We start from the raw sequence: 144179 nt of genomic DNA, 5'->3' as shown, positions 1-144179 counted from the left end.
ACTCAACAGCCCCAGCTTTGTAAAACAGTTTTTTATGACATTTACATTAAGCGGTATGGGCCGCCTTCAATTTCAATGGTGCACCCCTGGCATAAGAGACACCAGTTTCCACAGCTGGATATACTGTTTATTATAGCTATGGAAACTGGTGTCTTCTGAGGCTCTTAGAAACGTACAATCCACATTGTCCACTCCTCACGTACATTATAAACACTGCATAACCTAGAATGTGACTCTTCTTAATAAAGCAAGGTGAAAGCCTCCATAAGATGTATAGTATTTTTAAAATATATCTATAGTGATGTGACATGCTTGGTGTGATAAGACCTTAAGGTAGAAAAGCGGTACAGACATACAAATGGGAAATACGAAGAGTATTATGTACTGTATAAAGTGTACTGTATTAGCTGACAAGGACAGAGAGTAATGACAAGATCATGAAATCTAGCCCATGAAGGCAACTATCTTTGTAGTCGGTGGAAGTCTTGTACAATAGCAAGTGGGGAAGTTACTTTTGTGGGATTAGATAGAAATAGACATAGTTCAGATAAAAGGCAATGAAGACCACTGCGACATGTAGTGAATGTTTGAAAACAATAATGGTGTCTTAGTTGCTTCAAATTAAATATGAAGAATTTTACTGCCCTCTTATTGTACTAATCCGATGAACAGGAGCGGCAAGCACTTTTTTTTGGCCTTCTGACATTTGGGTTGTGAAAAACTAGTAATTTACTTACTCACTGATGTTGTGTCCTAAAATACATAGCTACAGAACATTTTTGTCACTCAGATCTTGGAACAGGAAAACTTTTTTTTTTTTTAATTGTACAAGTTCCATTTCATTTTTTGTTTTGTTTTTCATACAGCTCATCATTTGCAAACTGTATAATTATTGTATGTTAGACAAAAAGGTGCCCGACACAAAATAACCTCTGATGGTAGTAATAGACACACATACATCTCCAGAAAAAGATACAGCAACTTAAATTTCCAAATCAGAAATAAAATATAAAATAAAAATTCTGCCGCTAGTTCATTAAATATACTACAGTGTCTTTTAATACAGCACCAAAATCAGGTAAATCATTTTCAACAGTTTGTATGTCAGAGTTATGAATAACCCTAGGTTGTGAATTCTGAGTTGCATTCCTACATAGAATTAAATGTAGTAATCCACATCCGAGGAAGTTGTTGTCATGGTGATTGGTAAAAAAAAGATCAAATAAATCAAATGTATTTTTTCTGTGAATACCATTGTAGAACTTCAATTTATGTGTATAGTGATCATTGTACTGCAATTCTTCAATTGATAAATAAGAGTGATTTTCAGTTGAGCCCACAATGGAGTTTCATTTTTTCTTATAATCAACAAATACATTACTATAATGAGTCACACACTGTTCTGTGATAGTGCAATGCTTAAAGTGTAAATCAAACCACCAAACAAGAACAGCATAATATTTTATTTGTATCAAATTATTATTCTTTAGCTGAATGCTTTAAAAACAAATCACTCTTTACTTGAATGTATGTTATCTAACACTATGTGAACAAATTGTGTGCAGCTTTTGTGAACTCATCACCATAAATTAAAAGCTAGATGTTAAGTACTATTAAAAATAAACAGAATTGCCTTGAAAGCTGTGGTTGTACTTTGCACAGTCACAATTTCAATCACCCGAGCTACTAATTTGAACACTATACCTATTTCAAAAAATACTTTCTATCCCTCCTTATCTACTTCCAACATGTATATATGCTTGTTAGATTCTGATCTTGATCATCATACATAAACAATTATATTAATTTTATAGACAAATCATGCCAAGCCAAAAAGTCACAGGCACATAGATGTTAACATATGTGTTCTGATTCAGCCTAATGGGTTTAAACCTGAATTTACTTGCTTATTTATATTGCATGACCATCAAGAAAAAAAACACTTCAGTTGTGACAGATAATTAAATCGGCTTATGCATAAAAAAAGACAGCAATGGTTATTCGCTATGGCAGCTTTTATTTTGTCTAATTCAAAAACACCCTTAAGATATGGTGACTGTACCATATGACTGTGTAACTTGTGGAGTCGTTTACTGGCATGTTTTATATGTCCAATTAATTTGTGTATTTAAATGTGACCCTTATTATAACATGAGCAGTGCTGAAAGTAGAGACAGTCTAATACTGGTATGGGCTACCAAACAATTCACTGAAAAATGCAAAGAAAGACTAAACACTTGACTTAACAATTTAATATTATTACAGCCGAGGTTGTGGCTAATGCAAAAATAATATCCTATTTGAAGAAATACTAGCCTACAATATATTTTCGGAAAAATCTTGTAACCCTTAATCAATATGTATAAACATTTAATCAAAATTATTATACACTGGGGATTACATTTGTTATACCATTTGGAAAAAAATTGTATTTATATAAGAAATTAAATAAAATAGAACAAATGCCATGAATATATTGACATATGAACTTTGACAAAATAAGCCACCCATCTTCTGAGAGCACAGTATCAAGGATTATACATACAGTTTTTGTTTTACAAATTATAAAAAAAAAAAAAATATATATATATGAACACTAAAACAAAACACAAATGGAGCCTGTTGGTATTACTGAACATCGACAGCTACTGTAAGCAGTAGACTTCTTTTTTGAGGAGAATTTAAGCTTTACAGTAGCCATGTTTCATATAGAACATTCCATTTTATTAACATGTACCCTGTTTCTGAAGCACCTGTATCAGTGTTATACTGCAAAACAAGTTTGTTGTCCCTTCTTTTTCTAGCCGTGATGTTAAATGTAAATAAAAAATGGGTGTAAATGGGTTTAAAGCATAAGTTGTTGTTAAAACTATGCAAAGGTATGTACCACATGATGACTCTTACAATTACCATAAGAGTTTCAGTGAATTTTGTATTGTGCATTGCTTGTTGAGGGACTATCCTAAATTACAGTTACTAACATGTCATTTTGTTTGCCAGAAATGCTTGTAAACTGTCTTCTGTAAACTGTTGCACTGATCTGCAAGTATACCACAAAAATCTATTGGTACGTGTTGCTCATCTTGTTTGACCATTTCATATTTTGATAGTGTAGATAATACCTATGACCATTGTTATCATTCACAATAAGTATTGGGTTGATTGGTGAATTCTTCATTTTCAAGTTCTAAACCTACAATATCAGATACTGGGGAAAGTCTCTGATCAGATTCAAGAACAAGACCCTACTGTGGTTGGGTACTACAGTGAAATGTATTTTTCAATTTACATAAAATGTATTTTTGTCTCAAAATTGGGAACAGTGAAGCTGTGTGGAAAAATTTTCCCTTCAGAGGGAGAGCTAAAGATCAGTGCTGAATGCGCTACTCATCCGCAAAATGTGGAAGATTTGGTAAATCAGTGTAGTTACGGTACTACAGGATACTTTAGGTTAAAAAGTAATTAGGTTTACTGGAACAGACTGTAGTAGCTTGTTTTATTTTAATTAGGGGAAATAAAGATTATTAATTTGTGTGCCTCCAACTTAGGAAGTCTAAGCAGCTGAATCGCTCCCTACATGGTAAAGGGCATGACTGCAAGCTGAGAATGTAAATTTTTTGTAATTTGAGTTAGGTAAATTAGATTAAGGCCTGTAAGTTGTGAAAATGTATTTACTGACATTATAAAGAACGGTAGCTAGGAATCCAACAAAACAAAGCTAGGCCCTTAAGAAAAATTATTTACATATAATTGTTAAAAGTGCAGGAGGTATTTAGATCGTCCACAGGTAGATCAATTGTTTTTAAAACCATACTGCCACCTAATTAAAAAAAAAAAAAAATCAAGTATATAAACACCTCTTTGGTATAATTTACTGAACTAAAGGAATAGATTACAGCCAACATCTGTTCTGCATTTTATTAGGACTTGACCCTTTAATGATACTTGAAAACAGAAAGTGATTTTATAAAAATAATTTTTCTTTTGTAAGTGGAAAATCTTTAAATATCATCGTTTTTGTTCATCTGCCTTTCACATTTGTGACATGATAATTTAGCACTCTGCATCCCAATGTCATTTGTGTGCTAATTTAAACATTAGTAACACATTAATACCATGGTGTAATTATTAAGGAATGCTTTGATCCCTTTTCCCGAGTGGGTCGCGTCTTTATCCATAGTGCTTTGATGAATACATTAGAAAAATAGAAACCTTTTCCAGAGGATGGAAATAGAGTATGCCAATAGCGTACACACTGATGTGCCTTTTCTCAAAAAAAGTACATGTTGTCCTTGTTGACTTCTATTTTATTTTTAATGCTTTCTGCCGTCCAGGTGACAGCACAACTTAGTACAAACTTAATCCAATACATAAGTGGTTCCCAACCTGTTTTGAATATGGGAATCACCTTGGTGTTTTAGGATTTACTTTTCAATCACTACCAGCACTGCAATAAAACCTACACAGATGTAATAACAAAAAATAAATGACTACCTACAGTTTTAATCAGTATAGTATAATTAGCTGTTCTTTGTGCATCTCGTATCCACAGCAACCACTTCTACCAATAAATCTGCTATGGTGCATTGAATGAGTTAAATAAAAACATTCAGTTTTATTGAGTTAGATGTCAGTTACACTCAGTTGAAGCAGGCGTAAATTTCAACATCTAAACTACTGTTTTGACGTCTACATACTCTGAAAATCGCAAGTAAGTTAATGAGGTCAAAAAAGAATAGACGCCACTCGACGACAATAGACACCGAAGCGCATCATGAGAACATTTTAGAAGCATTCGAAAACCACTCTTACACTAGACCCCCGTCCAAACGTCTAAAAAGCTGAGTTACACCTGTCTAAAGTCCTTAGTCGTCTTTGAAAATCTATCCCAATTGGCCACAGACTCTTTTGAAATTAATTGGTCATCCATGGGTCTTAGACAGTGCAGTTTACTGTTGGATAAGGCATAGGGAAATGGAGTAAGGACAGGCATAAAGTACATAAATAAATAAATAATAATATAAACGTTATTTTATATCAGTAGGGTCAGGTTTGTCAAAGACATCTTTGTTATGGCTATTACAAAAGCTTATAATGTACAGTATGTAAAAAAAATGAGAGAAAACTAATTAAAATAATACAAAAGGAGAGACATTCTTTTGTAATTTAAGAGAATATTCAAGATGAGAATGCAGATAATTAGTGAAGATGGTTTGACAGTATGGAGGATGGTTTGGTAGCACTGGAAATAAAATAAGCTAACACTAGTTATTATCAAACAATAATAATAAAAAAGACAAAACATTGCAATATTATCATTTATGACTTAAAGACCAAATGATATTAGAGCAACTAATAAACTGCCACATTTATAGTAACTATTTTATTATAAATACAGAAACGATGAAACCACAGAAGTTATATAACATCTTTAATTCCAATAAGAGTGTTGAGAAGATGTTATTGGAAGTGAATTGGGGGAAAGCAGGTCTCAGGACTGGAGCAGCATTAAACATTGCCATTGGTTTCTTTCTTTCTTTCTTTCAAAACCAAAAGTGTCTGTCTCATTTGCTCTCTCAATGGGATTTATTCCATTGCTATAAACAGCGATGGATCTAAATACTTAAAAGAAGGGGATTTATTTTCTCATAATCTGTAACAGTGTGTGTATTATCTGCATTATTGTTTTTCAATTGTTTTTTCCAAAGTAAGTAAACAAAACATTTGGTACTATATTAATAATTAAACAGTGACAGCATTTATGATTAATTGTTAGAGATACCCTTGCTGGTTTACGGTGCTTGAGGTAGAGGCATGTTATGCCTGTTTTATGTTATCACACATTTATTAACAATGTAACTAATTTGGCACATGCTTTTTGGGTGCCATTAACTAATTATGCATTGTCCTTTTAAATCACTTTGTCAACATTGATATACTTTCCAATTATATTCTTTCAGAGCATATTTTTTCTGAATCGATGGGAATTTGTTGCCACTTCTTTTAGACATTTTTGGTTTCTACAGTGAACATATCTTGAACGCCAAGCCAAGAAAAAACAGATTGATGAGTGGTGAAGAAGTTTTTTTTTTTTCTTTCTTTCTCCAAAACACTCTTTATTCACAACAAAGATTTGTTTTATCATAATACATTTAATTTAAATCTTTGGAAATTATGCAGATTTTTTTTTTTAACAGGGATAAAGAGTTATGTATTTAGTATTTTTAATTGAAAAGAAGTCATTTATGTGGGAGGTCATACTGTAAGTATTCCACAAATAGAGAGCTGAATAAAACACAAGCCCCTCAAGATTGCTTTGTTTAGGCTGTTCCCATGAGTGAAATAACCACAGCACTCTATGGAAGTCCATGGTATTTCTGTTTATGTAACACGTATAATTTATGGAAAATATTGTATGTTAAAACTTCTATTAAACAGCTGACATAAAAAAAAAAATTACTTCCTTTAGAGCTAGCCTTGCATTTGCTTAACAGTGTACTTCAGAACAGTTAGATTTGCCCCAGTCATTCTGTCCCTGGATTTGAATACATGCAAGAAGCATTAAAGCACACACACCTATAAGTAGTAATTATATATACACCAGAGATTAGGTAGATTACGTTTATAATTAGCCATGCTTAAAATTCAAAGTTATTCACCTTTATTACGTGTTACACTTTATAATAACCACAAATAGAAAAATACTAGTACCACCCATTACTATGAAACGCCTACACAGCACCCTAGTCTAAGTGCTAAACAACAGCTATGCCCAAAAGTTCTGCATCACTTAGAATTTTAGGATTAAGGCATAATAAAATGTTTAAAAAACTACATAAACATAATGAAATTACACAATGATATTGCAAGTGTCTACCGGAAGCAATACTAGCAGTACAGTATTTCATGTTATATTTCAAAATGTCACATTTTTCAATTGTTGTCAATTATTCTCAAAGTATATGGAAAGATTCAAAGCATAATGTAATTCAATATGTTAATGTGACATTATTCTGCAGGTTGCTTTCAACTTGATGAAGCAATAGGGTGATGCAACATTTTTGGCCATAATGGTATACTGAAGGCTACATTTGTTTCTGGAATCGTTTTTCTTATTAACATATTAGCAGCCCTTACTTCTGAGCTACAACTTCAAATGAATACAGTGCGCAAGCCCTAAGAAAGTGCAATAAACTAATAAACACACACCAAACTGATGTAAAGTAACGCATGTACACATAATGCTTACTTTCAACCTACTGGACAATCTTGCACATATAAATGTGTAAGCTCTCGTAAATAAGTCTGATTACCTTAGACACAATGTTTTTTTTTTTATTTGTTTCTATTAGTTACCAAATCAGCTGCAAATTACCAGTTGCATTTACTTGCATAAATAAACAAACAAACGACCTGTAGGGGAAATGACACCAAACAATTTACACTGCAATATGACTCCGCCCTCGAAATGCGAGATTAGAAATTGTGACATACTCGGAGAAAAGGGGAACCTACCTACCCCCCTTGGTGCCGGCCCTGTATATATTTACTTTTGACTAGGAGCGTGTGCTTAAAGAATAAAAGAAAACACATTAAATATATGTTATACATTAAATGTTTCTTACGCACAAATATTACAATATATTATACATATATTACATTCTGTGAAATTGTCTGTTTTTAGCTGTGACTCTGCTATGATTTTTACATATTTTTAGTGTATAAATATATTTGTCAGTGTGTAACTTCCTTCCAAAAAAAGACACCTATTGCTGGTCATGTGGTGCCATGTTTATCTCATTGGGAAAGTTTTAATCTTGTCAGATGTGGCAGAAAATCATTAAAATGGACAATGGACACAGTAAAAAAACCTCTTATCACAGCACTAAAATATACAAAATAGAGTATTTTCTCTTGATTTGTATCAGTAACTTATTGTTTGGCACTGTGGTTGTAAAATGCTTAAACAAGAACTTTGTAAAATTCCTATTTTTACTATGACACGTAACATCCATGAACATATGCCCAGCTAAATAGAACACAAGCTTCTTCCTATGTGCTATTTTATTTATTTATTTATTTCGCTTTGTCATGTTGCTAGGAGACTACTCCTAGTGTACCTGTTAAGCCTGGAATACACTGCCTTATGCGACCGTTGCATCTCAATGGAAGAGGTTGTGTCGCAAAAAAATCTTTGCGAGCGGGCATCACACACTGCCCAATGAAATCGCAAGCAGGTATGTGCAGTGTGTGAGTTTTTTTTATGATGTTTGAGATGCCCTGGATGCATAAAATGAATACATAGACGAAAACATAAGCCTGTCAGTCTAATAAACCTAGAATTTTGACTAGAAGGCGACAAGATCATAAGTATTGTACCTATATTAGAGAGAATACACACGAGGGAATCAAATCGCAAAATATTAAACATGTTTAAAGTTTGCAAGGTGACTAAAAATCGATCGCCTGATCCTGTAAAATCGTATCGAAAAGCATAACAAACTGCCGATGCAACTGAAATAGCATTGCTATTGATCACATTGGGCAGTGTGTCCAGGGCTTCAGTGCTTTAAGGGATCAGGTTGAACGATTATATATATATATATTGTGAGTGCACATTTGGGTGTTATGGGGTTTAATTGTAATTGTTTTAATGATTTAGTTAATCCCCTGCACCTGATGGTAATTATAAATTAGAGACAGGGGCAGGGTATTTAAAAGAGGCAGCCAGACTGATCGGGGCTGCTGAGTGAAGAGCCCGACTGCGTGTGTGTCCAGTCGTATTGAAGAGAGTGCTGAGAGAAGCCCGTTTTGGTGTTTGTCAGGTAAACGGCTTAGCCGTCCTGTGGTTTAGTGAGGAACCAGTCTATGTTTAGTCAGAGCTCCAAGAGGGAGCTAGGCATTTGTTTTGTTTTCATTTCTGTGTTTATTAAAAAGTGCGCGTCAGGCACTTGCTAAGTGGATTTATTTTGATAGATAATTACACATAAGGGCATTAGACTTTCCGTTAATATCTGAGGCAATATATAGCAATATAATATATATATTATATAATATATAAATTTATTAATACATTGTTGTAACATTCACCAAATTTAATGACTGTTTGTACTGTACAGTATGTTGGTGTTAGTCACATTTACAGGTTTGCATACTGTATCTAGTTATTCATATCTATTGTATACTTGCTTATATCTGTATCCTATAAAAATGCATTGCTATTCTCAAATGCTATTAAGATGAGCATTTGCAAATAACTACATTTCTATAAGTCGAAGATTGGATTGTTGGAGAAAAGAAAAAAAAAAAATCCTTGCATTGAGTTGCACATTCGACTTGACGTCCGTGTGATTGTGATCTGAATCCCCAATTAAACTCACCTTGTCTGAAGCAGCTGCAGTAATAACCCATACACAATGTGCATTGTTCTCATACTGAACTGGGTAATTTGGAGATGTGATGATACCCCTTGGCCCTCTTAAATTGGACCCACATGTTCTTGCTGTAAGAAAAAAATAAAAATAAATAAAATAAAATAAAAAAATTGATTTAATGTGTTTAGGGGGTATCAAGGTTTCAACATTTCTCGTGAACAATGTGCATGCAGTGTTATAGCTAATAGGATGTTACCATAATCTTCGGATACAGCCGCATTCCAATGAATTACATACACTTCGTCATTCCTGTAATTATTTTGCTGTATTACACAACGTGCACTGTTTTAGTGACCCCAGGCATCGGCTGTTAACACTACATTCCTCTGCATACTTCACATAAATACAAGCAGTAGACAGTACAGTCAGCCGCTAACTGCCTCAGTGCAAAAAAATAAGAATGTTGCTCTGTGAAATATTAGAAAAAATATTTTGCTTAAAAATCATATTTGAAATGAATAGTAAGGCTACATTTAAATGTAATGCAATGCCACATTGTCCTCTCTTTAATTGCATGGCTTCATGTACGATAATATTAAATGCAACTTCTGGTTGAACCTTTATTATTATTTTGTATTTAGTATTTCATGAAAAATACAAATCTGGTTAAATGGAGCTTTACTGTCCATTTTGTTATCGTATTTGAAACTGAGTAACGTATCATCAATATACAGTATATGGAAAGGGCTGATAAATGTATACGGTACTTTGTTGCTGTGTTGTAGAATTAAATACAAGCTCGTTGAATTTGAAATTGGATGTGTGTTATACTACAGAAACGACGGTACGTCTACATGGTTGTTATTATTACCTTCATGTCACCAATGTGAATTAAAGCTGAAATCTGTTTACTGTTATACAGGGCAATTAATAAACAACAAACCATATTCTGATTTAAAAAAATAATAAAACACTCGATCTACACTATGAAGCAATAAAGAACAATGCTGTTTAACTGCAAGACCTAATTAGTTAATGTACATCTAGACTGCTGCAAATGTTAAAGCATTCACATGTACACACGATATGAAGGATGAGTTCTATCTCCCTGCAAATTATTGAATGCTTTAAATCAAGAAACCATAGAGGTCTAAAAGCATGTTAATTATTTAAGAGTTAGAGACTTCTAAAGGAACGTCAGAAATGTGAAAGAGAACACACACTTCATTTACAGGTCTAAAACACTTTCTGTAATTAATGCTAAATAACCAGCAATTATCACCCATTTTAGTTCAAACTGGTTTTACAGACTGCCAAATATATTGGCTCCTTTTTGTATGCTTTGTCACTTATCAGGAAAAAAAAAAAAATCTTTAATAAGCAGTTTGATTTTAAAAAGAGGTTATACTGTGATGCAGACAAATATGTCAAGGTCAATTATGAAACAGCAGAAATGCTGCCAAGAAATTGTCAAACATATTTATTTTATATCTGTTGAAGGTGTGATGTGTTACCCAGTTTAATTTAAATAACTGTCATTTGAACAAACCCTTGTGTACTGAAAAGTTTGAAAGATTTATTGACTAGCTTGGAAACCTTCAATACATACTGGTTTAAAAAAAAAAAAAAAGCTACAGTAGACCATCTATCTTTGATCTACCAAACTAAATACCTTTGTATACTATTCAAATTTAAAAAATAATGGCAGTGTTATTTGTTTTTTTAAATAACAGTTGCACTTTTATTGTATGCAGTGGCAGCATCAAATAAGTGCACGCAAGTGACTAGAAGGGTAGAGGTACCATAATTAAAAGTTAACTCTGGTTCGGTGGTTTATTTTAAGCCATTTCATTCTACAACACAAGTCAATTCCCATCTCCATTAAAAGGTATGGGTATAAGAATATCACATTTAATGTACTCTTGTTGTTTAGATTCAATTTGTATAATTGTCTGATTCAGTCATTACATCTTGGTGACTTTTTAAAACGTAGTTGAAGCACTCAAAGGCTACATTTAGAATGGCTTTTTGGCACCCACAATGGAACATTCTAAATGCATCAGATTCAAGGGACAAACTGCAAAAACATCATCTTACTGAGGCAGAAATAAGCGCTCATCTCCTATAATCTTGTGTTAAGAAATGCATATCGCACTACATCAAAACATAACTCATGGGCCAGTTAAACTTGGTATCAAAAATAAATACATTCTAGCCAGGGGCATGGCACAGACCTACATCAGTGCTTCCTCACAATTGTCAAATATACATTCTCAGGAATTTTGAAATATACATCTCTAAATAATGTCAAAACAGGTTCATCTGTTTATTCTTTAATTTTAATTATTGATATGTTCTTATGATGCATGTTGAAATAATACCATAGACCCTCCTTTATTAACACAAAATGACACCTACTGGCGCAGTTTGTTGTAAACCCTTGTCAAAATAAAAAAAAATGACAAGGTCAAGGGATTTTATTTCAGGAATAATAGCATGACCATCATAGCATGCTACCTCTTTTCATTGTAAATGTAGCCAATTTAACATTCAGGTATTTTAACATTTGGTAACCTGTCTCTCTGCAACAATCTGTAGATGCCATATTTATTGTGTGTGGGATTTCTTACTGATTGTTCTAACATCCACTCAAGGCAGAGTGTTGCAGGAGGACAGGTTAATCGCTACAGTACCAAATTAACTTGGAGGATAAAGATTTTTCTGGGAGCTCTAATGAGGCCACAATGAAGCATTAAACTTCTGAGAGGATGTGCTGGCTGAAAATAATACAAAGTTAACGTGCACAAAAATATATTCCACGAACATAGTTAGTTGCTCTTTAATCCATCTCTAACGCTATCTGACATTGTCCTTACATTGTACTGTCAAGATTTGGAATGCGTCCTCACTCACTTACCACGGCAGATTGGCCTGTGGTCACTCCATGCAGCCAAAGTGTCTGTCACTTTCTGGCAAGTGATGCTCTTTGAACCCTGGAGTACATAGCTGTCATCACATGTGAACTGGACACTGGCACTAACCCTGTGGGGAATACAAACAAGTGTCCAGCAGCTTCAGTCCTAGTGTCTGATGCATCAAAAATACTTTCTGACATTGTCTATTAATATTAATATTAACATAAACATTCAGCACACATTAAATCCAAATAAAGTGCTACTGAATGCTCACATTATACACAACTCTGAAACAGTTGTGGTGAATTCAAGATTCAGGTTTTCAGCATTACATGTTCATATTCCATGTGCATAACAAAATAAATATGGTACTATACCTGGAAGGGTTATCTTAGAAATTAAGTGAAATGCATTTCGAACAAACACCATCTTTTCACCTTATTTAGTAAATGTGTGTATTGCGAAAATGTAATAAACAGTAATTAAGATTCACTACAGGATTCCCTCGTATATTTGAAGCTACGGACATTTATCGTTGACATCTGATTCAGGTTTAAACCATGGGAGCCATGGTCCACCCAACCATCACGATAATAGCCGAATCCGCAGTATAGAGAAAGTCGATATAACGAGGAGTGGGTGTATTTTACACTTGCCTGTTGCCACTCCATAGCAACATATCAGAGATATATTATTGAGAGTGTAACATATATATATATATATATAAGATATAATAATCTATTCTATATATATAAAATATATATATATATAATATATATACTTACATATATAATTTGTACTTGGTTTGCATTCCAGAACCAAAAAGTCCAAGAGGAAATATTAAAGGCAAGTTTCACTGACCCAATTTAGCACTAATCTGTCATAAAGCAACGTTAGGTAGTCCAGAATTGATACAATGCAGGAGGAAAATGAGAGAAAGAAAATCAGTATTATTCTTACCGGAAATCAGAACCTATCCTCTTCCCATTCTCTGGGATCCCCGGGTCAAGACAAATATCAGCAGCCACTGCTATTCCACCTTGGCTCACTGCAGGAAAGAAAGAACAAAATTTCCTGTATGTCAATGTCTACCTCAAGGTCTGTTCAGGTAAACCACAAATTTATATAGTTTATAGTGTCAAATATTTCAACAAGTAATATTAAAAAAAAAATTTAAAATCAATTATCAGCAAGATATGTTACTGTGACAGGCTGACGAGTGGATAGAGGCCCAGAGACAGACTGCAGTTCAAAAAAATAATACTTTTATTACAAATAAACACAAAATCAAAGGGCACAAGGGCCAAAACAAAAGGATTTAAACACAAATAGAAAGACACAAAACAAGACTTACAAAAATAAAGGTTTCCAGGCTAGGCGATGCCTTCACTGGATGAGAAAATTAAAAAAAAAAAAACACAAAACCAAAAACAGCAAGCACAAACACCAGCTTGCTTCCTCAGCTCCCTCCTCTCCCTAATGGGAAGCTGAGGCCTCCTTTTATGTCAGGTGGCTGGGTGCTGATTGATCGTTAATTACTCTAATCAACCCCAGCCACCTGAACACAATAAACCCAGGCAGGTGGGGGAATTTAACCCCATCCCTGCCAATTTATAAAGGGCAGAGCTCTGCTCTGCCACACACCTCCCCCCCATGTACAAAGTACACAGGCTGCAATCGGCCCTTTAGTGGTGATGGACCCTCCAGGGATGGCGGCCCGGCTCCCTCTTTGCTTAAGTGCAATGCACACAGGACGGCAAAGGAATATAAAAGGGCTATCTACAGAAGGAAGATACGTAGTTTGCCTCGCTTACGTTGTGCAGTAGTTTAAACACAGTAGCATTTAAACAAGTTTTTTTTTTTTTCCTTTCCATAATGAGGTGAATTTCACAGTGACCCCTCAATTTCATGATTTCCGCGAAATCGTAATTTAGGTAGATCCTATAGCTATGGGAAGTGAGAGATGAGATGCCATTGTTTTTCTTGTGCCCTAGGAACTGTGTTTCAGAGGAGATTTCGACATCCTGCTAGGTTCTCTGGAGGGGAGAAAATATCTGTTATCTATAGTTAGACCACTGTAGGCGACAGATCAGGGTCTAGCCACTGTAGCACAGTGAAGTTACCAATGTGTAATTATATCCGTTATGGACAAGAAAAAAATGGAATTTAGCACCCTCAAACAAGGACAAATATTTAATGGAAAAAAATGGTTAAAAAAGACTGTAAATGAAATATTCAGTTGTACAACTGAACTAAAATGGATGGCACAGAACATGCCATTTAGAGCCCACAGGTTGACAAAGGCCATTGTGTCACCAGTAGCAATGGTTTAACTAAGTTAAAACATCTGTCTGCATGGATTGCAAAATTTTCCTTAAATGATTATCAGTCAAAATTCAGGTTATGCAGTCATCTTGGTAAGGCCAACTACACAGGTGCTCCTGGTTCACCTCCATCAATACCAGGTTTAAGCAATAGACCAATCTGCTAGAAATTGACGCTGGATTGACGGGGCAGAGCCTGGAGCATATAGGAAACTGTGTTTGTTGAGGTTAGTTCCCTGTAGGCAGGAGAGAGAAGAGAGAGGAGCGAGGCAGAGACCAGGGCTGAAGAAGGACCATTGTACCATATTGCCAACGAAGCCAGCTGATGACCTGATTGACTCCTGGACTGAAAAACTCTAATTGGCCAGGCTGTCTCTCTGCCAAGATCAAAGCCTCTTTACCCCTGTGAATACTTCAAATATATAAACATTGTGTGAACTTTCGACAGTCTGTTTTGTTTCTCCCATTCTCAACACTTACCAGTATACTATCTACCCTTACTGCCCTCAGATTTAAATAATATAAAATACATTAGTACATTACAAATACTCCAACATATTGTATTAGGCATGCTGCATTGTGTTGCAAGCATTTACACACATACAAATGTGTTTACATTACATTGCTATTTTCTTTTTGTTTACAAAAAGTATCAAGGTTAGAAGTTCACCTGTCAGAAAAATATACTTCTCCTGTAATAGGAGTATGCATTTGCTTCAATATTAAATATATGTTCACAACAGACCCTACAGCTACAGTATATTTCTACAATGTGTCTTGACAGTAGTGTATTTCCTCCTTTGATAGAAGCCTTTGAATTTTATCAAAATCATAGAGAAATTAAATTCTTAGAAAAGTTCTTGTCAAATTTAACCTGGAGGTCAGGGAAAAGGAAAGGCCCAGAAGTTTATTCCATGGGAGCAGCCCATTAAATTGGCAGTTCTTAACATTAAGATTGACAAGTTTGTAAACTAGCAAAGACTTGACAGTGAATGAGCACTATGGCTTGCAGACAGGATGTAAATACAATCTGACAATATTAGTCTTTTTCCAACTCCGGAATCATAGTCAATACCGATGAGTGTGAAATACAACACCATATTTAAATGGTAATGTATACAGATGTTGACACTTTTGAATTAAATTTATCTGGTCATTTTTGTGCTTAGAATATAATTTCTCTGGTCACTTTAAGCAATCAAAAGTTCAGCAAATTCACAATTTGATTTTGCATATGCAGTTGATAAAAAAAGGTGATGTGGCAGTGAATAGACATTTAAATTGCAAAATTAAAAACCCTGACTATTGTTGCTGCCACACGAAGCACATAAAACCTGTACATTGCATTTATCCCATAGTATGCTCAGCTGCAAAACTATATAATATTATGTATTGTACAAATTATGCTATAAGATGTTATATACAAAAGTTAAAAAAGACATACATGTCTGACCAGGAATAATGTAGGGGAGCACCCATCAGCATGGAAAAGCATCACTCACTCTTAAAAGTACAATTTTAATAATTCCAATATCAGTCTTTCTTGTAAGAAATGTATAAGTCTCAATGGTTCAATAAATGTTTTTAAAAAATCCATGAATAAAGAATAATAGAATAAAATCTAAGTTCTAAGAAGTTCTGAAAAACTCAGATAAGCTCTAAAAGTGTATAGATGATCAAATTTAACATAATTATATGCTTCTATTCTGACAACATTACAAACTATTTGTATTAAATTACAAAATGAAAAGTAAAAGATAACTGTCAGACATCCCAAAATCTAACCACTGCACACAATGATCACTAAATGTGCAGAGAAAATAGAAGTACTGTCTGCCCTGTGGCATTTGGTACTGCATTGTTTCATGTATCAGTTTCTTGGGAGATCCCTTACATCCAAGGAGAATGTTTTTGTACCAGCTACTATTCATCATTTAGATGTACTTTACATTAAATACTTTTTGGAGGATATCTACAGCATTGAATAATAATAATAACAATAATAATAATAATAATAATAATAATAATAATAATAATAATAATAATAATAATAAAACACTTATCACAGAAGTGTTTCAGACCCACACTAGCTGGAATGCTATGATGTCTGATTAGGCAATTTTTGAAACAGTACAGAAGGCAGTCCTCTATCCCTGATATATTGTCCATTTAAAGGTGGGCCAATTAGACATTGTCAAGAATATTGCTCTCTCTCTCTCTCTCTCTCTCTCTCTCTCTCTCTCTCTCTCTCTATTTTACAGTGATCAACTAGTGAGTGCTATGCAGTAGATATTTTATTCTTTTATATCACACTTCCAGTGTTCTACATTTCCATTTGGCTGCTGCAAACATCCTAGCATTTTTTGTGGGAATACCAAGATAATGTAGGCTTGGTTCTAAAATATATGTTTCCTAAAGCATCTGAGAAAGGTTCGAGGGAGACTAATTTTCCCTGTATACTGATATGAATCCATACTGAAGATGTCACAAAATCTAAAGATAAACTAAAGATTGTTAATATGATCACTTTTGTGAAGGCCAATAAAGCATATTGTGTTTTCCATTTAAGGAACACACATTTTTGTACTCCCATATTAAACAGGATTACACATAAAATTAGCATACAGATAGAAGAAAGCCAAGAAGCTTAAATCCAGAAGAAACACAACCCCTCCAGAAACAATGGTTATGATCACCACTGCCAGCTGTAGTGAAGATATTAGTTGTCTATGAGGATGTGCAAATTAAAATGGAAATAATTGTAGAGGCCTTTCTATTATGACAGAGCTGTGCGAATTTCAAGGAAATATATTTCTATTACATTGACTGTTTCTTAAAAAAAAAAAAAAAAAAAAATATGTCCAGCATTGTAGACAAAATATGAACCACCTATTAATTTCAGTCCAGCAAATATACATACAAAACCCTACCTGGTGCTTTAATCAGGTATTTTATGAGAACCTGTTTGATCAACAAATTAACAAATGAAGAATGTCTTAACTGGTGGTTACTATACTTTCCATATGGTAACTGGCAGATAAAAAGACAAATGAACTACCACTTTACAGCAAAGGCCAATGCAGAAAATTAAAATCAATTAAAAACAATATCCACTTAGACCTCATGTAAAATGTATTATATTATGACATGGTTGAAAGAAACAATGGTAATTAAAAGTCTGCCCAGGTGGTGGACAAAGTAAAAATGTTAAATTAAATTTATAGATCAAAAAGAGTGCTACAATGCCAAGAACAAACCATTTGTCCTTCACACATGAAAATATCCCATAGAGGTACCGTAGAAGTACTTTCATTAAATGAGGCTGGAGGATGTTTTAAAGAACAAGTAACATTCCAAGCATGTGGTCCACAGTAGGTAAACCCAGATTTATAAGATTCTACTTTTGTTCCAAAGGTAAAGTGACAGACAGTTCAAGTGAAATTCTAAATAATACAATTTTGAAATTCTAGCTTTTAACACCACAGACCACCTATAACATTGTGAAAGCCTATATTTTTTAATACTGTAATCAATTGTACCTAATTGTTGCACAGTCAACGTCCAGGTGTAGCATTTTCTGTAAGCTGACATAACATATACAGTCGACAGAATACATAATAATATCTGTTTCAGCCTGTAGTCATAATACAGAACCTTTATATCACAGAAAAAGAAAGATGCCATGAAAGATGCACTGTTTCTGCAAATGTTAACCAGAGATCAGTTTTCCTAATATAAGTCTTACGTATTGCATCAGAAACTAAAAATGTAAAACTTATACCCTACCTGTTTTCATGTAGAAAAATGTGGCCACTAATAACACACTGTATGTGAACGAAAGTCAGAATTATAGCAGAAAGTCTATTATCCAAACTAATTGGGACCGATACTAGTTTTCATAATCGATCTGTATGGATAATCGAACAGGTATTAACAACAATTACTGTAGCTTTAACAATGTATAGAATAAAGTTAACATACACAAGTACTTAGTACACAAGTACAGTGGCTCTCAAAAGTATTCACCCCCCTTGAACTTTTCCACATTTTATTGTGTTACAACATGGAATCAAAATGGATTTAATTAGCAGTTTTTGCCACTGATCAACACAAAAAAGTCCATAATGTCGACGTGAAAAATAAAATCTACAAATTGTTCTAAATTAATTACAAATTCAAATCTGAAAATAATTGATTGCATAAGTATTCACCCCCTTGAGTCAATATTTGGTAGAGGCACCTTAGGCAGCAATTACAGCCATGAGTCTACTTGAATAAGTCTCTATCAGCTTTGCACATCTGGACACTGCAATTTTTGTCCATTCTTCTTTGAAAAATTTGCTCAAGCTCCGTCAAGTTGGATGGGGACCTTTGATGAACAGCAATTTTCAACTCTTTCCACATATTCTTAATTGGGCTTTGACTGGGCCACTCCAGGACATTGACCTTTTTGTTTTTAAGCCACTCCTGTGTGGATTTGGCTGTATGTTGGGGTCATTGTCCTCTTTGAAGATGAATTTTCTCCCAAGTCCCAGGTCTTTTGCAGACTTCAGCAGGTTTTCCTCCAGGATTTCTCTGTACTTTGCTGCATCCACTTTGCCCTTTATCTTCACGAGCTTTCCAGGCCGTGACGCAGAGAAGCATCCCCATAGCATGATGCTGCCACCGCCATGTTTCACGGTAGGGATGGTGTGAGGATGATGTGCCGTGTTAGGCTTGCGCCAAACATAGCTCTTAGCGTTGAGGCCAAAAAGCTCTATTTTGGTCTCATCAGACCATAGAATCTTCTTCCACTTGGTCTCAGCGTCTCCCACATGCCTTCTGGCAAACTCTAGCCGAAATTTGATGTGATTTATTTTCAACAATGGCTTTCCTTTTGCCACTCTCCCATAACGGACAGTTTTATGAAGCACCTGGGCTATTGTTGCTGTATGCACAGTGTCTCCCAGCTCAGCCGTGGAAGACTGTAACTCCTTTAGAGTTGCCATAGGCCTCTTGGTGGCCTTCCTGACTAGTACCCTTCTCACCAGGATACTCAGTTTTTGAGGACAACCTGTTCTAGACAGATTCACAGTTGTGCCATATTCTCTCCATTTCTTAATAATGGACTTTACTCTGCTCTGGGGGATATTCAATGCCTTGGAAATGTTCTTATATCCTACCCCTGATTAGTGCTTTTGAAGAACCTTATTCCAGATTTGCTTTGAATGTTCCTTCGTCTTCATAATGTAGTTTTTGTTAATACTAACCAACTGTGGGACCTCCCAGAGACAGGAGTATTTAACCTGAAATAATGTGAAACACCTTATGCACACAGGTAGACTCCATTCAACTAATTATGTGACTTCTCAAGACAATTGGTTGCACCATAGCTTATTTAGGTGTGTCATAGCAAAGGGGGTGAATACTTATGCAATCAATTATTTTCTGTTTTATATTTGTAGTTAATTTAGAAGAATTTGTAGATTTTATTCTTCACTTTGACATTATGGACTTTTTTGTGTTGATCAGTGGCAAAAACCCTTAATTAAATCCATTCTGATTCCCTGTTGTAACGCAATAAAATGTGGAAAAGTCCAAGGGTGGTGAATACTTTTGAGAGCCACTGTACCTACTAATGATACATAGCTAGTAACCTATCACGTTAAGCATACAAAATCACAAAGCTTTACAAATCATTACATTAATGTAACTTGGTACAACTTTAACACCCAGAGTTAAGGTACTGAAATACTGTAATTAAACATACCATACACCAAACTTTGAAAATCATCAAAGAATACAATTCAGTACAACTTTGACACCTTACAGAACTTTAGGAATCATTATACTTTGATACTTACTGTTAAGGCATTGTAATAGCGTGCAAATGAAATGAATAAAATACAAGTTCTTTGTTGCTCAATAACATAGACAGGATCTCCAGCTTTTACCAACAAAATAGAAGAAAAATCAAGAATGAGATGCACTGACAAATTTAAACGAATTGACTTTGGAAACCTATTTTCATACGATTCACATTAATAATAATAATAATAATAATAATAATAATAATAATAATAATAATAATAATAGACCATATGGTTGATCGAAGATCGAGTAATTGACTCTACTGTATAACAAATCAACTAAATGAATATGTGTGTTTTTTTGTTTTGTTTTTTATCTCCACCAGAAGTGGTGGCATGGAGCAGAATTGGTCTGTATAAAATAATCGCTTCTACTGGACTGTGGTAATAAGTACTTTCCAAAAAAAAAAAAAATGGTACACAATTTGTACAAGAACTTGTTTTAATAAAAGCTATTTTTAATTTCCATACCTACAGTAGGCTTGGCCTGCAGTACTGTGAACTAAAGGCTGCTGTTTGTTGTTAGTGTGTTTAAGTTAAGGAAACCTGTATTATTGAAGAAAGGCCTTTTTCTTTGAATTATATTGGTTTTGGGGCAAGAAGGCTAACTTTACCCAGTAAGTTAGGGTTGTGAGGATTGTTAGAACCTTCAAAGTCAAGGGTTTTGTTTTGTTATGTATGTTTGTACCAGTAACTAAGTTGTCCTTTGTACTGTGTTTTAACAATGATGCTTACATAAGCTGGATTTCTAACAAGGTATGAAAGGAGGGGGGAGAACTTACAGACAGTATTTTTGTGGTTGGTGTCTTTACTTGGAAGCATCTTGACTCCTCTGGACTTCAGTTCAATTGCTTTTTTCACTGTTAAAAAATATTCAAAGTGTGTTAAGAGACATGTAAAATAAATACAATATAACAAGCGAGTAATTGTGTTGTTACAGTTCCACAAAGTACTAATTTACTAGCAGGGTCAATACAAACAGTGTATTATAAAGAACATTTAACTGAAGATCTTTTTCAGGATAATGTTATTAAAATTCATGATATGCTTTACGTTCATGGAAAGAAAGTCTTTTTCTCCATTAACTGCAAGCACCTGCTTTATAAACATATCATTCCGTGACTGCATTCCACACATTGCCCAATATTAATTTTTCATACAGTTTAAGTGACTAAGATGCATCAGCTTTTTGCCTATAAATGCCAGACCTGCCCATTTTCATTGATTTTCCTGCACAAAATGGTGACATTTCTTTTAATCGCTCTCTTAGAAAGGCCATATGCACAAGGCAATTAAACAAAAACAAAAGGTTCATTGAAACCAAACAGGATGGTCAGCTTCCTTGATTTGACATATTTTCCATCCTGCAGCCAATGGTGCACAAAAGGCATCTTCTACATCAAGATTCAAATGGATGAGTCTGCAAGACGTATTTCACCTAAGATGAGCTTGGACAGTTTCTAGTGTGTCAATAGAGTACAGGGTCAATGATTTAGGTCTGGGAGTTTTTGTAGTTTTTTTTTTGTTTTTTTTTTATTGTCTGAGGTGTCACAGCATCATGAAAAAGGGCTATTGAATATAACATTAACTTTTGCTATAGGGATTACTGAAGTGGTCTTTTTATTTTCCAGTATGGATTCTGCAGTGGTTTCCAATTACCCTCGAATGACCTGGTAGATATGTAATAGTCGTTTACACATAGTGCTTTTTCTATGGACTTCAGAGGCCTTAAATTTACCTTATTTTTGAAAGATGGCCAGTTACATTTTTTCTTCAATAATAGTGAAATTAATACAAAAAGTAGCAACACTGATTCAAAAGCTATGGTTTGCACTCTTTAAGCTGTACATTACTAAAATGTGCAGTCCAGGACATGGTTTTATGAAAGAAATGTCTAAAACATTTCAGTTGTGAATTTCTGTACAATTTTCAGTGATTGTACTGTAAGAGTGATATTTTTCTTATTGTTGTATCTTGTAGAACTATGTGCCTCTTTGTCATTCCCTTCTGGTATTAAGAGTCATTGCAATGACTCTGGGAAGTTATGGAAATAAGAACTGACAGCTAGACTGAATGACTTTCAGCCACTGATTCAGGTCACTACCTGACTATATACAGGATGTAGACTGCAGTTTTAAGGGTATTGAGCATGAATCTTGAATTTCCAAGTGTGACTTCTCTGTAAAGTTTTGAAGTATACTTGTAATAATGTCACCAACAGACTGCAATTTCCTACAATGAGCAATTAAATAACTCCTTGTTTTTCTTTATTTAGTTTTTTTTTTTTTTTTTTTGCAATGAGTTGTGCTTTGTCAGTCTACATTTTATAATTATTTTCTAGGTGCACAGCTTGTACCTGTGATGAGTCATTGATACACACTGAAACATAAGGATTCCTTGTGTTTCAGTGCTAACATTCAGCTTTTCAAAATTATTCAGAGAAGATACCAGTAATAGTTTTAAGTGAAAACAGACTATTAAAAGTAAGTGTGGCAGGATGGCTTTGTGGTGACGTCCCCAGACCAGGAAGTTGACGCAGAGGCACACAGGCAGATACTTGTGGTTCATGCGCTGGTGTACGTTTTTTACTAAACAAAAATAAATCAAAAGGTGGTACAAGAAACACCACAGCTCACATAGCAAAATAAATGGTCAAACAAAAATAAATCTTGAACACAAAACTGACACCAATAGGGTGCCAATACTGGTGCTTCCAGTACGCGCAGCAATTGCATTAGTTTGTCCCATCTCTCTCATTCCTCCTTCCAAACACCCACCCTGCTCAGCCAAAGCTGCTGGTTTTTATGCATGTGACCATCTCTGGATTAATAACAAATTCATCAGTCTGGAGATGGTCATATTCTACACATGTTTAGAGGGATGGGGTTTTAACTCCATCCACACTGCCAAACAATAACAACGAAACCATTGTGTTTTAAACAAAGACAAAATACATTTAAACACAACACCAATGACACCACCCATTTAAATAAATACCAAACAATACACTTATTTTAAATAATAATACAATACACCACAATACATGTATTTACAAGCAGGGATTTTCCCTGCCCCACTAATTACACATAGGGTTCCCTTCTGCCCTGCCAAACCACATATTAAACTAATCCTTAAGCTTGTAGCGTGTTCAAAATCAATAAAGCATTCCTGTTGATTTTGTAGCTGACTGTTCTATGTGATGTATAATTAATTTGTTTCCCATAATGATGCCATTCTTTTCAATGTGTCTTAACAAGGCAGTCACATAGCGGGACACAACTGTAAAATACATTTTGTTTTTAAAGTATGATGTTACATAAGAGATGTGTTTAGATTACATTAAATATTGCCAATGGCTGTGGAATAGATGAAAGGAATAGCTGGATAGCTCTGGGAAAAAATAAAAAAATACAACTATAGTGTTCATATATCATGAAAGTCATGGAAAAAACAACAAGCTAACAAACAATAACTCCATGGGCTCTAGTGTGACATTTGCACCATTTTTTTTTTTTTTTTTTCTTAATGGTAAAACTACTTGGTAATGTTATAAATCTAGCAAAGCTAACAAAGGCCCTTGAATATTTAAAGAAATCCATAGTTTAATTTCCTTTTATTTGGTGATGTGACTTCGTGTACAAATCATTTACACAGAGTAACTAGACACATACACAGATATGATATGTGTCTATATATATATATATATATATATATATATATATATATATATATATATATATATATTTTTTATAGGCTTTATAGGCTGTCATCCCATTTTATTGTTACATATAGTAACACAACCACTTATTATAAAACTTACATTTCATCCAGATATAAATCTAAATCCTAAATGTATATACTAACAGTATGTACTATGCAATTTAGTTTGAAATGATGTTGTTTTCATAATATGTTGCTATTTTATATCTGCTCAGAAAAACATCAATGTAGGAATGAGGCAAATTTCCTGCTTTTAAATTGCATAATTTTCCATGCTTATTCAAATTCAGACCACATACCACGGGTTCACACAGCATTCACCACACTGTTTATAGCTTAGCTGATACAGAAAAAGACCCCATCAACTTGGATTCATTTTTCCCAGTACTGCAAATCTGTTTTCTTGGTTTGGGTAAAAATTTACCCAATAACATATATTTCAAAACTCACACAAAATTAGATTTAACAGCAACCTTAGAAATTGCTTCTTATAAATCTTCTAATCATTTAAGTATTCATGAATTATATGGTCTGCTTTTGTGGTGGGGAAAACTAAATCCACTGCACACCAAGAACAGATTTTTTTCAGTGTGCTGAAGCAATGGCAAGATGTCATGCATTAGCTGTATCACAACACAACATGCATCACTGCCAATTTCTTGACACCAGTTATAGAATTAAGAGTTTTGCCTTCCACTTCCAGACATTGACCCTCTTACCTTGATATTGGGCATTAAATCCTTTCCGTCGGTGGTTGCTGTCAGATGTAAAATGCAGCCGAAGCCAATTCTTGCTGCTGATGACAGGGGAGGGCTGATTCATGCCAGTCAACCTGAAAGAAAATAAGATTCACATTTTAGTGGCGTAATCTTGTGTTGCAACAAGAACTATGTTTTTGAAGAACCAATGTTCAGCGACAAGCTGAAGTGCAGTCAATTCGGTTCTGTTAATACTTACTGATATGTATCTTAAGAAAACAACAAACAATTAGATGTAAAATAATCGGATGAACAGTTTTTTTTGTTTGTTTGTTTTTAGAATTGTTTCGAAGCTCATAGTACTGCTACAAAAGCATTGCACAGTGTAGGGGTTGGTTATATTTGCTTCTCATTTAAACATGAGTCACAAAGATTAAACTGTTCTTGGAAGTAATCTCTCAACTTCTAATATGTTGTCTCTTGAGCTTCTGAAACTGTTTGATTCTTACATGTGTTAAAATGGCAGTCCACGTAGTCCCATTGTTTACATTTTTATTCACCTTGAATTAATGAGAGCACCATATCATAAAAGTCAGACATTCAGAGCTGTGAGCAGATCCTTTTCGGATGTTGTGAATTGATTGTATACTGTATGTGTCAGAATTGGGTCATTCCACACCAGCTCAACCAGAAAAGGGGACCGTCTCAGATTTTGCTAAATTTCCCCTTTGAGCTGTTGACTGGCAAAGGTCAACCTAAAGTGAAAAAGTGACTGTAACAGGGCGAGCAGCCCTGTTCAGTATTTATTTTAGAACAGGGTTTCCCCCTCCGCCCCTGTACTGTACTTTGTGTTTATTATGATTTGTTATTTATTTATGACGGTGAAAGCCGTGGTTATTGTTGTAGTATTTATTTATTGTATTTATATATGACGGCGAAGCACCGCGTTTTGTTTTGTTTTGTTTAAATGGGTTCTGGCAGAGGTGAGGTGGCAGCCCGTCCTCTGCCAGTTACGAATTAATAAACATGTGCAGATTATGGCCGAGGGGTAATAGAATAATTACTAGCTAGTTAAACCCCTCGGCCACGATATGTAAACCGGCAGCTCTCCCTGCTCTGGGTGGGTGTACGGAGGAGAGTATGAGAGCGAACGAGGAGCGAAAAGATATAAAGGAGCGAAAGATATAAAGGAACCGTGAAACCTTTTTAATTATTTTTGTATTTAATAAACGGCGCGTGCTGCACCTTTGAACTGCAATACCTGCCTGTCTGTGTTTGTTCCACCATCTGGCCTGACATCACTGCAACACCATTTCCTGCCACAGTGACCCTGACCAGAAAAATCACCCTGGGCTCAACTTACACGCTACCATCATGTGTAGCAACTCGTTCGACTCGTAATGAATAGGGCTTTCGAGAAAAAAAATACCAGGAGCATCTAACTACTTTTGGCAAGTAGCCAGATGAGGGGTAAGTGACAAGATTAATTCTAACTTCAGCCCAACCCTTTGCCCTGTAGGGTATGTGGGTTCTACAATGTTAGTATTGCTGTAAGAACCTTAGGGACCACTCTTCCAAATTTTGTGAAACACTTTTGGTTTCAAGTCCCCCCTACTGGCCATTAACCCCCTCTGAAATTTGAATATTTGGCATTTCTACCAAGTTTAGGCCAAAACAACTCATGTGGAGGGGCTCCAAAAAAACATCCAAAGATATTTTTGGATAGATGTTGATGGGATTTACAAGAATCAAGCAACACATTTTGGTATCTGCATCCGCAGATTTTGAAGCTGCATTTGTCATGCATTCAAGCATTGCTTATGGCCACTTTGGTGAGACTAAACTACCACATAATCCTAACCGAACTGGTGTTATTACTACTAAAACCTCAATTAGTTGCATTTTAAAAACTACAAACAGATAGATAAATCAGCCATCTATCTGCTCGATTTTGCAGAAATTATACTTTTGTGATCCAGGACACAGCCCAAGGATTTCATTGGGGCAATTCTCAGACAACACTCCAACCTGTGTGGTTGTCCTGAAAACGTAAAGGGTACTGTGTTGAATTGTATTCTGTGTGTTACAATGGTTTTTGTTGAACTGGTAAACGGCTTAGCCATCATCCGGCTTATAGTTTAGGGATTTGGAAAGTTTAATCAGTACTCCAATGGGAGTTAGGTTTTGTTGCAGTGTTTTGTTTAAACCTTTTGTTTGTAAACAATAAAAGTGCACAGAAGTGCTGAACGCAGTACTGTCTCTGGATGAGTGCTATTCCTGCCATTGACTAGCCTTGACCGCCAGTCACGTTACCACAGTCTAGCTACGTATATATCTATCAGTCTTATTTTTTTAATCATTTAAAACTTTTGTGTATATCCAAAAAAGATATTTCAGATATCTTCATGCACTTACCACTTTATTAGAGAATATATTGAATTTTAGGGAGTCACTTGCAAGGTCACTGGTTGAACCAGTGGTTTTGCTAGCTTAAGATACAAATTTGAAGAAAACTGAATTTTGAAGATAAGCAGATGTTAAAATTAAGATTTAACACTGGGCAGACCCTAAAAGGTAAATGTTCATCAAGGCCTTACCAAATGTAGACGTAAATAAGACTGCTGACAATTTCATCCACAGTAAGACATAATCTCTTTAAATTGGGGAATTAGAGGAGACATTGTGTGTCCTTAAGTATGTTCATTTTTTCTAGCGATTCATAGTTATTTAATCAGAGGCTGTAACTCCTTTCTCCACAAACCAGCCATGTACTGTTATTGCATTGCATTATAGATCCTATTTGAACAGAACCAATGCACTGTATGTTGCATGAGGGGAGTGTGAGATATGGTTCAAATGTGTCTGTCTCACACACATTCTTATATGCTCACAACATGTAAAAAGCTATAACAATCTTGTCCTTTGTGATTGAAAGTAAAAGGTCATCAGAATTCATAAATAACAACAACAACAAACACAATGGAAATTTAAGATCTCCTTTTTTATTATTAGAGAGCCTTAACTTCAAAAGGCTCAATCAGAATTCTAAGGTAAAACGGTAAGAAGTTAACATTTCGTCTAGTGCCTTTTTCAGTTCATCATTGTTAATAGAAAACAAATACACTGCTGCAGTTTTTCTTTCTAGTATTTCTATATAGCCTATGACTAAGTTTCGTAACAACATATACATGTTTTACACTCTTTTGTATAACGTTCAAAAAAATAGGAAGACAGAATTTAGAAATTAAAACAAAATAGTTAGAATCATTTTGTTGTCCTGCATCTTAAAAAAAAAAAAAAAACCTGCTCCAGTAATGTGCCACAATAAACAACTCAGACTCCACACTTGCTTTTTTTTTACTGAGTGTGCATAAAACATTTATAGTCTCATAAACTCAGCTCCCTTAAGAACTACAGCTTAAATATGTAGGTCTATCAATGATAACTTCATTATATAAAAGCTTCTGACAACTTCTCAAGTGTTCATTTACTATTTGCTGTAGGTTAGCATTTAGTTAGTTCATAAACAGAGACTGATGTGTGCTTTAGTGTCACTGTATATTAGTCCCACTCAGCTTTAAAGTGATGGGATGTAGTTTAAATTCTACCTTAATAATGGAACTTATGCCTTGTTTCCACTAGCCACTAAAAAAAAATGACTAAATCTTTGTACACAGTTGCAATCAGCTGCCTAATTAACTGAAATGTAATCCCATTCTCCCACTACAGACACCTGTTAATATCACTGGATTTAAAGCTTGAGCTATGTGCGTTTCACCAATGCTGCAACGCTGCAATGGCTTCATATCATTAAATCAGCAGACCTTGTTACCCTACCACAATATACACTGTAGAAGGGAATGTTAAAGGTGATATGCTATCCTTAAGTCCTTGTTAAAATAAATATGTTCTCTATATTTGTAGAGCTTATCTAAAGGAATGAAAAGCTGTCACATTTCAACATTTTTGGGAAAAAGAGGAAATCAATTTTAATGTTTACTGCCAGTGGGGGTTATTACCAGTACCAATTATGACTTTCCATGCTGTGCTGTTTCAAAATTTTCTGACAATGTCAGATTTTTATTGACAAGTTTTGGAATGTATCTATGAAACCAGGATTAACACAGCTGGAATCAAGAATGTCCTACACAACGTTAGCACCCACAGCACAGGGTTGCCATATTGGCATGCAGGAGTATTGTTTAAGCTCTGTTTCTGACTGACCTGAAATTGTGGGTCAGTGTTCCTGTACTGGGCACACCCTACATGGGACTCCAAAATGTTCCAGTTTCCTTAAGTTACATGTACTGCAGAAAATATCAACATTACACTCTAGAGGGTTATCAACTTCAGTCGCTCCCGTTATCCAGACTGGTTTTCTGTCCTCTCTCTCTCACTTCCCTCAGCTGAGGCTCCACGGAGGATCACAACAGCGGATAAAACGCTTGGGTACCGGTTATAATGGTGGTTATCTCCTTCTCCCCCTGGTAGCAAGCTTGTAGCCCTTATATACTACCCCGCCCCCTCTCGCTTCTGACAGTCCGGTAGGCGGAGACCTCTTGGTAGCTTTCGCCGCTCGCCTGATCAGCGCGCCCACCACCTGTCCATCACAGAGGTCCTCCGAGGATGTTAAAGGGGCCTCCAGCCCTCCCGAGGTCATTACAATATAAACACACATTTTCTATTGAAATGTACTGTGATGTGTACACTTCAAATGTATTTAGGGTTTTATGGGCCCCTTCTGAGTGTGGATTGTAAACCCAGCTCTGTTGACCAATTATTGTAGTTTTACTCTGTTAATGCATTAGGTCTTTCTGTCAAAATGTCTTCTGAATTCACACCTGCTGCTGGAATCGAGCCTGTTCAATCAGAAACATTTCATTGGCTCCTGACTCCTCTGTAGTGTGCAAGGTATATATGTATTTGGACTAGTTTAAGTTGTAATCATATAATACCTTATTTTAATTCAAAATCATGTAGGACCCACCTCTACTGAAATAATCAGACTGGACACCACCACAAATTAAAGGTGCAACTAAACTAAAGTAATACAGAAAGAAACAATTAACTAAACTAAACAGTACAGAAAAGAAAGTTTAAACAATGACACCCCACTCCTGATAGCTGATTCTATGGCAGATTAATTTAAAGGCTACAACCACATTCCTGACAGTTACTTAAGATGAAGGTTAGTCTTAACAGGGGTATCGTTAGTAACACCAATATTTACTTTCGCTAATATTTGACAATCAAAGCATTGTTAAATCAGTCTCACATAGATGTTTTTGTTCAGAAGGCAAGTCTCACTCTTGCAAGATAAAGATGCTCTTTGCGTCCAGACAACCTTACGAGAATGATCTAATATCAAGACAGCTAATTTATTCTAGCTTTAAACACAGAATGATAATTGCCTTGTAAAAACAGTCTGTATGAACCACCAAGAACAAAACAATTACTATAGTGTTCATTAACTCAAAGAATGAATTTAAGGCAATAATACTTTTCTTACATTCTACCACAAACAAAACGTTAATTTTACTTTAAGGCTGGCTTATTCTCAAGTTCATAAGAGGATAGAACACTACAGGTTGAATACTTAATGTACTTCCCCTTATTTTCAGCTGGTCAGTATGTAATCCAAAACAGGCGCTCAAAGGCTCTCCTGCAGGCAAAGAAAGGCCCATGTTCTGGGGTCTGCCTTCCTCGTGTTGTGTCTCCACACCAGGGGACGAAATAAATGTCAAAAAACAAGAGTCATTAACTATTTAGGTTTTCCACTGAAACGGCAGGTTTTCCACCAATATGAGCACACTTCTTCTGGTTATGCCTGGGATATTCCACCGCAAACTCTGGCACTGCTAGATTATTAAAAGAATGAATATACTTCAATCTCTGTCTACTTCAAATGATATGTCCAACTATTCCTCCGGTGATCAGTCGGGGCTAAGTTAGAGATTTAATTCCAGGTACTTTTAGGACTCCCACACCAGGCAAACACTACGGTTGTTATCCCGTATCAGAATTTCCAAAAACGGTATCTCTGTTCAAGCCTATCGCACAAAGCAGGTCTTCAGATTGTCAAAGTTCAAGGCCTTGTTCTGTGTGTCAGGAGCCCTGATTAAAAGTCACGCTGTATTTTTCTACTCCTCTCTTCACCCCAGTGACTGGATAGTTTGTTTATTTGGGGCGGTGCCAGAGTCCTGTTGGAGTGCTTTCCCATTGGCTGTCCTCGTTCCGAGACAGCTCAGCATTCTCAATTGGTCTGCTGTTTTGCCCCTCTCGGCTATATTTATGAGGTAGACTGTTTTCTGTCTGAGGTGTCAAAACATTCAAAACCATCTGCTTTGTGCTCTCTTGGAAGACACCAAAGAATTTATTCAGCGATGGTGAAGAAAAACCCCTTGTCCAATATTTAGTTTACGATTCTTTTTTACCCTTTGAGTAGTGAGTTCTAAAATGCACTACTGGTCCTACAGGCGAGAGTTTTTTTTTTCTTATACATGCGCTTGATTAGTATGAGTACAGCTATATGTTTGTATGCATTTAATGAATACTGATGAAATACAGACAAATCATTTTTATCGTAAATAAATAAAACAAATAAATATATATTTTTATTTAGTCAGTGGGAAAGGTTTTTACAAAAAAAAAAAATAAAGGCAATAAACAATAAACAACGGGGTGGAACAACCACAACAACACGTCCTAAATAAAGAAAGAGACATAAATAAATCACATCTGGGTAAACAGGTTGTGAGACCGGAGGGAGTGACAGTGTCTAATGCTTCAATGTATGAGATACTACTTGAAGCATGGAGCAACGCACAAAGCTTGGTGCCACCTCTTCGCTGTCACTTGATGTTGATGGTAAATATTCTTCGCTTATGTCTCCACTGACACACTTTCTGACATCTGACTCAGTGGAAGAATTGTACATATTTGAATTAAAATCTGAATCTGAATTCAGTATTATTACTAATACTTCTTTCTCACTGAGCGATTTTTGGAGGTTTACAAAAACTTTTGACATTTTTGTGACTGGGATAATTCTATGTAATTCATTCTATATCTAGCAGAGAGGGCAAGATATCAATAAAAGGTGTTACAGAAACCTAATGTTACAATATTAAGCGATCAGGGGTTTTGTAGGCTCAGTAATTCACTAAGTTTAAAGTTGCAAAACGTACCGGTACGTTCGTACACCCTGGGGACCAGAAAGCAGCGAACGGATCGGTACGTTCGTACTACTCAAAGAGTTCAAAGCATTCTTTGTCAGTGGGGGAGTTTGTGACAAGAAACCAACCAGACACAGAGAATGGGTTAGGACAAGGGATGCACCGAATCAGTTTTGGGGATTCAGCTAAATTCCAAATCCATCTTAATAGATTTGGCTGAATACAGAACCGCATACCGAATCTACAAAAACTGTCAAGAAAACGAAAGGAAACTGTTAAATGAAAATATCTGTCACCTACTTACAAGCGACATGCACAATCTATAGTTTTGAGCCTTTTGGTTAATAGTATTTTTATTACCGAATGGAAATATATCGCTGAATAAGATTTCAGTTTGAAACGTACACAATTTACCGCTAGCCCCCTCCCCCCACAAGAGAAACGTCAAAATACAGAACAGTTTACTTTACCTTTAAAGAAAGGAGAACTGCATCTTTGCCATAACCCACTATTTTCTTTAATAACATTTCAGCCTGTGTCACCTGATCTGAGAGTAGGGTTGCCAATAGGCTCCAGAATCTCAGGACACTGAGTCAGGTCAGGTTTTGTAACTCACCTTTCTAAACTGCAATGCATTCGGTAAAGTGAGTGTGAATTGTGCAAACTGTCATTAAATTAATTGAACTGTTTTACTTAATTCTTACCAAAAGCACACATCTGCCTTCGAGGATCGTTTCCATCAATCAGACCTATACAGCAGCTGATTGGCTTTCTGAGTCTCTGACTGGGCGGGACTGTAGAAGCAAGACATATTAAACAAATAGAAACTTTACCTGCTGCCACAAGGTTAAATGAAAGAGTGCAGATAAGTTCCCAAATGGTTCAGCTTGTTTTGGCACATTGCAATAGCGTAACATTTAATTTACTAAAGCATATTGTTCAATGACATCTTGCACATCTGACAGTTCTCAGTATGATCTCTTTGTCTCAGACAAAGAAACAAAGCACAGAAGTCTACAACAGTTTACCGCATAACTTTACGCTGTGAAAAGTGTGATGTGAATGTGCGCGGGGGTATGTATGTATATTCAGCAGCTGAGTGTGTTCAGTGTGTGCGCCAGCAGTAATTTAGGGAGTCGAGAGCTGCGACAGAATTCATCAAATGTGTTCTTGTTATTAAATACGTCAACAGTTACGTTCAATACCAGATAAGCATCTTTTATTTAAAGAAGAACTGCACACATTGGAGGGATGTATTAAAATGGGTGTGCGTCTAGGCGGATATAGGATTCGGATCCGAACACTGCTCAAAAAGTAGGTTATTCGGGCCGAATCCGAAACCGAACCCTGGATTCGGTGCATCCCTACTTAGGACCCCCCTTCCTTGTATATTCTATTTCTGTTAATTTCAGGGTCATAAACAGAATGATACTCTTCCAAAGTTAAACATTTTTATTGGTTCCTCTGCCCTACCTGCTCACTCTGGCACAGGTTCAGAGGGGTGGAAACAAATTTATGAATATGCATGACAAGGCTGTGTCCTCACAAGATCCGCTTTACAGACTCACACCTGGTTACAGGGAAAAGATGCAAGATGTAAAATGGGCTTACCTCCAACCATATGAATATTTATGTTGTACTCAAAATGTGCAAAAGACATTGTCACACAGAACACTTCATAACCTTAATAGTGAAAACTGGTGTCTGTCTAAACACTGCTGTGTTGCTTAGTGTGTAGAGTTCTCGTTTAAAGTTGTACTACTCTTTCGTATTACTGGTTTCATACTTACATCATTAGTATAGATTACATTTTACTAATACCTTTGAATTTTACTCCAATTTCAAAATGATGAACAATACACAGGGGTGTGCAATTCATATTTTTTTTCCTATTCAATTTTGTTTGGACTGAATTATATTTTCTTTATTTGAGTTCCTGAAGCAAAAATTATTATTAATCACTAATTGATTGTGTTCATTCTTTAATAAAAAGCTAAATCCTAAAAGTGATATTCTACTTCTGGCCTACGACTGGTTAAAACTTCATCATAGGAGCAAAAACAGATTGCACTATTGCCCTAACATCCTTACACCACCGGGCAATAGTCTCCCTCTGACATGTGATTGGTTCACATCACTGTCAGTTCTGCCCATTTCCAAAGGAACGCCTTTCTTCCTTGCAATCTTCACAAGAGAAAATGGCTAAACATTGATTCTATGAATTAGCAGAAAATGAAATACTAAACATACTACAAAAGAACAATGTTCCAAACAGTAAAATGGTGGTTAAAATGTCACGGTCACTGTTTTCTGACTTTCTGAAATTCCAACAAATTTAATATAAACTGGAAAATGCAGCAGTCGACAAACCAGAAACCAGTATGAACTTCAACTTTTTTTTTTTTAAATGTATTTATTTACTTCTGCTGTATCAGCTATATTTAAACAAAACATATAAATCAATATCTACTTCTGTATTTATATTATATATATATTGTTAACAGCTTTGTTAACAATATATATAAAGTCGTATTTACTATCCATCCTTGCCTCACTTATTTTCTTGACTGATTCATATATTAAATATGTACTGCACACTCAGCCATAGCGGACAGTTAAGAATCCAGGGTGCAATGCATTATAGCCCCGTCGGTAACAATAGTCTTACCTCGGGTCATTCCAGTCCATATTTACTGTGTATACTTTTACTGTTTGTGTATTGTCTTACTGACTTATTTTTAACTGAATCTCTGGGGTTGAAGTCTCTGTACTTTGTCTGGTGTCTCAAAACACCCCAGGTGTCCGTATATTCAACATATACGGACGCCGGCTGGGCCTTACATAAAATTATTAAAATATAAAATAAAATTATATAAATTATTACATTTATAATCCAGGTAAAGCAGTGGATTTGAAGAAAAAAAAAAGCATAAATCATGTTTAAGGCAAAAAATTATTAGTGCTTTTTTATTAAATATCCTTATGCCAAATAAAGTAGTCCCATGTATAACTTTGAACTACACACTAAGTTAAGATGAGTAAATCAATTCAATTAAAACATGCAAAAGAAAGTAAATAATTTTTTTGATAGTGTGCACCTTGCCATTGAAAAAATACACCAGGGGGAGGAGTTTCTTCCTGTCTTTGCAGACACACTGAGCAGAACAGATGTGAGGAACAAAAATAAATTCAACTATGTCTCAGATTTCAGTGGATAATGTGCACAAGTGTCTTTTTGTGTTTTACTTTAGCGTTTACAAACCACTAAAAATACATTATAAGTGACAAAGTTGGGGTGAGTGAGCATAAAGAAAGCAGGTTTTTGTTTGTATTTTTTTTCTGTTTTGCTATCTTCCAGTCCATTTAATTGTTCTTCATTCAAATCGGAATGTCTACTTTCTACTTCAGGATTTTGTTACAGGAAATCGGTCACTCTGTCTCATAGTTACAGCTGTAAATCTGTAAATGCGTGTAAGCAAGATGGCTGTCGATACTTAGCTTAAATTCTGTGAGGCTCCAACTGTCTGTATCATCCAATATATGGACAGCTGGAACCTTGATGAATCAATCACATTGTTTGTTTCACATTCCACTACAAGCCCTGGATATATATATATATATATATATATATATATGTGTGTGTGTGTGTGTGTTGCAATAAGAATAACTCTGTTAAGAAAGGGTAACAAGACTAAAAGCCTAAAATATGCACAATAAGACAGAAATTGGACTATGGATCAATGGTCAAAGGTACATTGGACAGCAACTTAGGGACGGGTGGTCAACCTAGTTAAACCTGTAAAGGCACTGGACACGTCCAGATTGCTTATTACCAAGGATCCAAAGTGGCCTGCAACCATTCAATCATTTTTTAAGCATTTTAAACTGAAGGAGTACTAATACTGCTCTGATTCGTTAAAACTGCAAATTAAATAAGTCTGTAATTTTCTACATTATTTAAAAGTTGTCTGGGTACATTACAAGCCCAGTGCATGAACAATCTACTACAGGCGTGTACTCAGAGCAATAAAATAATCTGACAAAGTGCTATCCCTAATATGACATCCGATAACCCTGCTGGATATCACAAAATTAGTCTTTAATTCAATATTTGGGTCTGGACCACACACTCATATTCATACATGGACTACGAACGAAAGAAGCAATTGTTTAACCAACACTACTAACTTAAAACCACTAAGATGTCAAAGGTTTTAAGAAATGGGAAGACTACCTCTAGAGAGAAAAACAGTCCCTGAAGTGAAAACTGCCAGTAATGAACAAGTGTGTCAAAACAAGAAGTGCACCGAGACCAGGAGCTGTCAAGTAACTAACAGAAGTCTCAGAGTCAAGAAAGTCATGCAATTAAAAAAAAGCTGGTGGCCTGTATTACGTAAAATCAACCACAACAGTGATTTTTTTTTTTTTGGTTTTGTTTTGTTGTTTTTTTAATCTCACACAGTAAAGCCTCTTTACAATGTGGCAGGACCAGCCCTAGTTTTCAACTACTCTTGGTTGCTCGAGCATGTTACAGTTTTCTTTTGAAGTCAGTGCCTGCTGGTCATCACAAATTGCCCCCCCCCCCAACATGACATTTGATCATGGTTCTTTTAAACAGACAAACAAAAACACATTAAATAACTAAAAAAAAAAAGTGTTTTTTGTAGGTTAAGAATGTTCTAAGTTCATACCTGTGCACTATAATATGATGTGTGTAAAAAAAAAGTTGTTGTTGTTGTTTGTATATGTATATTAAACCATAGAGAGCCACATCAAGGCTACAACAAACAAAAGTAACAACAAGAAAACTACAAATAGTGCGCAAGGTGACGTTGTACAGGCAGTACAGATAGCAGTTAATTTTATGATATAAAAAAAAAACCCTATCCCAGTTTTGGTTATAATTTAACCAACAAAGTGCTTTGCTTCCACACAAATCCTGAAAATAATCCAAAGAGAACAATGATAGACAGCAATGCAATGGTAAGTTTTCCTCTCCAAGAGCCTCTGAGAATTTGTCAACAAAATCTTACTGTTGTCAAGCACTTTGTTCATTCATAATCATAAATAATGTAGACAACTGACAAACTGTAAATTTGAATGTGGCCTTTTGGAATATACATTTTCCTGCATGTCATGTTTCAAAGACAATTCTTTATTGCTGACAATGAGCAAACAGATCCATGGAAAATATTATATATACCGGTGTGATACCCAGAGTTGGGGTAACTCGCTACTTATGTATCTTAGTAATAATATTACAGTTACTTTCTGCAAAAAAAAAAAAAAAAGAAACGTTGTGTTACTTTTTCGCTGTTGTACACCTACATGAGTGGTCATTTCTTTTTAAACGTGAGACATCAGACTGCTCTAATGTTGGTGCCTCACCACCAATGACGCAAATCTGTCTCACCGCAATAATAAGCTGAGGGGCAATCAAATCAGTCTTTCTGACCTTCTCATTGAATAAGACTAGGCACTAGGAACACAGTGTGTATCCCTACATGCCAATTTTGATGATACACTTCAAAAACACAGTCTTCCACTGCGTATTTTGAAGTTTAATAGGGCCAGAACAAGAGGAACCTTTCTTGATCGTACGTACCTCTTTTATTTATTTGTTTACTTGCTTAGACAGTGGAGGCCACATTTCTTGCATTAACCCACCATTTTTACACTTTCTGATTTTCTAAAATTTCAAAATTATTGAAAGTCAGGAAATACACAGTAAGGTTTATATGCCAAAAATTAAATGTATTTATACTACAAAAATTGTAGAAACCTGTTTGACACATTTAATAAATGAATTAACAGACTTTAAAAAGTAAACAAAAGTCATAATAACTGTTTCGCAGGACAAGACAAGAGAAAGAAAAACAATGAGTACTATGAAACGAGTAATATAACTTGCTAGTTTTCTATATATAAGTTACTTTTTTTTTCAGTAATGTTCCCAACTCTGATACAGGAAATCAAATATATTAAATTAGAGTTGATTATATTCATAACTAATTCCCCAAACTACATATTTAATTTTTGTAAGCACATTAAAAATAATAATTGTGTTGATACATTTGCAGTGATTATCTATGTGTTCCAATGTACAAATATATTTCACATTTGTTCTATCTAATTTGAAAAAGTTTGAGTTTCAAGAAAAGTATTTGCCTGCTAAATCAAATCAAATTTGACATAATTAACAGTGTGAGTGTAATGGATAGGTGTACGTCACCCTATCCTTCAGCAAGGTTTTAAACCTTAGGAGTGAACTGCCCTTCAAAAGTAATATAATGGCATTTTATTGTACAAAATGATCTACATAAGTGCTTACTTTAATTATGGATACAATCAGGGATAGTTAAACTCTGAATATTATGGATTCATATAGTTTGGATTAAGGCCCAGTCTCAATGTAACCCTGGTGCTTATATACTGCTTATACTGTATAAGGAACCATGAAATGTGTTTGGATATTTTAGACCATTTAGTGGCAGCTGTAGAATATATGTGTCATTTACACGAATCATGAGTTTTATAAACCAGTAAACAAGGACTGAATTTCTATTTTGATCATTTAATCTGTTATTTAAAGATTTCATTAACATTTTCACTGTTTCAGTTTTCTTCAGTTTATTTTTTAAAAACTGAGTGATCTGCTTTTGGAGTCACCTGATTTGTATAATAGGTGTAAGCTTAATCTTTGGTGTATTCTTCAATTCAATCTGGTATATTTTAAACTGTAGACTGTTAACATTTGCGAATACAGCTCAATTTGTGAAACAGCCCTCACCTAATTCATTTTTGAGAGAAAAAAAAAGTGATATCTCAACACTAAAAGCAAAGGAATACATTGCATAACAATATTCACAGCAACCTTGATAGTCTTACTTCTGTTTGTAAAACGCAGGTGATGCAGAATCAATGTCTTCATATTTTTTTTTTTTTATTTATTTATTTCCATGGGTTATAAGTTAACTGAAGAGAATCCGTTTAATGAGATGCCAGTCCTTTCATGGCCACGATAATGTGTTTTGTCCTTCTTGATATCTTCAGATATCTATCACAGTGAAGCAAAAGAAGCAGTGAAATTACTGACCGAGAATTTCAAATTAGCTTGGTTATAACCGACTGCTACAGTCAATCTGTAGAAACTGAGAAAGAGCAGTAGCCTATGTAGTTTTAATAACATATTTTGATTTTTCTGAACAGGAGATAATTAATCTGAGCTGTAAATCTGCCTCCCAACCTGGAAGGTGATAAGTAAGTTTGGCGGTATGCTTTCACCGGGATGGGCCGACTCGATGGTTGGATGGAACCGGAAGACGGCCATCTTGGTGAAAGGAAGTAGCTGTAACTGTTGAACAGCTGTGGTGCAAGCAATGATTGGATAGAGAGTGGCAATGTACTGATCACAGGGAGGAGTTTAGCAGTACAAAGGCAACGCAGCTACATGAGTATGGTCCCTTATGCTGACGTTACCAAACTGGAGCACTGCTGTTTTGTTGTTGTTTGTGTGTGTTATCAGACGGAGACAGATTTGGAAGCTGAAGCCTCAGAGCTACCACTACCACCCGGAGTACCTGCACTGCCACATCATGTCAACCTGTACCAGCACTGGGAGCACCTGCACTCGCACCCCCCAACAACATGTGCGAGCACCTTGGACTGTGTATATTGTTTAGTATTTCTGCCCTGTAATCCCTGATACCTTTTTTGGTACAGGGGATAATCTGTGAATAAAAATAAGACCACATGTAAATAAACCTTCTTCGTGGACATTTCATCCTTACCGTACTACTTACACCCTGACAGTTTCCCAATTTAGTATGGTATTGTTCTATTTCCAACAAAATTATGATTTATTTTTTTATTTTTATTTAAACATAATTCATTTAACGTATTTCAATAGTGTTAGGTTTCAGTTGCCTTCAATTCTTCTCTCTCAGATATATTTTATTGTGTTGTGACTACAGTTTTGTAATTTCATGATATTTATGCATATCATTTGACATTACCAAGGGCCTTAGCCTTTGACCTGCAACATTACAGATTCCAAAGTATGATCTGTAATAAATACCTCCTAAATATCTCTAAACTTAATTCTAAAAAACATATTCCTAATCGATTATTGGACAGGTAGCAATCAACAATAATCAATCGAGATCACTTTAGTTTTCATTAAGCAAGATGCAAAACAGATGTGTAGATTCTTGATTAAATACAACTTAAAACATGCATGAACGTAAAATCATACATGCATTATTTATTATTAAAAAGCAAGACAACACCCAATTTTTATCATTAGATTCTGCCTTTTTACATTACAAAACAAATACAGATGGAAGACCTTTTGTCTAGGTAAGTGCACGGAAAGCACTTGCTTCTGGGTAACTAGCCATGTGAGGCTCTACATATGGCACCACGGCAATTATCGAATATTTAACTGAGACACACAAAATGAAAGCTTCTGGTGATCAATAAATCGCTAAATTGTTGCATTTACATAATTCTTAGTTGACATTTAGCTAATTTATTTTCTAATTTCTCCTGGCTCTAATTGGGTTGTCTCATTTCCTGTGGTTTTGATTTCCTCGTAGAAGTGATATTCAGCAAAACAACACAGCCCTAATCCCTTTAAGGCCATTGCACAATGTTGTTATGCAATACATAATTTAAAAAGTAATAATAAATACAAATAAAAAACATATATTACACAACACAGTTGTCATAGCATTAGAAACTATATGACCAATATTTCATTTTTCAAACACCTGCTGCTGTAATAAATATATCTAAAAGTTGGGAAGCTAGCAATGAGCTACCGAAAATATTTTACCATAATGACGTTCTACTCTCTGTGTATGAAGCTAGAAATTCCATCACTTTCATGTATTGCCCCTCTTTTCTGACTCACACTTCTTTCTCTGATATGTGTCTCTAGGTTAGGCCATTGTTTCTTTATTTCCTCGACTACAACTGAAATAAAAAGTATATGCTTGTAATAACCTGTACTGTACAAAATCCATATGTTTATGTATGCTATCAGTTCAAAATTTCATGTTTTATAATACATATATTCATGCCCAAGTCCACAGCAATGTCTTTCCATATGTTTTCTTTTTTTATATTTATCATAAAGTAATTTTTGTTTGGCAACACACACAATTAGTTTTTTTTTCATTTTGTTCAGGGAACTGTAAGAATCCACATGCCTTCCTGGTCCTTTTTTATTGGTCAATGTAATTTTTAATCAATCAATCAATCTTTATTTTGGTGGATCTGTGGATCATTCTGATGAAAAACTGTTTGTAGCCATGCACTACAAATTTTCCTTTTGAAAAACAGGTTATGGTAAAATACTTTGGCTGTTACAAATTAAAGAAAAAAATGCCTCATGGAAATCCATATATAGCGTATATAAATTGCTGTATATTGTTGCCAAATTCCTTGTTGTCTCTTGAATTGCAGCACAAAGTGCAGAATCGCAAGACATATGTTGTTATGCTATGCAAAGTTCACCTCGCTCCCAGTTTTTTTCAAAGCACACACAGCTTTTCAGCTTGTAGAATTTCTGGAATTAATGAGTTAAATTATATATACATAGGTTGCATATAAGTAATGGCTCAGGTTGCTTCTTGCCATTAGTCAATGTAACAATATCAAGGGGAGTGTGTTTGTGCTCTTTTAGTCACAGCATGTTGTAGTCAACTGAAGAAGGCTACATTCTGTGCACGATAACAAAATAAATACAGTTATGTCAATCCATAAATGTATGTATTGTAAAAGGTTAGTGTTTTATTTTTCTTTCTTTGAATGTATATTTAGTGTGTAGGCATACTAAATCCACTGACATGAATGGGTTCAGTATACTGTAGTGCTGGTGAAACAATTCACTGTCTAGCACAGAGAAATGCAGCAGCTAATGCACTACATGGTCAAGTAGAAGTATTTGGACGACGTTGTTGGTGTACAATCATATTATACAGGATGTTAGACAATAGACAAATCATTAAATAGGTCAAAGTAAATCTGTTTGCTAGAGCCATTAATTTATAATATAATGGCTGCCTGTGAAGATGAAAAGACCTCTGGTAGCGTTTTTGTCTTCTTTGTGGTATATACATATATTTATATTGATTAATGAATAATAATATTTTACAAATGGTGCAATTATCGTACTGTTGTTTACTTTTCCTGATTTTCAGCTAATGCAGTTATCAGTGTTATGACTTATTATAAAAAACTGGTATACAAATTTCTTTTATTTTACAATTAATGAATTCAGTTTTCCAGAATTAAGTGCTCAGTAAGCTAATATTAAGGAAAGGTATTTAGCAGAGTGCATTGACAACACCTTCCTGTGCCTTCTTACTCTAATGTAAGAAAAAGATATTAAAGTTCAATAGAAATTTATTTTTTTTGTGAATTCTTTGAAACCCTTCTGTCAGTAAATTCAATATTTTACATAGAAAGCAACAATACCATTGAGCTGAAACTTTCCTGGGATCTCGTTAAACATGAGCATCAAAAGCTATTCAAATGGCAAGTTTTCGTCAATCCAAGATGGCCGACATGGACCAATGTTGCTTATAACTCCTCAGAGAGTGCAGATAAGGTCATGGTTACTATGTAAGACATATAGTAAGCCATACACACTCTATGAAAATATGTCCATGCCAGTGACCTCTGACCTCTGCTAAAATCCAAATGCAAAACTTGATTATAACTCCTTAGAGTGCAGATAGGGCTATAGTTACTATGGAACACTTATAGCAACCCATGTTTGCTCTATAAAATAATGTTAGCCTGTGACCTCTGACCTTTCCTAACTGTCAAATGGTTTGTTACTCATTAGATAGTGCAGAAAGGGCCATGTTTACTATGGAACACATATTCTAACACTTCGCTAGTGTCTTGGAAGCCTTATAGTTGCTGGCAAATCTAGTTGTTATTATTATTATTATTATTATTATTATTATTATTAATAATGTATGTACCGATATTTATTTTTTATTTAAAGCAATTAAATGTACTTAAAATATTATGGGATGTGATATGCTACATGTGAGTAGCATGAATTTTACACACAGAATTACTGCTTACTATTACAAAGTGTGCAGACATAAAACAAAACACTAAAAATAACCACCACAGATCTCTGGTCGGCAAATTCAAAGGGTATCACCCTTCTATAAAGCTTAAAGGCTTAAGGAAACTATAGCAGAACACAGTGTGCAGAAGTATGATCCATTTGTTGTTTCTGGTGTTAAAGAATACAGTATGACACTGTAAAAGCACCTGTGATACGAATGCAAAAAGTGTCTGCCATGGGCGGTCTGAAATAACTGAATAGGGGTTTCTGATTGGTCTGCTTAGCTGTTGGCCTGCCAGGTAAAGTAATGAAGTTGTGATTGGACACTCTGAAGTTATGCTCTTTGAAGGACATGGCTATTGACCCATCAATTTACACAGACTGGGCATGTCATATTTAAAGTAGGGATGGTACCTACTCACTGGTAGTTCATCAAACAAACTGGCTTAACTCTGAAATTACAGTTAAGAAAACTTCCCCTAAAAAAGTAAATGAAACTGATAACAGGAAGTCCAATAAAGATGAACCTAAATAAAAATCCATTTGTATCTGTTGACTTTGTGGCCAAAGGTCCAATAATGACACAAAAAAATGAAAATGGTGGAATTTATTTGGTGCTTTGAGAATACATTAAGACTACAACAAGAATGTATCTTACATCCAAGCACATTTTCCTTATATGTATGTAATGAAACCCTCTGTATTCAAAATAAAAAAGAAACACCTGTTTTTGTCATTGACTCAAAATAGTCCAAAGATAAAATAAACACATTTATCAGTTACATGTGTTGACATTGATAAAGGAGTTATTTTTTTTTATTTATTATTTAATTATTTTAAACTAACAGACAACTAACACGAAGGGAAATATTTTGCACACTACAAACATAATTTTCATAACTGTTAAAGGAGATTGAGTGGGGTCCTTTTACAGGACTCCATAGTAAACATAATCATTGTTTAACGAGTTGCACGTTGAAATCAAAATATGTGTTTAAAAGCATCTGTGAGCATTTTATAGGGTCTATAGACAGCCTTTTGAACATACAAATATGCCAGAATTTGTATTTAAGGTTATACTGTTTTGTCCACAGAACTTCTCCCAAGGACATTACATAGATAAATAATGTCCAAAGTGAAGGAATGCAAGGCCTTAATATTTTTTAACTTGTCTGTCAATACTGTCAGTCATATAATATTTCAGCCGGTATTGCAGTTCTGTAATCCACAGTGGCCTTAAGGCTATGCTGGTCACTTAGACAACTGAACATATTCTTATCAAGATATAGTAGTCCTTAGAGAACAAGTGGCTGCCCTACTCTCTTACTCTCTATGGCTTATCAAACATACAACTGATACTCAAACATTATTGTATGCAAAGACTTGATAACCATTACACAATTGCTACAATACAGTTAGCTATGCGAGAAAGTTATTACATTTATCCAGTGTCGAGGAGTATGCATTATGTATATCGCATTACTGTTAATTGGTTAAATTCTTCACTAACTTTTAACTGTAATGGTGCCTTTTTCAGATATGGTAAAGCATTACATTTTCTGTGAAACAATAACACCTTTAGTTACAATAATAATAACAAAAAACATGCATAACATGGAAATGCTAAAAAAAATGGCATCAGAGTGTGGAACAAGTGCATTCAGTAGCTGGGTGTTCAACTGTGCCTGAGAAGAAAATATTTGTAACTGTAACTAGTTCAATTTTTTCAAAGTAATAATTTACTATAGTTACAAAAATGGGTCACTTTTAAAACATAACTTCCCCAATACTGCTTTCATCTTTCTTATTTTTCTTTCTAATATATTGTTATTTCCTGCAGCAAATGTGTATTATCGTAAGTCTACATGGCAAAAGCAGGTTTAATAAGGATTCTTACTCCAGGCCATGTCGAGAATGAATGTAACCTAGTCTGGAAAACTGTACAACAAGGAAAGTGTATTTCTAAATTATTCAATGTTATTAGAAATTGTACTCAATTACTATTTTATGAGCCCAGGAAGTGTATAATATTCAAGTAAATGTGTTTCCTGTTAACATGTACCATGGTTTAGAATTGATTAACTAAATAACATAAATAAATTGTTCTTGCTGGTATTAAATGTTTTCTAACTGATTAGAATATCCATCGTTTCAGTGTTTCATTGAAGTGAGATAAAAAAAAAAATATATATATATATATATATATATATATATATATATATATATATATATATATATATATACTTGCCAATGGGTTAAATTTCACTTTAATAGAGTTCCCACTGGGATTAGACTCAATCCAGTCATAGATAAACCTTTTTTTCTTTAATGTTCTGAATAAAGAAAAGAAAGTGCCCACTTGTTATAAATAATCTGGTAAACGACAAAACAGATCCCTGTCGTGCTGCTTTGTTGCAGTGACATCCCTGACTGTGCTTGAACATACACTGTAATAATAGTTATATCATCCCCTACATAAGCTCCTAATATTCCAGTGATGAATCACAGAAAATGGCTGTCTTAGAATTCTTGCTGGAAATATTGTTGCTTTCACTTGTAATATTGTTATGTCTGTTGTTCTGGTAACTCTCTTGTAGTTTCTCTCCAGCTGTCATCACTGTCACAATGCATCATTGTTCCTACTCTGATTGATGATGCCACTATGTCTATGTCATTTTGAATGTTCTTTGAGTGTTTAGCCTGGCTTCCAGACAAAAACATGCAGATGTTTAGGAGTGCAATAGAAGTTGTGTGACAGTAGAAAAATGGTAGAAAAAGTATATAAATATTTGATTAGCAGAGTACAGAATGTACCTTCTTGTGGTTTGTCTCCAGGCTCAGAGACCAGTAAGCTGTCTGCTAAGACAAGAGACTACCTCAATTTTTGAGGCAGGCAGTCACAACTTTATATAACCCAACTCAGTCTGATACCAGACAAAATTCATTACAGTATGTAAGGCCACACATTAGAAAAATGTGCAAATGATATTGCACTCCACAGTCTATGCCTTTCATAAAGATATACATGTAGTATTCTTGTTATTTATACTAAGAGGTTTCTTATAATCAATTGCTACAGGCAGCCGGACAAAGTCCAGTGTACAATAAGAACATGTTGCCATTGATAGTAAAGAGTAAGTAGAAGGGTTACGAAAAATTCAGCATTACACGTCCCCACGTGTTGCTACAACTGTTTAGATAGTGTACCTGTAATTTTTCTTTTCATTGTTAACATCCTGACAACTTTTTACACTTATAATTTTAAAGTCTGTTTCAAAGCTCTTTTCAAACTGGGTGCTCTAGTGCACTGGGGTTTGAGATCTGTCCTTTAAATCACTGCAGGAAGATCGATGGAAAAAAAAGAAAAACAAAAACATAACAAGCACTCTGGCTTTTCTTTCCCTTAAAACATCATGGATCGTTACTGTTGCAGGGATGTGCAATTTAAAAAAAAAAAAAAACTTGTCCAAGGGATAAAATGCTAGAGAAATCTATTTGTCCTTCTTAAAAATCTAAAAACTAATACTCGTATTCAGAAACCATTACTGAAATGAATACTCATATTCAGATTTTCACTCATGTCTGTGTAAATGTACATCTGATCTCAAATAAAATAATAAAGAAAATGGGTTTGATAAAAATCTAAGTCAACTGTTTGTTAACTACTCTTCCGGAATGAATTTTCGTTTTTATGCTGGGAGGCCAGTGAGAGAATACTTGTTCTCGTTCCCTCCTACTTCCTTAGCTCCTCACCAGCAGTTGCTGGAATTTTCTGCAGAGCAATTTTTCTGTTTTGTGTATCTTATGATTGAGTATATCGATGATTAAGTGTTACTTGGTTGAACTACCTACTTAATCACAAGATGTACTCGACACACTTGCACACAGCTTTTCTTTCTATTTACTTTATGGGTAATATAATTCCAAAGGGAGTACAAAGTCAAGGGGATCACTGATGTAGTTTACTTTATTCTAAAACAAGACATGAATGTGCTGTTTTCAAAGGATGAATTGTGTTGCTGTTATCAAAATAAGCTGTCTGCAGAGCTGCTTCTGAATTCCCAGCATGCAAACAGCAAGTCCTTAACCTCACTGGATGCTTCTAGTCCTTAATGAAATGTGTAGCACATGCCTTCCCTCTGCAGGTAGCTTATTGCCCAGCAGGATACCAAACAGCATTAAAACAAACAGCAACAGACAAGGCAACAGTCTACTGCAGGCAAGCTGTTTAGGTGTGAAAATCAGCTCTGCTACTGACTGGGTCATCTTTCAAATAGAGAACTGGCTGACCTGCTGACTAATGCAGGCAGGGAGTGACAGTTGTAATGAACACTGACAAACCTACTTGCAACCAACAAGATCAGTTTCAAACTAGCCCTGAAAGTTGACTGCTTTTTAGTTCAGTTATGTTTAAATTTCTCCAGTACATGTGGTTATTTTTCCTTTGAATAAACCATCTAATGACATTGGTCATTAGTGACATTGGTCAAAAAGTGCCACTACCTAAGCACTATTACATTTTTTGTAGTAAATCCTGTATGGGGAACGGAGAGTGTACTGCTAACTTGCCCACAGACATCAAGCTACTGTATTAAAAAAGAAAGGTTTATCAATGCATAATTAATGAACTACATTGATTGTACAGCAGTGTCCACGTATAAGAACACCTCCTAAGAGAACATTCCACCTCAGAGAATAACCTTGTGGTGAAAAGTATTTATTCCCATTGTAAAAGCTCTGCCTAAAAGAAACAGGAACTTCATTAAACTTACATTTAAATGATTTATTCAATCTTTTCAAAAGTGACTTGGACTTGTCATTGCGAGAGTGTCTTGAGGCACACTGATTGGTTTATTCAATCTTTCCAGAACTGCCATCATTTATTGCCTCATTTTTTATTCTGATTTCCACATGTAAAATGGCATGTAAAAATAAGAGAAAATAGGAGCCCACCCCGACCCTCGCCTGAAAAAACCCTTGGCACTCGATGCCCATGCTACAACCCCCTCCCCATGGCAATCAAACATTTTCCATATTTCTTGATGGCTTCTCCTTTAAATCTGTTCTTCAAACACTCCTTGAATCACAATAATAAATTCACCAATATTTGTTTTTCCAAATTAGTCAACTCAAAAACTATTTGCACTAGCACACCTTTCCATGTAGGACACGTGCTTCCCATTCATAATACTATTCAGGAACCATAGCTACAAGACAGTGCTATTTATGTTCAACCTTAAAACGGATATAGAAGTGCTACTGTACCTTATAACTGATTATACAGTATAAAGGGTTGCCTTATAAAGGAGGACTGTATTCAGTTTCATCAGATCAAGCCAATATAACCGTGTGCTCAATACTTAAATTAACAACAGGCTGACTTTATTGAGTGATAGATCATATTGGTAAGTAATTTCATTCTATTTACAAAGCATGCCAAATCCATAAAAGTACAACAGTATATATATTTTGAGTCTATTTAACAAATGTATGCAAATCTAAATTATTATTATTATTATTATTATTATTATTATTATTATTATTATTATTATTATTATTATTTTTTTAAATGTCCTTCAGGGATGAGGTTCAGTGTATCATGAACGTCTGTTTATATTGTTCGTAATTGTTTTGGGCTGTAAATTATTCACAGGATGTTTAGTGAGCAAGAGACATAGGCAGAACATTTGGAGGGAAAAAAATTACAGTTCCCAGCATGGTTATTGTATTAGTGAAAGAGTGCTTTTAAACATCAACTTTACTTACCAAAGTATATACAGTTAATAAGCAATACGTTCATCCAGCCAATGTGTAGCCTCTAAAGACAACATAAGCACTATTTTCTATTATCTGTTGTGAGTTATTGCTTACTTAAAACACTGTACACAATACCAAGGGAGACTTTGAGCAGTGTTGTAATCTGTTTTGCCACAACCTGTAGATATATAAAATGCTCTGGTGTGAGTGACAAACAAAAAGCTATTGAAGTGAAGGACAGGAACTACACGATGGATGAAAAGGGATGCAAACAGAATATTTTCATGATTTTGAACTCTCTTTCAGCACAGAGAAACACAGAACAGACTGTATTAACCCTTTTACTTCACTATTTCCTTTTCCCGTTTAAGGCCTAAAAGTCAATTGATTTATTTGCCAACTGAGATTTTGAATTAACATGCATAGTGACTTTTAGTTGTGCAAGGGAATCAACACTGAATTAAAAATGTTAACACCTAACAAGACAACACTGCTGTAATTTTCAGAGTATTCAGTGAACCCTTTTACAAATTTTAGAAGCATGCCCTCAACAGACCCCCTAGACCACTTCATGTAAACTGGTAAGGTCTGCCACCACAGCCAGTGACAGGAGTGTGATACGAATATTACTGAGGATAGGATTTGGGAAGGTTGTCCATTTGTGGAGATAATAATAAATGGGGTGACAAAAAATTGCTTTCTTGACACAGGGTCCGAAGTCAACAAAGCCTGTACAAAGAATATTTTGAAGAGGGTTGATGCCACCTGGTTAGCCTTGTGAGCCACCAATGGTACAGGTTCCCTGTCTAGTGTATGTTATCATGGCTTTTGTATTCACCCTTTGATCTTTTGTCTGTTTAATGGTTTACAGATTGCATGAGTAGTGTTGTCTTACAATTGCAATCGTTGTAGTAAAGATGGAGAGCACTGAAATGAAGATGTGTCCCTATCATCTCCCTCCCAGACTGCTGTAATGATATAGTAGATGTTAGATTTAAACTAGTAAAGAGTAAAACCCTATAGCAAGAGTTATAGATCAAACAACACAGAGCTATTTTCCCAAATAATTGTTTTTGGACTTTTATGTCCTTGGGAAATTGACAAACAATAACAAACATATACATGTGGTCAAAGGTCCACTGACAACTTGATTGATACTCCACTAAATGACGTCCCAAAGCTGCATTCACTTTTCTATTGCAATGTCACTGCTATACCAGTTGATCTACTTCCAAATTCGCTTTGCATTTACTTGCTCTACTACCACAGACTACTATTGTGTATTCTCTATAGTTGTAAAGCATGCTCAGATTGAGTGCAAAGGGTATTGGTAAGGATAATGAATTCTGAATACATTTGAAAGAGGTGTTCATTTAGATACCATAAATGAATATATATCTATATAGCACCAGTAGCTGACACTGGCTTGGGTTTAAGGAAGGACAGGCCAGGTTGGAAAATAAAAACAACAAAAAGACTTTTAACTTACTCCTGGCCATGCGGTTTTGCTGAAATATAACTTTAAAAATACCCCTGGTGGTTAACAGCATGAGGCAAAAACCAAACAATGTGCTTATTTCAAGAGGACTGCAAGGGCCTTCATGGGTTATACCTTTCAAAGGGTGAGTTTGAATTTCATTGGATATTTAGGTTAAACAATCAAGCTTTTCAGACTGTGCACTGTACACGCATCATACACATGGGGGGGGGGGGGGATCTTACGCAAAAAAACACTCTATCATATAATAATAGACTTATCCCCTCAACTCAACACCACATAACCAGCATGACAGTAATCATAGCTACAATGAAGCATTCTTACCTTTGTATACCGGTAGGTCAGTGATCAGCAGATGTGTCAGCTGCATGAAGAGCACAGCGTGTGGTTTTCACTAATTCTACTGTGCAGAATAAATGAATTTTTTTTCTATGTGTGAATATTGGGACTTTCTTCCTATGCATCGGTATGCGGGACATTTGCTTAGAAACCGAGACTGTCCTGACCATATAGGGACTGTCTGCATGTATGCAATAGAGATTAAAAAAAAAAAAGTCTTTAGCAAGTTTTTGTCATAATAATAGATAAAAATAGTTATTATTAATAATAGTTCTGGAGGCCTAATAATGTAAAGGATCTTGTCACAAACTTAAAAATATCAAATTGCTTTAAACTATTCTTATGTTAGCATTGGTTTTAAAGGCTAATTGTTCTCTGATTGTACAAGAAGAACAAAGTTTTGTGAAGTCCTCGAGCTGTAAGTTAAAAGAACATTATCAAATGATTTTCCACTAAAGCTGGTAAGCAGAAATATAATGAGCTAAGGACATTATAAATATGTTCTGTGAATTTGATGTTAATAGCTACCATGCTGCAATTTAGAAAAAAAAAAAGTGATTTATTGCTTTCCCTAGTCATCGTGAAACACAGAACTGTCTGTCTGAAAGGATTTTATCGATATCTGGTGACATGCTACTGCAGGCAGTTTGCCTTGATACTGCTGAGTTTGAATGAAGGAGCCAAACATGGACTTTAGATGTTGTCAGCTTCAGAGGCAAGGCCTCTTGTTGACATATGTATGGTGTATCGAATACAGTGTAAGTTGTTAGAGTATGTTTCTAAATTGCCAAAATGGTTTAACAGATCAATTAAAAAAAATATTCAGTGAAAAAAGGTACTTTACAGAGCGCTAAAAAGGGACCAAAAAGAAAGTACACAGAAAGAGTACACGGAACTGCAAACGCAAGTCAAAAAGGAAGTTAGAAAGGCAAAGAGAGAAATAGAAATAAACATTGCTAAGGGGGCTAAAACCAATTCTAAAATGTTTTTCCAATATTACAACAGCAAGAGAACATTCAAAGAGGTTAAATGTCTAAGAGATACAAATGGCAAAATCGTAGATGAAGAAAAAAAATAGAAAATATATTAAATGATTACTTTTCACAAGTTTTTACAATGGCCCCACATGTCATCCAGTTCCTATTCAGTTTTAAATAACCTTAGCATAACCGAGGCAGAAGTGTTAAAGGGACTAGGAGCTCCTAAAATAAACAAATCCCCTGGGCCGGATGAGATCCTCCCAATAGTACTCAAAGAAATGAAAGAAGTTATTTACAAACCGCTAACCAAGATCATGCAGCAGTCCCTTGACACAGGGGTGGTACCGACAGACTGGAAAATTGCAAACGTAATACCGATCCACAAAAAGGGAAACAAAACTGAACCAGGTAACTACAGACCAGTAAGCCTGACTTCTATTATATGCAAACTTATGGAAACTATAATAAGATCCAAAATGGAAAATTACCTATATGGTAACAGGGTCCTGGGAGACAGTCAACATGGTTTTAGGAAAGGGAGATCGTGTCTAACTAACTTGCTTGATTTTTTTGAGGATGCAACATCGATAATGCATAATTGCAAAGCATATGACATGGTTTATTTAGAGTTCCAGAAAGCTTTTGACAAAGTCCCGCACAAAAGATTAATTCTCAAACTGAACGCAGTAGGGATTCAAGGAAACGCATGTATATGGATTAGGGAGTGGTTAACATGTAGAAAACAGAAAGTACTGATTAGAGGAAAAACCTCAGAATGGAGTGTGGTAACCAGCGGTGTACCACTGGGATCAGTATTAGGTCCTCTGCTATTCCTAATCTACATTAATGATTTAGATTCTGGTATAGTAAGCAAACTTGTTAAATTTGCAGATGACACAAAAATAGGTGTGGCAAACACTGTTGCAGCAGCAAAGGTCATTCAAAATGATCTAGACAAGATTCAGAACTGGACAGACACATGGCAAATTACATTTAATAAAGAAAAGTGTAAGGTACTGCACGCAGGAAATAAAAATGTGCATTATAAATATCATATGGGAGACATTGAAATTGGAGAAGGTATTTATGAAAAAGACCTAGGAGTTTTTGTTGACTCAGAAATGTCTTCATCTAGACAATGTGGGGAAGCTATAAAAAAAGGCTAACAAGATGCTCGGACACATTGTGAAAAGTGTTGAATTTAAATCAAGGGAAGTAATGTTAAAACTGTACAATGCATTAGTAAGACCTCATCTTGAATATTGTGTTCAGTTCTGATCACCTCGTTATAAAAAAGATATTGCTGCTCTAGAAAGAGTGCAAAGAAGAGCGACCAGAATTATTCCGGGTTTAAAAGGCATGTCATATGCAGACAGGCTAAAAGAATTGAATCTGTTCAGTCTTGAACAAAGAAGACTACGTGGTGACCTAATTCAAGCATTCGAAATTCTAAAAGGTATTGACAATGTCAACCCAAGGGACTTTTTCAACCTGAAAAAAGAAACAAGGACCAGGGGTCACAAATGGAGATTAGACAAAGGGGCATTCAGAACAGAAAATAGGAGGCACTTTTTTACACAGAGAATCGCGAGGGTCTGGAATCAACTTCCCAGTAATGTTGTTGAAGCTGACACCCTGGGATCCTTCAAGAAGCTACTTGATGAAGTTCTGGGATCAATAAGCTACTAACAACCAAACGAGCAAGATGGGCTGAATGGCTTCCTCTCATTTGTAAACTTTCTTGTGTTCTTATGTTTAAGATTCTACAGGTTAAAATATTCGGTACATAATGAATGTTGTTGATGTTGTACCCGTATGTCCCATTGATATTAAAATGAATCCTTTTTGCAAACAGGATAATTAAGTGCAATTAATATTATACCAACAAGATCAGAGATCATTTTGGTTTTCAGATGCTTGCAAGGTGTTTTCTGATTGTGCATGTCACGAAAAAATCCAGGAAGATATCAGGTTTTACGTTATCATTCAAATTTCTCTCTCTCTCTCTCTCTCTCTCTCTCTCTCTCTCTCTCTATATATATATATATATATATATATATATATATATATATATATATATATATATTATTTATCTTTTTGTTCTGTGTCTTTCTGATGTCCCATTGAATACATACAATGAATCCTTTTTGCAAATTGAGGGATATTGTTAAGAAAACAAGACACAGAAAGACTGATTCTACATTTAGAATAAATCAAGTCATCACTGATTCCATCAGCACATTATGAAACACGAAGAAGTCCTCTATAACATGTAAGCTCTGGTGAGTCCTGTAACAATTATCTATTTATTTATTTATCCAACTCAATGTTGAACAACCGCCATTGTGTAAGATTTTTAATACATGTGGAACCTATCCTCTTTAAAGAAAATACTTTATTTATGATTTCAAATTGTTTGTTTAAGCTGTAATATTATTTTGACCTTCTCTGAAAAAAGAATGCTAGTGATCTAATAGTAGGTACCTACCGGTAATATGTGGTTACATTAGAACATCATTACTGTCATTCATTGATGTTAACCTACTGATTGCATGCATCTAATTAGTCATAATTAAAATTATTTGTTTGGAAATTCACTGCATACTTTGCATGTTTTTTTTTTACATTTTCAGCCTTCTACTATATACTATTCATATCCTAAATATCTCAGTTACTTGAATACCACCTGTCACATTTTACGATATTCTAGCACTTTGTTGCCAACCGAATGTGTACAATGAAGGGAAAATTACAATGACGTCACCCTTTTGTCAGGATAAATACCACTTTTACTCCTGAGAAAAAAAGGCAGTTTAAAATTAGCTTTGCAGTAAGATGCAGATGGGTCACCAGGTTGTACTGTAGTTAGCATTAGCACCACTCTTTAGCCCATATTTTGATTATATAATAGCTTTGTAACTTTTTGTATAACACTATGTAACATTTTTTTTTTTTTTTTTGGTTCCTGGGTAGTAAGTGTTATTTCCTAATTGCTTATGCCTCAAAAGTATAGAAAATGGCTATTATTCACCACAAACTTTGCTTTTGTGACCAGGACAGTGATATTTTGAAATTTACCTATTTTCCAGAACATTCCAGATAGATTCAGTGCTGAGTAAACTTGGAGTAACTTCTAGAACTTTCCAGTAATATAAATAGTAGTATAAATACAGGGGCCTTAAGCCCACCAGCTCAGTTTAGTTCCAGCTGCCTAAGTGGATACATATCTGCATTTTTCTGAGATGGCATCAAGAGGCTGCAATGGTGGCATTCCTGATGGGTCTCCAAGGCGGTTTTACTAAGTTTCCCTGCTATCTTTGCCTTTGGGACAGCAGGGACACCAAGGCGCACTACCACAGGCGGGACTGGCCACAGCAGACCGAGTTCTCTGTGGGGAGGAACAACGTCAAGTGGGAGCCACTGGTGGACCCCCGGAAGGTGCTGATGCCATCACTGCACATCAAATTGGGCCTTATGAAACAATTTGTCAGAGCTCTAGATAAGGAGTCGGCAGCCTTCAAGTACCTTCAAGACTTCTTCCCTAAGCTGTCTGAGGCAAAGGTCAAAGCCGGTGTCTTCGTCGGACCACAGATAAAGAAGATCCTGGAGTGCAATGAATTCCCCAAGAAGCTCACTAGTAAGGAGAAAGCGGCTTGGAACAGCTTTGTCGCAGTGGTTCAAGGCTTCCTGGGGAATCACAAGGCCGAAAACTATGTGGAGCTGGTTGAGACTCTGGTGAAGAACTACGGCACAATGAGCTGTAGGATGTCCCTCAAAGTCCATATCCTTGATGCTCATCTTGATAAATTCAAGGAGAACATGGGAGCGTACTCAGAGGAGCAAGGCGAGCGCTTCCACCAGGATATACTGGACCTTGAACGTCGCTACCAAGGACAGTATAACGAGAACATGATGGGAGACTACATTTGGGGGCTGTAATCGTGAAAGTGATTTACAGTATAATCGTAAATCTCGAAAAACTACTCACTGCTAAATCTTTTGTAGTCATTTCTGTATTACTTTAGTATAAATACATGTTAATTTGGATTCATATGTTGTTTTTTTCTGACTTTATGTGAACAAAAAGACCGTTTTCTCATTAGAAATAGGTAAATTTCAAAATATCACTGTCCTGGTCACAAAAGCAAAGTTTGTGGGGAATAATAGCCATTTTCTATACTTTTGAGGCATAAGCAATTAGGAAATAACACTTACTACCCAGGAACAAAAATTGTGTTACATAGTGTAATTAAACTGCACAGTACATTTTAACTCAATTCTTTTTTTTCTAAAATGTTTAAAAATACCATTCCCATTTAATATCTTATATATTGTTTGAGCATTATATAACTTATATAATAAAATAGTAAGAACGGTGCTTTTAAGGCAGTGGGATTTTGCAGTAATTGACCACTTCAATATAAAAACTGATTCCTGTAATTTTCCCTAATGAAGAGAACAAGCACAGTCTACAGACTGTACACACAAAAGTGATGCTTAAAGCCCAACTGAATGCAGTATATCAAAGTAATTATGTTACACTTTCAAGAATCACCATAGAAAATAATTTCAACTATAAAAGCAGACAAAATATAAAGCACTGTGGCCAAAGCTGTTTAATTAGATTTTAAGTGCTCACTAAAACATATTAGGTTTGCATGTATTCAAAAAATATTTTAATAACCCTATCAAGGCATTGTATAACATGGTACTCTATGTATTGAGATAATTTGTTTTATTTACTGATACTATTAACATTATATTGATAGAGAGCTAGTTGGAGACATCTGAGTTGATGAAACCAGTTTTCTCATTCAATATATTGCCTCAGGCAGCTTTTGTGTGTAGTTTCATAAAGCTGTCATTGAAACCAACATTTTCTCTTAATTGATAAAATAAAAGTCCGTGGAGGCATAGCTTTCTAAATATACTGCACGCAGGAAACATAAGACTGGCAATCAAATAGTAGAGCATGGCTAATATTAACCCTTTAGGGTCTAACTATTTTTTTCCTGTTGTTAGATTTGTGCCTATAACTATAAAGGTTACAGGTACATGTCATACATGAAATGAATGTGCACATACTAGGCTTCTATAATAGTCTATGAGACTCCCCTGTTTAGTACAGATAACAACCACATGAAAAAAAGAGTATGGCCATGTGGCAGGCTGGTGAGTGGATAGAGGCCCAGAGACAGTCTGCAGTTCAAAAAAATACTAATTTTATTATAAATAAACAAAAATAAAGGTGCACAAGGGCAAAACAAAAAATCTTTAAACACAAATAGAAAAACAATAAAACTTACAAAAAAAAAAAAAAAAAAAAAAGGTTTCCAGGCTGGGCAATGCCTTCACTGGATTCACAAATACAAAAACCTACAAACACCAACCTGCTTCCTCAACTCCCTCCTCCCAAATGAGAAGCAGAGGCCTCCTTTTATGTCAGGTGGCTGGGCGCTGATTGATCATTAATTAAACTAATCATCTAATCAACCCCAGCCACCTGAACACAATGAACCCAGGCAGGTAGGGGAATTTAACCCCGTCCCTGCCAATTTCTAAAGGGCAGAGCTGTGCTCTGCCACAGGCCAGCTCAAATCTGACAGTGTACAATGAGATTTCAACATGTAGGGAACACGAAAACAAATCTGATGATAAAGAAATTATGGCCATATATACCAAAGGTACCAGAAAAAACCTGACAATTGACAATTGCAAAAAAAAAAAAAATGTATTCAGATTATTTGTGCAGGGACCCTGATCTTGTGGTGCAAGATGGAACAATTCACTGTGGCTTCAGAGCCCTGCAAGGTGGCAACAATGTCAAAATAACAGCTGACTTGTGGCGTCCACAAACACGAAAAACAAATATATATTTATCAGAAAAAGGTCCTTGTGCCTTCGATTTCACCACTCCTCATTTGTAAAGATGTTGTCGGAAAACGTTTGTTTACTGCATAGAGGTGGGTCTGTTTTACAACGTAGCAGCACCATTGCAAAACACTCATGCAATATTCATGGCTCTCTACTGACATGGTCCAGTACCATAAATAGGACTTCATTTTGAAGCCAGTCTTCTCTTTTGAATGCCTCTTACAGTGCCTGAGTAAAAGATTTAATGGGCCAGATCACCAGCGGGATTTTTAACATGGGGCGGACCCTATGAAAGAACTTTTCTTTTCTGGATGCTTGAGTTTTCACTGAGAAAAACAAGCATGTAAAAATCACATTTGATATTAAATATGCATATTTGCCAGCACATAATGACAAGCTCTGTTTATCCTCTAAGCACTTTCCTTACCAACACAGACAGTTACACCACATATTGGTTTAATTATGTTTAGTGTAACATTTCCTTTTTCACAAATAACAGGAAACACCAGCAAACTGGATAAGTTATTCTTTTTTGTATAGGTATGAGGATTAAACTTGAAATGGCAAAGACAGCAGGCTACAGGGTAGTAGAATAAACCTGATCTTAACTACAGTCAGCACTCGCATATATACCACACTCAGATATACGTCAGTTGCGTATAAATGTAACAAATTAATGCACTTACTTGTTAGGCGATTTCCGACTCTGTCACCAGCTTTGAAGACTGACATTGGATACTGTTTTAATTCTGGAAACTGGTGCTGTTGTTTTTAAGTCTTTTGCTAGGTTGCATCGCCTTTTACATTTTAAGCAAATCTGTGCATAGGTAACATTTTGATTTCATTTTGCTGTTGTGTCATTAATGGGGTATTTTTCATAACAACACATACCAGATTTAAAAGTATGTACTGTATTACATTTCACATGTCCAGTCATCTCTTTTGGCAAGTGATATTTTCAGAATTATATCATTCTGAATTAAAATACTACTTCTGTTGAAAATATAGTACTGTACCAACAAAACCAACTACAGTACATCTAAATGGTAGCCTACTTATTTTAAAACACAGACCTTTCAGCTACAGCGCAGACAAACAGTTTGTGAACCCCAATGATAATTATGGAAATTCCTTAGTTTTACCATGATAGCCTTCTTGAATCAAAACTAGTCTTTTCTTAAATATCCAACAGGGTTTATATTAGCCAATTCCATGTCTTTTGAAATAAAATGATGTATGAATTAAAGAAACAATGAGTAATTAAGATTCAGGTTATGTGAAAAAGTAAATAAATCGCTGGTTTTATCAGCTCAATTAAGGGGATAATTAGTATCAGGTGTTTAAATAATTAGGTAGATCTTCAGGGGTGAGTTTGGGAGGCCCCACCCTATATATAGATCAGAAACTTTGGGAGTTTGGTCTTCACCATACAGGTGTGTGGAAACACGTCAAGCCACGATCAAAAGTAATCTCTGAGGACCTTAGAAAAACAGTTATTGATGCTCATCGGTCTAGAAAAGATTACAAAGCCATTTCTAAGGATTTGGGGCTCCACCAATCCAATGTCTACAAATGGAGAAAGTTCAAGACCACAGTCATTCTACCCAGCAGTGGTTGTCCTACCAAAATCACTCCAAGAACAAACCAAAAAATTATCAAGGAAGTCAAAAAGAACCCCAGAGTAACATCCAAGGATCTGCAGGCCACTCTCACCTTGGCTAATGTGAATGTTCATGACTCAACTATCAGAAAAAGACTGAACAAGAATGGTGTTCATGGAAGAATAACCAGGAGGAAACCACTGCTCTCTAAAAAGAACACTGCTGCTCACCTGAAGTTTGCCAATGAGCACATACTGTAGATGATCCACAGGACTTCTGGAACAATGTTCTCTGGACAGATGAGTCAAAGGTAGAACTTTTTGGCCTCAATGAGAAATGTTATGTTTGGCGAAAACCAAACACTGCGTTTGAACAGAAGAATCTCATCCTAACTTGACGTCATTGGCACAAGAAGATTCTAGAGGAGAATGTCAGGCCATCCGTCTGTGAGCTGAAGCTGAACCGAAAGTGGGTCATGCAGCAAGACAGTGATCCTAAACATACAAGCAGATCTACAAAAGAATGGCTGCAGAAGGAGAAATTCTGCGTTTTAGAATAGCCTTGGCAAAGCCCTGACCTAAACCCCATCGAAATGTTGTGGCAGGACCTGAAGCGAGCTGTCCATGCAAGGAAGCCCTCAAATGTCATCGAGTTGAAGCAGTTCTGTAAGGAGGAATGCCAAAATTCCTCAAAACCGATGTGAGAGATTGACTATCAGTTACAGGAAACATTTAGTTGGGATGCCACCAGTTACTGAATCTAAAGGTTCACATACTTTTTCACACATGGATATTAATGTTAAATCATTTGTGGATAAATACATGTTGAAAAAGTATCATGTTTTTATGTCATTTGTTTAATCAGGTTATCTTTAACTATTATTAGGATTAAGATATAACAACATTTTAGGTTTGATATATGTGAAATATGTAAAAATCCTAAAGGGTGCACAAACTTTTTCTCGGCACTGTATATATTTTTGACATTGTATCATTTCGTTTTTGTCTCTTACTGCTGTGTTATTCCCCCAACTCGTGTGGCAACACATTTTTCTTTCGTGTGTGTGTGTGTGTGTGCATGGCAGAGGGTTGTTTGGGTGGTAGGGGGCAGGTCACTGAAGTCAAAATTTTATAGGGTTGGATACGTGAGTGCTGACTGTATGCTGTTAGCATTAAACATTTCCCTAATACATGGTATTTTGCCTTTAAAAACATAATTAAACCAGCAGAACATGTAATGGCTTTCATAACTGAATTTTTGTACAAATTCAGTATAGAATCATGCCATGCAGAACCTAAAAAACATGCATAAAGAGTAATAAAGCCTACTTTAGAAAGGAAGCAGTCTCATCTCTACTGTGCATGCAGCATCCAGTAGAGGATATTGTTATTACTATAGCACATAGCACATCTGGAGTCTGGACGAAAACATTTATGAAAATCAGAAATGTATATTACTCATTTACTCCAAAAAAAAAAAAAAAAAAAAAAAATCTAATGTTTAGCACCAAAAACCTATTCTCTTTTGCAACTTAAAATTCAGTCAAGATAAGCAATCCGTACCTATGTTTTCAAGAAGGTAGTTTAAATAATTACAATAATCTTACATAGGGATTTGGAAGGCTGACTAGATATAAAGTCGATAAGCCTGTCACTAATAATCTTAGCAAGTAAGTCCAGCCTGCTATATTAATCTGTCTGTCAAAACAGTAGATTACCATCAAAGAAGCTATTCAGGATAGACATTTACTTTTGCAGTTTTATCATATCTAGGAGCATGTTGGATTTAGCTTTTAAATGATTGCACTTCACACATGTTGCAATACAATGTATTGAAAGTGTTACCGAACACTTTGCTTTATTTTATTGCTTTATTTTATGCCCTGTTCACGCTAGTATTTTTATACCGGTATCGTTGCAGAACAGTACCGAAACATTGTCCACACTGGGTTTCCTAACGGTGTAGTACTGATATAACTGTATGGGTACAAAACTCATAACAGAGCAGGTTTCGTACCGGTACTGTTTCGATACGACTCGAAAAAGCTTAAGTGTGGGCAGGTAAACCGACACGGTATTGACATAGTTAAGTCAATATTCTGAAGCACACTAATGTCTTGTTTTGCAGTTTAAATACTTGAAACAGCTTTACATTTCATGGTGAGCAGTACCTTTTTCATGGCTACACCAAAAAATACCAAAATAACAAAACTGACAAATGACAAAATTAATCTCCACAGGCTTTAAATGACTATGAGGTAAAGCGTACTGCAGAGCTGTGCCACTCTAAAATAAAATCCCTTGCGAGGGATTATCAAAAAGCAAAAAAAATAAACAAACAAAACAAACATGCATTCCCAAAGCCATGATGCCAGCCTGTTGTCTTAGCAACCATGCTTTAACAGACGGCTTTTTTCGCCTTTTTGTTTGTCTTATCCTTTCACTTTCTGCTCTTCTCTTAATACTGATTGAACACCAAAACAAAATAATGTACATGGACAGGATGGCAAAACATGCAGTATTTACATAACAACAGATCCATTGCCAACTGATGTAACAGCAGTCGTCAAGGAAACGAGTTCAAAACCTGAACACTGTCGATTTAAACATACATGACTGTGGACAGTTGTATCGCAACTGTATCAGTACTGTACCGGTACTGAAAAGTGAGTTAGGACAGAAAGTGGATTCGTACCGGTATATTCTATAATGAAACACAATTTAACTGAACTCGCTTTTTGTGTTTGGTTTGAAAAAAAAAAAAAAAAAAAAAAAGTTAAATTAATACTCTTGAGATTAAACCATCATGTTTACATGGGAGTTTTGCATTTGTGATTAATATTCTGCTCCAAAGAGGACTAAACCCTAAATACATCTAGTTTCTTGATTACACCCATACAGTACATGATGCTCACAGACTGAGGTGTTTTATGGAACGGAAATCTGGTTAGAAGATGGCACAATCATGAAAAGCACATTGAATATTAAATATATGTGTACTTGTTATTACTTACGTAAAGTTGTTTCAAAAAAGCTTTTTTAATCTGGGTACTCTGTAGAGTTTTACATTACCGTGTAGTAATAGCTTTTATTTTGTAAAAAGCATCGTTCAAAATGTTTTTTGTTTATAGGCAAAGACAAGCAATTACTGGATATAATAATAAGGCTGTACATGATAGCTTGATTTTTTTTTTCTTGCTTGCTAAACTCCACTTTGACAATAACTTTATACGCACCTGCTACTCAAAATGTCCTGGTACATAAAATGACTATTGCCGCAGACAAACAAAAAGATCAAGCAAATGTTTTATTTGGTCTAACAAAGTGTACATTTATTATATTTTAATCATTTTTAACAAAATGAATAAAAATGTATATTATTATTATTATTATTATTATTATTATTATTATTATTATTATTATTTAGCTGAATCATGAAATAACTTACATTTTCAACTTTATACAAATTAGGGATATACAAAACAAATACAAAAAAAAAAAAAACAGTAAAATATAATAAACAAAGTACAGAATAAACAAAAATGCAATACTTAAAGTACAGCAGGCAAACAAAAAACAGATATAGCTGGTGTACCTGCGGATTACTTGAAATATTTAGCTATGTGTTTTCTATGTAAAAAAAAGTTTTCCCTTCCCACTGGCATTTACTGTTTGTTGCTTGGCAACCAAAAGTCACTGTACATAAGAACATAAGAAAGTTTACAAACGAGAGGAGGCCATTCGGCCCATCTTGCTCGTTTGGTTGTTAGTAGCTTATTGATCCCAAAATCTCATCAAGCAGCTTCTTGAAGGATCCCAGGGTGTCAGCTTCAACAACATTACTGGGGAGTTGATTCCAGACCCTCACAATTCTCTGTGTAAAAAAGTGTCTCCTATTTTCTGTTCTGAATGCCCCTTTTTCTAAACTCCATTTGTGACCCCTGGTCCTTGTTTCTTTTTTCAGGCTGAAAAAGTCCCTTGGGTCGACACTGTCAATACCTTTTAGAATTTTGAATGCTTGAATTAGGTCGCCACGTAGTCTTCTTTGTTCAAGACTGAACAGATTCAATTCTTTTAGCCTGTCTGCATATGACATGCCTTTTAAGCCCGGAATAATTCTGGTCGCTCTTCTTTGCACTCTTTCTAGAGCAGCAATATCTTTTTTATAGCGAGGTGACCAGAACTGAACACAATATTCAAGATGAGGTCTTACTAGTGCATTGTACAGTTTTAACATTACTTCCCTTGATTTAAATTCAACACTTTTCACAATGTATCTGAGCATCTTGTTAGCCTTTTTTATAGCTTCCCCACATTGTCTAGATGAAGACATTTCTGAGTCAACAAAAACTCCTAGGTCTTTTTCATAGATTCCTTCTCCAATTTCAATATCTCCCATATGATATTTATAATGTACATTTTTATTTCCTGCGTGCAGTACCTTACACTTTTCTCTATTAAATGTCATTTGCCATGTGTCTGCCCAGTTCTGAATCTTGTCTAGATCATTTTGAATGACCTTTGCTGCTGCAACAGTGTTTGCCACTCCTCCTACTTTTGTGTCGTCTGCAAATTTAACAAGTTTGCTTACTATACCAGAATCTAAATCATTAATGTAGATTAGGAATAGCAGAGGACCTAATACTGATCCCTGTGGTACACCGCTGGTTACCACACTCCATTCTGAGGTTTTTCCTCTAATCAGTACTTTCTGTTTTCTACATGTTAACCACTCCCTAATCCATGTACATGTGTTTCCTTGAATCCCAACTGCGTTCAGTTTGAGAATTAATCTTTTGTGCGGGACTTTGTCAAAAGCTTTCTGGAAATCTAAATAAACCATGTCATATGCTTTGCAATTATCCATTATCGATGTTGCATCCTCAAAAAAATCAAGCAAGTTAGTTAGGCACGATCTCCCTTTCCTAAAACCATGTTGACTGTCTCCCAGTACCCTGTTACCATATAGGTAATTTTCCATTTTGGATCTTATTATAGTTTCCATAAGTTTGCATATAATAGAAGTCAGGCTTACTGGTCTGTAGTTACCTGGTTCAGTTTTGTTTCCCTTTTTGTGGATCGGTATTACGTTTGCAATTTTCCAGTCTGTCGGTACCATCCCTGTGTCAAGAGACTGCTGCATGATCTTGGTTAGCGGTTTGTAAATTACTTCTTTCATTTCTTTGAGTACTACTGGGAGGATCTCATCCGGCCCAGGGGATTTGTTTATTTTAAGAGCTCCTAGTCCCTTTAACACTTCTGCCTCAGTTATGCTAAAGTTATTTAAAACTGGATAGGAACTGGATGAGGTGGCATGCGCGCCGCGTTTCGTTCTGAACGGCCCTCAAGAAAACAGTGAAGCGCCCATTCAAATCTGATACGTTATGTCGTTTTCAGGCTGTTACATCTTTTTATTTTGAATTTATCATATTTTCCAGTCTTTTACATCATTGTTAGTGTAATTTAGAATATTTTTCCACCATAATGAAAATAGTATGTGAATATTGTAGCTTGCACGGGGGAAGACAGCAGCCAGGCTGGTAGGTGACGTAATCACATGCAAAGACATAAGCCTGATATAAGCTCCTGCAAAGGAGCCGGCTCTTTGTACAGTGGTATCAGCGCTATGCTTTAGTGCGAGAAGTCCTGGGTTCACACCTGCCCTCTGTCTGTGTGTGGATTGCCTTACCCTGTGTAATGCGCCTGCATTAACTGAGATCGCTACACTATTTATCATATGCAATACATCGGGTCGAGAACATTTTTTTACTTGTGCAACTTTGCGGTGGACTTCTCATTTTGTAAAAATTAATATACTGTAATAATTTGGATCCTCTTATATATTACCATTTGTGGAAAAATCCTCAAAATGGTCTTTAACCTGTTTGTGTTTTAGCTGTGTATTAATTCAACTCCCTTATTGCAGCAACCCAACAGAGAGTGTGGAACTGACAGCAGACAAAGCAGGTAAAGCAATTGTGAAACTGCAAGGGCAGGTATCTGCCAGTAACATGCCTGACTACAGCCAATGCTATTGTCCCTCAGTAGTGGTTTTACTTAGGGAGCAGCCCGCTGGAGAGCATGGGGATTGGATGCTGTGAAAAGCGAATTAAAAGATTAGTGGACACCTCGTTGGGGGACCTAGAAGATACTGTGCCAAACTAGCACATGGTAGTCATTTTTACGAGTAGATTTTCAACCTTTATTTGTTCTTCTTCCATTTCTTAAGTTGTATTTTCAAACCCAAAACTTTGGTGGAAAATAAAATATCATATTTAAATAGACATTTTTTATTTAGTTAAAATCAAAGTATTCTTAAGGGGGAAGCGTTTGTCTCAACATTTGTAGTTATGACATGTATGAATAATCTATAGTCACATTTCTTGCTAAATTATTTAATATTTTAAATGTGATCAAAGCATTCCTAATATATCACAAACATTGTTTTTCAGTCTACAAACAAACAGTAAAGGTGTGTTTTCACAGTCAAATAACCTGGATCCATGTTGATCCCATTTTTTGGAAGCACTATTCTCATGGTCAGATAAAATGAATCAAAGCTGGATCCAATTTATTTGCTGAGCATTGCATTTGATAAATTAAAATGGCACCAGTTATGTCCAGGCTTGCAAAATGTGTTTCTTTTGATATGGCTCATAGACGTAAGGTGGGAATAAAAAAAAGGAAAAAGAAGACATTCAGGGTTAGATTGGATTGTTGGTGGGAGGCCTGTTCTTGGGGCTGCACCAGGTCTATTGAGGGATTGAATTGAAGGATGAAGATACAGATGCCTTCAGGAATTTCACTAGAATCAAATAAGCTGTTTTTGATTAACCTCAGCGACAAACTGAACGTTTCACTGCAAACATGGATGTTGCAGTCATGTTTCTTCAAAGAAATTGGATGAGTTTGAAAATTTTGTTCAAGGAAATTGGATTGAAAAGTCAGCAAGGATACATACAAACGGGGGGACTTCATACTTTACTAAATTAAACGTAAACATGTTAATGTAATTTGTTCAAAGTGCAACAGTTTCCAAAATACTTGACAGTGTATGAGGGAAAGCAGTGCCACAGCACAGATTATTGGCATGCATTAAGGCTTTGAATGCCTACTGGGAAATCAATAGATTTGGTACGTAAATAAGTGTTGTTAACACCGCATCTGGGCTTTACAATTACACAAAGTAATCTTCAATCCACTGAGATAAGAAGTGAATTCCTTCAAATTAATGGTCTGTTTAAGTGATTTCTGGGCTCAGCCTGACAATGCTGACATGGCATGTGAGAATTTACTTTAAGATTGTTGTCTAATTTCTGGCAGGGTAATACCTTTATCTAATTTACTCATCAATAACGATTTAGTCACTGGCCTAGTTTTTCAATATCCAAGTTGTTTATGTAAGTGAAGCAATATAAGATATCATTAGTGATCTGTATTAAAATTGTTGGGGATATATATATATATATATATATATATATATATATATATATATATATATATATATATATATATATATATATATAAAAAGAAAAATCTTGATTTTTGTTACAATGGGTACTTCATGCAATCTGAAATTTGTTGACAATAGTTCCTGGACCATGTCTCACAGACTGTAAAGCAACAATGAGATGTCCATCATCACATGTGAATCTGTTATGGTGTTTTCTGGCTTGAATGTCTACATTTGCATTGCTGCTAGTACTGACGAATAACAAAACCTGACATGACAGAAACCAGCAACTGACACTGAGCGATTGACTCTGCCAAACAGCAAGATGTTGCTATGTTAAGGGTTTCAAGATATGAACCAGAAACTGCCTAATAGCACAAAACCACCAGAGCCTGAACTCTGAAAATAGATAGGAGTTTTTCATTGCATTTCTTGCATTAAGTAGAAGATAGAAAAGGGTGGTGGTGACATCCAAAGTGTCTAGGGACTTGCAATATAACAAATACATAGGGTATGTGTAATTACAGAAAGTAAATACACACGACAAATGACATTTAATATAGAAAAATGTAAAGGTACTGCACGCAGGCAATAAAAATGTCCATTATAAATACCATATGGGAGACACCGAAATTGGAGGAGGAGTCTGTGAAAAAGAACTAGGAGTTTATGTTGACTCAGAAATGTCTTCATCTAGACAATGTGGGGGAAGCTATAAAAAAAGCCCAACAAAATGCTTGGATATATAGTGAAAAGTGCTGAATTTAAATCAAGGGAAGTAATGTTAAAACTTTACAATGCATTAATGAGACCTCGCCTAGAATATTATGTTCAGTTCTGGTCACCTCGGTCCAAAAAGGATATTGCTACTCTAGAAAGAGTGCAAAGAAGAGCGGCCAGAGTTATCCCAGGTTTAAAAGGCACGTCATATGTAGACAGGTTAAACAAATTAAATCTATACAGTCTTGAACAAAGAAGTCTACGTGGCGATCTGATTCAAGCATTCAAAATTGTAAAAGGTATTGACAATTGACAATTGACAATGTCGACCCAGGGGACTTTTTCAATCTGAAAAAAGAAACAGGCCACAAATGGAGATTAGATAACGGGGTATTCAGAACAGAAAATAGGAGGCACTTTTTTACACAGAGAACTGTGTGAGTCTGGAACCAACTCCCCAGTAATGTTGTTGAAGCTGACACCCTGGGATCCTTCAAGATGAGATCAGATCCTGCTTGATGAGATTCTGGGATCAATAAGCTACTAACAACCAAAGGAGCAAGATGGGCCGAATGGCCTCCTCACATTTGTAACCTGTCTTATGTTCTTATGTTTGTGTCATATATGTATAGTACATTGTTTCACATATGTATAGAGGGATTTCATAGGTTATTCACTATGTATACAACAGTAGTGGCTCATCATAAGAGGCTATAGAGGCTATGCATGTGGGATTCTGTGTTTATTCCACCTGCAATCACCATCTGTCTGTCAAGTTTTACTGTATTTGTATTGGCTACGCAATGCAAGCTTGCGGCTAGTCTCTACCACTCATTTCGATTTCCATAAAGTACATCGTAGATTTTTTTTTTTTTTAATTCATACGTTATTTTTTCCTTGATTTCAATTGAGTAACAAAATAAGACTAAAAAATAAGAAAGGTCGTCCAAAGCCTAAATTGGACCTTCTTCAACAGGAAGGACCAAAACAAAATAGTCTTTTTAATTGCTCAAGGTACAAAAAAAGGATTTGCAGTTTGGTTTTTCAAACCAGTTCTTCTTCTAAATATTGTTCTACAAATGACACTACTCAGAATTCATTAATCAAGTAAGTCCATTGTGTTTCTGTTATATTCATTTGCTTGTCTTATGTATTGCGTATACTATATTACTGTATAAATACATTTCATATTAAATGTTACAAAGTACCTTTCGAAACAGCTTTGTCCGTTATTAATAACACATAAAAAGTGTATATATATATATATATATATATATATATATATATATATATATATATATATATATATATATATATATATATATACACACACACACATAGTAGACTGGATCCCAAGAGATATAAAGATAAAGTGACCAAGAAAAAGACCTCCAGGAAGATGGCAAGATGAAATTAGGAAACATGCTGGAGCAACGTGGATGAGGGATGCAGCAGAATCTTGGGGAGGCCTTCATCCAGCAGTGGACTGAAAAAGGCTGAAGATAACAGTACTGTGTGTGTGTGTGTGTGTGTGTGTGTGTGTGTGTGTGTGTGTGTGTATATATATATATATATATATATATATATATATATATATATATATATATATATATATATATATATTAGCGTCCCCACTTATTAAAGACAGGAGCTGCTACTGGTATACCATTTTTTTTCTTGAGGTCTACACAGTACTTGCACATTGTTTCATCGATTTACGCCTCTCTTTGGCATTACGTCAGGGGCCAAAGAAGCCAGCAGTCAACACCTGAAAACAAATGATGCATTTGGAAAACTATACCACATACAGGTATGTCAAGTGTTTATCCAAGAACCTGAAAATTCAGTAATCTAGCACATCAGCAGCACATCAGTCACCTATAATATCCAACAAAGCAAGCAATGTCTGCAATCCATCCTTCAGAGCTCTGTGGGTACATTGCATGTGTCATGTTTCTACAGACTCATCCATAAAGTTTTAAAATGCAAGGTTGTTTGTTCTATATTGTCCGGGTATTGCATTTTGGGTACCTCCCCCATGGGATGGTTGAACCTGCTTTGGCTGCGTTGATGGTTTGTATTTCTCATGACAGTGTAAAGTGCTGAGGAGCATGACAGCCCATTCTTCCATGTCTTCAAACACTATCACTTTTTAGAGACATTATTCCAAACAATAGTTTACTCTCTGTTGCATCTGAATCTGAAACCTGATCAAGAGAGTTTGCACCTCAAACCTAAAAGGTGACCACAATCACAGCTCTCACAGGTCACACTATTACCGTACCAGGCATTGTTGTACTAAATGACCATTTCCATAAAAAACACTAATCATGTTAGTAAGTTAGGATAATTAATTTATGAAAATATGAGTGATAACAATAGTTATGTTTAAAAATAAATTAATAGTAATAATTGTATAACTGTTTGTTGTCTGTAAACAATGATTCTTGTTATTATGGTTACATAAAAATGAAAGGATTCATTTAAAAAAAATGCCTTAAGTTAAACAAAAGTGCAGCGAACATTAGCTTAGAAGTATTTCATGACTTACTGTCAATGTTTTTTTTTTATGTTCTGGCTTTTTTTTTTTTTTTTTTTTTTTAATGAAGCCATCAACAGTCAAAAATTAAATTTATAATTTAATTCTGGACCTTTCATAATTTCTACCTTTGACCTACTAAAAAGTCGACAAAGTCAGATGCAACTATTACAAAAACAGTTTATTGAACATACCTACATTTCTGAAGCATGTTAGAGACTATAGAATAATGTATATTTTGCACTGCAGTACATAGTTGATTGGTTTCAATAGAAAACATCATTATCAGTTGTTTCCCTTGATATACGATGACGTTCAATATAACAAATTGATTAATTAGTTATTCATCAATTCCAAAATCTTGAAGTTCCAGTACGCACAGTAGTGTTTAGCACATTATTATCATGGTCATGATGTAAAAGTTATTAGAAAAACAAATCTATTATTAGTGAGGGAATGCTTTTTAATCTCATCAGTGAAAATGAGAAAATTTAGTTTTTTATTTTAATTATGTACAATAGCATTGTCTAATTTAATTTGAATCATTAAGCACTGTTCTTATATAATTCTTACTGTGCATTGTAGATTTTAAATTTCTACAGTATAAATGGTCTACAGCTATACCTTGCAGCAGATTTCTAAACTAATCCATCAAAAACAAAAGCATAAACATCAATAAACATGTATACTATGAAATGTTTAGCACACACAAATACTCGGCCCTAGATATTTAAATTACTCTTTGCACACTTGTATACTTGGTTATCTATCTTCAAACACAAGATTGATAACCAAGTATACTAACTCCAGTTTTGATATTCAAGTTATATTAATGGGGCTTATTTCCACAGATTTTTTTCCAACCTCATATAATTAGATTTTATATTAGACACGTATTGCAGAATGACACGCTAAACCCACTCTGATTTATTTTTTTCATCAACATATTTGACAAACACATGTTCTTCTGACCTAACGTTGCAAGTGTTTGTGTTTCAGGGGTTTTCTAATAATGATTAATGAATGTGCTAGTAAAAACTACCAAACCAAGACACCCTCAAAGCTACAGAGTTCCTAATATTGTAATTAAAATGCATGTTTGGCAAGTCAGATATATTACTTATTGTATACAATGAAATACTGCTGATTAAAAACCATTGCCAATTGTTACTGAAACATCTTGTGTCATCCCCAGTCAGTGGTATCTGTAAATTATGAGAAGAAGCTACTGTACATTATCTTTATCAATTAATAATTTAGGAACATTTTTGGAGGAAGCTGTTCCCACAGCTTGGAAAGGCAACAATAACTGATATAATTAGTCCAAGATTAAATGCATTATTCTTACATGGCAGATTGTAGATTTGTTAGGTAAAAAAAAAATGTTCCAGGAAAATCTGCAGCTCTAAAAATTTGAAACAAACTGAACACATGTGAATTTAAATGATGAAGAAGGACCCATTATTTTAAAAATGAAAATACATGTTTGCTATAACATCGTAAACTGCACATTTGAGACCTACATACCAAATTAAAGTGCAGTATGGGTAAAATGTAGGTTGCTCTTAGCTTTTAACTTTCAATGTCTGCTAGATTCCAATCAGATAAAAAAAACAACAAAGAGGTCTATTCAGTTAATCAAAACAGTGAGAATACCACTGTCTCAGTCACCAAGGCCTCTGCTGCTACTAATCCTCCCCGCTGCTTTAAATTCCTTTGCCCTTGGGATGCTTCTCCAGCTCGGCTTTTCTTTAAAGATTGGCCCACTTACAAGCTTCTCAATTCCAATGGGGAGCGCCTCTAAATGTTCCTTTCACCAACCCCGGATGGGCTGCTCTACACGCTCCTGATCCCAATCCTGCTCCTTTTACTTCAGGTCTCCAGCCTGCCTGCTTCTTCGGATTCTTTCTCCAGATTATCAATGACATCAAGTAACTCATTCAGCCTCTTATTTCCACTGTTTCTTCAATCAAGAACCACCCTGACAGGATCACTCGCTTAGAACCAGCAGCCATCCCTTCCCCTGCATCAGCCACTCCAGCCGTCATTTCTGCCCTTGCTGCTGAGCTGCCAATCTTCACTCTCGTCACTCTCTCTCCTCGGCTTCTCTCTCCAAATGCGTGTGGGATCTGCACTTCCACTGCATTTCTCCGCGCCAAAGCCGCGTTCACATCGGTTTCCACTTATCATCTGTACTCAACGAACCTCTTTGCTTCACTATTCCTGTTTCTCCTCTTCAGGGAGACCTCTAGACTTCATTTCATCTTTTCAAATCCCCCCCCCCCTATTTTTCATTTCAACTTGGACGAACTGAAGCTCGCTTCCCAGCCTTAGAGGCAGGTCTGTCTGGTCATTTCCACGGGCGATGCTCTCTGTGAGCCAATGGCAGATCCTGTCCTCTTTTTTAAAGTCACAAGCACTTTTCTCCCATTTCAATTCCCGAGGTTCTTCCTCCACACACCCCTTATTCCTGTCCCGTGAATTGTTTAATTCAGTGGATCCCTCACTGTTTAGGTCAATTGAATAGATAATACACAGAATTCTTACATCATCTGCATAATAAGTATTACAATCAACCAAAACATACCAAAATATTCAAACCCACGGTGGTCTTAAAAAGAAGAAGTCAGAGGAAAACAGTTAATTACAAATGATACTAAAACTGGGGCGAAGAGATTTATTTATTTATTTATTTATTGTAAATAAAAACCAACTAGGCATAGCCTAAACATTATAGTCATTTTACAGACAAGACTAGAACACTGCAATTTTGTAGATTACTTCAAACAGCATTTTACATTAAAAAAAATGTCCAAAGTAAAGCACAATTCCAGATGAAATCTGTGCTCACTGCACATCACAGGCACCTGTTGGCATACAGTAGTTACAGTAAGGGGCAAAACATGCATTTAAAGGGATTTCAGCCCAGGTCAATAGAAAATTGTGATGATTTAGGGGATAACCAAATTTTGTGGGAAAATTGCAAGGGATATTTAACGGCAAATTGATGCTGTTATACTACGTTTTCTTCTACTTTATTTTATTGATATACACAAAGAAGAATCAAATAATCACAAGTGTTTTCTTTCACAAAAACCAAAGACTGTTTAAAAAAGATAAAAAAAGAGCCACTTGTTGTATGCATGTATGTACAAAATAATTAATGTAAAAAATGTACTGCTGAGTGTTTTGAAAAAGCCAATTTACTTGAACTCCCTGCAATGTGAAACAGCACAGATAAAAACTACACATAGTGGCAAACATTTCTTGAAAATGTAATTGCTTTTTATTTATTTTTTAAATGTAAAACATGTGAATAGTGCAGTACTTACAGTGAACTCCTGAGAGATGTTCAATACTGCACTAGGATGACAAATAACCTGTTGCTAGGCACTGGTGGTTTCCAGGGCTACCTTTTGACCTCTTTAAGCCTGCTATGAAAAGCTGAACACTAAACTTTTTATTATAAAACTAAAAAGAAAGAGAATCACAGCTGATGTAGGTTTTTTGGGTGTAATCATTGTACCTGGCATTTTGCCATGATGTACTGTTCAGACCTATTTGGGCGTTGTACAAATGGGCGTTGCACTCCTTACAGATATTTAGTATATCTTACTACCCTCCAACCAAATAAACTGAAATTCAGACTTATTTAGGTGTCGATATATGTTGTTCATATTGACATTATTCTACTATGCCGAGCATAATTGGCTTGCAAAAAAAACAAGTGTGACAATACATCCTAGATATATTTTTCCCTTCATTGTAAATATACCAACGCTTCCTCATTTTAGTGTCCATAGATCAATACTTTGAAGATAGCAGAGCTAAATAAGGTGATATTTTGCTGATCATGGCAAGTGCTGAAAGATAAGTGCTACACAAAAAAAAAAATAACAAGGATATAAAGAAGAATTGACAAAGCTTTGATCAATGCAGTTAGGGGTTGTTGTACTCCCCTAATTATTTTTTGCCAGCTGAAGCTGATACATTATAATGAGAGGGGAGATAAATTATACCCGAGGAATGAAAATATAATATTATAAAATGACTGGGGAGAAGGGATTTGTGGGAGTAAGTATGGTGTATTGAGGCACAATCTATTGTATTTTACAGTAACTCAATCAAACTGATTAAAATTGAACCACACAATAAATTAAAAAAAGATAGATGATTATTTTTGTTATTAGCATTACTATATCCTTTTTAATTTATTAATAAAGACATTTTATTATGCAAACATTAAGAACAGAGAACTGAAAGAAGGAAAGTAGTAAGATAAAACCAACATTTGCTATAATGTGTACTGTGTAAGCAGTGAAAGCCATGGTTGAACTGACCTCACAGACATGTGAAAATTTAGGTTGCTATGTGACCTTGTGTAGGGAACAAATTTTAAAGATTCACCGAGAGTTGATAAGAAGCAACACAGTTTTATTAACAGTAGAACTACAATGACAGTCTTTTGAGCCGTTTTAGCAATTCAAATTCAAATTTATCTGCATTTACGAATTTCTCACGCATGTCCATTCTTAAGTGTTAGTAAATATTTTAATTAAATACCAATACGGTGTTTCAGCTGCAAAATCATAAAAATGAATACGTTATAAACACTTACTCCTTAAGATGCCAGAGCAGCTTTTTAAACCGCATATTAAAATCAATAAAATATAGCCGACAAATTAGTCTGGCTTTTGTAATACAGTCAAAGTCATTCTGAAAGAATGTATTATAATCCTGTTGAGTGCTTGAAACACTGCTGAAAGTCATTCTGCACATCATATATTATTATTATTATTATTATTATTATTATTATTATTATTATTATTATTATTATTATTATTATAAGCTTTCTGCACAGATCGGTGACCATTGGAACTGATGCTAAACGAAACTCTTGCACTTTACAACACAACGGAAGTATGGTGTGGATATACTGGTTCAAATGGCACGGCAGTATTCTGTCAAAGGTGGTTCTCGCAGGTGGTCTGTGGCTGTTTTTTTTATAATGTTTTGGATCTGGCTTTTGTTTTGTACAAGGAGTGCACTGGGAACACAGTGTCCTGGAGGGAGTTCACTTTGCAGCTGGCCCTGGAGCTATGGCAGAAACGTTTTGATTAGAGAAGCGCAAGCCGGATTGCAAATGCCAGCGCTGCACCCACTTCCACACAGAAGAAAAGACAATGCCAGGTTTGCTAAATGCAACAGAAACAAAACTTTGGATGTCTGTGCCCGTTTTGAAAAGGCAGTCTGTGGTACATACACTGGTAAAGTTGAAAAGCGTGTTTTCTGTGTGGATTGTACTAAGTAGACAGCTGTAATAGATGTGCCTTTGAACTCTGTTTCCCTCAAAGCACATTCACGTCTCATAAGTTATCTTATATTTTAGTTTTATGCTATTTTTAGAACTAGTTGTATATTTTTTGTGTATGTTCATACAGCTTTCTATATCTATTTATTTACACAGTAGTTTATTGTGTAATGTTTATTTTATTATAGTTTTTCATATTTATGTATGTGCTCTTTTTGAAAAAAAGTTAAATTTTCAGTGCATACATGGTGTTTTTGCTGTGCAAATGTTATATATGATGTTCATAAATATTAAGTTGTATTCGATTGTTTTTCATTTTCATATTGAAATTTTTTTGTAAAAATATAGACACCAAATGAGCCGCTGCGGTGATTGTCAGAAATGTTGGCGGTTCTAGTGTTAAGCAGAATTCTGGAGAGAAGCAAACACAGGCAGTCCATAAATGGTTCTCTCCAGAATTCTGCTTAATAAAACTGTGTTGCTTCTCATCAGCTATCTGAGAATCTTTATTTAAAATGTGGTCCCTGCAATTTGGCGTAGGTTGACAGGATTACTTCACTGCTGTCTGAGATGTTTCAGGTCCTTGCGGTGACCATCTTTTGACTGAGTGTCTAACTAGATGTAGGACTTCCCCTGAGATGTATGATAGTTGGTGTTTTGGTTTCTGGTTTTGTGGTGTGAAGGGTGAAGGGTGAGAGACAATGACGTGAGATTTTCTCAGCGCAGGGCCTTTCAGTAATGCCAGTTGTCTTAATCGGTTCGGTTGAGATGGGAAATCCCTGTGTGACCAGTTGAGTCATAAAGGAGACTGAGAGTGGCTTGCTGAAATAAATACATGTATGGTATTAGTTAAACCATAGAGGAGACTAAGATTGGTTTGTTGAACTGAATACCAGTATGCTTGTTGATCTGTCTGTAATCCATTACTTTATGTAAATTAATGTGATATTGTTTGCTTGTTATACTCTATGTATTTTAGATATCTAAAAGGTAAAAGGAGGAATTAGTAACTTAGTATTAACCAGTTTCGCTGTCACTCTCAGGTAATAGGATAAACCTGGTACATTAACTGCCACCAAAGTGGGGCAGATAAGGGTATTGGAATAAAACCCTAGTTAAGGCCCATGAGTGCTCATACAAAGGTGTAAATTTAATGTGCAAAGGAGCAAAACTACAACCAACAGGACACCAAACTTAAACAGTGGCAATAGGATAAGCTGATAGTGTAACTGTCCACGCAAGGTGGCACGGATAAGGAGTAATCAGACGATAAACTCTCGTTAAGCCCAAGACAGGTGCAAACAAATTAAATGTGCAAACAACAGACCTATGGCGCTCCAGCATTAAGGATGGCCTGTCATCACGGTGGACAGGCCCTTACATGGTCCTTATGACCTCACCTACCAGTGTATGCATACAAAAGGGAAGTAGGGGACGATGGGTCCGTAAGACTTAAACCAAGCTTATATAAAATAATGTATGATATGTTATTTCATTACAGGAGAGAGACAGAAACACATCCCACAATGGATCGGAATGCTCAGGGAGTATACTTGGGATGCACACACATTTGCACCTCCATCAGACGGTCTGATTAAAATTTGTGAACCTCTGGGTTTATTAGAAAACATTATCTGACATCGGGTTCAGGTTTATGTCAATTTTTCTGTTGACTTATTTAGTAAAAAATGGTTCTACCTTTTCTACTCTGTATCAAGTGTTTCATGGGTCAGGTCAACGATGCTATTAACCGATATGTCCAACAAAATAAGGTCACCCCAGACAAAATAACAGAGGTAGACAGCGTCGTGAAATCTTATCTGAAGCTGCTGGATGGATTGGAGCAGCTAATTCCGAAATCAATACATTGTATGATAAGTTTCAACATCAATATGATGACAGCACTCATACAGTGCCTATAGTAAGTATTCACCCCCCTTGGACGTTTTCACAGTTTGCTGTGTTACAACCTGAAATCTTGCTGCATTTAAATGGGATCTTTTTTTCCTTTGATTTACACAACCTACTCAGCACTTTGAAGAGGCAAGAGAATTTTTATTGTGAAACAACAGTTAATGAAAAATAAATAAATGGAAATGTCTTGGTTAGAGAAGTATTCATCCCAAGGAGTCAATACTTGGCAGACCCACCTTTGGCCGCAATTACAGCTGTGAGTCTTTTGGGGTAAGTCTCTAGCAGGCTTGTGCAATATTCACCCATTCTTCTTGGCAAAATTGGGCTGTAGTAGTATGAAAATCTTTGCGTATGTCTGTGTTAGCTATTTTGAAATATGGATAGGTAAGTTAGCGCTTTACATGGACATCGCATTTTAGCTGTGTGCCGAGAACATCTTGTGATACTTTGTTTCCTTTTAAGATGAATATACGTTCTACATGTACACACTATCTTGTCTTGTTTGTTACTATAAAATGCTGTAACTTGTAACTATGTGTCAGAGAAGCTTTAACGGATTAAAACTACCTTCTAATTATCAACTCTTGGATAACCTTTATTTCATTTTGGGTTCCTAGACTTGTTTCACACATTAACTTAATATATAAATATTTTTGTGATCTGTAAAGTGGGGATGCATAAGGTATTTAAGTTCTCTTGAAATACTTAATTTGTCTTTTAGATAGTCATCTTTTCAAAAGTGATCTGTTTATTATTCTTCAGATGTTGTAAAACAAATTGTATTTAATTACTGTTTGAGTTTTTCAGGATGTCTTTTTTCTTAAATTGACTGCAAAAATAAATACAAAAAAGTCTTCTCTCAATCGTTTTTTTTTTTTTTTTTTTTTTACAAAGTTTTCTTATCATTTTGAAGAATTAAAGATATAGTACACAACTATGTTTCAGGACGTGGTAAATATGAAATTTATATAAAAGTTTACTTAATTCAGGTACAATATTTATTAAATAATGTTAAAATAGACTGGAAAAGCATCACGTTTGATGTAATTAATGTGTACAATCGGGAATAAGAGTATAATCATACTCATCATTCAACCCACCACCACTAAATAACGCTTAACCTATTAGCCTAACCTCTTAGCCTGGAAGCAATATATGTAAAAAATATGAATGATTAATTAGTCTTGTGCCTATATTGCTTCCAGTATGCTTATTTTATTACATGTATGGATTATGTTTTTAGTTGTATGTTTATTTTTGCAAAACAAGTTAATCATGTTGTGAGCAGTAAGTGAACAGTAGTTGTTTTAATACTGATAAGTTATTGGGAAATGTTTAAATGATCCTGCTGTTAAAGCAGAGACGTATTAAATGATGTGATAATTCGGGTGTATACTTCGTTTCAAATATTATTGCTGACATTTCAAATTTAATTTTTCTCCCAGAACTAATGGCTTCAACAGACTTCGATGCTACTCTTATTTAAAGTAGGCCACGTTTAGCATCAATAAATCAATCCATTCATACCCTTAATTGCAATTTAATTAGCATGGCCACTGTCACTGCCACAGCACAGCACAACACCAACCTTACCATTTCTGGGGCACTTTGCCGTGCACCGCTGGATTATTGTTGTTTTTGCTTTTGCTTGGGACTGTAAACCCGCAGGTATACCCCCATGCTAGTAAAGTGACGGTATTATTATTTACAATTTATAAAATACAGACTTTTGGATCACTGAACTTCTGTTTAGAGATTGACTAATTTCCCACACCACTCACATACTGACAAGCTTATATTGAGGAACTTGAGGAACACTGTAGGGGCTTCCTTGCAACATTATTCAAACTACTATGTTAGTGGGCAGAAAAAATCCTTGCTGAGCTTTCTTTAGCTACATAAAACACCATCTAGACTGACAAGAAAGGAATAATGTTATTAACAAATCCAAGCTTTTTCCCCTTTACTGTCATGTAGCTTATGTACAACAACTAAGGTTTTTGATTTCACAGTCAGTGTCAGATGGAAAACAAATGTTTAATGTATTTGTTGTTCTTTCAATAACCCTCCAAGGTGCAGTCACATAATACAACTGAAGTTATGTATACCCTACAGTATAAGATTCATTGAAAATGAATTCTTTCCCATAAAGCTCTTGTTCTGATCTTGGCCCTGGAGTAAGACATGTTTTATTGTGTCCAAATGTTAAAAACATACATTTGACTCATAGTCAATAACAAACGACACGGGTAAAGTGCTAGTCTGAATTTTATAATGCAAAAGATCAATCACGATTTTAAAGTTAATTTATGTGGAAATTAATTGAAAAATAAATCTAGGTGGAAGACCACATAATAATAATAATAATAATAATAATAAAATAATAATAATAATAATAATAATAATAATAATAATAATACAGTTAAGATTGTACTGGTTTTGCTATAAACGCAAGTGTTTTACAGTCAATCCTAATCACAATCCAGCTTGATTTCCTTTTTACTTGTCTGCCTCACCTGCAGGTGGGTTTTTTGAGTTACTTTTCTGAAATTTTGCATTGCTTCACAAACATGAACTGAGTAGAAGACTATTCAAATGTTCACATAACCTCACATAACCTACCTTAAATGCACCACTTGTCCTGTCAAAGACATGTGCCTGGGATATGTCCCTAAATGTGTTTGTCAGCTTGCCCATCTGCTTACTTGATTTGTGCTGAAGTATATTATTTTTTTTGTTTCTGTTTTTTTTTTATATATATAAAACCAAATTAGCGTCTTAGTCTACTTAGCTTGAAAAAAAAAACAAAAAAAAAAACACAAATTAGGAAACAACCTAAGAAGTTTATAAATCCCTGAATTAAATATTTGCATGGCTTATTTCTGGTTTGGCAACTTTATTGGTGGATCTTAGGAGCAGAGCTTTGAATGTCTAGACCGCATTGTATTATTTAATGTTTCCAATTAGGAGCACAGGTGTAACAATAATGCATACTCTGGAGTCCAATACTGTGTGTTTTATCATTAATGAAGAATGTATTAATTGCCTATCGTTATTTCTAAAGTTTGAAGTGTGGCATATGGTTGGACTATTATAATGATATTTATATTACCTTAGATTCTAGTATAATTATCAAATTTTAATTACACTGTTTTATTGTTCTAAAATGCTATTTGATTATCTTCACTTATCTTCACTTCACACGACCTTATCTAGTAAGACTATATCAAATTTAGCACTGACAACATAACACCTGTAGCCTTGTAAATAAAAAAGCTTTTGATGCAGTAAACTAATGTGACCCCCGTCAGGGTAAACACCTGATTCTGTGTGCAGCCGAGGGCACCCTGCAAAACTCATTCCCAGCCAGGAGGTAAACAAACTGTGCTCCGCTAGGAAATGCCCCCAGCAACATGCACCATAGAGACATTAGAAATAGTAGCCATGACAGTCAGAGGAGAGGAGACTGTGGCTGAACTGCTGTTTGAAGACGCATTGTTTTCTCTGCTGTTTTAGGAAGGCCTCATGCTTCCCAAGTTCAGGAGACCCTCGTGAGTTTTGGTTTTATTCAAATACTACTCTGCATGTCAACAGTGTTGTGCACAGTTAGTTTGCCTACCTTATTTGCGGCATGAGGGCATCAAAAACATTTACCAAGCAGACGCAGGCCAGATTAAAACATTTTTCCTTTAATGGCGGACTTGCGCACTTTCATTTAAAGGCGGAGTATTTGAAAACCAAAAAAAATAAAACAGATACTGTTTAATATGGACTTTATATGAACATTTAAAAAAGCTCTGGGGAGGGATTAACATTTGAAAAAAAAAAAAACACATGGGGGATTCTCACTGTATATAAGTTGTCTTCACATGTTAAAAAATACTGTTATTGATTTTGCTAAATTACACAGTTGACAAATCCATTTCTAAGTGAAATATAAATACATACTTGCTAATTGTTCTGTTAAACCACCTAACTCTGCATTTTGTATATTCTTACATATTACATTAATGTCTGCTTACAGTGGTAAGGTATGTTTCCATAGGGGTTCCAAAGAGTAAGCATCTTTTGAGTGCATGAGTGTATACTGTCAATGTCATAGATAAAAGAAAAACCTTAACCAATATATGTGTAAATGTGTGTATGCATGAGTGCATATAATTGATATAATAATATATGGAACAGCCTTTTCTAAATAATGAAGACTTAAGGTGGGAGACCTGATTCTCCCTAGAGGCACCGACCATCTCTAGCTGTTACCAACAAATCACCCAGGCCTGTTTACCATTGTTTAACCACACATCACACTAAACAAAAAAGAAATACAAAAGTAAAGAAAACACCTCAGAGCTATAGTCAAATAAAACATTTCTAGTGCAACGATGACACTATGTAACACAATTTTTGTTCCTGGGTAATAAGTGTTATTTCCTAATTGCTTATGCCTCAAAAGTACAGAAAATGGCTATTATTCCCCACAAACTTTGCTTTTGTGACCAGGACAGTGATATTTCAAAATATCACTATTTCCAATGGGAAATGGGACATAAAGTCAGAAAAAAACAACATATGAATCCAAATTAACATGTATTTAGAAGTGAGTAGTTTTTCGAGATTTACGATTATACTGTATTTACAGTATAATCGTAAATCTCGAAAAACTACTCACTTCTAAATCTTTTGTAGTCATTTTTGTATTACTTTAGTATAAATACATGTTAATTTGGATTCATATGTTGTTTTTTTTTCTGACTTTATGTGAACGAAAAGACACACATTTGCCTGTTTTCCCATTGGAAATAGCGATACTTTGAAATATCACTGTCCTGGTCACAAAAGCAAAGTTTGTGGGGAATAATAGCCATTTTCTATACTTTTGAGGCATAAGCAATTAGGAAATAACACTTACTACCCAGGAACAAAAAAAAAAAAAAAAAGTGTTACATGGTGTGATCAATAACTGGAAAATGGAGCAAATACGATATCTTCTAGTGGATTGGAAAAGTGTGTCTATGTTATTAACTCCTATCTAGATCAACGTATGATTGGTTTCGATTCACGCTACAATAAACAAATGCTATCGGTTTGATGTTTCAGCTGTTGATTATGTTTTCCTCTCTTGTCCCTGTCGGTGCAGGTAGCTAATCGATGTTACGTGGAATTAACCATTTTTAGATCCTGTAGAAACAGATTTTGTATATCCTCTACGTCACACACTAGTTAGAGCGAGCAGAGGCATTCCAAAGTTTATAGTATAACACCATCCTTTCACCATTGTTGTAATGTCAAAGTGAACAGTAAATCAGCATCTACTGCCAGGCATGGCAAGGCATTACAATAACCAATTCTTGTTGACACAAGTGAAAGAACTAACATAACTGGTAAAGAAAGGCAAGGCCAAGTCTAGCTGTGTTTTTAAGGTATTAAAATAAATCTTACATATTCTAACACCAACACCAAGCATGATAATTTAGTTTATACCACAAGAGTGGGTATATACTGTATAGCATGGGATATACTTTTGTTATCTCATTCCAGTGGGATAACATGCTTACCAGGACTAGTTTTGAATGTGTCTTTGTTTACATTCCAATCTAGTGGTGTGCTGCTGAAATTCAGGATGGCGCTGCGTGCCGGTAGTTCAAACAATACTGCCACCTAGATTTATTTTATAACAACTTTATAATGTCTAAAATAATTTCTAATTTCTATAGTTTGTTTTGTTTTTATTTGGAGTTTACTCAAGGGATGCCAGCTACATATCTGCCTGCATTTGACTTGTCTAAGGAGCCTGTAGCCTTCATTAAAACCGATAAAGGTAGGAAACAGCAGAGAGGATGTAAACTGACAGACTGAGCGCAAGTTTCTATGTAATCAATTGGGCTAAATCTGCTCTTTAACACTAGAATCGCCAAGATTTTGGACTCCATACAACTGCCGCACCCGCAAGCAAAATGTGTGGCTCCATTTTAAAACAGCTTCGATAGGAAAATGAAAAATAATGTTTTATTAGCCTAACGCTCCTGTCTAATGGCGTTCCCTAGAAGAAAATGTGGTGTACCCATACAGACTCCAAGATTTAATCCATTCAAATATTGCTCTCAGACATAAACTACAATTTGTAAACTACAATTTGGCCCCATAATCACACAGTTAGTTATTGTCGACGGAATGGAATTTAGGCTCTTCTCTTGTTTTTGTTCTTGTAATGTGCTGTTTGTTCCAAAATAATAATAAAAAATTCATCAAAAAAAAAAAAAAAAGATGTCTCTTCCGACCTGTGACGGCACGGTATAAAAGGAACAATGTGCCCTGGACTGGATGGTTTGACAGTTCATTCCAGGGGAGGTCGGAAGTCATCCATCCAAAAAGGGGGAGAAGCCACAATACTAGAAGTAAGCGTCTTACTGCGTTAGGCAATGTGTCAATCATGGATTGGAGGAGATGTAACTGCACTCGCTACCAAAGGCGGCGTGACTGAAGGTATATCAGGGTGTGTCTCCGAGCAATCAGTTCCTCAGTTATGGTTACGGAAATGACCGAGAGGAGTAAAAAGGAAACAGTGAGTGTTTTCCATTGTATCTGTCTGTCTAATCATTGTCACCTTTATAATTAATAGAAGACCGAAATCTGGGAGCTGACGCTAATCAGCCAGCATCTAACAAGGACTACATTACACTACTGTCACTGTTGATATATGATTCACCACTTGCACCAAGGAACACTCACTATTGGAATTGTGATCATGTGTGTTTTAAAAGTGTGTGTCTATTGTTATTATTATTTAGGGACTGAACCCTGTGGTTTTACTGACTTTACAAATAGTGTATAAGTCAGTGTTATTATTTTAAAGCAATTAATAAAGCTTTGTTTTCACGACTTGAACTGTTGTTGGACTGTCGTTTCTAATCACTGAATCACTGCTATACCTGTGCACTACAGACCACTTTGCCACAAGCGCCTTCTGGCATGCAAAACATGCAATGCCTGGTTAAGCACATCACACCAACCGCAATTGTTCTGCAAATTCTGATGGCTGACTTTGCGTCACTGCAGTACAGAACTTTCAGAAAAACCTTTTCCTAACAGATTTCTAACCTTCAGCTTTACATAGAAATAGCTATACTTTGAGGGCCACCACATTAGAAAAATTGATGAAAATGGCTCGTAAAATAGTTTGCCTCCTCTCCACACCCCATCATTTTACCAGACAATTGGCCACTGACTCCAAACCTACAGGTAACACACCGCAACTATCCTCTGCTTTCTAAAAGCTAAACATTGATGGCTTTGTTTTAAATTGCCCAGTGTTATTAAACCTTCAGATATTGCACCCGAAGGATTCTGTCAAATTATATTGCAATAGGAATTGGAAACTGCTTATCTTGCACTAATAAATAAAATTAACAATAAAAAATATTGCTGTGAAGTATCGGGAAATAAAATTGTACATGTTCCCCGAATTGATACATTTGAAATAGAGCTGGGTAAGCATTACCACCACTTTTTGCTGGAGCAAAACTGCAGTAATTTAATTATTTGTGGTTGTGCTTATGAACAAATAGGGAAACCCTAAAATTGCAGTTGCAATTCATGTTCCTATTGCTGTATAATGAAGTGACTAGTAAACTTCAGCAAAGACAAATGGCTGCAGTAAATATTACCAAATATAAATAGCTTGCCCAATCAACTGGAGCAGATATATGCTGGCTCAGTGGATTGTTACTTATGCTCTGTTATATTGTAATGGTCTGAAACTACAAACACAAGACAGATAATGTTTATATTCATACGGCTTGTAGGGACACTTGCTTATTGATTTATAATTGTATTAAAGATAGTTAATCTGGTTAAGAAATGCGGTACTTTGCTTGTTCTAAAATATTGTAGCATACACTTATAGTAGTATACATTATAAGTATTTGGATTAACTATATTATTATTATTGGTTTATTTAGCAGTCGCCTTTATCCAAGGCAACTTACAGGACTAGGGTGTATGAACTATGCATCAGCTGCATAGTCACTTACAACAACATTTCACCCTGAAAGACAAAGCACAAGGAGGTAAGTGACTTGCTCAAGGTCACAGAGTGGGTCACTGAGTGAGCTAGGATTTGAACCAGGGACCTCCTGGTTACAAGCCCTTTTCATTAACCACTGGACCACACAGCCTCCTTTGTGCACATTGATGTGGCAAGTTCATATTTACCAAGTTACAACATTACTATAACAATAATACTGTAGTATCTCTGAGTATTGGGAATGTACAGTAACAGTATACCAGAAAACCAACAAGAATGTACAATAATACTGTATGTATCCTGAGTTTTCATTACATTGATAAACTGAGGGGTTAAGCCATCATCCATAAGAACTATTAATGTATAAAATACTGTATGCAATAACACGTATTCTATTTTTATAGTTCTCCCTTGTGTTTTCCAAAAACGAATTCAAAACCATTTTTGTTGCTATTTTACATGTATTTAATAATATTTGGATGAATTGAAGTTACCCTGCTGTCTATTAAATTATGAGAATTATGTTTGGTGTGCAGTCACTCAAAGTTTACAGCTTACAGACTGTTCTGTGCAATTAGTGCAAGTGCAGCAAATGTATATCCTATTCAGTGCACTCCTCTAATTCAAATTGACTTATGACACATCAGACATATTTGGACCATGTTTCCTTAATTGAACAACTTTAAACAGATTTTGCACTGCAGCAAGCTTTCAAAAGTTATAAATACAGACTGTTCTTAATCAAAAATACACTTTCTTTCTATATAGCACCAGCTGGGACTGTTACTGAATGATTTCACACAAAGCACTGTTTTTTTCACAGGGGTTGAAGAGGTTGAAATAATCAGAATCGCATCAATAACAAGAATATATAATATATTTATACACTGTTCACACCTGTATTGAAACAATAGTGGTAACAGTTGTTAGGGTTTAGAATATACAGATACAATACCACTTTTAAGACAGATGCTGTTACTATATAACTGTCCACATTTAAGATGGTTTATAATGATACCCTTACATCAAAGATATTCCAGATTATACCAAGATACACAACTCCACTAATTCTCTATAGTGAACTCTGTCACGATGCACAATGGGTTGTGAGATAGAGAGCTCAGGAGAAGATTTTCTATTTACAGTCAATGGAGCGGTGTCAGATTAACTGATTTAAGCTTATTTTATTAATGTTTAAAAATATAAAAAAAAATTGTGAAGTCTATTTTGCTGTTGCCCAGGGTGTCTTGACGAAAGAGTAACCCGTGATAATGATGACACACCGTAATTTGTATATAAAATGCACTTTTCTGAACACAGTACCAGAGAAAGTGCATGCACAGGAAAACATATATGCGCGTTTCACACAGTACAGACAGGTGCAATTACAAAACTTGGATGATTCATCTTATACTGACTCTCCACAAGTGCTTGACAGTTAAACGTGTAATAAGTAACCAAGCCTTTAAAAATACTTTATAATAATTTGAGCCTTGATAAGCATTTTATAAACATTTTATTTGAATGTAGTCTGTTTGCAGAACTGGCCTAGAGTGCATCATTGATATAACTGATCTTTCTCAATACATGCAGCAGTTGAACAGGTAAGGTATAGGAAGCAACAGATGTCCCATGTTCCTGCTCTGCTCTTTGTTCATGAAGCCTATTTTGAGACAGTTACATGTTGTACAGAAAAATAGTCAATTTGGTGTTTACATTGTTATTCCACATTGTGCCATGATAATAAAGAATGTAAGGTTGCATTTGTTTACAGTACACATGGATGTGCTTTAAAGCAGTAGTTCATCTTTTGATATAATCCACAGGTAAACAGCCACACTTATTTTAAACAGGAAGCCTTTTTACCAGGAATAAGGTATAATTCTGGAATAATCAAGGATAGATACTGTGGTCACAGCTCTGTAAAAACACTAATCAAATCAATTTTATAGCATATCCCTTAGTGCCCCAGTAGTATTGTAAAATTCTATAATATAAAAGGTTTATCTTTTCTAAGGAAACAGTGTAGTAAATTACAGAAAGTAAGACCAGACCCTTATCCGTCTGGATTTATGGAAAGGATCAATGTTGTCTTGGTAGTACTAATCCCTCTAAGGAAATAAATAATTAATTGCAAGCATAAAATAATCTATCTCTGTTCAGGTAAGACTACTGGTACCATGTAATCCTGTCCTGCTAAATCACTGTTGTTCAGATGAGGCCTTTTAATACATTAACTTGTCCAAAATTAATAACACTGATCAAATGGTCACGCATCAAAAGGGACTGTGACTAAACTAAGGGGTTTCATGTATGGATCTTGCTGGTTAGGGAATATATGCTGTTGATTGTTAAATGTTAATTGCTTTGTTCATCAAAACAAACTTTGCTTTATCTCTGTCACAATGGTTATGATGTGTAAGTTATTCTGGCTATTTGCTACTGACTACTGTTTGAATAATGGCTTACCACTAACAATCTCTGGTTTTATTAAAAAATAATTATTATTCTTATTATTCTAGACAGTATTATTGGAGTAGTTACAGAATTGGCACCCCAGATGAGAAAATGAATGCTGTTCAAAACAGTTTAGAGTGCTATGTTGGAATTCTGAGCTGTTTTTTTTTTTTTTTTTTTTGGGGGGGGGAGTTTTTAAGTCCTAAGTCATTCAGAGTTTATCTAATCACCATAAAACCATTTATCATTTAAAAGCTTAGAACTTGAACAATATTATTTTCAAACTATTTACAGAAAAAAAAGTACAAAATTGGCAGAAAAAGGTTTCTTAGTTTCCCCACAACAATTTATCCTCCTACTCTACCATGTCAGTGTTTCAGATCCCAAATGATGGTGCTACAGATAAAGGAAAGTCCCCACAAGAGAAACAGTAGTAATCTGTCTCCAAATGAAGACCCTTTTTTCCATTAACTATTTAAATACAGTGTGAACGTTTATAAGAATCAAATCCACCCCGGGTGATTTGATTCTTATAAGCAGTTAATTCTTAAAAGCTATCCGATATGATTACAATTAGCAAAAGCGTGCCTTCACACATCAGCAGTTTAAATACAGTATACAAATGCTCAATCACTGCGGGTAATGCATCAAAACAAGTCCTTGTGGATATCAACTTGTTGTATGATCACAATTATGTTTACTAAAGGATGCAGAATCGTATTTTACTACAGTATACTTGAGAAGCGATCGTCTCGTGAGAATGCCTAGTTTAAGATGTCTGTTGTACAAGGAGTACTACTAAAAATCAGGTTAAACAATGTACCCTTCAGATAGTAAATTACAAATAAAAATACCCCGTGCAGACATAAAATGGCTAACAAAAAAAAAAGAATGTTCCTTTATAAAGTAAATCAGCTACCTAAATAACTATCACTAAGCAATCAATCTGACAGGTAATTTATATATAAAAACAGTAACTAAACCAACTTGCAAGGAAACTGACAAACACAATAACGCATCTCAAACATATTCCTAATGATAAATAAAAGAGCAGATACAAAATCAAATAATGAATCATCTTCCCTGTCTAAAAGGCTATTCATTCTCTAAATCAGGAATCTGTGCAATTATCTTGCGGGATCGCTTGCCGAATTCCATTTTACATTTTGATTTTCTGTTTTCTTTCTGTTTTCGCGCCTAACTACAATCTCACCCAGGTTCAAAGTTCACTGATCCTTCCCTTCAGTCCATGTGACTATTTTAAGCATATTAGTACACACAGATCACATTTCAACTCCATTTTAAATGATGCAATTGATAAACAAAACAGGCAGCTTTGTGAAACGGTGGGGCCCGAAATATTCGGGCACGGCCCTGAGGTAAATGTTCAGGTGCCTGAAATATTCAGGCTCGGCCTTGAAAGGCTTAAAATAAAACAAAGCAATTGATATGGCAACTTTATTTTGTCCTTGTGAGGGAAACCTGATTTCAATTAACACTGATGGCTTTCTTGAACAAGATACTGTTTTAGGTACAGAGTTTCCTAAAATGGAAGGTCAAAGAAATGGCCTTTCCAGTCCTTTAGAGGCAATAATGCTTCAGGAAGAAAATGTAGAACTTAATACAGCTATGGTAGAGACACCTGTGTTTGTGAAAATGCTCAGTTTGGAAAAAGTTCTAATTTAACAGGTGATTCTGACAAAATTGACTTGTCTGACATGCTTGAACGAATTGTTGCATTAAAGCCAATGAACAAACTAATCATAGTTAGCTGGCGGAGAGAAATGCTTCAATTAGTGAATTGTAACTGCTTAAATCCCAAATGCAAGAATGGGGAAAAAAAATGTACAAGGATTGTTGGAGTTAGAAAAAATTGCTAAATGTTTTCTCCAATATAAAAGTAAATGGGATGGAACATTTGTAAGGATCAGACAGTTAATTGAAGAAGTTAAACAAGGTACTAATCAAGGGGTGAAGCAGGGTGTGGATTTAAAGTCCACTGTTGTCATTAATGTTCCACCTGGTAAATCTCCTGTTGATTTGAAATGTCCTTTCTTTGGTGAAGTTTGTGAGGATTATCTTGCTTTTACAGCCATGTCTGACTAGAAACTGACTGTCCTTAGGGGCATTGCCAGAAGTTGGTGGTTTGCTGTTCGGGATCAAATACAGACATGGGCTCAGTTTAAAGAAGTTTAGAAGCCTTTTTTTAAATCTGTGAATTACAAAGAGGAATTGTCGGATAGATTGGGAGAGCGTATTCAACAGAAACTCGAAAGTTTTAGTCTGCCTATCAAGTGCGAGAGTTATCTCTTAAAGTTGATCCTTAAATGTCAGAGCAAGAGATTGTTTCTTCGATTTTGAAAAATGCCACTCCAAGGCTGGCTTCACAGTTACGTTATAAAACTGGTAACAATATTGATTTGGTGTGGTTGGGGGAACAGATTGAAAGGGATTGGACAGCGCAGGCTGAAAATACACAGAGACTTGCATTGATGGAGAAGTCTAGTAAACATTCTGGTTTGAATACAAATGAAAGTAAAATAAATGTACAACATGCTTCAAATATCTCCTTCCAGGGAAATGTGGTACTGTTAATTTTGTAAATTCGGAGGATAGAAAAGCAACACACCACTTTGGTTAGGTGGTTAGGTGTGGTTTGCAACAGCTGGTAGTTGTGATTTGTTTTTGACACATGGTGAGTCGAGCACTTCTGGATAATACTTGCACACTCTTGCAGGGGGAATTGTGGCATAAAATAAAGCCAAATTAAAGTGTAAAAATGTGGACTTGTGGCCCATTGCAGTTAGCAGATGGCAGGGAAAGTTACCCAGTGGATTTAGAATATAATGTACATGGGGAACAGTGGCGTGTACCAACTGTAGTAATGAAAAAGGAGCATGTGTCATTGTCTTTGCTGCTTGGATTGGAGTTTTTGGCTTATACTGGTATACAGAGATGTCCAGAATAACAAATTTAACCCTTTGCGGTCCATTTATTCAGTGCCTGTCAGACGCGTCAGGTCCTATTTATTTTCACACATGCTGTTTATTTTAGACACGCTGTTTAAAAGTAATTTTATTCATAGTAAAACAGGTTTAAAGGCACTGCATATCAACATGACACTCAGCACTGCATCTCCAGCCCTTCCCCACGCCTTGTTCACTGTATTGATCACATATCTCTTCATAGAGGTGCACACTGATAAATCACCTCCTGATCACCAAACTCCTCAATAATGCTATTCAGCACAGTATAGAATAGTATACAAAATAAAATAATATACTCAACCTTAACTTCAAAAATACAAATACATAGTGATAAAATGTATGGCATAATAATAATAATAATAATAATAATAATAATAATAATAATAATAATAATAATAATAATAATAATCTATTGAGTTAAAGTTAAGTATGATGCAAAATATTGAAATTGTTGTTGATTAGACATCACAACTAAGATTTAGATTTTTCAAAAGAAACACATGAACAAAGTTTGAACTTTAAAGTTATCAAACACTTAGTATTTTTTTTTTTCTTTCTCAGAAATGTGGGAAGGGGATTTGGTTAATTCAGCTAAAATGGATACCCCAGGGGCTGTAGTTGACATACTGCTTTGTCTTTAAATTCAAACTAGTGGTTTACTACTTTGTGGAAAATAAATATAATTTATTTTTAAATGAATCTGTCTGTGTCTATAAAATTGAAATTGTAATTATTTTCGTCCATCATGTATAGATTAGTTTTTATATTTATAGACAAAATTCTGCCTAAATGATTTTGCCCAGCATTTCGATATGTTGTACATATCTTTCTCAAGGGAGCATATGTTCAGTGTAACTTTCGATGATACTTAGATATGAATGTAGTTTTGATGCTGATATAGTGGTAAAACCCTAAATAATTTATAGTAAAGTATTGTTCAAATACAACTAAATGCGTGTCTTGAGATAGCGTAAATGGTTGTGCTTACAATTACATTAGCATAACATTTTCACCAGACACGTGAGTGGAATGAACATGTTATAGAGTTCTACAAGTTGCTTATTGGCCAGGGGTTAAAAATGTGCGACGGTATGTTCATGTTTGTCAATTGTCAAAAGGTTAAACCCTAAAACCAAAAACCAGGTGGTTTAATGGTCCCCATAGAGGTACAGGAACCATAGGAAGTGTTGTATATTGACATGATGGGACCACTTCCTGGGAGTAAGAAAGGCTATCAGTATTTATTGGTGATTGGTGATTATTTTACAAAGTGGGTGGACTTATTCCCATTGAAGCAAGCCAATGCTCCAACAATTGCAAAAATTCTGACATATGAGATTTTTACTAGGTGGGGTATGCCTAAATATCTTGTCTGATCGGGAAGTACAATTTACCAGTGATATCCTGAAACCGCTGTGTAAGAATTGTGATGTGGTTAAAAAATGTACAACCAGTTGCCATCCTTAATCAAACCTAAATCGAATTCTGAAGGTCATGATTTGTTATGTGGATAATCAGCATGCAAACTGGCTTTCAAAGTTTAGATTTGCTGTAAATTCTGCTAAACAAGATACCACAGGATTTGCACCATCAGATATTTGTCTGGGATGGATGTTAAGTCCTGTGGATAGAGATTTGGATAGTCGATCATAATCAATTTCTGTTGATCGATAGCGATATTTGGATCAAGTTATAAGTATCCGCTGGTTAGTAAAACAAAATGCTACCAAAGCCCTACAGCATCAGAAAAAAAAAGTGTTTTGATACTAACACATGTTGTGCATTACCAAACAGATGACAGGACGTGGGTACAAACATGCTGGTTATCTAAACATGCAGAGGGTTTTGCTGCCAAACTTGCTCATAAATGGTATGGGCCCTGTCGGATCAAGAGGCAACTTGGAGAACTCAGTTATGCTGTAGTGGATGACTTGGATCAAGACAGTTGCTTGACCTACCATGTGGAAAATTTGAAACTTTATTATGGTTAGGTGCACTGTCGCATGTCGCTCTTTATTAATGGGGGGGTGGGGGGTGTATAACAAATTAGGTAATTTCATCCTTTTTTCATTATAATAAAGGTAGTTGAATCGGGTTTCCTTAACAAGGTTATGTGACACACCCAGGTGATATAAATTGAACTCCTCAGTCACACTCGGGAGGATGTAACAAGACAGGCATGCCTTGGAGTATGTATGTTCTTTTCCCTGAAAAAACAAAATTCTAAATGTGGTTAATTCCAGGCGGAACCCTTTTGGTGAATCCTGTCTTAAGCAGAGATATTCCCATTTACGGGGATTTGCATTTTCAGGATGTCTGTTTATTCTGTTGAGTAGTGTAGCAAGTTAAGTTACACCTGTGGATTACAATTGATTGGAATGCGGTTTTGGAGAACTTTTATATCTGCCTTTTATTTTGAATCTTTCATGGGACATTAAACGGAAATGGCTTAACAACAAACAAACTAAGGGGTTTCATGTAAGGACTCGGGAATGCACGCTGATTATTAAATGTTAATTCTGGCTTTTTGGTGCCGATTACTGTTTAATTAATGGCTTACCACTCACAATGGTGTGCAGTACTCAGGTAACTGTATTCTATACAGTATAATAAGAGGATTTTAATTGGTTGTATAGAAGAAGTGTTTATTATAACTTGTTTGCAAACCTTTACAAGCTCTCCTTAAGGCTATAGAAGCAAAATCAAGGATATCTTAAAAAAAAAAAAAAAAAAAAAAAAAAATCAACAGTATTTTATTACTCTGGAATGATTATATATATTCAGATAATCTGATTATTGATAATTCATATTATCATCAAACTGACCTCTTATGAAATAGCTATGAAAAAAAACATTGCTGTACTTTTCACATTTATTGACACAAAACTTTACAAGTTTCAAAATGTATCGGCACAACAAAGCTCCTCCATATAATGAAACTAAGTTAAAAATAAACTAAGTCAAAGTATAAATGACATTACCGTTATTAATGAACTACACGTGAATCAAGTGCACTGTAGACAAAAACAATCTTAGTGATAAACCCAAAATAATCAGTTCTGCGCTGTAAAACACCAGCAGCTGGGTGCATAAAGACAGACCGATAAACACAAATTTGTGTTACATGTTAAACATGTGTTTACTTTTTTTTCCACAGTCCAGGAAATAAATGCTATCCAATCATAATCATCTGCATAATAATAGTCACATTTTAAGTTGAACTAATTAGTCTATTTTTTTTTTTTTATTACAGTAGCCTCTAACCATTAAGACCATTCTAGCTATTAAGACATCTAATGCATTTTGATTCAACCAGCCCTGGGCAGCGCTTCAACTCTGCAACAACCTTAGAAATAAAATAAATAAATAAAAACAACACAGAAAGTTGTGTCTACTTGCCATATTGATGGTGTCTCAGTTCCACTAATCTCTAGAAAATCGTATCCATCTTCAAGCTGGAAATCTGTAAAGACCAAGGCAATGGTATCCCCGGGTTCTGCAAGAATGCTCCATGTGCAATCAGCATTATTCTCGTATTCAGATGGGAAGTGCGGACTTGATATTGTTCCAGTTGTACCTCTTAACGTTCCACCACAAGCACCTTCCGCTTGAAAAACAAACAAGAAAACAATTACACCTCTCATAAGTCAGATTGAGTATTGTTTTTAAATTGTAAGTGTGCAGAGTACTCCAATCATTCAACAATCAGTTCTGATTATTCTTTTATTTTCTACAGAAACAGACAATCTATGCGTGAAGGAGGGACTAGTAATTGACAGATTGAAAGAAATGCGCATTGGTGGTTCATGATTAATGGCATTGCGTAAACCAGGGGTGCCCAACTCTGGTCCTGAAGGGCCCCTGTCCTGCCTGGTTTTTGTTCCAACTGTACCCTAAATTAAAATATGGGACCAATTAAGCTTCGAAGAAACACTTAATTGGTCCAATTAAGTAATTTAGGATACAGCTGATCTCATGACACCCCTTTTAAACTTACTTTGAGCCGATTCTATTTCCTAATTTAACTTAGAAAAAAGGTGTTAATTACACAAGAATGTTACCTTTTTACCTTCATATCTTAACTAAGCCTGATTCGGTTTCGCTTAAGAGACGTGACAAATAATTTTAATTGCTCACCTAATTCCATTTCATTCTTGCAGTCCCCTAGTTTATCATTGTGCTTTTGTTATTTTCACTCGTTTAACAGAGTTGTCCTGATAAATTTTCTTCAGCATAAAATACTCAGTATGGCATGTACACTGATAGGAAGCCCATCATTTAAAACCTCCTTGATTTGTAGAAAAGAGAAAATATCTTAGTTCTTAATACTAATTGACATTTAAAGGGAGGTAGATTGACCGATACATATTATAACAATTAAATGTTGCAGTATTATTTCTGTTTATCAGTCGAGACTTGCATCCATATTGAAGTTCGATTATATCAGTCTGCATTCCTCAAGTAAGCTGTCTGTTGACATTTCTATTGTTTCAATGAGCCTCTGATAGCCCATCAGTCAGCCTTGACAGCTGACAGCACCAGGCTGTCTGTCTACACTGATTACTTACTAAAAGTTGCACGTTTTTCTAAGGAATTCATTGCTACCCCAATACACATTGCAAATGGATTGCTGAAGACGCAGGACTGAAAAGAGTGTTTCGAATTTCTGCAAATTTTACCAAACAAGATTCTAATGCAGCAAAGATAGACAATGTGGTAAGTGCATTTTGAAAAGCGCAGGATTTGTGTAATTTGTGCCAGCACTTAGACTTTGTAAACTATTGTAAATGAAGCCCATTCTGTTCAAATGTTTATTTATTCATGTCATTTCGATTATAGTATGTCTGTGTACAAACCCATAGCTTTGGTTGCGCTTTGTTATGTAGGCAATATAAACCAATTTATTTAAAAATATTTTGAAATATTTGTTTATTTAGTTTTTTACCGTTTTTTGAGGATGCGCATTTTGTAATATGTCTATATAAACACATTTCTGTTCAAATGTCTTTATTTACAATGTTTCGGTTTTGTAACGTGAAGTTTCTGAATAAAACTATGACTTATATTCAATTGTTTCTCCTTTAATTATAATATTTATGTTTTTAATATGCTGGTCAAACTGACCAGTCATGGTTATTCTAGGTATGCTTTTAAACGCAGACATTCTAGTGTTAATGAGTTTACCAGAGTGCTGTGCTTTGCTGGACAGCCACTGTTTATTGCAGATAGGTATGTATTGGTGACTTTGTGCAACAGTACTGTCCTTCAGTTAAAACACTGCCTAACACTGACAACCTTAGTCATAAATATTTGACAGAAAATGGTGATGCTTTAGTTGGTAAACTTATGAACACATTGATGGAAATGTGATTTGTGTGATTTGACACGTCTCCCGACGGCTTGCACCATCCAGTTCTGTCAATTTTCATTTCTCATAATTCAAGGTGAATAAACTTTGCCCTTTTCAAGATAAAAACTGAAAATGCGCAACACTAATTATGCAGTATGTAAAAATGATCAAACCCTTATTGCAACTCAAAACCAAATTGGCTAATACAGGGTCACATGTTCAAATTTTATTGTGCTTGTTGTCCAAAAAAAAGGTCAAAATAAGCACTAATGTGATAATTAAATTACCAAAGTACCAAAATCGTTCAAGTTTTGTGTAACATGAAACTATCAAGAGCATTTCATTACTGTCCATTTCAGCCCAGAGGAGATCAGCTAAATAGAACTCTGGTACTATGGTGTCCATATGATAGATTTCACCACAGTGCATTTTCTTCCTTTACCAGTGAGGCCCTGCAGATTTTGGAAGCTTTATATAATTGGTTTCTTTGTTGTAAAATGAATCCTTGACTAATCAACTGCTGCTCAGATGGTGAAACATCTCTCCACAGAATGCTTATGGTAATCCTCTTGGTGGATAGTGCTTTGAAAGGTTAATAGCTGCTGCAATCAAACATTGTTCTTACAGTTCTATTCAAAGGAGTGTCTTTATCTAGGTTGTTTAGGATTTTAGTTTGTTTTGTTTTTGGTAGCTCTACAAGATTGAGGGCACAATTTGTGTATTTCAGAAGCTGCGATTTAGTCATTAGGGCTATTGCGGATGCAAGGTTTAGTGAGAATACAGTAAAACAGTGTATGTATGTTGCGTTTAATTAACTGTTTGTAATATATAGAGAGAATAATGAATAGGGCGTTGCACAATACAAGTTGATTCTCCCTGCAACAACAACAAGAGGTCAGAGGCTGCCTACGAGTGGCAGTTTAAACCATGAGTGAGGTGGAAAACAGATTGTATCTTGCCTGTGCAATCCGTTTTCTAGATTATATAGTTAAATAGGAACAATAATTTGTGGGATGGACATCACCTTGTATTCAAGCTAAACAGAGGTTTGATTTTTTTGTAACATGGCAGCACCCTTGCTATTCCTTTCAATAATAGTCTTTTAGTTCCTGCCTTAAATGCCAGGAATCTGCTGCTGTTGTTTTTTGCTGGCTTTTCCCAGTCCACTTTTTCTCATGTGTTACCAATTGTGCTCAAATGCCTATTTTTCCCAAAAAACAGGGTGTACTTACAAGCCTTAAACAAATTTCTATAACATTTCTGGTTTCCCCGACGTGTTGGAAGCAACAGACTGCACATGTGCCGTTAACACCTCCAGCTCATTCTGAGCAGCTCTATAGGGGCACTTTCACAACTAGTTTACTTGCAAGTGATTCTAATTGTGGTTCACTTGCAAATGAACACATTTTTTTAGGTTTGCATCGGTTAGTTTTCACAACAGAAAAATTCAAGCGAATTTGAGTTTCTTTTAAATAATTGTCGAAAAAACGTAATATGACGAAAGAGTATTTGTCGGAAAAAAACACTGTTCTTTTGAAGGACATGCCAGAGACAATCATGATTGTGAAAGTGCAATTGTTATTGATAATAATAATAATAATAATAATAATAGCTTGATGTGAATGTTGTACAGGTGACGATGTGGTGAAATACAGTGACTCATTTCTGTACAGACAGAACTGCTTTGTTTTGACACAATGTTTTCTTTGCGTGTGTATATTGCACAATAAAGACATCAGCAGTACATTTGCTAAATCATTATTCAATTGTCATTTCATATTTTTCCTGTTTTTTTTACCTTCTGACACCTTTGCTATTATGCTTAAAGAACATGCATATTGCTCATAAACACTGGCATTAGTGTTTTTTTGTGATGTGCTGTTGTGTACGTGTGTGTGTGTTTTTTAGGTCAGCCAGGGTGTCCTCGGCTCACCGCACACCAGCGACCCCTGTAGTCTGGCCGGGCGCCTGCGGGCTTGCCTGTTAGCTGCCCGAGAGCTGCATTGTCCTCCTACGCTGTAGCTCCTGGGCGGCTGCATGGTGAATCCGCAGCATGTAAAGAAGCGGTCGGCTTATGGCACACGCTTCGGAGGACAGCGTGTGTTCATCTTCGGCGCTCCCGAGCCAGGAGCAGGGGTGGTAGCGGTGAGCCGAGCCTAAATAACAATTGGCCATTTTCAAATTGGGAGAAAATAAAAATAATTGGCAATGACTAAATTAAAAAAAAAAAAAAAAAGTGTGCTAAGTATTCAATTGATTTTACTATTGTACTGTATAGGCCTACTGTACATATTTACATTTTTATGTAATGTCTAGCACAATGATTTATACATTGAGCACTATAAATATATGTGTGATTTTATTGTGTTTTTTTTTAAACCTAACTTCTTATGTCAGACAAACATGTTTGTTTTAACGAGGGAAAACTTGCTCTTTCTTTGATAGAAATGCATTTTTTATTTGGAGGTGAAGATGGTGGCCCCACTATAGAATCTAGTGGGATTAAACTGACTTTAAATATTTATTCGAAAAAATGTCACACACCTTTCGCAATGCTAGAGACCTCGCTAAGAGGACGCAACAACAAATATTTAAATTTATATATTGCAGCTCTCTTCTTTAACATATTTTCTCTTAGTACATAAGACACAATGTATACTTTACTAATTGTCGCAACAAAAATGCAAATTGCGTTATGTTTGTGCGTCAACTGTCCCATCTTGGTACATCTACCCTTGAATCTATTCACCTTATTGCCCCATTGATTTCCTTTGAAGTTTTGTATTGATCTTAGAACACTGCTCACAAATAAAGCTGTTCATGGTTCTGACCCTGCCTATTTGTGAGTTACTTATTCCCTACAAACTTGCTCGTACTTAGAGATCTGCTAATGATGGTCTCTTGGGAATTCCAAGAACTCGCTTAAAAACCAATGGTGCAGGGGCTTTCAGTTCTCGAGTTTCTTCACTTTGGAACTTGCTTCCAGGTTTCATTCGGAATGCCGAGTCAATCAGTATTTAATTCTAAACATAAAACATATTTCTTTGATTTGGCCTTTCACTAGCGAGCAGTTCAGTTTGCTGTATAATGTTGTAAAGCATCCTGGGATACTTGTACACGAAGGTCACTATATAAGATAAATTGGTATGGTATGGGTATTCAAAGGGTAAATCCCACATTATATTAACTAATGCTAAATTAAAAAAAATTTGTTGCATTAAAAAAAATGAAAAAATTGAAAAAAAAAGCACTTTACATAATGATAGATATTGCAGACACTAATGCCTTCTATTCTTAATGGGAAATCCATGTAAAAGCACAGCTCATCTAATTTGTACGTTCTGTTGTGCATTTGGCATTACCTGAAATATTTAAGGCACACTTAAGTTAAACTAAACAAACAGTATTTACTTGACAGTTGTATCTGTTATGTTGTACAGTTTATCACTGTAACAAAGTGCCCGCCCCTGTGTATATTATCTGTTATGTGTTGCATGTGGTGTGTTTAAATGTTGGTGTATAGACATTGGTACACGGGATATAAACGGGTCTGTGTAACACGAGTGTTTAAAAATGTATATGTGTATTTAGGCATGAGGATTGCACAGCACTTCACGTGCAAGTAAAATGTAGTAATATGTGAGCACGGGGAATTGCACTTTATTAATTCACGTGCTGGGATTCAAGTGAATAATTAATTGGTAATTGAATCCCAGCACAGTAGTATATATTGATGCACGTTGTCACATACTGGCGGTTGGGTGTTCGGTGAGTGGAGAACGGGATTGGAGACGGAGGAAATAAATAGTAGTAATAATAATAATAATAATAATAATAATAATAATAAGAAAGTATCTGCTCACCGTGTTTGTCAGTGTCTGTCCGTGCACCGTTTTGTTAAGTTTAGTCTGTTTTTGTTTGTCTATTTATTTTGGCGTAGAGTGCCGTGTCCTGTGTTTTCGTGTTTGTTTAAACCTTTTATTTTGTAATAAACCGGCGCCAACAGGCGTCTTCATCATTTCATTTCACATCATCGTCTTTGTATATTTCATTCCTTCCTGGTTCTGACGCCGCCCACTTCGGCCGTCTTTGTGACACGTGGTGTCCTGCGTGGGACAACAGCGCCTCCAAGCGTCAGACCAGGAGAGGTGTTTTGTGGGAAAAAAAAAAAAAAATGGATAAGGACAGCACAAGGCAGCAACCACAACACCAGCTGGAGGAAAAGCAGCCCGGGTGTTACTGCTGCGCGGAGCCGGGGCATTCTAGCACCAACTGCCCCCGGTACCCCCTTGGACAGCTACCCCAACTATGCCCCATCTGTGGTGGTGAGCACTATGTGGCCCGCTGCCCTGTCCATCAGGAGAAGGAGAAGCAGGGGTTGCCTCAGTCTTCCCCCACCATCAGCTTGGAGGTTTTTTTAAAGAACCTTGCAGCAGAGTTATGTCCGGGCTGTGGGGCATATGGGCACACGTTAGCCATATGCCCTACGCAGTATGGAGAGGAGGAACTGGCCCAGGAGAGGAAGGTGAGGAAAAGGCAGAAAAGAGGAAAGGAGACGAGGAAGGCAGAGGTCCCACCGCTGTCTCCAGAGCCGCACCAGTCTCCTGCAAGGGAGGGAGAGCCGCACCAGTCTCCTGCAAGGGAGGGAGAGCCGCACCAGTCCCCTGTAACAAGGGGAGACTACACGCCGCTCCCACCTCCACCGCCAGGAGACTACACGCCGCTCCCACCTCCACCGGCAGGAGCAGAGCAGCAGGAGCTGCCTCTGCCTCCACCACCTCCACCGGCAGGAGCAGAGCAGCCGGAGCTGCCTCTGCCTCCGCCACCTCCACCGGCAGGAGCAGAGCAGCAGGAGCTGCCTCTGCCTGCCCGCCACCTCCACCGGCAGGCGCAGAGCAGCAGGAGCTGCTGCCTCTGCCACCTCCACCGGCAGGCGCAGAGCAGCAGGAGCTGCCTCTGCCTCCGCCACCTCCACCGGCAGGCGCAGAGCAGCAGGAGCTGCCTCTGCCTCCGCCACCTCCACCGGCAGGCGCAGAGCAGCAGGAGCTGCCTCTGCCTCCGCCACCTCCACCGGCAGGCGCAGAGCAGCAGGAGCTGCCTCTGCCTCCGCCACCTCCACCGGCAGGTGCAGAGCAGCAGGAGCTGTCTCTGCCTCCGCCACCTCCACCGACAGGCGCAGAGCAGCAGGAGCTGCCTCTGCCTCCTCCACCAGCAGAGGGTGAATGCCTGCTGGGTTTTTGTCCACCAGCAGAGGGTGAATGCCTGCTGGGTCCCTGTCCACCAGCAGAGGGTGAATGCCTGCTGGTATCACTTCCCCCACCAGCAGAGGGTGAATGCCTGCTGGTATCACTTCCCCCACCATCACGAGGAGAGGAGCTGGAGCTTCCTCTGCCTCCACCTCCATCAAGGGGAGAGGAGCAGGAGCTGCCTCTCCCTGCACCACAAGGGCCAGGACTAGATGCTGGCGGTCCTCAGCAGCCCTTGCATAGGCTGCTGAGGGAAGCACGGGGAAGAACCTCCCGGCTGCAGTGGCCGAAAAGAGGGCCAACACCCGCACCCCAGCTTGTCCTGACTGCCAGCCTCGCTTCGCCCAAGGATGCCAGCCTCGCTTCGCCCAAGGATGCCAGCCTCGCTTCGCCCAAGGATGCCTCTGCATCGTCTGGGGTTGCCCGTCGCTCTGCATCCCCACGAAGGGGAGCTGCCAGCCACGAAGAAGGGGGAGGAGGTCTGGAGACCGCCAACCCCAGCAGCAGTTTCGCTGCCGGAGAAGGGGGAGGAGGTCTGGAGACCGCCAACCCCAGCAGCAGTTTCGCTGCCGGAGAAGGGGGAGGAGGTCTGGAGACCGCCAACCCCAGCAGCAGTTTCTCCGCCGGAGATCGTGGGGGAGGTCCGGAGACCTGCTCCCTCTGCAGTTTCTTCCCTGCAGGAAGAACGGTGGTTGAAGCCCCACCAAGGGGAGCTGCCGGCGCCGAAGAAGGGGGAAGGTCAGGAGACCACACCCCAAGCATCCTTTCCGCTGCTAGGACTACCCTGGCAGGAGAATGCTACCCCGCTGACAGCATTACGACCTGTGGGCCCCTGGAAGCCTCTGGTCCTGGCCAAGGACTTTGGGCGGGACTTTTGGGCTTTTAAGGGGGGAGGTGGCCATTGAGGCCATGTGTGCTTTGCACAGGAGGGGGTATATGTAACAAAGTGCCCGCCCCTGTGTATATTATCTGTTATGTGTTGCGTGTGGTGTGTTTAAATGTTGGTGTATAGACATTGGTACACGGGATATAAACGGGTCTGTGTAACACGAGTGTTTAAAAATGTATATGTGTATTTAGGCAGAGGATTGCACAGCACTTCACGTGCAAGTAAAATGTAATAATATGTGAGCACGGGGAATTGCACTTTATTAATTCACGTGCTGGGATTCAAGTGAATAATTAATTGGTAATTGAATCCCAGCACAATAGTATATATAGATGCACGTTGTCACATACTAGCGGTTGGGTGTTCGGTGAGTGGAGAACGGGATTGGAGACGGAGGAAATAAGTATAGTAATAATAATAATAATAATAATAATAATAATAATAATAACAGAAAGTATCTGCTCACCGTGTTTGTCAGTGTCTGTCCGTGCACCGTTTTGTTAAGTTTAGTCTGTTTTTGTTTGTCTATTTATTTTGGCGTAGAGTGCCGTGTCCTGTGTTTTCGTGTTTGTTTAAACCTTTTATTTTGAAATAAACCGGCGCCAACAGGCGTCTTCATCATTTCATTTCACATCATCGTCTTTGTATATTTCATTCCTTCCTGGTTCTGACGCCGCCCACTTGGCCGTCTTTGTGACAATCACACATTACATTTTACACACCATTTTCAATTTGAACAATAACATGTGCTTTTAACATGCCAAACATGTTCAGTTACTATATAAACACATGCCACCCTGAATAACAGTAAAAGATTGGCAGATAACTTGCTTTCTATTCAAGCTAAAATGTATGTCATCCAAGAAGCCATTACTTAAAACAAAGGTTGACGTGCTCGTGGTTTTCTTCATTACATCACTAGACTTGCATTCTGGAGTGGTTTGAAGCAAATGTTGTTTGAATAATAATAAACTTAGCAATCAGAAATAAACAAGTAACATTTATATTTTGTAAGTCTTGTTTTTTTTTTATAGCCTGATGGATTTAAAATGATGCCTGCATCTAAGAAAACAGGAACCAAGGTGTTTCATACTGTATATATTTGAGTTTTAGTACAACAAATCTTTAAGAACTCTAGTTGAAGATTTTCATAAAGTATTTCAAGAATCCTAGACTTGTCCCTCACATGTTAATTAATGATTTGCTATTTATATTAAGAACCCAATCTAGTATTTGTGCATGATAATGATTTGCTAATTTGCTCAGTGGAAGAGTATTATAATTGCTGTATATTTGTGAGCCATTAAAAAAAAACAAAGGAAATTATTTCTGACTTTCCTATGCAATTTAGTACTGAACTGTTAAATGATTAGCCTTTTTTTTTTTCTTTTTAACCCGTTTATATTTGGCATGCAGTTGGGTTATTTTTTTTTATTTTTTTTTACTTTTGAGTTACAAATAGATTCCACGTACCAGTCGTCTAAAATAAGTATGATGTATTTATTATTTTAAAGTGAACAATAAGGGTTTGTAGATAACTTAGTAGCATGTGTTTATTTTTTTTTTTTATGGCAGTGCACATTGCTGTCACGAGGGGGAGTCAACTATATTCCGTAATTACGAGTTTTCACGTATTTTACATGATAACTTTCACGTAATTGTTTGTTTTCATGTATATAAGTTATCACTGTGATAGGAAATGATCATGTAATTAAGTGATAACTGGTCATGTAAATACCTGAACTATCATGTTAATTCATGTTCATATTTCACTCAGGGAAATTGAAAATACTAATTTTGAACAAAATTTGCACTTGAAAATTGTTATTTTTGAGACTGCTGGCTTCTTTTCTTATTTCAAATAGTGTTCTAGTAAGCCTAAGCACCTCTATTACTACGCACATATTTGTTATGGCTTCCTATAAATGAAAACTTTTACCTGCGGTTTAATTTCATTACACGTTCTTACGAGATGGTTATCACGTAAATACATGATCATTTTTATCATGTAATTACGTGATACTTTCCTAACACGTAATTGTGAACCAAGGCTTATCATAGAAATAGGAGAGAACTAACACTTAATTACATTTAAAATAAATAAATAATCCATGTGGTAGCAATGAGCCTCCATAGCTGCTTTTTTTTTTTTTTTTTTTTTACTGTGATGTAAGATCATTTTAATTACAAGTAATAAAGCAGAATTTAAATTAATGTTTTTATACACAGTTTGAAATGCCCAACAGAATCATGTTGCCGCATTTTCAAACCTGTAGTGCACTGCTTCCCTATATATTTAGGTTTCTATAACATTTACAACAGAGAGATAGAAGCACAGATCCCACCTACAGTAAAATTGGTTTTTTTACACAAACACGAACTCATCACTATCGAAAACTATATTCTATCATATATATATATATATATATATATATATATATATATATATATATATATATATATATATATATATATATATATATAATTACAAAACAGTTCAACCATGCAGCTCATTTATATGATAAATTAAAAACTCATTCAATTCTCGTCACTGAGTACAAACACTTACATTCAATATATGCCGTGATAATTAAAATTCTTTTCTTGAAAGAATAAAGCCTAAGGGTCTGAGGTGTTGTCTTTTTCTATTATATCACATTTGTTTAAATATATATTTTAATCTTTATACAGTGCATTACACAATACATTTGTTTTCAATATACTGTTTTGTGCAAATTTACAACATATAATAAGACACTGAAACAAAAGCTTCAAACCAGGCTTAAAATCAATAGCTTCAAATTACATTTCAAAGTTTATTTTATTTATTTATTCATTTTACCACCCCCAAAAACAACCAAAGTGTCTTTATAAAAGCAACAGCCCACAATTCTAGAGAAGAGATACAAGTCATTTTAATATTACACCCAATACAGTAGCTGTCCCGCGTCCCGATTCATAGGAAGAAAATCCCGATATTTCATTCTTCACAGCTAGTCTAGGGCATTCACTCTCGTGCTGTACTGACGATTTTTAAATTTTATTTATTTATTTATTTATTTTTTACAACTGCTGGCCCTCGCGCACTGCACTGCCTGGCATGGATTGTGTTTGTATTGTTTCCTCACTGCTGCAGCAATTTCTGTATGATTTTGAGTATGTGGGAGCCAATGAAACGTGAAGGACTGGAGTTAGCTACACCCTTCATTTTCATACAGCATTCGTTGATAACAGGAAGCGTAGTGTTGAAGGTGTGTGTGTGTGCACTGCACAAAGTGCTCTGGCCGGACTGAAACCCCAGGAAAAGTACATACTATTTGAATATTATGCTGTGTTGTAAAAGATGCATTCAGTTGTATTGAGTGTGCTTTGTCCAACACGTTGAATACTCAGAGCAGCATCATTGCTGTCTGTTGCGTCCAACTACAGTGAGCTGTTAGAGTGTCTTGAAGAACTGTCAACACATGACAAAGGTGATGCTGGAGGAAAGGCAAACGGTTTCCTTTTACATCTGCAGAAGTTTGACACCTATTTCACACTTAAGCTGCTGTTACTGTTTTTTTTTTTTTTTCTCATGCTGAAACGGTTAGTGCTGCATTACAGAGTCATAAACTGCACTTCCAACAAGCAGAAATGATGATTAAAACACTCAAAGAAAATATAAGCCAAGTTCGTGAAGGATTCAGTCAATTTTTGTCAAAAACAGAGACTGCAGATGCGCAGAATTTAGAAAAACCCAGGATTTTGAGGCCAAGAAAGGTTCCATGGCGCTTTGAAGATGGAGCTTTACCCCACCCATTTCAGACTCCTGAAGAACTGTACAGACAGAGACATTATGAAGTAACAGATTGCGGATCTACTTCTCTGTGCAAACCTTTTACTTCTTCAGTGTTTACACACGACAGAAATCGACAAGTTTGACAAAGGGAGACTGCAGTTACATCGCAATATGTTCCTTGACATTGCAAAACAGCATAGTATTCACCTGTCAACCTTACAGGATGCTGTGCAAGTTTTTAGCGGCGATCAGGGAGACCACCTGAGGCAACTGCTACCAGAACTAACCAAGCTGATACAATTAGCATTGACTGTACCTGTGACCTTTTGCACTTCAGAAAGGTCATTTTCCAGCCTTCGTAGGATAAAGACCTACCTGTGATCAACGATGAGACAAGCAAGATTAAATCACATAGTGGTGCTACATGGCCACAAACACCCCACCAGAAAGATCAATCTTAATGTGGTGGAAAATTAGTTTATCAGGTGATCAGCTTCCAGACGCAACACCTTTCACGTAAAAGATTAAGACTTTTTGTTTTGTTTTTTTTTAATTTAGAATCTCCAATTATTTTTATCCCATTTTTCTCACAAATTTGGAATTGTTAATTATTCAACCTACTGCAACCCCTGCACTGACTCGGGAGTGACGTGTCCTCCGAAGTGTGCGCTGTCAAGCTGTCTGCTTTTTTTCGGTCTGCAAGCCCGCAGGGAAGCCACGGACCCATTGCGTTGGAGGACACAGATCCAATCAACTAACACCACCGCCACTCGAGAGCCCCAGAAGAAAATTTAAGTACTAATGTTTAAAATAGTGATTGCTTTGATATTTATCACTGTATTAGACAGCCAATTTAGATTTAGTATAGCAGTCACTACTTTTATTTAAAAACTGAAAAATCTTAAGGCTGTCAATGAATAAAACAAGGCTAAAATCCAAATGAGTTTGTTGACCCTTAGGGTGAGCCATCATTTATGCTGAAAAGGGAGTACTTTTTATTGTGTTGATTGTTTTTTACCTGTATTGGGCGTGAGTGGAGATGGCAGTTTGAAAAATAATGTGACTTTCCTTGTTATTCTCTTTTCAGTAATACCCATATTTTTTAAAATACCGTCTTAATAATTACACCAATTTTGGTATGACATGATTAGTTGGCAATATGTTTAGGTGCAAACGTTTACTTGTCATTTAAGCCGTGCTCATGCTTTTCATGAAGTTCACGATTCACTCGGTTTATTCTGCACTTTACAGTTCAGTGCTCGAACAAAGAATGTCTCAATGTATTATTAATTTCATTAAAGAGATACCGTTACGATCCTACACCTGAAATACAACCCATGTCTTTAATCAAAATCTTTCCACGTCATAATCATAATATATATGTGTGTGTGTGTGTGTGTGTGTGTGTGTGTGTGACAACCCCCCTTCCCCTGCAGTTGTCCTGATAGTTACTTTCCAAATGTGCTTAAACATGTATTGTGCAGTATCCAAAAAAAAATTAAAAAACCTACCGTGACAAAACAGAAAAAATGTTTAACTTAATGAAAACATTGCTATAAAGATTCTTTATACTTTCCAGGGACATTGCAATGAAACATGACAAATAGAACTTAAAGAGCTGCGACAAATTTATATTTAAGGAAGTTGCTTTTTAAATGATTTTTCTTGGGCAAAACATTTAAATAAAAACAATAAAATAAAAATAAAAATGTCCTTAACAAAACATAAATCAAACTTTTGAGGAGTCAGTATGTTGAAAGATAGAAAGAATTGATTTATCTGTCATTTTGTAATCATTGTTCAACAGAATCATGTTTATGGGTCTAACGAAATTCCAAGGCAATTATGATGTTTAGGTCTTTTCAGATTGGAGAGAATCCTCAGGCTTCAGTCTTTACATTAGTCAGATAAGGGTGTTTGAAAAAGATGAAGGCATATCCTGAGCGTATTGTTCCTATAGAGATTTTAAGAAGATTTTATATAAGATGAATGAATCAGTGTGTTTGGTAATGTAATTGCTTCCTAGTCTAACAGTGGTGGGTTCACATCCCACTGGGCTAAAATCACTGTTTTTGGGCAGACTGTGGGCAGACTCCTACCTAGAAGCGAGAGATTGAAATTGAAAGATCAACCTGGATGATTTTTTCACTTTCCTCATTCACAGCTCAATATCAAAGAAATCGTTAATTTGTGGTAACTAATTTCCTGTCCTGAAAAATACAGTTACTCAACGCATTTTGGGATAAAGCATGTCGCACATTAACCCTTCCACTGCGTGAACATTCTACCTGTTTTGAGGTCTCACTGACATAACTTGGCATTTGGCTTGTGCATCGGGACAAATATTTACCAAAAAGTATAGCGTATTATACCTTTCTAAACAGCTGAAAGTCTGAATATTATTAAGAGAATTATGTTTTCACTTTATGATGAAATATACCCTACCATTACCTAGTCTGAATGTTAAAAAAAACAAACAAAAAAAAAAAAACTGTAAAAGTATCAGTGGTAGCCACAACCCTTAAGAACTAGGATGAGGAAGAATTTTATAAAAAAAAAAAGTAGTAATTCTGGTTCTGATTTTACACAACCTAAGATACGGAAATGCTGGAGTGCATAATGAAAGGTATCTCTATTGGCCTGGGGTTTTAATGAAATGCAAGTCATCCCTGAAGTTTATCCTGTAATCTTATAAATATTTCACTACAGTTAACATTTTAATTTTGGAATGTATAAACATTTTGGATGATTTGGTAGTTCTGGTAAGCTTGTACTTGTGATCACCGAATCTCACAACAAAAAACAAACATGCTCGTTTAGCATTCTGTCTATCTAACTTTACTTCAGGTTTGAAACTACAGTCGCCATCACTTAGAACAGGCTCGTTTGTGTTAACATCATTCGACCGCAGTAAGCGATGGACTGTATAAACTCCCACACAATAAATTGACATTCAAAATGCCCCCCAGTCACCAGTACAATAAACAAAACAAACAAGCATGTATGGGGTTAAAAATCTTTATTAAGACACATATTACACTAATAAAAAATGTATGTACAGCCTATGAATGTAACAAAAAGTGCAAAATAGTAATGCAAGTGCAGAAATGTGCAGTACAGGTAGGCTACATTACTGCACATTGTTTCAAGCAAAGAACTCTTTTTTTGCAAGTATGGATGGCAAACTTTGTCAGCGTTCTCTAAAATCTCAATTCGGCTCTATATCCGGATGCTGCGTCATTGGTGTCTGTTTCAGGAAGAGCGACCTGGTCACCAAGGTGACACAGCTGAGAGAATTTTTCATCCAACATCCCCACTGGTGGTGTCAGTTTCAGTTTCGGTTGTATTTTTATCAGCACTCCTCAACTACAGAAAACTCAGTTTTTATGAAGCAACGTTGCATTGTTTGCTGACTGACAGAGTTCCAAGCAATTTAGGGAGACCGAGGTGCTGCACTAGATCGCTCTGGCTCATCTTTAGCAGCTCATCCATTTTCTTTAGGAGGTCAATTTTCGTGCTGATGCTCATTACTTTTCTCTTTCCAGCCATGCTTGCTGTTGCAGTCAGTGCTGTTTCCCGACACTGCATTCAGGGAATAAATAGCCATGGTACAGAACAGGGGTAATCGCTCAGCAACGAGGTGCAAACAGCTGATTGATTGATCTGTCAAGCTTTTACTACAGTAAAGTGCTGCCTTTTTTTATTACTCTGTGAATGGCAAGGTGATGAGGTGAAAACAGCTGATTGGTGGATTAGAAAGAGTGATTACTACAGTATAAGCTGTGTGTTTTGTTATTTAAATCTATGTGACTGGCACATAATGAGATCCAAACACTTGAGTTTGCCAGAAATATACGGATCACTTAGAACTAGGATTGCCTTGACAACAATCGACATTCACATGTATAAGAAATAAAAAACAATAGTTTATTTAAGAATAAAAAGGGTGCACAACTAATCTAATATTACAGAAGGGAAAGGCAATTGGTTAGAGAGTTGCATGAATACTATACAGTTCTTTGATTTCATAGTCAAACGACTTCAACGACCATAACATTATTAGCATACATGGTTAATATACTAATATTAATTATGGCTGATACTCAATACTCGTTTCTCATTGTAATCGATCATGTTTCATATAAAAAAAATACACAAGAATTAATTCAACTTACCATTCAGAATGGAATCCAACATTCCAGTACCTAATTAGTTTTAACATGTTAATTTAGTTTAGACGTGATCTACCAAACTAATAATATGTTATTAACTTCAACTGATTATATATTTAAATTAACTCAGAAATGGGGCAATGATCAAATTCTCTGCATTTATGAGGCAACTCCTTTGAGTTGCACATTTCAACAAACAAAATACCAACAAACCTTATATTAGAAAAAGCATCTGGAACACTTCTTTTGGGTGGAGATTTTATAACTGTGTATTATCACAGATTGCTGACAGACTCCCCGCAGTATCAATGCCGGAGAGACACAAAATAATTGCACTGAATTAGGGTTGGTGGATGTTTGGATGTTTTACTTTATTTTCTGCTCAGCTCCACATACATCTTACTCCCAACTATTTTTTCTACTTCTAAATCTGAAATTCACAGGATTGTCAACTGTAAAATTCTGTCTACTACACTGTCAGACCATGCATCAGAGATTTTGATATGGGAGCTGATTAGGTCTATTTCAGCCAAACAATGGCGTCTAAATGCCTCTTAGGCTGGAGAGGGGAACAAAACAGGGATGCCCCCTAACACCACTTTTATTTGCAATATGTCTAGAGCTTTTAGCACAGTTAGTTAGGGAGGATGTGAACATAAAAGGTGTAAGGGTGGGAGCGGAGGAACATAAACTGTCTTTGTATGCGAATGATGTTCTTGTGTATTTATCTGAACCTTTGACATCAAGTCCTAATCTAATGACATGCATTGAAAAAACTGGGTATTGCTCTGGTTATAAAATCAACATAGATAAAATGGAAGCTCTGGAAATGAATAAGATGATTCCTCAACAGGTTAAAACCTCATTCTCATTTAAATACCTGGGAATGTGTGTACCATCGTCCTTAGGTTATTTAAAGCAAACTACTCCAAACTCATTGAGCAGATTTAAAAAAAGATTTAGATCGCTACCCCTTTCTTTGTTTGGCAGAGTGGAAGCTATCAGAATGAATATCCTGCCAGATTGCTCTATCTGTTTCAATTGCTACCTGTCAAAGTTCCGGCTTGCACATTTGATTTGCTTAATCGTTTGACATAACGTTTCATTTGGCAGGAAAGATGTCCCAGAATACGATTTAAAACACTTCAGCTGCCTAAAAAAGCAGGAGCCAATCTTAAACGTTATTACTGTGCAGCTCAGTTGCGACCCATTACTGCTTGGCTGATGGACAGAACGGACACTAGATGAATAAGCATTTTCATAACACATTGGTAAAGATTCTTCAATTATTTAATTAATTCTTAAAGTCAAGGATCTGCCTATATAAAAAAGTACCGGAGGATTTGCTGTGCACAATTATATGATCACTAACCTACACGTTAGATACCAGTTTTGTAGTAGTTAAGGAACGCAATACGGTACTGTACAAACAAGGTAACCTGCGTATCCTGTATACATTCTTATTTATAACTCTAAGCTCCTGCATGGTAGTAGAATCCATTTATCATAAATATTGTCATTGTAGAGCTGAAAGTACATGCCACTACCATTTGTAACCAGTGATGATTGTATATAGTTGTATATAGCGGGAGAACGCGTGTAGACTTGACTGGAGTGAGACTGTGATGGCCAGAGCTAAAGGCTGAAAGCAAGTGCCGATCTGAAAATGCAGCGGTTCATTATTTATATATATATATATATATATATATATATATATATATATATATATATATATATATATATATATATATAATATATAAAATTTAAAAAAAGAGTGAAAAGGGAGGGCGGCAAAATTTCGTTTGCCTAGGGTGGCAAAAATCGGCCCTGGAAATAACACTAATGTGTTTTGGGTAGGCTACACGTTACATTATGAAAACATATATAAATCTGTACACTACGCCTATAAAGTAAACAGTACAGTAGTAAAATGAACACCTAGCACACTTTTTTTTTACTTTAGCCTGGGCATGTGGTGCCTCATTGACAAGTTATGATACTTCCAGACGGACAGTCAATTCTCGTTAATACGAATTTCAAGGGACTAACAGCAAGTTTTGCATTATACTACTAATTTGTGTTATCATGAGTAGCCTATAAGCCACATGTATACTGTCTGTTTTTTATTTAAGTTTCTGTTTTTTTCATTTACGTTAGTTAGTGATGCAGTGCTAAATTGTACACAATTACAAACCATCTGCACATTAATAGAATAGGTGTGATTCCTATTCCTATACAGGTGCTGAGAATGAGCTCAAGGAGTTAGCAGCACATGTGTGCAGTCTATTGCTCCCTGGTTTTAAGGGGAAATTGGTATTTCGCTGTTCATCTCAAAAATGCATTGAGCACAACTGATAATGCACAAGAAAAGGCAGACTGGGTAATGCCAGCTACAATTGTGATTGTTTAAAACATGCTTTCAAAAGTTCTTAACAAATTGATGCAATTGTAAGTGTCGCAATTGCCTGCAGCTTTCGTACATCTCATTATAATATTTGAGAACCCTGATTTTCACTATCTCCAACCCCTATTTGTGAATTTATGCAGGAATGCCCATAACTACATATTCATCTGAGCTTGAACTCCAAAGAAAAACTGTTACCACAAAGCATTCCCTAAAAAGTCGCAAATAGCATTGCACCTGTTTAGTACATTTCACCCAAGACTTCCGACTCGTTTGTGACTACTGCGACAGGCGCAGCACTTTCGTAAACCTACCCCCGTTTTTTTTGTTTGTTTGTTTTTTAATATTAGATTCTTACCTCTGCAGAATGGAGCTGGAAAGTCCCAAGATGCTCCACTCCCTGGACTCACAATACATGTCAGCACTGCATGACCTTCCAAGACATAGCCTGTCTCACAGCTGTAGCGAATCTTGTCTCCAATATTGAATCGTGATCCATGGACAACTCCTTTTGGAATTACTCCTGGATTACCACAGGTATGACTCGGCAATGCTGTAAATACACAAATTTATTTTCAGTTAATTATCTTTCTCAAAAAGCAAGTCCTCAAGCCATTTGCATTATTCCGGCAGGTTTAATTTATGTTTTTATAGGGAAAAGGACAGTTAAATAACGGAATTGGATGCAGACAGTTTGACATGAATAGCTCTGAGCAACTTTCTGGGTTGCTGAGCTACTCAGTAACATCCTCTTGAAAAAATGAAATTTTAAATTCTGATAACTTCACTGTTTCCTGGTAGATGTAATTGTCAAAGTCATCCTCAAATGTGAGGTTTGGCAACATGCTGATGAAGGTTGTTTAACGGAAGAAAGCTTTGTTTGCTTAATCAAAAATCTGCATATCAAAAAAAAGACAAATGTTTTAACAACAAACCAACCAATTTATACCAGAGTTATTTCTATGGTTCCCTCTGTATTTACAGGCTGCTTGTTTTAAAAGTGATGTTAGCACTATGTTTGTTTGTTTTTTTTATCAGGTGAGCACGCATGGCATATGTTGCATATTGTATGAACCTGGTTTTATTGTATCAATAGATTTAATTATATTGAACTTTGGATACACGAGGGGCATTATACACCCACCCCTCGTTAAATCACTCCACGTTATACTGACGATTCAGATATATCGCGGTCCTCGAGTTGGTTCCCAATTTTTACTGTCTAACTGTGTATGGCTTAGCAGCAATACACAGTATAGTATATAGGCACTTAGAATTATTGTTCATTTTATTTTGTACTGCACATCACAAACAACAATATACAAAACAATTAAAAACAAAGCATTAATACTGCACTGTTATCATATACACACGCATTGCACAGTAACACAAAGCAAATTAAATATCTACTTGCTGAAGCGGTTTGTATTTTAGCCGACGAGGTGTTCACGTGTGGCAGCGATGCACTAGCAAAAGCACAAGGCAGTGAGGTCAGCTCCCTAGCAACAAGCCTACTGTGTTGTTGTTGGGAATGGATTATTTAAATGCAGTGGATTTGAGAAATGAGAGGAAATTAATTGGAGACTGAAGTTGATGAGAAGCAAGTACCCTCCATTGTACAAATTAAAACAGTGTGCTGCTTTTTGTATGAAAAATGAGAAAAAGCAGGTTGCCTAGAGGATTTATACTGGACCCTGATGCACCTGATAAAACGAGGGAGTGGTTGTACAGTATTTGTAATTAGCCTATTTGCTTTTGTATGGGTCTCTCGCTGTATCGCAGCCCTCGATATATAGAGGATTTATATTGGACCCCGACACCCATGATATATCGAGTGGGTGGTGTAGTAACAAATATAGTGTAACAAAATTACTTTGTGATATATTATAACATGTTACATCTTACTTCTAGGTTAATGCAAAGTTTTACAATTAATTCCAAAGACAATGTATTTATTTCTTTATTTTTTTAGTAGGATGAGAAATTTCTTTCCACATTCTTCCAATTTGTTTTATTAACATTAAGCTTAAGATACATCTTTTTGTACAGTTCGACAAATAAATCCATGTGTTATTGCAAATGTAATGAAGTGGTTTTCATGGCATTCAACATTACAGTACATTCTGTGTATTGACCCTGTAAATGTAATTAGATTAAATATTTGTCTTCAAGCTTTCAGTCTGTCTGATGTTAGCCTTCACTGTAGTGAAAGGGGGTACTTACTATATCAAAATATAAATTGACGCCCACATAGCTTACATTGGTACTGATTTTCTTTCAATTTAAGATCCTACTATTCTTCCATCTCCCCTCTCCTCCTGTATCTGTTTGCACATATTTTTTCAAGGGATAAATCACCGGAAATTATTGCTGAGACACTTGCTTTAAGCTTATCCACAGAGCTTTTATCTGGTCACTAAGACCTGGAAGCCAAAATTCAAAACATTTAAATGCAGGCTACTATTCCATTATTCAGAATACACAACAAACAAACTCAGAATACTCAGTATTCTTATTGGTCATGTTAACAGCATATTCAAAACAAAGTAAGCAGTATTCTGAATAAAAGTATTCAGAATCAGATATTTGGAATATTGAACCATCTTATTGAATATTGCTGCTCATGAAAGGTGACAAATGCATTTGCTATAGTCTGTGGCGTAGCTAGGATGGGTGTTTAACCCCCCCATCTTGGGGGTGGGGGGGGGGGCTGCTGGGGGGTTTCTATTATTAAGTCGTTTTGCACCTCCTCTATATTGTCTGCCGCCTGTGACACTGTAAACCCTTGTGAGCTGTTCAAAGCTTATATGTTTAATTAGTGAATACAATTCTTTTAATATTAGTGTTTGTCAAAAATAAAAATAATAGGGAGCCTAGTTAAACGAATCAGAAACCTAAACTTTATATCCCCAAAATATCTGCTCACACAAACTAACTGACAGGGAACATAAATTTACATTAAGGATTCTGATCATCTCACATAATAACTACAACTGAAAAGATAATGGAATGCATAACTTAAAGGTATTTCACGAGATTGTCCTATGCAAAGTCATTCTGTGATTGTGCAGTTCACATCTAGAAACTTAATGCCTTTTCTCCTGTACTCAAAACAGTTCTTCTATAAATTGTGTGTGAACTCTGAATAGATACAGGAATTAGGGAAGTTTCTGTTATAATTATACAGCTTTATTATTGTATGAGTTTATGAAAAAAAAACATATTGTTATTATTTGGGAGTTTTATGTATATTAACATATTTTCTATCTCAAAGGAAAAACTTGTTGTTTTTAATATTTTATTTTATTTTCAATTAGGTGTTTACTGCACAAAAAACAATTTGGTAGTTAAGTTTAGGACACCGCTAAGCTTTGAAAGTCAAGTACAATTAACATGTTTATGCAAAATGGTTAGATATTTTTGTATGTTCAATATTTAAATTATTGTTTTCTTAATCATTTTAAAACTCTGAATTTCAGCTTATGTGTTACGTTGTTCCACACTGGATGGATGGACAGCAGTGGAGTCATCTAAACTGAAGAAAGTTTTTGTAAACAAGTGCTGTCTAAGAATGTCACCCCATTAAAAACGAGACACAAGAAATAAGTAACACCTGTTTGATTCTTGTACACCTGTCCAATTATGACAGCAGTTAACAGACCAATAGTTGTTGGTTAAAATCCTTAAACAAGGCTTTTTTTTTTACTTTAATGGTAAAATGATTTATAATTAATCATAAATCTTAATTTTTGAAAGCTTGAAAAGGTTAATTACAGTTTAAACAGGTAGTTTATACCATTTGCATTTGCAGAGTTAAAGCTTCAGGTCACCGGCGGGATATTTAACATGGAGCGGACCCAAAAGAAATTAAGATATTTCCCCCAGTTATTTTAAGATGTCGAATGTTGTAACTGAGCCATCCCAGACAAGTATAAAACATTCGCCCCTTTCCTAAAAATTTACAATATAAGCTAAATGTTAGCTTTAGAAACAGATTTGAGTAATACAAGTTAAAACTAGCAATAACAATCCAGTAAGGAATAGTCACACTTGCATTTATAATGGCTGGAAGCAAATCTGACAGTTTACATTTTTAGCCTTCTCACAGAGTAAAGGGTTGCTGATATAAGGATATATTCCTCTCTCGCATGTATAAACCACTGATAGATAGACAGCTTCATGAAGATTAGTGTCCCTATTAAACTCTGTGGTCTTCTATGATGACGGCCCACTTGCAGAATCAGCTGTGTTAGTCATACTATATTTCATAATCTGCTCAGCATTGCATTAATGTCAGAAACTTTTCCAGACCATATTCCTGCATTTTTTTTTTGACTGACTTCATTATTCTTGTATCTAAAATCTCTACCTTTAATTTGTAAAGGTAGTACAACATATTTTCGCTTGTTTGCTGAGGGAGTTGAAGCCATTTTTGTAGCGCTGAAAAGGCACAACCTGATTACAATGCAAAACGAAACCAATACAGGGAAGTACACAAGAACATTTATTGCATTTCCGGGCGTGCGCTGGTTTTGCGTCAAGGTGGAAAGGGTTGGTTCAGTTAACATGGGATACTCAGATAATCAGAGTTTGGATAATCTGAGTTCTACTGTGCATGGAACAGTTAGTTCTTGTGACATAATCAAATCGAAACAATATCCAAGAATCACAGAGAACATAATGTGATACACAACAAGTAAGAAATGAAATGACAGGAGAATGCAAACAGTATAAACTACTCCTTTAATCTGTCAAATGTTTCTTGAAGCCACTATATGAAGAAAAAAACATTCCAGTTTGTAATGTCTGTCAATTAAAACCAATTGCAGGAGGCTAAAGCACAAATATTTGTCGTGGACGAGGACGAGGAAGGACAGTTGTCTCAGATGAGATCAGGGCCACATTGGTTGACCATGTGCTCAACCATGGACTGGGTATGAGGGAGGCTGGGCAGAGTTCAGCCCAACCTGAGCCGCTACATGGTTGCATCTATCATCCGTATATTCAGAAATGAGAACCGGTAAGTTACCTACCATCTACACTATGCTCTTTATGTATGTATACTGTAGTATACTGCAGTCCGACATATTAGTAGGCCTATGTTACTCAGTGATTGTTGGTCAATGTTACAGTAATTTCATTTCATATTGAAAGAAAATAGATTATTTTAGCTTACTGTAACCAATCATATCACATTTGTAGAACTGAGAGACGGCCAGGCCACGGTGGAAGACATCGGCTGTTCACACCAGAACAGGAGACCGCTATTGTGAACATGGTGGTGGCAAACAATACCATTAGACTACGAGAAATCCAGAACCACATAATTGCAGACAACACAATATTCAATAACATTCACCAGGTGGGCTTGTCTACATTGGACCGTGTATTACAGCGCAACCGAATCCAGATGAAACAGGTCTACAGGGTGCCATTTGAGCGTAACTCAGAGAGGGTTAAAGAACAGCGCTATGAATATGTGCAAGTAAGTACTGTACTGTGAATTTACTATCATATCAGCACTGTATAGACACATTACAGTACTGTAATCCAGTATATTGTGCCTCACCATATTGACTGCTCTAGGTCTTTTTCACATATTGTCTTGTTGTCTGTTTCAGAGAGTCTTGGAGCTGGATGCCGCTGCAATTCAGCACATTTATATTTACACTGATGAGGCATACTTCAACCTAGCCAAAAGAAGGGGACGGGGACGGAACATTATTGGCCACCGTGCCAGTGTGAATCTCCCTGGACAGCGTGGAGGGAATATCACCATGTGCGCAGCCGTTAGCCAGCAAGGCATCCTCCATCACCTTGCCAACCTTGGTCCCTACAACACTGCCCTTCTCATCACATTCCTGGACACACTACATGGCATCCTCATTCCAGCCGAGCAGAGGGGTGGACCAGAGCAGCCCAGAGTTTGCACTGGGCTGCTCTGGTCCGCAACTGGTTCATCGACCACCCACAATTTATTATTCTATACCTCCCACCATATTCCCCATTCCTAAACCCAATTAAAGAGTTTTTTTCGGCATGGCGATGGAAGGTGTATGACCGCCATCCCCTCCCATGCATGCCTCTTGTCCAGGCAATGGAGGATGCATGTGGTGAAGTTGATGTGGGGGCTTTCGGCGGCTGGATCTGTCACTCCAGAAGATTCTTCCCCCGCTGTTTAGCCAGGGACAACATCGCTTGTGATGTAGATGAGGTGCTGTGGCCAGACCAAAATAGGAGGCGGGATGCAGCCTAATTTCTTTTGTCTTACATTTCGCATGTGTTTTTGTCTTTTTGTGTTTACAGTTCTGAAAGAATGAGCCACTTTCATTTTTTATTTTTGTACCGAAAACCCTTTATCTTACTAAATGTTTTTCCTGGTTTAATCCTGTTGGGTATGGAAAGTGTTACATACAAAACACAAGTGTTCAAAAATACTGCATTTTCGAAATAAATGACAACGTTGTTACTGTATTGCATTTGTGTGTGTTTATTTATATATATATATTTGAGTAGGTATACATTACTGTGACAATCTTTTACAACCAGCTACAGTGTAACACTGAAAATGCAAAAGGCATAAACCTACTGATGGGATATTCATAGTAGTGTTTTGTGTTGAGCACATCAGTGTGTTGTTGGTTGGTAGACAGATCTATTCATATGACACGTGTGTGTATCATTTTGATGCAAAAAAACATTTTGGAAAGAGATAAAACAGTTTTGAATGCAGTGTTTGCTTTTGCTAGAGATTTGTAGAGTTGTAGAGTTTGTAGAGTACATTTTGTGTTTGTGGTTTTGTGTTTTGTGTTTAGAGTTTTGGGAAAATGAGCCAAAGATTCAGTAAACTTGTGTAAACAATTGGGAAAAACTGTAATGTTTAACATGCATAGATTGAAATTAATGTTATATGTATTGTGCAATTTTTGGTTGTTGTTTTGACTTGGACTGTAATTGACATGCTAATTATTATTAAAGTCAGTGCTGAGCATGAGGAAATGTGGTAGAGAAGCAAATTTAGTGATCAAAAGCCTCTTGGTGAACCCTTGTGCACTGCAACAATGATGTACTTCACCAACTCATTTCATGTTAACTTTAGTGAAAGTTCGGGGGGACGTAAGCCAGGGCTTTGCTTCTTCCTAATTTCACCTGCCCATCATCATTAACTCCCTATTTAAACTCAGTCACAGCTCAACTCTTTATCTTGACTTTTGCTTTTTTCTCCTCCTCCCTCCTCCTCCTCCTCCTCCTCCTCACTTCTTTCATATGCCACGTGCCTCTGTGTCGATCCCCTCTGGGGAGATAGTGAGTCTCACTTCCCCGACCTGGAGTTCCAGTAACTGCAGGTTCTTCGTGTTGTCAGAGGGGACCATGGACCACATTATTCTTTCGCAGCTCATGCGCTATATCTTGCCTCAAGAAAGAAGGCTCTGTTTTACTTGGCCTCTTTATCCTCCTGGGATGTGGTCATCACACTCTTAATGCTCGAGTCCCATAACTAACAATTATGTGTGTTATTTCAGATTCTCTTTTCTTCCTTACGTCAAGGCTTCGTATGAGCCGTACCGTCCTCTGAGGTTCGAACCCGGTCGGTACCTGAGACCCTGTTGCGAGGCAACACCTATAATGACTCAACGAGAATTCAGAAGACACTCTGTTCTCAGGGACCCGGAGGCCATTAGGGTTAGACTCGACTCTATAGGGAAGGCTATCTCGGTTGGAGTCTGGCCTGGCTTTTTCTCTGTCCCTTGTCTAGAGGCCGAGCCTCCGATTCTAAGTTGCAAAAACACTCCCTTCCTCTCACAGCCCTGGCTCCCGCCCCGTGAACTTACAAACACTGTGCCCCATATAAAAGTGTCACTCTGTGTCGCAGAAAAACTAACCACGTTTTTTGTCTTGCCTGACAACTTCAGGGAGATAAACCAATTATTAAAATTTAAATTAACCGAAATAAAAAAAGCTTATTTTCATTGGTTAATATGTCGTGTAATGGCATGATGAATTATTTTGTTTGGTTCTTTTAACTAAGAAATGCACTCTCATTTTATGTTTTAAAAGGTTAGAGCAAGCTTATTTTTTTTTTTCTAAAACATCTTGACAAAGAAAAATACAATCTGGTCCAAACATATTCTTTTAGTATTCTACACTCATAAGTATTTACTTTTCTGCATAAACTGTGCAAAATAAAAGTTTTGTTAAAAAAAAAATATATATATATACAGTCAGCAGTCACATATCCGACCCTAGAACTTTTTGACTTCAGTGACAGTTATTATTTCATTTTGGCCCGGATCTTTTTTGTGTTTCCTGGAAAACTGACAATATCAAAATACATATCTGAAAGGATTGTGTTTTAAAATAAATAGGCTTCTATTTAGATGTACTGTATTGGTTTTGTTGGCACAGTACTATATTTAACAGAAGTAGTATTTTAATTCTGAACATTATGATTCTGAAAATATCATTTGCCAAACTAACTGTACACGTTAACTGTAATACAGTACATACTTTTAAATCTGGTGCGTATTGTAGTGGTATATAAAATTTCCTTTAACAAACAAACGGTAAAATTCAATTTAAATGTTACCCATGCACAGAACTGCGTAAAATGTAAAAGACAATGCAATTTAGCAAAACCAAAAAAATAAAAAAAAAAAAAAAAAAAAAAACATTTCCAGATATAAAACAGTATCCAAGTCAGTATTCAAAATTGCAGAATATAGTGCTCTAAGGCCCTAATGTCAAAGTTCACTTGTAAATGAAAATGCACAAAAGCAACAAAAGATCACAGATAAAAAATAAATAAAATACACCACAGTATTTAAAACTGTTTAATGATTAACTGTTACATTAACCTAGCTTCTCTCATTCGCTTTGTTTTGGCTGCATTTTCATCAGGTGAAACTGAAGGAAGCGCTGTGTAACTACACAACATAAAACACTGATTTGGCACTAGAGAGAAATATTTTGTTTTTAAAACGTGGGCTGTGACGGATATTGACATTAATTGTATCACTGAAAAGATGGGCTTTGTATCAGAAAACTGGTGATGAAGTCGGAAATCGTGTGTGATGGGTAAATGCATTAATTTGTTACACATATATAATGGGGATTGATTTTATTCTTAATACATGGGCAATAAAACGCAACTGACATGTATGTGGTGTAAACGATCCGCTCACTCACATGGTTCGTTGCCCCTTTAAAATAGACCCAGGACACAAAAATGGACATTTTTTTTAGCGCTGACGCGCAGTTTTTAATAAACACACCGATCAAAATTAAACAAAACAAACAAACACCTAGCTCCTTCTTGGAACACTAACTATACAGTCAGGAGTCCCCTAACTAATACCCCAGACAGCTAAGCTGTTTACCGGTACCTAAAACACAATAACCACACAGTTGAACACGGTACCTTACTCCGACTGCTCGGAACCAGAGCACACTTTCTGTTCTTTCCTCTCAGCAGTCCAGAACAAACTGGCTGCATTCCTCAAATACCCTGCACCTGGCTCTAATTTACAATTACCACCAGGTGCAGGGGATTACTAAACAATAAAACAATTAAACAATTAGACCAATAACACCCAAATGTGCATTCTCACATGTTTTAGCAGGGAAGGATTTTAACCCCCTTCCCTGCTATCTTACACTGGGTAACGGATATCTGAGTGCTGACTGTATTGTGAAATATATTGTTGTATTGCTGTTTTTCTTGAAATTGAACACACAAATGTGATTTTTACCTTTATTACACTGCATATTCCTTATTTTGCAGTTTATGCAGGAGGGTGAATAATTTTGTTTTTGATTGTAGAGATTTACAGGCCCAGTGTCATAAAAAATGCCCTTATTACAGACTAACAAATGTTCAGGGTCTGTTTCTCAGGGTTTGAAGGCTTTTGTGAAGTGTGAAGCACGGAAACATCACAGATTTTAATTCTTTCATGTTGCCTTATGTTGAAAGATGATGAACACAGACTTGTGTAAAGTTTTTCGTGAGCAAGAAAGAACATTTTGTCATTTATCTAAATAAAAAATAATGTAGGGCAGTTGAAATGTTTCTGTTATTTTATTAGCCAAGCAATTCAAAGCAATACCAGCCTTTGCAATAAACCAAAATATAATATTACAATTGGTACGATCTGTCCTGAGATTTTACAGTTCAGTAAAACAATTGGGCATAACCAAATTGGGGATGGGCAAAAATACAAAATTGGCAACTCTTAACACTAGAACCGCCACAGCAGTCATTTTGATGGTTTCAGATTTTCAAATTTAACCCTTAGCGGTCCAATTATTCAGCACTTGTCAGGAGCGTCAGGTCCAATTTATTTTCACATGCATATTTTAGTTTATTGTAGGACCTGGTCTGACATATGACGTAAAGGGTTAAATTACTCCTGTGTGTCTGAAAGTTATGCGGTTGTCCTGACAGCATTTGAAAGGCAGGATCACGAAAATAAGGAAATTATAATCCTGCCCACCTAGAACAGCCAAAGCAGTCATTTTCACTATCTTTTACAATACATGTTTTTATACCTGCAATATTCTGTTTTTTGTTATATTTACAAGCCTGTTGTCATCTTTAATGGATCTGGCAGCCATCAATTCCTTGGTTTTGTAGAAGGAATGCACCTCTTCGGCAGAAACATTTCAATCAGAAAACTAACAAGCAGGCTGCTGCAGCTCAAGCTACACACAAGCAATAGAAAATATATGTTACTTTTGTTTTAAATTTAAAAATGTTTACAGTTTTGTATATACAGTACATATACCTGTTTACACACTAGTTTCTTTTTAAATGTTTGTTTTATTATAGTTTCATTATTCAAATGAGTGCTTTATGGGTGGTAAGTTAGAAAATAAAGCCTTTTATTTTTAATTGTTCATTGGCTGTACAGATATTTGATGTGACGTGCTTGAATAGTTTGTCTTTCATTTTAATATTGATGTTTAAAATGTAATCGTCAATGACTGGCGACGGTGGTTTCAGGTATGAGTATAACCGAAGCGGTATTAGCGTTAAATAAATTATTAAAGGTGCACTTGAAGATATGTATGGAAATAAATATCACTCAAAGGATGAAAATTTTATTGTAGCCTTTGGAAAAGATACAACAAAATGAGTTATTTAAACCCTGTTCATTGTCTACAAATCATGCACAAAAGCACCTTCTCTGGCCACAACATCGCATTTAATTTTGAATTTACTGACTTTCGTTAAAAAAAACGAATCCACGTATAGGTTACTAGACGTCCTCTGCTTTTGACCAACTCTGAGGATACCTGGTTTTAGTTTCATGCAAATTATGCTTTAAACGGCTATTGCAAAACCAAGACTTATAAGCACAGTACTTGACAAGTTGGCTACGCATACACGCTTAAACTTACAAGCAGAGGCAGCCATTTGTGCCACTGTATTTACACTGGGGGTTAGGTTGGAACTACCAACATCATTTCAGTTGTGCTGCTTGGTAAACCATGTTTTGCAAGTTATACACTTAGAATATATAACAACGCTGTAATTGACAGTTAATACAGTAACCTATTGTATTTTAGTTATTTGGTTTAGTTTATAAATTATCGAGGTTGGCAGTTAACAGCTAAGGTACAGTTGGTTTCAAAGTGCTCTATTGGGAGTGCACAGCGAAGAGAAAGACAAGGAAATAAAAGCTGTCAGCAAAAAAAACATGAAGTATATACTGTTATTTAAATACCGTATTACTTCAATTTCTCGCCGGTAATAAAGTCGTCCTCGTATTGACGCTGCAGTCATATATCAGCTTTATAATACAGGCCGCCCTCGAATAAACGCAGCTATCAATAAAGAAACATTAAGGGATATTGTTCTCCCCCTAATAAAAAAAACACACACGGTAAACAAATAGACACGCAACACTGACTATGTACATGTAATGCCCCCAAAGAGACAGCAGCGTCAATCTAGCACGTAAATTACAAACTAATGTACACACACTTTTTTTTTTTTTTATGGTAGTACAGTTCTGAAAGAAAATCCAAGATAAACTACGTACAGAACAGCAGTCTTTCTGAAGTTCTTATAGGTGATTTTGTTGTTTTGTTTTTAGTTCAACCGTAATTCTCGTACTCAATCCCATACAAATAAAAACAATGTGTTTACTATCTATGAGAAGACTTAGTTTTGATTTCTCTTGCACAGAAATTACAAACAAGCAAGTTACTGTGAGAAAAAACAAGTAGGATATAGTGTGTTTTTATAGAAATCAAACTGATATTCTGAGGTAATTTTGATGCAGAAAAACATCTATGTCACACTCTTGGACTTAACTGCCACACCAGTATTGTCCCGCCCCTTACCAACCAATACACACTCCTGATTCGCTGGTACAATACTCCTCTGGCCTTCCAACTCCCACCTAATAAGTTCTCGGTAACTGTCCCGATAAATGTACTGTAGTCAAAGTAGGTTAGCCACACACACTTCTACATACAAGTAGGCTACCGTATTACAGAAAATAAGCAACCGCAATACTTCTAAAATATCATAAACCATATAATATAATATTGCAGTGTTTGAAAATCGTAGTATTATTAATAAAGGTCGTTCTTGTGTAATGGACGGCCTCTTTTAAGTGCCGCAGTCATTTTGATCAATTTAAAATAAACGCAGCGGTGCCAAATTGAAGTAATACGGTATGTTATTTAAATGGTCTGATTGTGGCAATTGTATGTGTGACATGCTATACAAATGTACTGTGGTTTGTTCTTTTTTCTGCTATGTACTGTACAGTGCTTTGCGATACTTTTGTATAACAAGTGCTGTAAAAATGCAATAAATAAATAAATTATGGAATAGAAAAGTACATTAACAGAAAGGATGGTAAATAAAAAATGAAACAATATCAAATAGAGGAAAGAAAATGGGGTGACCTTAAAGTGAACATTTTAAAACTGAGGTGTAGGAATAAAATGGTGAATAAAACCAGACAGGTGGCAACTAGTTATGAATTAATGGGGTTTGTTTTATAGGTTCAGTTGAATAGCTTTTCATGTGCTGTCTTCCAGTTGAGAATACTGTGATACGGATCATGCACAATATTGATAGCCTTTAGCCTTTCAAAACCTTGAGTTGAATAATTCTAGGACTGAACAAATTGCATTCTTTCTGCTATGGAGAAAGGTCCCTCCAGGTCAGAATCAAGTCAAATGGGGAAGCTTTGCAGTCTGCTTGCATGTAGAGTAAAAGTGCTATTAACATGTGTTGTTGTTTGGGTTAATTTACAAATATCTGCAAGCATATGAACCTTTAGTTCTGAATTGTCCACTTGGGCTATTTACCGATTTTATACATAAATACACATAAAAATACATAGCTAAAGTGTAGTCCTATATTATAACATTATTGCATGAAATGTCATGTTTGTAGTCATAGTTGTGTAATACAAGGTCAAGCTATTTTTTATTGTAGATTTATTGCAATACAATTTTTTAAGGTATCTCTAATTATAATTTGCCATTCTAAAAGGCATATTTTTCAATATTATAACTAGAAAAAAGTGTTGAGACAGAACTTTTTTTTTTTTTTTTACCACAGTAAAGTTGCAGTCTGTTCTGGAAAGAAAAGTCTTGGGTTTGATAGATAGCATTGTCACATTTTACTACACATGGGAGGTAAACACTCTTAAAGCTGTCGATGGAACCCTCCACTTTTCTCTGAGAAATATTTTTCACCAAAAAGCTTCTTAATAAAAAAATTAAAAAATCAATACTGTGTATTCAAATTAAATAAATAACAAATTTTCTTAAATCCTGTCACTTTATGAAAGGTTAATTACAAAATGACTTAAAATCTACTGAAGATTTGTACAATCCTTCAGATTGGTACCATCCTTTATTTTCTTGACTCAATACCACCATAGGATCCGCCCAATGTTAAATATCCTGATGGTCACCTGGCTTTTCAACTCTTTTTATTCGGGCACTGTGAGAGACAGCCCTGATACATCATTAGAAAGTGGAGAGCTTTAAAAAGAGGTCCTATCTGTGTATTTCCGGTAGATAACCACATTAGGAGATCAGTGTTGCCAGGTCGGCGGTTTTCCCGCAGAATTGGGCTACTTTAAAAACACAGCCGCAGGAACTATTAAGGAGTTGCGGGTTGATAATATAATTAGATTGGTGGTATAACTTCAAAAAGCTTGAAACTGTTTTCATGTTTGCAATATTGTTTGGGATCCAGCGCCAGCATTAGTATTTCAATAAAGAGATCACGGTGTTAATTCAATTGGTATTAATGTTGATTTGTCCCTTCAAAGCTTCCGTACGAAGCTTTGATTGTTTTTAAATGCACAGGCCTGCATGTTAATAATAAGCTTCCTTTTTCAGTTAAAACAAATAATTGGGCTATTTTTGAAGTGACTGGGCTATAAACCCAGCAGAAATCTGGCAACCCTGTAGGAGATTGAATGCCTTGAATGCGATCGTTTTGGAATGTTGCTGCTGCACTGTACACAGAGCTACTCAGTGCAGTAAACAAACATTTTCACACAAAATCTTTACAAAATAAGAGAAACAGCAACATCGAAGGCACAAGGACCTATTTTATGATAAACATATATTTGTTTTTCGTGTTTGTCAATCAGATGCGTGAGACCAGAGCTGTTTAGGATTATGTTGCCATGGTCGCCACATGCTGGCCATTCAACCACAGTTTGAATGCGTTTTTTTTTTCTTGTTTTTTTAATTCTTTTGCACATTTTCAATGAATCTGTATTTTTTTTTTTTTTGGTTTTGGTTGATTTGTCACATTTTTTTTTACTTTTTTTTTCTAAAAAGAGTCTGTTTCTGTGGTTTTTGTTATTCATTTAATGTATGACATACTTGTAACCTTTATAGTTAAAGAGTTATAGGCACAAATCTAACAGTAAAAAACTGGTGAAAAAAGCTCCGACCCTAAAGGGTTTTTAAACTGAGGTTAGGTTGTTCTCATTGACTGTTCTATGCATATTTAGCCCCTTTTTTGGCAGCACATATTGTATTAACTTTACTAAGTCAATGTCATCATAGTCTTCTTGGAAATGAGCTGAGACCATATAACTTACTGAGGATAGGCCTTCCAAGTCATAAGATGGATAACTGTTTTACTACTACCCATAAACACTCCTCTCCAAACCTTGTTATGCATATAGTATATTAAAACTAATAACAGTAACTTTAGTAGCGTATGATTTGTGACAGAGAATCTCTACAGATTAGATACATTTTTAACATTAGTATCCAACAAAGCACTCAAAGATGCAGACACAAAAGATGCAGTCTTTTATATTGAATTATGAAGGATGTGTCTGCTAGAAAATGATCCACAATGTAGAAACAGACGTTAGGCTTTTTTAGCAATCCGCTTGCCCAATTTATAAACCTGCATACAATTCCTGTATTGTTTCTTCTCATCAGCATTTATCAGTAACCGTAATGTTTAGGACTGGCAAACAATGTTAGGTTTAGTTCTTAAGAACTATTATATGAATTAATGTACAAACAGCACCTCAGAAGCCAAACTAGAGGTACAAAACCTGCTCCCAATTTAGCTAGGTGATTTTCTTCTGAACACTGTATGAAACAAGCCGTGTCCACTTGACATTGAGTGAGTGACTCCTCAAAACAAAATAACTTTGGTCGATTTGATAAATGTTCAGAATAGTTATTTAAATATTGATAACAAATATGAGTTATATTTGTATTTTTATGTACGTAATTTAAATGGGTTTAAACATGATCTGCTATATTAACTGTTGATATTTATAAATGTTGTAAAAACATATAGTTTCAGAATTTTAGAAAAAATCTTTTGCAGCAAAAGGTTTGCTTTTGTGGATGAGGAAAAAAAAAAGACACAAGAAATAGAATAGAATTATTTATTTCTGCATTCCAAAAATGCTAATTCAAAATATGATAATGCCAGTTTCATGCAGAAGTTGTGATGGTGACCAAAGCTGTGTGAATACTGTTGACCAAAGATGTAGCTTAAAATAAAACGATGCACTCAAGAAATTTAGAACAAGAAAAAGAAATACAAATACACTAATGTGCCGTTAAAAGAATGAAATGAAAACTTAAAGAAAAAAATTATAATGAAGGACTGAAACGCAGCAAAAGGTCAATAATATAAAAAACAGAAGTGAAATGCTATTTCCCATATTACAACTGGACACAATTAATGGTGCGGTCACCAATTCCCTACACACTTGCAAAAGATCTCAAATATAAAATGCACTGTTAATTGCATTCATCAGCTGCATAGATTACTGTTTTAGCATCACTTTACTGTCTCAACAAGTTGTTATATTTTAAGCAGTTGAATATTGTAGCAACCAACCTGCTCTTAGTGGAACCAAACAATTAGATTTGACGACTAATTTTTTATTTTATTTTATTTTTTTACCTGAGAGCCATTGGCTCGTAAGACAAAAAGTTAGTTATTAAGTTAAACTGTTTTGTTTCTTTCTATATCAATAATCAGCTCTGTATATGAACCCTAAGAAAAATTTAAACAACAACCTACACTTTGGCCTTGCCTTAAGTTTAGTGGCCTTGGTGCCTTATACAAATTTATTAAACCGAAGGTTGTTTTGGCCTTGCCCTTGTTACCAATTTAGAGCCCCGTGATCGTGTATACATGTCATGGTCTTTAAAGGGCTACTGTTCCGGTATAAGAACCATGGGACACAAATCAATTCGAATCGCCTATTGAGAAAATGCACAAGGTCCCTGATCTTCGAGAGGGTTTGACTTTTTATTTTATGTTCTAAAATAACTGAACTGTACTAAACCAAGACAGAAACAAAGCAGGAAACAATTCAGAAATGATAACAGATAGTATGATAAATGAGAATCTATATTTAAAACAGCATGAGGTTTCAATTTCACTTGAGATACAGGCTGTGTAGTGTGGGGTTAAAAGCTGATATGTTTTTAGGAACATCCACTTAAAGCTCCCAGTTCTGCATCTATTGAAAAGTTTTTACGCATTGCCTGTCTAACAGCACTCAAAAATAAAACCAATCCCCAGCTAAAGCACCATTAGGGAAAGAGTCTTGTCCCAGAAACTATTATGAAATTAAATATACAGTGAAGTCTGTCTTAATACAAAAATTGGCTATGTTGTATTTATGTTGAACAAAATATATAACCAGTGGCTTTTCTGGGATTCTTTGCCTATTGCATGTTTAATTTTCTTATATGAAGATCAATCACTCACTTCTGTGGGTCATGACTAAAGTCTAATTTTTTTTATACAAGTGCCACAAATGATATACAACCAGTACACACTTAATACAATGTTTCAATGTTGCAGTGTTAAACTGATCATCAGCAAAGCAGTCTGCCAGCTACATGTCCTCCTTAAAGTTTCAAAGGAGAGCAGAGCTGATGTCAACAAATTTCTATACTAAGTACTAAGGATATGCTTTCCAAAAACACACTTTATTTAAAAACATATATGTTTTAGTTCATATTGAGTTTATTTGGGGATTTTAGCCTGCCTTTTCAGGATCAAACCGTGGCCTCCAGGTTCAGGGACTAACTCAATGTCTGGTATTCCAAAAGAGCCAGGCTTAATTTGCAGACAAGACAGATATGTGTTCACATTGCATAACTCAGTCATCAACTGGAGAATATTCATTGATCAGTATGGATGGATGATTTTAAATGTAGGCAGAAGATGCTGTATGAGTTTAAAATGCTGTGGGCACCAACAATGGTATACCAGGCACGTAAAAAACAGAACATATGTACATTAATAAAACTAATAATTCTTTCCACATGTATTAAGGGTTTTCTAAAGGATAACTACAGATCTGACCAAACGTTTTGCATCACCCTATAGAATTAACAAATTTAACTTCATAAAGTTGAATGAAACCTGCTGAATAATGTTATGTTAACAGATTGAATTGCATACCGCTTTGTAATTTTCCACATTGTTAATGAAAAACTGGCAAATGTAAAATATGACATTTCAAATTCTAAAATGAAATACTGTTCTACTAGTATGGCTTCCAGTAGACTTCTGCAATATTTTGTAGTTTCTCTGAGTACATTATGTTAAATAAAATATCTAAATTATGTTCATATAGTATTTTTTTTTTTTAATCATGCCTCAATCTTATAATTCTAGATGATGCAAAGGTTTTGGCTATAGTTGCATAGGAGATTCTAGTCAAACCAATTAAAGAGATCTCTTGAACCATTCCAGGGTATATTAGCATCCAGGTTAAAAAAACATTAAAAAAAAAAAAAAAAAAAAAAAGAAACCAAAAAAAAAAACAGAAATACACTTAACAGTTGGATGCATAAACTAGATTGAAATAGCAATATGCCCATCCCTCCACTGCTTGTGAAACACAGGTTTTCCAACAGCACTGTAATATCAATACCCTTGATTGCTCTGCCCTGCATTTTCACATCAATGAACATGCCTGAGATGAACAGAAGAGATCTAAATCTTTCCAAAGACAACCCCAGAAGACCATACAGCACCCCAAAGACTGCATGCAATGCAGCCAATAACATGCTCACGTTTACAGAGGAGCCTCCGTGTTTTCAATTCATAATCCCGAGTTTCAATTCACAGCCCCTGCATATTGATATTCTCAGTCAGTGTCCATGTATCTGTACACATGTATTCAAATAACATGGTCAAGTTCACAGACCAGCCTCCATGTATTTAAAACCTAATCCAACATATATATCCAAGATATTGAATATTATTGAACATAATCTATTTATCATAGTTTTAGGAGGTATATAACACTGGTGACACTTTCAAAAGGATACTACACTGACCTTACGCAATGGCCCCTCTGTCTAGCCTTGTCTGTGCCACATTTTAACCTCTGGACTGGTTTTATTTCAGCAGCTTGTTGGCATTGGTGATCATTCTTCCTCTTCTATTGAATTGGTGGACTTAGAACACCTTCGGGCTTGATCCTGCTTTTGATGTATTGTTTATACAGTACATTACCTTACAGTTGTCTTATCTATACACATTGTCAGGTCCCTTCATGTCTATGATGACAATACTTAGCTGTTTTTCCCACTTAAATACTTTTCCTTAATCTCAACAGTATGTCCCATTTCAGAAAAAAAATGGTTAACTTATATTATTATTATTATTATTATTATTATTATTGCTGTTGTTGTTAGTATTATTTAGTTAATTAGCATTTACTGCAATTATAAATTCATAAATATATTCATTTTGTTTTAAGTAGAATGAGACACAAACTTGAGAGTGCTTAAAAAACCTTGAATTATATTACTTACAGCCTTTCTCGTTTCTGTGATTTATTTATTTACTTATTAACAATAAAAATAAATAAATAAATCATTATTAAAGTATTCATTGCACATATTTTGCTCAAGTAATAACAGTTTGATTACATATTGGTTAACAGAAGTTAATATTGCAGAATAATGTTTTTAAATGAACAAGTTCATCACATTATTATAATTTTTATTCTCTCTGCTTTTGTGGTATATTTAATGAAATTAAAATATTTGTATTCACTAGTCACCTCCAGATGGCATCCTTGTGTCCTGTCAGGATATTTCTCCCTGTTTTCACCATGGAATGATTTCCACCTCTCTAAAATAAGACAGAGATAGATACACCCCTAGTTCGACTCCATTCATTTCATGTCAGTAAATTATTCCAATTCACAACTATGAATTAACTCTTGAGGGAAAATATATGTTCTGTTCAGTAAAGTGTTATAGTCACATAAACTGACAACGCATTTTTAACAATTTAAATTATTTTGTAGAAACTTGTCAGAATATATATCCTCAGTTGCTTTACCATATTTGGTAGGCCATACTTTCACTGTACAGTATATAAAATATGCTCCAGTAGTTTAAGCATAAGGGATAAAAGTAGCACAGCAGCTTATGTTACTAAGTTGCTGACAAAATTTATAATGACACCTATTTGAGTTAGAGTATGCTGCCTGGCTGTGAATTGTTTTTTTATGATTTAAGAGTCATGTTCCCTTGGTTTTTCAAGCTTACTGACGAACAGTACATCAGTAAATATAAGGTTTATAAAATAATCCCCGGACATGGCATTGTGTATTTCATGATACTTTTTGGTGTGCTAAACAACTAAAATAAAACTGGTATTGCCCATGTGTGACATTACAACTGTGATGTGGTAAAAAAAAAAAAAAAAAAAAAAAAAGGCAGACACACAAAATAAATGACTTTACTAACATAATATGTGTAGTGTTTCCTATGAAGCCCATGAAAACACACACTACTTTTCAAAGTTAATGTTTCCTTTCATATGATGGATATACTATTTTAATTTTATATCACAGATAATAATGAAATATGGATGCTGTTTATTTTCATTTCCCTTCTACGCAGCTTTATCCATTAGATGGAAAAATGACAAATGTGTAGCCCTGGGCACTGAGATCATAAATGCCAATACTTTATTAATATAACAAGTACAACTCCAAGGTCCAGAAATAATTATATTGCTGACAACTGTGTTGTAAACAATTTTAGCATCAATATTCTGCATTAAATTGGGATTTTTTCGTCCTTAATGCTGTTTCTAAATGTATGTAGTCATTCTAATATGCTTTTAAACAACAAAGTTAACCTGCATAAAAGTTATGCCAAAACAAAGTAATTTGTTTCAGTAAAGCTGTTATCAGTGATTTCAGGAATTGCTGAAGAGGGTCACTAAATTTACATTCAATTAACCCTAATCGTCCAGGTAGGTTGCTATATATTTTAGTATTCAGTATTTTTATTTTATAGATTTAAATTCATTCACATGTAAATATCTGAAAGAGTCTTGGGAGGTGGTATGATGGGGATTTAAAGGACAGCCCAAGTGAGAGAAGAGAAACAGGTGGCAGTGTAAGGGCTGAAGAGGATTGACAATAGTGCACTACCAGGCAAGCTTAAAATCTGGTTCTCAGGTTGATTCCTGGAGCCAGCATCGCTGCCATTGTGTGCAGTAATGTGCAAGGGAGGTTGCAAATAGGCGGATCCCTGGAGCAAGCATTACACTTTAGCTAGCAACAACAGGCCAATAGGAAATATATTACAACAAAGACATGACATGCTTGCCACACACAACTAGTATCTCATTTCATCTATGCGAAAGCCGAGTCTCGTCTTAGCATGAAGTAAATAACAGCTACTCCTCGTTTAAAAAATCAGGAAATCAGAATTCTCAAATAGAAATATCGTTAAACTAAAGTGAGACCAAGCAGTTTAACATGGCAAGTTTACTACAGAAAAATCGTCAGGATAAAGCGTTTAATGTCAGTAACTGTATTACAAACAAAGCTTTTTTTTTTTTTTTTTTTTTTAAAGTATGTATTCTATATATAGGCACAAGTACATTTCTGTATGTCACTATCACGATGACTTGCGTTTTATTTATTTTTTCTTTTGACTTATTTGACTAAAATCCTGGGAAAAATTAGACTTCTTAACTTATTATAGGAATGTTTGCAACTTTGCTTTCTGACACTTCCATTTTACATCTGTGCTGTTTGTGAAGATATTCAGGCTGAAATAAAGGACAAATGATAACCTGGAAATGGTATTGTCTTGCTGGACTTACTCAATGTTCTGCATGTCTGTCTGCGTATAGGCTGCTTTTTAGTTTTACATTCTTTCCGCCGTGTGATAATTTCCAACTTGATTATAGGTAAGCAAGGTGTCTAAAGTAAATTATTTTATTTTATTAAGTCATTTAACTTTTTTTTTTTTTTTATTATTACTGGATTCCTTCAAATTTAAGAGGCCCTCCAATTTAAGACACAGCCTAAATTTCCCACCTTCAATTTGAGAAGAGAATAATACATCAAATAAAGCTGCATTTACAAAGATATAACCTCAGTTAAGCATATAAGAAAACGACGTATGGAGTCAGTTTGCAGCCGTCTGCTGTCACACAGTGGATTGCAGTTATGTGCTGCTTCTCATTTCCAGTCGTTTTTCTCCCTTTTTGTGAATTGTGGTATTGCTTGCATGTCAAAAAATATGGGGGTCCGATCAGCATTTCCAATGTGTCCAGGTTGGTACTGTTTGTTAGAAAGAAGCCTAATAACAAAATGCTGAAATTGCAAGCACTTCTCTTTGAGTTACTCAGCTAATGACACTTCTTTGAAAATGGCTGCCTGGATGTCATTGATGATTCAAGATCGGGCAGTGATGTCTTTGTTTGTCTTTTCTTGGCAGTCAGTCACGTTGCTGTTAATGTACTCAGGTAGTCACGTCTTTTGTTGCCGATTTTTAATACACAAATCATTTTACTCGAATTTAAGACACAGGACATTTTTTAGAAGGAAGAAATTCGTTTAAAAAGTGCATCTTAAATTCAAAGGAATATGGTGTTCCTTACAAAGTGCAAATACGTAATTTGGTAGGTAACCAACACATTTTTATTTAAGTAGCGTTAAATAACTTAAATTTACCCGTTTGCCTTAACAATGTATGAGGAAGAAACAGTTTGTGACTCAGACTGAGAAGTTATGTTGGTCAATGTTGTGTTGTATACAGTCAGAAAAATAATCACTATAGAGTAGGAGGTGCTAGAATCAATTCATTCTGCAATCCATTTATTTAGTGCTTGTCAGGCGCCAGTTTATTTTCACACATGCTGTTTATTTTACATGTGCTCTTTAATTTTTCAGAGTAAAACAGGTTTAAAAGGCATTGCATGGCAAAATGACATCAGTACTTCATCTCCAGCCAAGCCTCACCCCTTGTTCACTGTATTTTTCACATACCTCTTTATAGACGTACATACTGATAAATCCTCTCCTGATCACTCGTTTTATCACCAAACTCCTCAATAATGCGATCCAAAAAGCTCTGAAAATGTCTTGTGATATTTTTTGAGCGCTGGATGCAGAAGCATCTATTTCCTTTGTTTGTGTCCGTGTTATCTCTGTGGTGCGTGGGGCTATCAGATACACCCTTTCTTTTTTTTTTCAGCTTCTATCGGCTCCTATCAGTCTCACCCGGCCATTGAAAGGTTTTCTCAGATTTTTCCGGAGAAAAAACAACTAGAGACCTGTGCTTAACATCTTTTTTATGACATCGGACTGGAAAGGGAAAATTGTAATGTCGGACCTGGTCCGACGCAGGACTGCAAAGGGTTAAATGACACAACTGCACATAGTTACAATGCTACAGTGAAAAGAAGAGTGATCTTGAATCCTTATAGACTATCACTGAGCTTGAAAGGGGCCTGTATCAAGCTTCTGAGGTTAAGACAAGCCAATTCGTGGGTCGAACACTAGCAAGCCTGTGCGGCGCTAGTAATAAATGTTAAGTACCAGTACTTCCTTATTTTAAAATGAAATTAATACATTAAAATATCCACAATGTTAAGAAAATGTATCAGAAGAAAAACAAGCTTGGACTTGTAATGCAGAACCCCCTAACACTGAGGCAATAGTTGGCACTGTTTAGATTGATGATGGGGGAGACAAATTCCAGTCGGTAGAAATGTATTTAACTGTTTTTATAATTTATTTATTTTTAACAATACATTTATTCCTATTTACTATTCTTTGTGACTGGATGTATGTGCTTAAATTACAATGTATCTACTGATAGAATGCTCAACGTTAGCTATCCCCATCTTTCGGTCTGTAGAGTCCTGGCAATGTGTACATTGTGTGCAAATGACCAGTGCCTTCCACAAAGCCCAGTAACTTCCATGAAATATTCAGATAAATGTGAGTTTTGTTTTTTTTATTGTTATTGACGATTATGAGATGCACCTGATTGGTTTAAGAGTCCATCACCTGGCCTGCTGGACAAGGCAGTAGACCCCCATAACAGATAGTACCAAGGGGTAGCTACAAGGGCGGTGATGCGGGAGGTGGAAGGATGCGAATGAACCAATCGCAATACGGGGGTAAATTACCAGTCTATTTATTGTTTTTATCTGATAGGCCAGAATTGAATGACGTAATGTGTGTACCAACCTATACAAACCATAGCCACAGGCAAAGCCAGACATTCAAGGTCAGTTACTCAGTGTGCAGACAGTTCATATAGATATTTTACTTTTTAATATGAAAATATACATAATGTATAATTAGGCTAAGCCTCTGTTACATATGAGAATAGGGAACACACTTTGATGTTAGACATGAAACTTATTAGGATGTTTAGTAATGATAGATTTAGTAATGATCAGTAATAACTGTCTAGCTTCTTTTTTCTAATATCAAAAGTAGTTTAAAAAAGCAAGTTCCTTTTTTTTAAATTCTTTACAATCACTCACTTTTTCCTTGTATCCATCCATTTAAAGTTTTGGCTGCTCAACTGCCGTAGAATACTAGCAATCCTCAATACATACATAATGCCAAGAAGCATACTTTGGTCTGATATAAAGAGATTATCTAATCTGAAAGATGAATGTGTGCCCTAATGCTCTTCTCAGTATTTGGTATACAGTGAGATCAGCTTTGATATCACAGCATCTCTAACCTTAACTTCAAAAAGAGATTAACGGGAAGCAGAAGGCATTTCCACGTTTAAGCTTTTTGATAGCCGTGACAGACAATTTAGCATTGGTGTTATTTAGCCTCTTTCAGCTACAGTATATGTGAGTGTCACAGCTAAATACAAATGGTTGTCGTAAAACCATTTTTTAATCAACTTCATTAGGTAACCATCTTTATTGAGTACGTAACATTTTATAATACTGTTAATGGTAAATATCAAGATGTATAGTACACCGTTTTGATTGCTACAGACAAATCAGATTACATTTCACACATCATTAAGTCATTTATTTTCAAAATTTAGAAATTCATTTATAGACCCTTATAAAGACTGCACAGGCTGATGAAAACAATAAAATACACTTAGTGCAGCCGCTAAAAAACACTACTATAAATAAAATAAATAACAATATTCCACATATGAATTCCTGCAATCTAATGAAGGAAAACAATACAATGGTAAATAGCATTAAACAAACCATGAAACCTCAAATAACATATGCACAGCAAATTATTTTCTTTCATTTCTAAATGCAAGATAATGCAATATACTGAGGTATGTTTTTAAGATGTACCAAATACACATACAAATATGTTTTTAACAGGACATTGCACATCAAATCCATTCTATTGCTATCAGTTTTAAGGTATGCAACATTGAATAGAATTGAATAATAATAATAATAATAATAATAATAATAATAATAATAATAATAATAATAATACCTGTATGTGCAGATGCTTAACTGAACTTTTTTCATGTACACACAAAACATACATTTATCTGCAATACACAGTTTGGTTTGGACTCATGACTAATTTTACATTAGACAGTCCAGGTTTCTGGAGGTTAAATCCCTTTTCTGTTACTTAGCATTGATCATTTGCTTAAAATGACTGCCAGACAGGATTCCATTTCCATTTGTTAATTGTGCACTTGAGTGGAGCACAGCCTTCAGTGCATGTGTGCTAACTCTCAATAAAAAGCGGAGCAGCGATTGTATCACCTGGTCTAGAAAAAGCACATCTTCATTGACCAATTGCAAAGTAGAATTGATAGATGAGAACATCAAATGCACAAAGCTTCTTTCAAACATTCCTGTTTCTAAAAAGGGTTTCATAGTTACAATGTGTATTAATTAAAGAGAAATTATACTGATAATGGGAAAAGTATTTCTCCACTGAAATCTTAATGTACCATGTTTGTTGTGGCGAATAATTGTTCCAGACTGCTAATCTTTTTTAATCTTCTTTTTTGTTCATACTCATCTTTAAAAAGGTTACATATGTGTGTGTGTGTGTGTGTGTGTGTTAAGCCGGTGCCGAGCAACGCATATAAATGCACAATAATAACAACTATGGACCATTCTCCGAGTATCAGTAATACACAAGTAGTTTTGGTATTAGTAAATGCATTGTATCAGATCCTGGTTCCAATAGGGCAATCTGAAGTCAAGAGGTGGAGATGCCATCAGCACAATAGTCTTTGAGCTAAACAAAACACCAGTCCTCCATTGAAGTTTCAGAGAAAAGGAGAGCTGTGCTGCTGTCAACCAATTCCTACCAACCAATTCCTACATAAATTCTCTTTTTTTCTCTTTCAAAAAGAGACTTCCTAGAAAAAATCTTATTTATATATATATAATATATATATATATATATATATATATATATATATATATATATATATATATATATATATAGAGTGCAGTTTTTTATGCAACACACATGCAAACTTCCCTTATACTGTGTTTAATATATACTGTGCAGTCCAGTCCTGTATTTTGCAACAAAGCTCTACTATAGTAGGGCTCTTTGTTTTTTATTGTTGATGACATAATGTCCCTTTTAAGTTTATTTTGAGCCAACATCATTAAACTCTTGCAGAAGTGTTGATTTTAAAACAAGATTGCTTTTGTTGTGTTTTTTTTTCTTTTTTTTAACTTGATTGACACGCTCTTGATTCACTGATAACACTATGTAACACAATTTTTGTTCCTGGGTAGTAAGTGTTATTTCCTAATTGCTTATGCCTCAAAAGTATAGAAAATGGCTATTATTCCCCACAAACTTTGCTTTTGTGACCAGGACAGTGATATTTTGAAATATCACTATTTCCAATGAGAAAAAGGGAGCTTTTGTGTCTTTTCGTTCACATAAAGTCAGAAAAAAACAACATATGAATCCAAATTAACATGTATTTATACTAAAGTACTACAAAAATGACTACAAAAGATTTAGAAGTGAGTAGTTTTTCGAGATTTACGATAATACTGTAAATTTACAGTATATTCATAAATCTCGAAAAACTACTAATGCATTTATCATTTGTGCTATTCTAAAAACTGAACAATAATGAAAATAGATAAACAATACTTTTAAGGTTTGTGGCCTGACAGCAGCTTTCTCTGTGTTGGCAAATCATTACCACAAATATAATTGTTCACATGTGGAAACCAATATTTTCTGCATGCAAGTACATTCGTCAAAACTATATATATATATATATATATATATATATATATATATATATATATATATATATATATATATATTATGTGAAGTTCTGTACAAAGATCTACTAAAAACAATGGAACTATTTACAGTGACAATTAACAACAACAAAGTGGAATGAACAATCATGCATTTTTTTTGTCAAACGATTACAATGCAATGCAGAGAAAGCAACACCAATATCAAACAAAAGATGCAATCAAGACTATTTATTATACACCACTAAAATAACTACAGTATTAGAACACTGTAAGAAATTATTTGTTTAACTCATTATTTACAATAGTCTTATCTCACAATCAGTCAGCAAGTGAAACGTTGCAATCAAAATGAAGCAATCAAAACAACGTAATAAAAAAAAAACTGCAATGAATTTACTGAGGCAAGCGTAGGCAAAGCAGAGAAATGCTGCCTTTTTAATAAACAGAAATAACTGTGATTTGGGGGTGGATAAAACTGCACTGCGAGCTACACTATGCTAAAGCAATACCACATGGAGCGACTGCAAGCTTGGAACACAGGCAATCACAGAGCCGCCATAACTGTACTAAACAAAAACAAAAAAAACGTTTTTTAAAATTGAATAAACACTTTTCTAAAATCCCAACCCTCAGTGACACAGCCTTTTTTCCTCTTTCACACAGCCTGTAGTGCAGCTCATAACTGGAGCCTAGTGCTGCAATTGTGCACAATACACAGAGACAATCGTCTTTCTAAGCTGTTTAGAAAAAATATTCAATTATATTTTCACAACGTTTAAAAAAAAACTTCAACATTCCTACCCCCTCCAAAAATATATTTTATTTAAATTATGACAACTCAATCCCTTTTTCTTGACACTGAAACAAATTTCCCCCTGGTTATATAAACAGCATCCATTAGAATATGTTTTTTGAAATAACAACTTGAACAGATTTGCTGTGGTAAATGATTGTTTACAGCAAGATTGTCTGTCAGCAAAGAATGAGTGGTGAGATGCATGAAAATCTTTTAAGAGTCCATTTAGAATATTGGACGCACATCAGACAGTGATTACAAGCTATAGCTAACGTATTATAGCTGCCCAAGGGGCAGTGCATTAGAAAGTGATCGATATCTGAACCATTTTAAAACTGAGATCGAACCTGCTGAATTGTAATTATAAGCAGAAATTCTATTGAATTGCTGGAATAACATACAATTTAGCTGAATGTGTGATATGCAAGTTTTGGAGGCTAGCTCAGTAAAGCAATCCATCATTTGTGTCAAACATGACAGTTCAATCATGCAGCAAACCACATTCGATATCAGATGTTGCTGATAAAACTAGTGTGGCAATCCACCAGTGAACCATGTGACTGTATTTCCACCCACAATGACATCTATTATTAACATTGGAGCCACACAATGAATACTTTTTTAATAGACAGGGTAAATAAAGGTGAATAAATATAATGAAAATACAAATACATTGTTCTGGATCTCATAAAGGTGTAATCAATCAAGGCTTAAAAAACTATGAGCATAACAATATTCTCACAAGTCCCTTGCTGTAGATATTATAGCCTTTATTGTCACTTTAAATCAAGTGAAGTCATTTTATCCAGACACAATTCTATACAACTGATAAAAAAAAAAAAATTGTGTAAGACCCCACGTGACACAACAATGTTTTCTATGTTCAGAATAAAATGCAAGTATAAGGCTCAAATGGGATTCTATTGCCTGTAACACAAAACATGATTCTGTAGTACTGCAGGCTTAAAGAAAAAAAAAACGAAATATAAATATCAAAATAATAAGGGAACTGATACAAGGGGAGCAAATTGATTTCAAATAGCTTTCTTGGTTAACGCTCCTTTAAAACTATCTGATAAAGATGCTGACTGTTGGTTCATGCTTTGTTATTACTTGGCTAGATTATTGTAATGCTTTGTTTGCTGACCTTCCTGATTTCTAAACTGCATCGGCTCCATCTGGTTCACAATGTTGCAGCCACAGTGCTTACTAACACATGCCATTCACAACATATTACTCCTGTTCTTAAACCACTACATTGTCTCCCTGTTAAGTTCAGGATAAATTTTAAAATTGTCCTTACTACTTATAAGGCCCTCTATGGCTTCACAGTTGCAGGACCTGTTGGTTCCTTATACCCCTAGTCGTAACTTGAGATCAACAAAGGCTGGCCTTCTGGTAGCTCCCAGAAGTCGTCTGAAATCAGGAGGGGCAGGGGCCTTTAGTAGTTATGCTCCCTGCCTTTAGAAATCTATCCCAAATCATATCAGGAATGCTGGCACAGTTGAAACTTTTAAATCCATTTTCAAAACATATCTGTTTGAATTAGCTTATTTTTTAGCTGGACTGCTAGGCCATCGGCTTTCTCTTTATTTATTTGGTTTTATTATAAAGCTCCCTGGGATGCTTCACGTGAAGAGTGAAACATAAAATTAAGTTGTATTGTATTGTATTATTTTGTTAAATATGGTAAAACATTTTTTGGATGCCTACTAATAATTTGGATGTTTCTGAAAGAGCATGACATGAGCACAATTATAAGGAAAATTAAAGTGCTGTGAGCAGATAGAACTTTGACACATTTTGTTTTAGGCTCAGCATGCAAAGGAATTTAATAATGGCTTCATTATTATATAATAGGATTATGCTGAAACAGACTGAAATGCATGATTCATTTCCATTCCTCCTTTCTTTTTGTCCAATAATTTTCAGCAACATCTGAGAGAGAGAGAGAAGGTTTTATATCCATGGTCATTTATTTCAAACTCTTGCTTATTGGTGAAAAAGTCAAACGGCTTTATTTAGAGGTTTCTTTGTTTCTTGGAATACTGTACTGTACATTTTTAATAGAATATATCTACACTTTTTTTCTTAAAAGAGCAAAGTAAATTAATTGGATGAAAATACTTAACATGTTTTTCTGGCTTCTTTTCAGACATAAAATAATAAAGTGATGTATTTATAGTTTTTTGCTTTTAATGAAACATGGTTCTTTATTCAGTAACGTTTGCTTTTACAGTATTCACTGTTTTGCAAAGATCTTATGTACTGTTAGTGAAGACACCCTTCTTCAGCACATTCCCTCCAAGGCTCCTTAAAACGTAATAGCAACTGATAACACAAACTAAACATGTTTTCTGCAGTAGGAATCCTCCACAGTATCAAAGAAAGCACGGGCAATGCACTGCAGTGTCAGTGTTATAGTCTTAACAAATTACGCTTTTGCTGTGGAATAAATCATCTACACCTGAGTGACTATCATGGCAGTCTATTACAATGCTTGGCGATAGTGATAGCTAACAGTTTCAGTAACTGATATTCACTCAAACAAGTAGCCCTGCTTTACATGGAGCAGATATAATAAAGTGCTAAAGTAGATTAAGGCAATATGCTATCTCCTGCAGTCTATCAGGGGCCAGACCTACTCATATCAGATACACAAATATTTGCAATCCTATAAGTGGCTATTGTAACTGACTCAGATTCATATTTCATACTGCTCTTCTTATGAAATCAATATCTGTTGTTTTTGTACACATGAAATCGATGCACTCTTAAGCTTCATCTTCATCCATAATGCTCCAGCAACAGTATTTCTCAAAAAAAAAAAACTCCTGTTGTGTCTGTGCCTTTTTAAGAGTGATTGTACAATAGCATATTCATTCAGAAGTCAGTAACTCAATGTGTCAACTATTTAGATCAAATTACAAGTACAATTACAGTGTACTGTTCTTTGACTTGCTATTTTATGCACTTCATTCAAGTCATATAAATAATACAAATCTAGTGGCCACAGCCTCATAATAACACATGAAAAGTGATTACACTATGTAACACAATTGTTGTTCCTGGGTAGTAAGTGTTATTTCCTAATTGCTTATGCCTCAAAAGTATAGAAAATGGCTATTATTCCCCACAAACTTTGCTTTTGTGACCAGGACAGTGATATTTCAAAATATCACTATTTCCAATGGGAAAACGGGCAAATGTGTGTCTTTTCGTTCACATAAAGTCAGAAAAAAACAACATATGAATCCAAATTAACATGTCTTTAGAAGTGAGTAGTTTTTCGAGATTTACGATTATACTGTAAATACAGTATAATCGTAAATCTGGAAAAACTACTCACTTCTAAATCTTTTGTAGTCATTTTTGTATTACTTTAGTATAAATACATGTTAATTTGGATTCATATGTTGTTTTTTTCTGACTTTATGTGAACGAAAAGACACACATTTGCCCGTTTTCCCATTGGAAATAGTGATATTTTGAAATATCACTGTCCTGGTCACAAAAGCAAAGTTTGTGGGGAATAATAGCCATTTTCTATACTTTTGAGGCATAAGCAATTAGGAAATAACACTTACTACCCAGGAAAAAAAAAAAAAAAAACATTTGTTACACGGTGTTATTATTCTAATTTTTTTTTTAAAACCTAATTTTAGAAAAAAAAATACTCCAGCTGCTACTTTCTAGTGCCTGTAATTCAAATTCACACACTGTCTGGCTGCCAAAATGAAAGCTGTCAGCTACAAGAAAATGTAGATCATTATGACCAACATACTGTGCACTATACACATGTAACAACACCATACATGCCAACAGTCCCTGTATGGTCGGGACAGTCCCGATTCTATAGCAAATGTTCCGGGTCCCGATGCATAGGAAGAAAGTCCCAATATTTACCCATAGGA

Source organism: Polyodon spathula, chromosome 6 (genome assembly GCF_017654505.1).
Source record: "Polyodon spathula isolate WHYD16114869_AA chromosome 6, ASM1765450v1, whole genome shotgun sequence".
Lineage (NCBI taxonomy): Eukaryota > Metazoa > Chordata > Actinopteri > Acipenseriformes > Polyodontidae > Polyodon > Polyodon spathula.
Note: the sequence above shows the minus strand (reverse complement) of the source record.